We start from the raw sequence: 102,789 nt of genomic DNA, 5'->3' as shown, positions 1-102,789 counted from the left end.
AACTATAAAAATTTTGACTATCACAGAAATTGATCTAAAATAATATTTAAACATATCTTTTATTAATAAAATTAGTCATTATTTATAAATATGTAAAATTGTATGATTAATTCATATATATATATATATATATATATCATTATTTTCTTTTAAATGAGTGCTAACATTAATGATATGAGAATATTCTTTTATAAAAATGAGTTTATTAAGAATTTAATTTTTAAAAATTAAACTATAGAATATTCTAGTTAATTTAAAGGTAATTGAGTACCAACCAAGTCAACTTTAGTTATTTCTTAACAACCCTAAATTTAATGAACAATATAAGGACAAGAGTGAAAGATATATACGCAGAGGCCATTTTTTCCATGCATGCAAAGTAGGGGTGATTCCCGCGATTTTGTCAATGAAATTCTGGAGAATACCGGAGGAATTAGGTGTAACGAAAAGGGCTCATTGATTTTATACAGTGATTTATATATAAAGAAACATGTTTAGCAAAAAAAAATAACATATTCCAAAGTTACATCATAAATTTATTGCTCAATTATTACTTCATCATGTTTTCATTCTTTATAAATAAGTTTGACACATAACGAGATATCGTATTAAATGTAAAACAGTATTGTTTCATTATTTATGAAATGACATATTGTTGCAATTACAAAATACATAATTGAAGAAAGTGTTAAACAATAAATATATCATATAATAAAATATATAACTTAGAAACTAAAATCAAACTTTTCGAAAAAAAGAATAAAAACATAATTTTAATGGAAAAAAGACGTTAGGGCGAGTTGGGAGCGTGATTATGATTGCGACTGTGAATGTATAGTGTGGAATTAATGAGAGGGATGGGAGAGAAGGGTGTATGCGTAGGATAATGACACGTATAAAAGTAATGGGACAAGTGTCACGTGTTGGGGTATGGAAGTTGTTGTCTTCCCTCGTAATTCGTAAATAATTGCAGTGGTTGGACCCAGGCCATAATAGTTGAAGGTCACGTGTCCTTGGAAAGGTCAAAAAGGCAAACCCGTGTTTCTTCCTTTTCCTCTTCTTCTTAGTCCTAAACTAGGTAGAGATAGATTAGGTAAATAAATGTCCGTGAACTGCAATTCCGAAGAGGGAGACTCGTGTCACACCTCATAGTAAAAGCGTCATCAGATGAGAGATCATGGTTTCTTCTGCACGCATTCTCTCTTTTCTACCTTCTCCTCTGTTTCACTTTCTTCAAGCTTCTTTCTTCTCATGGCTATCTATCATTGGCCCAGAAAACCCTTTCCAACGTTGGTTCAGCTGTCACGCATTTTCTGCTCTCTTTTCCTTTCAACTACACCAAAAGAGAAATTACTAGAACAACCATGCAATTACTCAATGAAGTTTAGTAAAAAGATTTTTATTTTTTTAATTAAGTGAATTAAAGAATTCATTTATTTATTATTATATAATTAAATATGTTTTTATTTTAAAATTTTAGATAAGTTTAGTTTTTCATTTTAGTTTAGTTTTTAATCTTTTATTATTAAATTTGAATTTATATTATTTTATATATTTTTACTTTAATGTTATGTCAAGTACTATTATGAAACGTGCTTGAAATGTTAAATAAACTTAACAAAATTTGATTAAAATGATTAAATTCACATATAATAAAAGATTAAATTGATTCAAAGTTTTAAAATAACTAATTTTAAAATTTACTAAAAATTAAAGAAAAAAACATATTTAAGTCATTATTATATTATTTCCTAATTTAAAATAAAATATATTTACTTGTTATTTATAAAATCTAATATCAGTTATTCTATTATACGAGTTCGTTCAAATAAATATATATATATATATATATATATATATATATATATATATATATATATAAAAGATGATGTGTATGAACTAGTCATTAATATACATTATCGGAGAAAGTTTGACAAGAGAGTTACAAAGGATTAAAGTGTGCCTTTAGTTTCCAAAATTAATTAAGGGTACAAAATTTATGTTGTTGTGTATGCCTTAGAGACTCTGATCGAACTTAAATCAATTCTTCAACTCATAATCTAATATATTAATAGTAGGTTTTTGTCTTTTAATTTCTTTTACATACAAATTAATACATAAATAAATGTGCTTTTTGAATTTTAGTTACGATTTGGCATTTTTAAAATTTTTGTACTTCTAACTTGAAATTCCAAAATAATGTATGTGACTGATTACTTAATGTGTGTATGTATGTATTGATTAAATGAGTATTTCTATATGCAAATTAAACAATAACATTGTCTTCAAAACTTTTAGTATTAACAACATACACAAAGTTGCAATGTTTTATAATTTTTATGTGATCTGTCATTTATATTTTATATTACTTAACATTTACATTTTTTTTTAATCGTTTAACATATGTATTTCCACGTAGCCCACTAATTACATTTTATTGTATGGTTTATTCTTTATATTTTTATATCGTCTATTTTTTTATTTATTTTTTCATAATATAATCTTTGTATTTTCATAAAGTTGACTCAACATTTTTTTAAATTATTTATTATTTGTGTCTTTATGGAGTCAATTTCTTTGTAAGTTTTAGAATTAAATATTTTTTTTCTCAAATTTCAGTCAAAATTGAAATTAATCAATTCTCAGAATTTTTGTCTAATTTAGTCTTCAAACTTTATTCATTTTAATCAATTTTTTTTAAGTTTATTTAAGAGTTTCAAACACATTTTATGATAGCATTTGAGTTATTTATACCGTTTGACACATTTTTGTTTCGATGTTAGCTAAGAAACTATCATGAACCATATATGAAACGTTGAATCAACTTAACAAAATTTGTTAAAATGACTAAATTCATGCAATTCTAAAGTTAAGAACTAAATTAGGCTAGAGTTTTGAAAAGAAACTAATTTCAATATTCAGCGAAAGTTGAGAGACAAAAACACATTTAACTATAAGTTTTATCTATATCTTTGTCTGTATTATTTGTACTTTGTAATTTTAGATAGCCTATTATTTATATTTTTGGGTATTGTTTTACATTTATACTTTTATATCATCTACTCTTTATATTTTACTAGAATTGTCTAACATTTGTATCGTAGGCCCTGTTCTCATGCGATGAAAGACTGTAGAAGCAGAATGGAGAGCGATGAATAGGAGGAAAAAGAGATATTCTTTTTTGCAGAAAGGCAACTATGGAAAAACGAATGTTAGCGGGATTAGTAGATAAATGAATCTCTCCTTTTTGAAGAAATTTGAGAGATAAGTGTGGCAAATTACCACAATGTCCTTATGAAAAAAAAAACATTTTTCAATGAAAAAATAGTTGTATCTGAATTCATTTTTGCACTTACCATTTTGTATCTGGTTACATGGTTCAGTATCCGGATACATGTTATTTTGTATCCAATTACAAATGGTTTAGTATCCGAATACATGTTATTTCTGATTACACATCACATTTGTAATATTTTAATTTATTATAATAATATATGAAAAAATAATTACAATTTATCTAAATATCATTTAATTATACTTTTTTAGCACCAAGGACAAATAGGTCATTATATATTTTCATCTATTAAATTAAATTTCTTTTACTCACGTCAGTCAAATATTTCACAAACTTTCACAAAAATCACTCTTAAATCCACTCTATTATCACTCACAAATTCATAAAAAAAAAGCAACATAAATATCACCTTCTAATCAACCCAAATCAATCCTTTCCTCCCTCTCAGTTCATCACCCCATAAGAGCACACCCTTAGGTCATTTACTCCTTACATTTTTCTATATCATTTAATGGAAAAAAAAGAATATCAATTAAAGAGATTTAATTATTGTAATTATTTATTTATGTATAAAAGATATAACTATTATTAAAAACAAAAACTCTTAACGTACATACAAATATCTATATTTATATTTTTTCAATTCACTACTAAATCTATTTTAAGTCCGTAAAACTTGTTTTATTTTTATATATAAAAATAGAATATTTAACTAATTATTTTCAAAACACGTGAAACTATTATTTATTATTTGATTTATATTTAAATTCTTTATTTTCATTGGTTCAGTGATCACATATCATTTTTGAAACAATTCTATAATAAAGTACATTATATTAAGAAAATATATAAATAACTTAGATGTATTTTTACAATAAAATAATAAAATATTTACATTAAATTTTATTATATTCATAAATTTGGATTTGTATAGCAAATACATTTAATTATTTTCAAAAGGTCCCGTCAAGCCTTTGCACGGTAAAAATATTAATATATCTACAAGAGATAGAAGAACGATAAAACTAAGACAAGAATAAATTTTATTATAATACAAATATTTATTATATTTATTTCGTTCACGTAAAAAAGAAAATAGAAGGAATAATACATATTTAGATAAGAAAAAGTTAACTGACCACACTCTTTTAACAGTCATAAATTTTAACGTATTATAATTAGTTACAGTCATACAATATATTATTCCTGCATAAAATGTAATTATTATAGCTAAATCACAAACAAACATTCATATACTCTATAATAGAGTTCTATATAAAATTGAACTAACTTCCTTATGTGATAACAAACTATTTCAGATAAACTTTAATAAATTCTGATTAACACAATAATAATAAATACCTATTTATTAAATTTTAATATTCTATGTAAAATTAAAACAACAGTTTGAGATCAACCAAACTTCAAAATTATTTTAACAAATTAAGTATGCGTATTTTATGTATTTAAACGTCCATGTAATACTACTATTCCTCTTTAATGAACTTGCTATTTTTTTTTTCTGAGTTTAAAGTTTGTGTTTATATTCATCCTTGATTGTTGGTCCTACATATTTAATTGTGTTGGAAAACTCAGATTGAACCGTGAACAAGAAAAGATAGTCAATAACTAGTCTTACGTCAACAACTAATATACACTATGTTTAGGCATTGGAAAAAAATTAAACACGTTGTTTTACACTTTAATTAAATTAAAGTGTGGTAGTACTTAACCAAGTTGAAATATTCGTATAACGCGATGAGAAATTTAAAAGTTATTTATATAATTTCCAGTTTCCTGCAATTCTTTATGAGCAAGAAAACATAGCTAGGTACAACTTCGCAAGGAAGAGAAAATAAAAAAACACAGATGTCAAACTAGTTTCCAAAAATGGAGCATAGTAGATGTATAAAATACCTACAGCTGTCAATGAAGTCAAAAACAAAATAGTGGTAGGTCCACAAACATTACTTTCTGTTACATAATAACTGAAAATGGCAACTTTAGACGTAATCTATGTTATAATTTATTAACCCTTCTATAAAATAACATTCTGGAATTTCCATTTTTGGAACTCGATGATTTTTAGAGTAATTAAAAGTAAAATGAGTTTTTGACAAAAAAAAATTAACTTTGACAAATTTTCTATAAATAAAATTAAAATAGATTAAATTTTTATTTTTTAATAAATAAAGTAATAAAGTAATATTCTTTTTACCTAAATGAAATATTTTTCAAATTTTGTTAAAATGTTATTTTCCTAATTAAAATTCCCTTGTTGAAATGTTGGTAAATCGGAGTTGAATCTTGGATTTAATGATTTTTAGAGTAATTAAAATTCCCTAGTTGAAATGCTGGTAAATTGGAGTTGAATCTTGGTTTTAACGTTGTGATGTGATGAATGTTGAAACTGTCTTGTTGTTGTTGAAATGTTTCCTACCGAATATCGAAACTATTTTCAGCTTAAAAATTTAAGAAAATAAATTTATTACTAACATTCTAAAACATGTCATTTTTAAATGAAAAAAGGTCAAGTAAATGATCTACATCATAATCAGTTATTAAAATTTATAGATTTATAAATATTTAAATAAAAAGTAATTGATTTTCAAGTATAATAACATATTTTAACAACGAAATTATTTGAAATTATAAAATTAACTTTCTTTCTAATAATCATATACCTCTTTATGAGTAACTCTTTTTAAGTGGTTTCTTATGTTTGTAATCACGAAAGCAAGGATATATAATTTGTGAATCAAATGTATAATTTCTAATTGAAAACTCCACTTATATATTCTCAAAAAAGTTACTCACTCTTTTAAACTTTAAGTAGAACTAAGTTAATTTTTCTTAAAAAGTTTTGGATATATGCTTTTTATTTACTAAAAATGTGATTGAAAGATAATATTTCATTAGCTATGATTCCATGAATATTAGTATTTTGTTACACATCTGCAAAAATGGACGTGAAATAGAAATTTAAATATCTTACACAAAAATTGTTCTTCTACAGTTAATGAATATATTTAAAATATTTGTTTAGATTAACTTTGATTATAGATTTTACGTTTTTCTATTACTCTTATTTAACATAAAAAGAGTAGTTTATTAAAAAAAAATTAAATATTTCACAAGTTTGTTTGAATTATAAGATGAGGTGACAAGAACTAAAACATTAGTTCTTTTAGAGTTGTTGTATATAATTTTTGTGCTGTTCCAAACTACTTTTAATTTTTATTAACCTCACTGCGCTAAAATAATACATGTAAATAAATTCACCCTCATCCTTCAATGATCTATACAAGAGTCCATCATACTGAACATTTATATTAGAAGTGGATTTTAAGTTTATTTTAACCTACAAAATCGGTTTTTAATATATATCATAGTCATATTAGAGTTTATCCAAGTAAGACTTTTTGGACATTCTGTTCCACTCGCTAATGGACAAGGAGTGTGTTGGATGTCCTATATCGACTAGAAATAAGGTCAATTCACAATATATAAGTGAGATACAAACCTCACCTTACAAGTTAGTTTTGTAAGATTAAATTAGACTTAAATTTCAATTCTAACCACTTATCAGTTTAATAACCAGTTCTCAGCATTTTGCAAATTCAAACACAAAAATTATGCGGCTAAAATCTTTTGATGGAATAACCTTTGGACTGAACCTCATGAAGATCACAAGATGAAAAACATTATTATGCTCTCTGTCCAAATTGAGTATAGTTCATGAAAAATCATGTTCTTCTGCATAAAAGTTACTGATATCAGTGTCCTTCAACCCATCAACGATCCTAGAATATATATTACGGAAATAATTCTCTTACACCTGGAAGAATACGTGAACAACAACAACAATATAACAATAAAAAAAAATACATCAATATTTTTAATGTGAAAATATTCTCTAAGTCCTAAACTATGGTTAAATAACAATGAACTCATCCAAATGTGTATACAGAAATGCTCACATATATAGTTGAGCTTCTCGTTCAAATCAGAAGGGTCCTTTCCGTCGAGAACTATTCAATTGCCGCTTCATCAATGTGGTGAATCCATTCACATGTTTTACACGCAAAAGAATTTGCAAGAAAACTCTTTAAAGAAACCCCAAAAGACTTGCGATACCAAACAAGAATATTCTGCATTAAAAAATAACCATGTTATAGAAGAAAAGACGAAAAGAAAAAGGAAGAAAAGGGAACCGTTACTGCATCGTTGGTATCCGCGTGTTTAAAATAAAAAAGAGTAACCAATCGACTATAGCTTTAACTGTCACATGTCTTTTAGCATTCTTGAAATTACTCGTGATTGTGTGATTGTTTTTCCTGGTAGATTTTAGTTGAAACAAAGCCATTGTGCAAAAAAGGCGAATGATATTTGACAAATTTTAATAAACAATTACTTTTCATAAAATCCGAGAAATACGACGTAAAGAATACTGCTCATTAGATATTTTTGGAAACTATTGAATAATATCATATAACGAATCACATGAACAAATATAACTTGATTTCAATTATAGGTTTTATATATAGGTGTTGGTACCAGTGAATTAGATATTTGTACTCATCCCATGAAAATCACAAGTATCCAAGATGAAATCGATATTTACCTAAAAAATCTAAATAGAATTATGATCCATGCCTCCGTGGGAAACAAGACAATCTTGTTCATGCATATCATTTCAAAATGTTTAAATATAAGATTAAGTTTCACATTTCGTAAAATTAAAAAAATTGAAACATCATATAACGATGAAGACTAATAAATTTATTATCTTAAGATTTTTGGTTGAGAGAAATATCAACATTTTATAAAATTGAACTCAAATTTCATTGGTGTTGTATTTTTCTAATGAACATCTCTCCTTCATAGACCCGACAAAAAGGTCAAAATTCTTTGTTTAAAGAAACTAACGTATGTGCATATATAAGATTCAACCTTATAACTTCTGATGAGCAGTTGATTAATTTTTGCTTAATGTTACATACGAAAATCATTTAATTTCTTAATAAGTATATTTAAAAACTAGTACAATATCCGGTAAGAATATAATATTTAGAATTTGCTTCCCTAAAGTAACACATTTACAATAAAATATTTTTAGAACATATTATTTACAATAATCATTTAAATATATTTACTGTTTATGGTAAAAATTTGGTGATTTTTTTGAAGTCACTCATAAAAAATTTTATTTAAATACTATTCAAAATATTTATCTAAATAATATTAATCACTATTTCTGACCAAAATTCACTTCGGAATTAAATTCTGACATTCATTTTGACATATCACTAAAAAAATACAATTTTAACTTAGTTTTTATTTTTTTTAAGAACATAAAATTATGGAATTCTTTTAAGTTATTAGATTTTATAAATTTTATGCAAGTTACTAAAAATTAATATTTTTTCCTATTACCAAATTCAACAATTTATTTATCTATTTTGTAGATATTATTAATTTGTTTTTTCTAAATTAAATTTATGAATTTTCTTATCATTTTAATAAATGATATTTCTAATGTTTTAAATCATTTTGAAACAAAATTTGTCAAATAAATATAAATTTATAATATTAAATTAAGTAATTAATTTAAGTTTTCTATTTGTGCTATCAAATAATTTAAAATATTATTAATTTTAAATCACAAAAGTTTATTACACACAATAAATAATATTTTTCAGAAGTAATATACTACTTAAAATAAAATAATTACTATAAGAAAATCATTAAATATTAACTCATTTTAGAAATCAAAATAATTAGTTATTATATTAATTAGGTTAATATGAACTAAAACTTATAAGTATCTAAAATAGTCTGAATAGAAAATTGTAATTAATTTGTGAATTAAAATCTAAATTGATTTATAATATTAATTATCAATATTTGTTAACTACTTAATATTATTGATTTTAAACTAATCTATAATTTTAATTTAGAGATTAGTTTAGACACCACTAATTTCTTGATAACTAATACGTGATAGCTAATATTAAAGACTACTTTAGATTCTAATTCACAAATTAAATATAAACTTCTATTTATAATTGAGATAATTTTAGATATCAATAAAATTTTAAATTATAAAATGGTATATATATTATTTAATAGTGATTCATTATCTTTTTGTCTCAAAACGAATTACTATTTAATAATTTTCTTATACTAATGTTATTTTGTTAATATCATAACTTAATTTAATATATAATTTTACATGTTAGATAATTAATTAAATAAATTTATTAAAATCATTATAAAATTTAATAGATTTACAAAGTCTTATTGAAATTTTTGTTGCTTTTAAAAAAACATTATATTTTCATCATGAAATGTAATCATATTATTTAAATAAATGTTATGGATTATCAAAAATCCGTTATTATTTAAAAGAAATTCTATAAAAAAAAAATGTCTTAGTTGTTAACGTTTTACATTCCTCGTATGAATCATGGCAAACCATACATGGCTGGATGAGGTCATGTTCTCGTTAAGTATTGTGTTGATGGATTTTAAAATTTAAAGAAGGATATTTTTTTCTATTTATATTTTCCAATTATCCGAAATATATGGACGAGAAGGACTGAAAATAAAATATAGGAAAGCAACATGGTTAAATTTTAATAATAGAAACCAGAAAGCAACGTTAAATAACAAAGTGAGATATTTACCAAGAGTTGCATCAAATCTTAAATGCATGGGATATTTTTTTCTATCATTTTGTCCAACGCAAATCCATATCTACTTGTTTGAAGAGTGTTGAATATTTATATTTATTTTTAAAATAGAAAATAATAAGGTTTTAATTTTTTTTTTAATTTCTATATTAGATCTCATAGATGCATTAAAAAAATGTTTCTATTGCACGAGAAGAATAGTTCTCTTAGCCCTCACATTTTTAAATACCAACTTAAAATCCAAACTCGAAATACTCAACTATAATTTTTATTTTAGTCACTATATATATATATATATATATATATATATATGAGTAAAATATTATTGTATTTCAATCCTATAAATAAAATATTTTTCTTATTTTAGTTTCTGGTATGTTATATATTCACGTAACACTTTTTCATAGTTGATGTAATAGCGATGTTATAATAATATAATCATAATTAAGTTTAATAGAAAAAGTTAATAAAAACAAAAATTAAAACTAAAATGTATATTACGATATTTAAAATATTTTAAAATATAATTTAACATAGGAAGATACTTTTGACTGAAAGAAAAAATATCTTAGAAACGTCTGGGACTACATGTTGTTTTGCACTGCATTAAGACAAGTTCTCACCCATGAATGACTAAACCACTAAACCATACACGTACGTATAATTTTTTTTATTATTATTATCATTATAGACTTCGTAATTACTTGCATCAATAAAAAATTTGAGTTAATCAATTTATCAAATATAATTTTATTAACAATATTTCTGTTTTTATATAAAACAATATTTAATAAATGAAAAGAAAAATCATGAATTCACAGCTGTTGAGACCTTTCTTTCTTTCGTTCCCAACCTCAATGTCAAAAGGTTATGAACAAACCACAACAGTAGCCACAATGCAGCTTCGGGTGGGACCCATTCCACCATTTCTTTCGCAACCCATAAACTCATGAAACTTCTCACAATCATTAATTACTCTCATTAATTCTTCTTGTTGGGAAGCGTAGCATGCAAATTATGCAAAACATTAACACTAGGAATATATTCTTTCCAATTTCCATCTAGGTAAAAAAATAATTAATATTTATACATTTTTTAAAGAATAAAGTATTATTTCTAGGCAAGTTGTATCAGTAGAAATATAAAACATTTTAGAAAATGATCGTACAAAGCTTGGAAGGCGACTTACACAAGGACAGGAATAAATATATTTTCTTTTAAAGTGTTACCGTTTACTAAAAGTTAGGACAAATTTTCATGTCTTACATTTTATTGAACGGATTATTTATGATTTTAAAGAAATTTAACTAATAAAAATATGTGTATTGAAAGAATAGGACAAAAAGTGTGTTATCATTACTTTTCTAGCTCATGAATAACCAATGACGTAGGCTAATTATGAGGTAAAATTACCTCATAAAATAAAACTTCACAAATTAGTAGAGTAAATGAAAGATATTTCTGGTGTTTATTTTTGTTTTAATATATTTGAAATCATTTATCATGTTAAAATTATGATAATAAGTTTTTGATTTCTTATGTTGAGTATAATTAATTTCTTTGAAATCAGCCGCTACACCTTAACAAAAAACTTTACTAAACTTGTTTAAAGGGACATGTTAACTGAAAAATATTGTGAAATACAATTTTAATGGTCTATCTATCTCCATTACCCGCAATAATTACACTCTTGCTTTTATTTGGAATGGTTCTTCTTTCTTACGCACTCTTTAATTATTAGCAGTTTGAAAACTCAAAACCAAGCTGAGAGCGATTGACAAAGAAATGGTTCAAATCAAATTGGATGCAAGTGCAGTTTTATTTTTAATTCAAATTGTAACATAATGTGGATAGATTATAAAACAAAACTCCAGATATTCAATTAGAAAAAAAAAATTAATAATTGAATTATATTCAAGTTTTATGAAATTGAAATGAAGCTTTCCAAGCTGGCATCAAACTGTATAGTAGTATTTTGCCGTGATAGGATCAAAATCAAAATAAAAAAAATCTACACACTCTGTGACTCCAACGGAAAAAGCAAACGAAACCGTTCAGTTCACGACCCATTCATTCATGCTTTTAACGAATCCTCACCCACCGGTCTGGGATTTACGTGATGGCGTCAATTCACCGATTTTTTTTCCGTTCCAATATTCATGACACATTTAAATTTTTTAAAACATTTTCACAAACACATTATTGTTTATCTTTTCCAAATCCAAAGGAAACATCATAAAAAAAATGAAATTATAAATTAACATGTTAACTAAAACTAAATTCACGAAAAAACCAACAAAATACGCGCATTATGAAATGAAGAAAGAAGCACCATCAACAAAGAAATTAATAATAATAATAATAATTCCCTTATTTATTTTGGTTGAAAGATAACAGAGGATTGAAATGTTCAACAGGGATTATGGGAAGTAAAAATCTGGGGATCGAGTTTAGTCCTACAAACAGGACAGAGAGGGTGGTTGGAGAGCCAAGTATCAGCACATTGGACATGGAAGCCATGGTTGCAACCGGGGACCAGTCTAGCCGGTTGCTCGCCCTCGATCTCGTCCAGGCAAACGGCGCATTCGGTACCCAAAACTAGTTCTTTGCCGGTGATTTTGGGGAGTTTCTCCAACTCCAGAGGAGAAAGACCCTTGTTAGCGACCTGCTTCACCGGTAGCCCATTACCGGAGGGATGGTGGCGGGTGGTGGCGTACCAAAGAAGGCACATGTAGACGATAAAAACCGCAGTCATGCCGAGGCATGGCAAGAAAAGAGCGAGAAGAACCGAATCAATCATTTTGCTTTCTCTGGCTTTGCTTTGGCGCTTTGGCCCTTTGAGTCGCTCACTCGAACCTTTGTCCGATTCCAACACCGAATTTAACTAATGCGGTGGTGGAGTTGGTAGAAGCACCCAAGGGATCGGGTGTTCACGCCAATTATCATGCATATCGCACTCTCTTCACACAGGCTTATACCCTGTTTGGAAAACAAGAAAAAAACAAGAAGACAAGAAAACAAAGATCCAATCAAAGGTTGAAGGTTGAGGTATGGCGAAGTGATGAAACCGCGAATGGTGACGGAAGAAACAAAGGAAGGAGTTATGAATGCTTTTTGTGGGTTTCTTTTGTGTGTGTGTGTGAACGATGGTGTGAGTGAATGAGTCGTGTTTATATATACCCGAGAAGAGTGGTCAGCAAGATTTTTCTTTATGGACTCTGCACAGCTGTATTTGAGTTAATATCTGCATCACCCACGTCAAATATTTAACTCACATCTCTGTTACTTTCTTTCACCCTATTTATTGTTCATATATCAAATATTCTCTTCTACATTTATTATCTCATTATTTTTATTTATTTAAATTCAAACTTATGCTAAAAACAATACATTTCAATCAATACTGCTAACATGTTTCTCATGTGTTCTACCATGACATTAAATCATAGGTCGAATTATATTTGATCTTTTTCTATTGTAATTAATATCATTCCATATGTTTAATGTTTTAACTGGCACACGTTTTCTTATATATTTATAATTTTGTTGTTAACGAATAATTTGATAGTTTACTAGTTTACGGAATCAATTTAACTAAATATGTAATGTAAATTCAATACTTCTTTGTATGCCGCATGGGATACATATTTCGTGTTATATAATTGAAATTTATAATTAATACATATTTTAAGTATGAAAATAATTATGATTGAAAAATACATTCTCTGGATATAAATAGAATATGTTAGAGACCACAACAAACTTGGTTATTGTTTCCGAACAGATTTGAAGTTTTCTTTTATGTACAGATCTCTCGGAGGTTTTTTCTTACTGTTATTTTAGATACTTATATTTCTAACTACATTTTAATGTAAAAAAAAAAAAACAATACTTTATGACAACATAAGTTGATTCATAAAAGAAAAATATAACCTACGTATTAAAAATTATAAATGTTGGACTGATAGTTTATCATTATATGACAAATTATAATTAAGCATTTATGTATTAAAGAATTAATAAAAACTTGTGTAAAATCTTTATGGTGGATCCATAATTTATCATTAAATGAAAAATTTTAACTATTGCATTGGGTGATTATGTATTGAAAATATTAAACACTTGTGTAATAGAATAGAAATGAATAACTATCACGCCACGCATAAGTAAACTATTCTTTTAAATAATTATAACTCTCAAAATATTTTTGTTACCAACGTACATACATAAACGTGTGTGTAATTTACATTACTATACATTCTTAATATTGATAATAATGTAATTACGGGTATTTTCAATATAAAGAATCATATCAATAATAACCTTTGATATATATACTATGGTAGTGAAGTAACTTGTTTTAAAATGTGTCTGAATAGGTTTAGTTAAAAAATATTAGTAAAATCTTAGCTTCTTATTATTAGGGTGTTTTTTTACATCAGTTATCTTACAAAGACTGTAAAAACTCTTTTTTTTTATAATTTTTTTGTCACATTATAACTTTATCTAGTGGAGTTAAGTTAACATTGAAGTTAGAATATATTATTTTACATTATCGTTGATAATAATTGGCCACAATACTATCATATATAGGTATCATCCATACACAACATCATGTACATTTGTTGATTATATCTTATATCATCACGTATATAAATTATAATATGTATTAAATCATTTTACATATACATACATATATCCCAAATATATATATATATATATATATATATATATATATATATATATATATATATATATATATATATATATATATATATATAAAGAAAATTAAAAACAAGTCATAACAAAAGACTTATGTTGCTTGATATATAATACTTTGTCTGAGTAACTTGTTCTTTCTCACTAAATAGGGAAAGATTTATCGCTGAACTGTAAATCATAAAAAGGGAGAAAATAGATGTAATATAATTAATTGTAAAATGAATAAAAATTACCTGATAAAGTTTTGATATTAATATACTTATTTATATCTCATGGTTAGAGTAATTTGATTATAAAACTAAATGAATACGAAAAAAACAAATTACGTTAAATCAATTATAAAAACTTTTGAAAATATACTTTCTTTATATTAATTCTATCTTATATTTTTTAACCTAAATAAATTGGGTGTTACAGCTTACCATTAAAACTAAACTAAATGTTATTACATTCGCCTTTCATAGTTTTACTTTTACAATTTAGTTGTAACTCAGTCATAAATTTGTATCATACACGGGTGTTTGATGTAGAATGAATAAGTTTTGAATAAACTAAATTAATTGAATAAATCAAAATAAATATGTCTAGTGTAGTTTTATTTGTTTTAAATTAATCATACGCTTTCAATTAAGTCATGTAAAATGTTTGTGGTTTGCATTGATACAGATTTTTGTAATTTTAAGACATGTTTTTTTACTTAAATAATCATATGGTTTACAAATCTTAACATAAACAAATTTAACACGAAGTATTTTGTAACCCAATACATAATTACAATCATAAATTCACAATAAAACAGATACATTGAAAAATCAGTTAACTCTACTACATTAATTAAAAAACACTATAAACGTAAAAATTAACTTCAAAACGATAATCCTCAAGATTTTCAACAACCCATAATTGTTTCAAATCACAAATTTTAATATTCACTTCATAAAAATAATATTAATAAAATTTATATAATTTGGTCATAATTTTTTAAAAATTGATACAATTTATATAATCAATTTTTTTTATTTCTTAAATAATTAGTTTTGATAAAGTAATTGAAATATTTTAAATTTTAGTTTTATTGTTTCGATAAAACAATTTAGTTTATATTTTAAAGTGAATTCAACTATATCTTTTAGTTTATTTTAACTTAATTCGACTTCTAATTCAATACGACTCGTCTTGACTTTTGGTTCAAGTCAGTCAACCTTCACCCCCTTGATCTTTGGTCCGACCTAACCCAACTCGACATTCAGCTTATTTCAAGTCAGTCCGACTCAACCTTTTACCGGTCTGGTCTGGTTCAACCTTTCAGTCTGGGTTGGGTCGACTCAACCTTGTATATTTGGATCGATTTTAAATTTTTTACCTATAAACTCTTTTTGTCCTAAACAATAAACAATTATATAACTTAAGAAATTTTAATTTCCTTCATTTTGTTAGTAAAGTTCAAATTTTACTAGTTTAATTATTTGAAATATCTTCTTAAAATTTATAAATTTCAATCTTTTTTAATTGTCTCATCCAAATTTATTATTTTTTAGAACACAAATTAAATTATCTAAATAAATAAATTACTCTTAAACTATATCAACGTGATAAAGTTAAATCATAAAGTTAATAACATGGTTAATAATATCTCAACCAACTTGAAATAATAATAAATTAGGATAAAATATACGTAAGAAGAAAACGACGATTGACCGTACGTGTGCGTACCTGTGGGCGAGGATGGATTTGTGGAGTAGCAACGGAAACAAAGGGAAAATAAAGATTTGCATATGATATTATTAATCTGATATATTGAGATTGAAATGAGGAGACAATCTTAAAGTGGGACCAATTTGGTTCCTCTTCAAAAAGAAACCATTTTTGTTTGGTCATCCACACCATATTGGGTCCCACTTTCTTCAATTCAATTCCTCTTCCAAACAACACACGTCGTTAATGCCTAAACCCATTCACCACCAAACACATAACACAAGGATCCCACCCTTCACACCACCCGAGGTTGCGTGTTTCGACTTTGGACTTTTCTTCCTTTCATTTTTTCACGCTACAATTCATCTACATATATTATATCTTCCAAATAATTGAGTCATTAAAATATCTTCTAAGCTTTTTTCTTAAAAAAAAACAAATTATAGGGATAACACTACAAAATTTACTAAAGATTATTTTTAAATGCATAAAAAAATAAGTAATGTATAAATTAAAGGGTTATAAACTCTTTTTTTTCTTTATTTCATCACAACTCCTTAAATTTTCTTTTAGATTATAGTCTAATTAAGAAGATGGTGAGATAATAAAATACAATATCATGTGACATCAATAAGTACAAAATATTAAGTAAGAATTTAATGTTTATCTTCTTTTCATTATGAGATTACAATAAAGGAAAGATGTTGTCAGTGTAGAGATTTAACTTTCATGAATCACACTTTGGTGTCAAAAGTATACAATGGAAGTTTTGCAAATATATGCATATATTACCACTAGAAAAGGACAGTTAGTTTTAGTATTTAATTAATTTGATAACTATTTAAATATGTGAAAAATGTGATTGCGAAAATTACATGTATGTTAGAATTAGATCTATATACTTACATGTAATTATTGAAGTGATGTAAAGTTGCGTATGTACATGTATTATTGATATTGTCGTATGTGTATCCTTGTATGATACACATGCTTATCGGTTTTCAAGAATATGTTATAGAAATGACAAATAAACTTGTTTTTGTGAATGTTGTTTGAATCCATCACTGTGAAAATGTACATATCCCCGCCATAATACTCGTCTCCGCCATATCTCCGTTCATGTTTAAATTATTACCAATAATTAAGTAACCATATATATATATATAATATTTTTTATCTTATTATAACATTTATGTAATTATATTAAAAGGATGTATGTCAATTAAAAAAAATATGTTTCACATTTGAATATTTATATCATTTTTTAATATTTTTATTTATTGTATATTTTCCTTTCACATGAAAATGTTTAATACTATCAGTTTAAATATTTAATAGCATGAACTTTTCACTTACTAGATAATATAAAAAAAATTATTTATTATTATTAATTTTTGTTTCATTTGAAGAACTTTTTATTTCGTTAAAACAATTTTCATTATTTATCAACTATTGAGTATATAAGTTGATATTAGAAAAGTTTTATTAGATCTCTAAGGTATTTTTCATCTTATCATACCCTTAATTATACATTTTTTCCTTTGTGCGATTTTTTTTAATAATCTCTCAAATTGTTTTAAAGACACACATTTGTTAATTTTTTAATATTTTTATTTGTTGTTTATTTTCATCATGTAGAATACTATTTCGATATATTTTATCTAATTATTTCTTATTTTTTAACTTATTATCAATCATACTGTAATTTTTTCACTATAATTATATAAATAAATTTTATTTATTACAATATAAAAATTTAATGTAATTGTCATGAATATTTTTTTTATCACCATCTAACATACAATAGAGTTTAAAAGATACAAGATTTATGTCAAACTTGTATTATTATGTTTATTATTTATTCTTTGCGTTATTTTGATCAAGTGATGTATTAACATTTGTATTAGTATATCAAAAAAAGATTCATTACAATTTTAAAAAATTGAAGTAAACAAATATTTAAAATATATTTTAATTTGAATATTTATTTTCTTTTTTTATTGGTATTCTAATCTGAAATGTAAACAATTATAATTTATTTCAAAGTATTCGATATCAAAAATAAATATTTGATAATATTATGTTTCTTTATCGTATTTTTTTATTATTTTATAAAAATTAATTAAAATTAATATTGAAGTAGTAAGAAAACGGGTACGAGTATGAGTACGAGATTATACTTGTTACCTGGTGGGGATGGAGATAGGATAAAAGTTTGATACCCGTTGGATTTAGGTATGAGAATGGGGATGAATTTTTTTTACAAAAATAGATATGAGATAGCGAGACACCACCATGTTGCCATCCCTACTAACCAGCACTTGACGCCATGGGTAGCTAGAGTTCTTTGACTTCAAATTTCAGTGTTATGTCAAATATTACTTAATTAACATCCGACATTATATAATAAATCAAAGAAAAAATAAGCACACCTGCTACTTAAATTGACTCTAATTGGGGTAATAGCCATTAGAAGCCAATTGTTCATACTAATACGCTCATTCACAATTATTCCACAAATCAAACATAATTTTAACATAATACATGCCATCTCCTATAACAACTTCTCATTACAAAAATCACTTAGCAACGTTCTTCACAAATTTAAATCCAATCAAGTAAAATCATGCTACTTAAATACCAAATTTTTTAAAATTTACTAATTAATATTTTTTTTTTATAATTCAACCGGTATGTAACTCTTATGTAGCATGAATTTGATTATAAGTTACAAAAATCAACCCTTATTGCTTTAGTGACTTGTAATCAAATATAGGTCAAACTATATATGCAAATAAGTGGATACAATGAACAAATATGTGGGAGCTGCTTGTTACTTTTCGTACAATTTTTAAAAAATTTACTAATCAATCTTTTTTTATCATCTAAATGATATTTCTTATGTACCACTAGAGCTGTCAAATTGGGTTGGAACCCACGAGCCAACCCGGCTCATCACAGGTTCGGACCGGGTTGGGTTAAATTTTTTTTTTAAATTTCAATACGGGTTAATTTTTGACCCGGCTCACGATGGTTGAACCTGTGGTGAGCCGGGTTGGTTCACCAACCCGCAGATAAAAGGGTTACACAAGTGTTTTTTATTAAGTTGGGCTTTACATTTAGAACATGTTAGGTTTTTTTTAGCCAACGCATAAATAACTTGTATTTTTTTATTTTTTTGTATTTGGATTGTATTAAAGTTTATTTAAATTTTAATTAAAAATATAATTTAGTTTTGACTGAAAAAATAATAAAAAATTGTATTTTTTTTAATTAAGTGAACCCATGAGACAACCCATTTTACTCACCAACCCGCGGTGGGCCGGGCCGGATTCAAATTTTTTTGGCTCGTTAAAAAGTGATCCGGGTTGGGTTGGCTCACTAAATCATCAACTCATGGTGGGTCAGGTTGGGTTACCCGTTTTAACAGCTTGATGTACCACAAATTTGATTAAAAGTCTCTAAAATCCACCCTTATTTCTTGAAGAAATAAATAAGACAAACAAACAAGATAGACAAATATTTGGGACATAATAAATAAATAAGTACCGAACAGCGACATATTAGCTTTCGTACAATTTTTTAAAATTTACTAATTAATTTTTTTTATCATTCAACTGACATGTACCTCTTATGTACCACATATTTAATTAGGCTTAAATATACATTTGGTCCCTATTTTTGGTTATTTTATTCAATTTGGTCTCTATTTTCGTTTTATGTTCAATTATGTCCTCATTTTCGTCAAATTGTGGTCAATTTGGTCATTTTCACTATCGGTGTTTAAATTGTTAACGTTTTTGAACAGTACATGCCACGTGTTAGCTCCTAATTTTTTAAAATTTTTTTTTAAATTTTTTTAAATTTTTTTAATTTTTTTTTAATTTCAAAAAAAGTGTCCACGTGTTAAGTCACAATTGTGCCACGTGTCAGTTTGTGATAATATTACTTTTTTTGTTCAATTTAGTCCCTATATTCGTTATTTTTGTTCAATTCAGTTCCTATATTCGTTATTTTTGTTTAATTTTGTCCCAAATTTTGTTAAAATAAAACCATTTAATTTTTAAAATTGACATCATTATTACTTATTTTTTAAATTTAATTATAAATTATAATATTTAATTATTAATTGAATATAATTTTTAGATTTAATTGTTAAATAGAACATAATTATTTAAATATAATTAAAATATAATTATTAAAATTTTAAAAATATATATTAACATTTGTAAAATTTACATTTAAATTTAAAATATTTAATATTTTTATTGCATTTTAGATATTAAAATCTAAAATATTTTATATGTAAATGTTAATTTTACAAATATTAGTTTATTTTTCTAAAATATTTTGAATATTTAAAATATTTTTATATATGAATTTTAAAAATATTTTAGAATATAAATATTAGAAAAAAAATTAATAATTATATTCTCATAATATTTTAAATTATTATATTGTATTTAGAAATTAAATATAAGAATTTATTCAATTTATAATTAAATTTAATAATTAATAATTGAATTTAAAAAATAATAAATTTAAAGGTCAATTTTAGAAAAGATATTAATATAATTTGTATAAAAGATATTACATTTAGTGTCAATTTGAAAAGGACAAAATTGATTTATTTTAATAAAAATTGGGACTAAATTGAATAAAAATAACGAATATAGGGACTAAATTGAACAAAAAAAATAATACTACAGAAACTGACACGTGGCACAATTGTGACTTGACACGTGAATCATTTTTTTGAAATTAAAAAAATAAAAAAAAATCAAAAAAACCAGGAGCTGTGGCATGTATTATTAAAAAACGTTAACTATTTAAACACCGTTAGTGAAAAGGACCAAATTGACCACAATTTGACGAAAATGATGACCTAATTGAACATAAAACGAAAATAGGGACCAAATTGAATAAAATCAACAAAAATAGGGACCAAATGTATATTTAAGCCATTTAATTATAAATTACAAAAATCAACCATTATTGCTTTGTAATCAAATATAGGCCAAACTAGATATGTAAATAAGTGGGGCAGGATGTATATCTTATATACCACAAATTTGATTACAAGTTTCTAAAATTAACCTTTATTTCTTACACTAGGTGGTTGCCATGAAGAAATAAATAGGAAAAATCAGATAGGCAAATACATACTCAGCTGTAAAAATACATCTATAATTTGTCATATTATAAAATACTCTTTTTATTTTAAATTACAATAAATTTTAGGTTTAACAAATTTAAATATTTTTAAATTTTTCTATGTTTTTTCTTTATTCAAATTTTTAAATTTTATTATTTAACATTTATTTTTATGTTAATTAAGTGACATAATTATTATCTTACTCTATTGTTTTATTTTATCGTCTTTACATGAAGATGTTTTTTCAAAGTAATAAAAATCATTTATGATTATATAATTTGAAATTTTTTTATATTAATGACAAACATTTATATTTTTCAACAACACGTGAAAAAAATAGAAAAATTTATTTAATATGACTTTTTTGAAAATTTTAAACTTGAAACTTAATTAAATTAAAAATTTAATTGTTATTACTAATGGTATTTTTAAAAATAATTTAATTTTAATTACATTATCATTACAATAAATATATTTTATTTTATAACAAATATTATTTCAAATAAATATTGAAAAAACAGTAATTTTTAATCACTTAAGTTCTTTTCTTGGCATTAAATATTTGTACACACACGAGAAAGGAGTACATTGACTTGACCACTCTTCCAATTATGGTTTCATTTGATTTCTGCCACTCATTCTCTTTAATTAATCACCCTTTCCGAAACGCTTCTTATTTGATTGGTTTGGTAGTGCCGCTCCCAGTCCAATACTTCTCACAAACCATACCATAAACCGGCCACATTCAATGTACCTCCTTCACAGAAGGTGTGTTTGGACTATTGTTGGACCACATATCATAAGTGATTGTATCTAGAGCAGTAATATTTTTCATAAAATACCTTATATTTAAAGTCTTGTTAAATAATTAATATATTTTAAATTTTAGAAAAGTACTTAACTGTAATATTAAATTAATTTTGACAAAATTATCATACATAAAATTTCATTTTATTTAAAAGACAATACAATTTTAATTAATAATTTTTTAATACACATATAAAATGTAAAAAATAATTAAATAATAAAATAAATATATTTTAATATTATTAAAAATTAAAATATAATTAAACATAAAAATAAAAAATAAAGTTGAAGAAGTGACAAAAAAAATATCTTTATAATTCTTGAAGAGTCTTTTAATAAAAGTTTGAGAGATACAATCTTTAATTTTTGAAAAGAAAAATTTAGAAATTTTCTTAAATTCTTCTGTGACAAAAATATTACATTTTCAAATGGAATTTTTTCCCTTTCTTTATAATATTTTTTTGTTAGTTTTTCAAATTAATTTTCTTTTTTAAAATTTTATTTTATTTTAATTTTTAACAATATTATAATACAATTATTTTATTATTTAATTATATTTTAACTGTTTATAAATATGTATTAAATAAATTATTAATTAGAAATGTATTTATTTTTTGGTATTTTAAAATAAAATTATATTTATAATAATTAAGTTAAGATTTATTTAATATTATAACTAAGTATGTATTCTTATAAAATTCAAAACATATTAATTATTTGTTGATGACTCGAGTTCTTTTAACTTTAATTAATATCTGACTTTAGGTTAAACAATTACTATATTTTCACAAGAATGACATCTTAGAAATAATATTAAGAAATTAATAAAATTTAATATAAATTAATATCTTATCCTTGTACTTGGGAGTGGAATAGTAGACATAACATAGCAACAGGGCTTGGTTTGGTTGGTTCATTGACTTGCGAAGAGCGAGAGTGAAAATGGTGCGGACTACAACACTGCTACTGGTTGCTTTTCAGGTTTTGGTTACTCTGTCGAGTGCCGGTGCCGATTACATACCGCCGTCAAGATTTGACGGCTTCGTCTACGGACAAGGGTCGTTGAATTTATTGGATACGGTTTTGATCGAAGCGTTTTATGATCCAGTGTGCCCAGACAGCAGGGATTCATGGCCCGGCCTCAAACAAGCTCTTCATCACTACGGTTCTCGGGTTTCACTTCTTCTTCACCTATTGCCTCTGCCGTAAGTCACACCCAATACTTTCTTTCGCGTGCTCTTTTTATTTTTAATATTTTCCTCCTTTGAGGAATTGACTTTTCTGCAATTGCTTACTCACTTGGAAACTGTGGTGGCTACTCGTCTTTAGATTTTACTATGAAATTGGGTTCAATTTCAGCAAAGATAAAAAAAGAACGTGATAGGTTGCTTTTTTCAACATTGTTTGTGCGGTGACCTAAACTATCTTTTCTTCTGCGTGGAATATTGATTTGGAAATTTGGTTTTTTATATTCTCCAAATCACAGATATCACGACAATGCTTTTGTTGCATCTCGTGCTTTGCACATAGCGAGTAATTTGAACGCGTCCTCGACTTTCCCCTTGCTGGAGTGGTTCTTCAAGCATCAGGTTCGTATTCAAGTTTCAAAATCAATTTGTGTCTGATGCATGCATTTGTTGAAGATGTTATCCTAGCTTTGGCCATTGTGAATTGGAATTCCAGTTTTCGTTGTGCTTTCGATTTGCTAGTTCCTTTCACGGTTTAGTGAACTTTGGGACTTTATTCTTTCCGGTCCTTGTAATTTTTTATTTTCCACACAGGTAGTTTTCTTCTGAGACAATCCTGTTCGAGAAACTTTAGAATAACATATCTGTTTTACATTCAAATGTAGTTGGGTCATATACTGCACTATTAGTGGCATTCATATTCGTTTTATGTATTAGGAATGAACTGTTCCGAGACAGTGGAAAATTTATACTCGTGTTTTTGTTTTATCCATTCAGTAGGATTGACAATTAATTTCTTTGTATTGAATTTCCCTTTTCTTTCTGTATGTTCTGTTCTAATTTCCCTTCTCTTTCTGCTTGTTCTGTTTTAATTTTCAAATATAGCCTTACGTATTGATCATATGATGATTGAGTGTTACATCTGATTCATGGAGAGATTGTAGTGGATTCGCACAATGAAAGTTAATTGTTGAGTTAGTAAATGTGACAATAATGTCATAATTGTTTAAGAAACAGTAATATGACTATTTGTAAAATCATAGTTATCTGGCTTAAAATTGTTTACATTGATGCCTCTGTGCTTTGTATTTTACGTGCTATTCTTGAGATATTAAGTGCATTTTGCATCTCGGATAATATTTCTATAAAGTTATTCAATTTTTTATTCACCAAAACTGATGCATACGCTTTAACAGGAGAGATTCTATGGGCCTAACACACGGAACTTGTCTAGGGCTTCTATTGTGGAGGAGATAGTGAAGTCTGCAACACTAGTACTTGGGAGCTCTTATTATAATGCTATAAAGAATGGCTTCAATGACACAAATACTGATTATCAGACCAGAGTTTCTTTTAAGGTACGACAAACTCTTTTATCTTTTAGGTTTCTTTCAGATTAGTTGTACTTATTAGAAGATATTTGGATTTGAAATTTTGAGTTTAAAACTAATATTGTCATCTTTTGACTCTTTAAGACTTGGAAAAACACATAAATATAGCGCACCTTTCAATCAAATTCATTTGATGTTAGTTTTACTCACCTTCCACTTACTTGTAGATATTTGCGTTTCAGATTAGAAATTCAAAACTGATATTCATATCTTAATTCTTTTGTTAATACCTGAAAAAACACGTGAATATAGATCCCATTCAATCAAATACGTATCTCATGTTTATGTTTCTTTGAAAATGCAGTATGCTACTTCGAGAGGGGTGTATGGAACACCTTTTTTCTATGTCAATGGATTCTTGTTGCCTGATACTGGAGATGCCATTGACTACAAGGCTTGGAGGAAGGTCATTGACCCATTGGTTGGTACCAAGAAGAGTATCCAGAATACAGATTCTCTTCATTTCTTCTTGTAAAAATTATATGTACATAAAGTTCAGTTGCGTGAGCACTGTATAAGTGAAGGAATCCAAAGAATGTGTATGTTAACTTATTATTACAGGTGCTAGTACCAAGAATGCAATAATGAAATAAAATGTTACAAAACATTCCTCAGTCCTGATGTATATTAAAAGATTATGTGTTAATGTATTAATCCTTATCATGTCCTAATGTATTAAAAGATATAGAATTAAAGGGGATATATTAAAACGTAATAAAACAATAAATTTTAATTTTAACGCAGTAAGGAATGTAAATAAATGAATAAATCGTGTATTAAATTATCTTCCTTTTTATGCTACCGATAATAATGACAAATGTGAAGGTGGAATCTTTTTTTTTAGGAATTTTATTGAGTAGTTTACGAAGAAACTAAGTTCATCCATCTTTTAAAACAGGAAATGTTTCTTTTATGAATTATTATGAAACAAGCAATTTTTTTTATATGAAATCTTTAAAAATATTTTTTTTTAAAAAAATAAACGAATAAATCTATAATTTTTAGAAAAGCAACAGTTAAATATTTAACTTTTTTTGTTGTGTACTTAAATAGAAATAATTTTGTTCATATATGAAAATGTAAATACAATTTACCGCAAAATTGTAAACAAACAATTTGCAACACAGTATTTACATGGCAATATCGTTATATACCTGGGCGAAATCATAGAGGTGTTGTTGTCATGTGATTTGATAGCTTAGTTCCATCTGTAATAATGAATATTATTAACCTATTTATGCTGTTTTGGACGATTAATTCATAAAAAATAATAGAATTTGTTAGAAGAAAACAAATTATCCATTGAGAGAGAATATTGGGCTTATTACCTTGTTTTTGGAGGATCCAAAGCTTGGCAGGTATGTGTCTTTGATCGGCCCATTCACCAAGGCCCATTTTATGTCAACGAGTTTGAGTAACAGGTGAAGTGAGGTGACTGTAAGGGACATTTCCCAACTGTGCCACCAAATTGCTTCTTCTTGGGTCTTCTTCACCTTCCCTTTTCACTAGGGTTTGCATCAGATTCCCCCAATTTTTTCTTGTGTGTGCTTTCACTAGATTTTGTTCAATATGACTCAAGATCTAGAGATGAAGGATCGCTCAACGCCTTCCAACTCCGTTTCTTCACCTGCTCCGTCTACTCTGCAGCGTAAGCAATTTTTCTCTAACAACTTCCTCTGTTTCGATTTCGCAGTTCTATAAAGCCATTTCGGTTTTTTCATTTTTCTGCTTTGTGGTTTGGCTCGCAGATTTGAGGGAGATAGCTTCGCTTATCGAGACCGGTTCGTACTCGAAGGAAGTCCGTAGAATTGCTCGTGCGGTTCGCCTTACAATTGCGTTGAGGCGTAAATTAACATCGTCGATTATCTCGTCTTTTCTTGATCATGTCCTCACTCCTGGTTCTGAAGCTCATGCCAAATTGTCTGCGTATCTTCCGAAGGTGAACTTCATGATAGATTTAGTGGTTGTTCCTGTTAAAAAGGACTTGCATGTTTGTTCTTGTTAACCTAATTTGAATTATGAAGTGGGTGGGTTGTGAGTAGTCTTTTTTGGTCCATTTAATTCAAAATCTAAATTATGATGCCGACGAAGTTGATGATCCCTCTATGAAGGCATATGTTGATTTAATTTTTGCGTAATTTAATTTCTGTTTAACTGGATAGTGGATGTGGGTCAATGATGTATTTCAATGATTTTTGGAGTCATAATGTCGGCAATGATTGTGTAGGAGGATGATCACGAGATGGAAGTGGATGCCGCAACATCTGCAATTCAAACCCCAGCTAAACACTTGTTGCCCGAGCTAGAAATCTATTGTTACCTGCTTGTACTACTTTTTCTGATTGATAAAAAAAAATACAATGAGGTCAGTCCCCCCCTCTTTCAACTTTGCGAATTGACAAGTGAAACTGATTATATATTGTTGTTTCTTCTTCCTCTTTAGGCCAAAGCTTGTTCCTCAGCTAGCATTGTTTGGCTGAAGAACACTAACAGGAGAACTGTTGATGTTATTGCATCCAGACTGTATTTTTACTATTCATATAGCTATGAGCTTACGGGAGATCTTGCTGAAATCCGTGGGTGAGTTAGGTGCTATTTTATGTAATTCTCTAGAGAGGTTGAAGACTGAATTATACTTTTAAGTAATTTTAAATTTTGAAATTTGTTTACAGCAACCTCCTTGCATTGCACCGAATTGCCACCCTGCGCCATGACGAGTTGGGCCAGGTTTGTTTTCACTTTAGCTGTTTTACGTAAGGGCTTATGATCCTTACTAGAGTTCAGTAGTTGTTGTGACAATAAACTCAACCAAGCACATATTTGATAGTTATTATAGATTCTCAATTAATATGCAAAGTGTTTTATTTTAAACTTATCTGTTTACTGTTGATTCATTGCAGGAAACACTTCTTAATTTGTTACTCCGTAACTACCTTCACTACAATCTATATGATCAGGCAGAAAAGTTGAGGTCTAAGGCTCCTCGATTTGAAGCGCACTCAAACCAACAGGTAGGGTGGTTCTGTTATCCTGAGCATCTAAGTTTTGATTATTTTTTTTATTTCTTTTTAAATTTGAGTAGACAAACCTATCTATTATACAGTGCTCATCAATGTTGTGATTGTTGTTGTTATTGTTGTTTATGTAGTCTAATTTATTGTTGTCAATTTTTTTTTATCCTTTATTATTCCTTTTCCTTCACTTATCCACATTTGTGGTACACCCTTTCAGTTCTGTCGTTACCTCTTCTACCTTGGGAAAATTCGGACTATTCAATTGGAGTATACAGATGCAAAAGAGTCTCTCCTGCAGGCTGCCCGGAAAGCTCCAGTTGCTGCACGGGGGTTTCGAATTCAATGTAACAAGTGGGCTGTGATAGTTAGGTTACTGTTGGGAGAAATACCAGAGCGCACTGTTTTTATGCAGAAAGGAATGGAAAAAGCTTTAAGGCCTTACTTTGAGCTTACAAATGTAAGTCTAGATTATTATCCTAAGTTTATCATGATAATATCACTGTAGGCTGGTTCTGATATCATTATGATTTGTTGATTCGTTTTCCCTCTCTTTTTTTTTAATCATGACAAGTAAATTCTGTTAGTTGAATTATAAATTCACTCCACAAGAACTGGTTCAGTTTTACATATTCTGAACTCTATTGGTATCTCAAAACTTTATTATTTTCATATCACAATAATATTACTATATGTGTGTGTGTGTGTATATATATATATATATATATATATATATATATATATTTATATTTATATTTATCTTTTCTGATATTGTGAGCTTATGTTGTAAAAATTTCAGGCTGTACGGATTGGAGACTTGGAACTGTTTAGGAATATTGCAGACAAGTTTGCCACTACTTTTAATGCAGATAGAACCCATAATTTGATTGTTCGATTGCGGCATAATGTTATCAGGACTGGTCTACGTAACATCAGCATCTCCTATTCCCGCATCTCCCTAGCTGATGTTGCTAAAAAACTGAGGTTGAACTCTCCGAATCCTATTGCTGATGCTGAGAGCATTGTATCAAAGGCTATTCGTGATGGTGCAATTGATGCTACATTGGATCATGCCAACGGGTGGATGGTGTCCAAGGAAACCGGAGATATTTACTCCACAAATGAGCCTCAGTTGGCCTTTAATTCTCGAATTGCATTCTGTCTTAACATGCACAATGAGGCAGTACGAGCACTTCGTTTTCCACCAAACACACACAAAGAGAAGGAGAGTGCTGAAAAGAGAAGAGAGAGACAACAACAGGAGCAGGAGCTGGCCAAGCATATTGCAGAGGAAGATGACGACGATTTCTGAGAAATATCTTTTTTCACCCTACCAAATGCTATCAGGGCACCTTCATGTCCAACCCTTGCTGATGTTTTTCTTTTGGAGAACCTCCATTATCCTTTCCTTCTCTAGAGGTGATTTTTTTTAATTTTCATTGTGGAAGATATCTGAAAGTCAGTTTAACACATTAAAATATGTTCTGTTTGTATTCACATCCATTAGGACTGCTTTGTTTTGTTCCTTATCCGGAGAATTATGTTTTAGGACCTGAAGAAAAAATCAATTGTTAGTTATCATATCAATTCTGTTAAGAAGTTCGGAAAACTGTTGCTCTGAAGGATGTATTAATCATATCTTTACAACCTAGTTTTCTATCATTAGCATTTTATTTTCTAGGGTCCTTGAGATGAAATCCCTCCAGTTGCGAGTAGATGGGTATTGGATTTGAACGCATTAGAGCTTTTGTTAAAACATGAGGAATTGCAAGAAAGGGAAGGAGGGGTGGCGTATAACTTTTTTCTTTGGTTGGGTATAATTTTTTCCTTTGGGTGTTACAAAGGAGATCTAAAACCTGGTGTGGAAGAGTCCGAGGGGTAGTAGACTAAGGTGTTGCGCATTAGGTAAACATTCCTTTAAAGAGCTAAGTCAAAGGTTCCCTAATCATGTGCAAATTTTAAGCCACTGCAGATTGGATTGGATGAAATTGTGAAAGGAACGCTCCATTTAATCCATGTCTTAGTCACTTCACCTTAAGTAGAAGGCCATATGTGTTTTTGCCACTTTCGCTGATCAACTTGTTTATCTATACGAACATCGTGGTTTATATTATATCATATGTGATGCTACAGTGCATAACAAAATCAAATGATTCATGTTGATCATGTGATTGAAACCTGCTGTAAAAATTGGATTGGGTCCTTTTCTCTTTTTAAATCAGTTTATTTTATTTTCTCTATCCTGTTCTGAACTTTCAGTTCGGGTAAGGACCTCCTGTTCCTTTCTCAGACATGCAAATCTTCACTACTTATCCAAAGCTATTTTCTTCTTCCTTTTCAATCTTTTAATCTTTTGTACATAACCGCAGTACAAAGTAAGATAAAAAAAAATTGAGTAAGATTAAAAAGAATCTGGTTGTGGGGCAGAGTGGCCTTTTATTTATTTTTTACTATTTACATTTGAATTTACATCACATTTATTTTCAAGAGTAAAATGATAATTCTATAATTTTATTCTTTAAAATATACTTTTTTTTAATTTATTATATTTTTTGCATTATACGTAACTTTCATAAATTTTTATCTCAAATATATCTTTGTGGGGCTATATTTTTTTATTTACTAGAATGTATCTTTCTGTATATTTTTTTCATAAGCCAATTCGCTTGAGTAGCCACTTTAACATACGATAGTAAATAAAGGAGACGAAGAATAGAAAAAAAATACTCGTTTAAAGAAAAAAGTGATTTAAAATAATATGGAATGTTGTTATTTTTTCATTATTTGAATGTTAAATAAATAAAGGAGAAAAGAATAGGAAAAATACTCGTTTAAAGAAAAAAGTGATTTAAAATAATACAACGGATTTTTCTCCACTTTTAAGATACACAGTTGTTATCTTCTAATTTTTATTTGTCAATATTTTTTTATATCAAACAAACAAAAGTTAAATGAAAATATGTTTTAAATAATTTTTTTTGTTATCCCTTTAATTGTAATGTTTTAATAAATTTTCAATATTTTTTATATCAAACAAATAAAAAAAGTTAAATTGAAATATATTTTAAATATTTTTTTAGTTGTAATATTTTAATGATGAATTCTTTAAAATATATGAACTCAAACTAATTAAATATTTCAGATTATGGTAAAATATTTACCAACAAGGACTAATTAAAATATTTCAGATTTGTAATGATATTAGACCTCATTATCATTGAGGTTGAAGACATCCTATCAAAAATTCCAATCCATCAAATTTTAAAATATTCATAAATATTAACAATTTTAGTTAAGTTTTTATTAAGGAATTATTTTATTTAATAGTTGAAGTTCTTAACTTAGTTTCGGTTATTTGAATTTGTTATTAATTGGAGTAGTGCATCTTCATTATTTTTTATGTCTCTGTCTCTACATGTAAAATAATGAAATGTTTACTTAATTTCAATTTTTTCATAAACTTGAGTAATTAAAATATTTTTTTCTACAAAATATTTTTAAAAAATTATATCTTTTAATTTAATCTATGTCATTAAATAGGATAATGTAAAAGTTTAATTTTTCAGTGGGCATCAGGGTCCAACAATAGAAATGAGTTTGATTTGAGAATAAAACATAAAAAATGTTTATCTCTATGTTGTATTGTATAAGATGTAAATGTATTATACAGGACCTCCTAGATATCCTTTTTATCAATTATGTTACGATTAGATTAGAAATTTAATATATATTAATTGCATTTTTTATTGTTATATATATATATATATATATATATATCATAATTTTAATTCTATTAATTAAGATATCATATATTATAATGATATATTAAATTTTATTTTTTTCTTATACTATGGAATACAAAATTCTATATATTGAACAAGAACAAGTTTCCAATAAATTAATATGAAAATTATATTTTAAATGTTTTTCATCAAACATTTATTATACATAATTTTTTCTTTGCATAATTTATACATATCTAACCGTTATTGTGTCAAGTATTTTTTATTTTATTTTTAAAAAACATGTGATAAACAATGAAGCAAACTAACATGCACATTGTTATAATTAATAATAAAATTAAATAAAAATTAAATTGAAAAATATATAAATTTTAAATACTTAATGTAATAATTTTTTAATAAAATTTTAATTTAAAATATCCAAAATTATGAAATATTTAAAACTTATTTAACTCAATTTTAAAATAAATAATAACTATTACATAAATTTTACATAACTCATCGTGATACTTTAATATTATAACAATAAATCTAATGATTTACATTAATTGGTCCACTTTAGTATGAAATGTTTACATGTGCACCCAAGAAAAAATGAAGTTGGAGGGCGTGTTTCCATCATTTGCATGGTCTTTTACAAAATCACATCTATAAGAAGATTATTATCACATTTAGAACATAATATAATAGAGTTAATTTAATGCAACCTATCATAATTTTAAGGTAATACTCTGTCCTTGTTTTATTTTAAGATTCCGACAAACAAATTTAAAAATATAATTAATATTTTAAATTTTATAACAATTATTATGTACATTTTTTTCCCATTGTACAAATATTTATGGATATAATAGAAAATACTAATATTCCATTGACATAGTAAAATGACAATTAAAATAAAAATAATATTTATTAATTCATATATGAAAAAGTGTGTGAAAAAGATATATAGGAGTAACATTATTCTAAAATTAGTCATGGAATTGAAAGAGTTTGGTTAATAAGAATTTGTCAATTGGCCCACCATGAACTTCATGAACTTCAACGTGGCTGGCTTTGCTTGACTGTGCCACCGACCTATAAATATATATATCAAAACTAAAACTAAATCAGACCAAGTAATGATCAGCCATAGGTTTTCAATAATTCACTAAGAAAAATAATATTGGTCCGAGTTTTCTTACTTTTACATGTCGAAGTTTTATTATTATTTATTACAAACTATTTTTAAATTAATTATTTCAATTTTATTAGTTAATATACATAATTTATACTCACACGTTGTATCTGATAAAACTACAAGTTTTTAAATTGTATCTGATACTCAATTTTAAATTAGCTGGAAATTACAAGTTATAAATTAGAGACTGAAATATTTAAAACTTAAAACTGTGTGCTGGTATTAACCAATAGTTTTTCCAGTATTTGTAGGTGGTAAATGTCAATGCATATAAATCTCAAGAAATACTTTACAGGACTAAAATATTAGTTTATTTGGACTAAAATGTGCTTATCATTTTTTTTTTACTTTCACAGCTAGAATGAATAAAATAAAGGTGAATAAATTTTATAGTTCCAATATATATATATATATATATATATATATATATATTATTTGAAGATAAATATTAAGTGACATAAAACAATATATTGAGTTATATATATATTCTACAATAATTTTAAATCTATATTATAAAATGTTTTATGATTTTGTTTAATCATGCTAAAATATAACAATATAAAATGAAAAAAAAAGTTTCTGAAAAATAATGGAAAAAAATGAATTTATGAGAATGAAAATTTAGAAAACAGTTAAAAGCAGGTTATTGGAATAACTCATTAGATATTATTTTCATCAAGCTACTTTATAGATTATCAGATTAACTTGTAAATTTAATTATCACTCAACACACTTACTGATCATATATAAAACAAAACATTCCATTTCACAAATGAGATTACATCCTTTTTAAATCTTGACACTCTATAAAGTTTCTCCTCCCACCCTATATATAACTTATTTTATTGCTTTTATATTTAAAAGTTTAATAATTTAATTTAATATATTAATACCTTTTATAGTTATTATATGAATGCCAAAACAAAATAGGGGTGCCAACAAAACATTTTTTTTACATGTCACGTTGGGTATTATCTGATCGAATATCGTCGGTGATTTGGCCTCTATTGTTGCCCTACATCACAGCCGTGACAATCTGAAGTAGTCAAAATAGAAGATGAGATTATAGTAACATAAATTATGACATTGTGAAGCATTTGCATGTGATCATCAGAGACATTTGCTCCATCGCATAAAAATGCTATCTGTCATTTTATCCACAAACAGCTACAAATCAACAAGTCAAATGAAACCAGGAACTAAAATTGGAAAAAAGTTTGTGAAGTGAAATAAAAAACACGACCAGATGGGGATGGGTGATTAAATGTTGGTGTTTTTAGATGCCTCCACAAGAAAAAGCATGTGAGCAAAGAGGGAATTGTCAGATAAGAGAACGTGGGAATAATTGAATGCATCTAGAATTGTACCTGTTCACACACATAAATTTAATAATGTAATATATGATAATTCACATGTGCCATCGTTGCCAAAGCCACTCTGGTCCCTTATTTAAAGACCACTGATTTGGTGATGAGAAATGACAATAATAAATGTTACTAAAACAAATACAAATTCTCTCACTCACTACACACTTCTCTTTCAATTCAATATCCAACATTCAGTGCGTGAGGCAAGATACTAATGGCCACCATGATGTTTGTTTTGGTCAGCTTCCTCATATTATGTTGTTTCTCAGTTAACAGTTTTGCCTTCTCACCTTCTGGATGGACCAATGCACATGCCACCTTTTATGGAGGTAGTGATGCCTCTGGGACAATGGGTGAGTCAATGTACCTCCTAACATTATCCATGTAGTTTGCTTTTTATATGTTCTATTTCCTTGTTTATAATTTTTTAAGACTCAGAGATTTTATACAAATTAGAGATAAAAACGAGTTTATTGTATGTAAATTAGTTCAAATTTTATGCCATATTTGATTCTGTAAAATTGAGTTAGGTTAAAAATTCACTTATTATACTGATATAAGAATTGTGAGTTAGAGTTTCTTTTAATGAGATTTGGTATTTTTTAGATCTATACTTCTATCTATTGTGAACTATCTATTAATGTTTAATTTCATTTTAAAAATATATATTTTTGGTGTAAAAATATAAATTAATAATATATAAGTGAATGGAAAACTTATTGTATAAATTGATCTGCAAGGTTGTATCATCATGATGATCGAGTGTTTACACCAATTATATTTGATAGAAACTCTGTTTTGACATGTTACTATATTAAGAATTTAAGTGAGTCTAAGTTTCACATTAATTAGAAATAAAAAAATTAATTATTATATAAAGATAAAAATCCATAAATTTATTACCTTTTAAGATTTTGGATTGGGAAAACATTGACACTCCTTAAAAACCTAACATACTAGACATTCCGAAAGAATCTATTTTCTTTTTTCTTTTAGTGAAAGTTTGCATGCGTGAGATGCAGGAGGAGCTTGTGGGTATGGGAATCTGTATTCAACAGGGTATGGAACTGATACAGCAGCACTAAGTACTGCGTTATTTAACGATGGCGCTTCGTGTGGGGAGTGCTACAAAATCATGTGCGATTATGAAGCAGACCCCAAATGGTGCTTGAAAGGAACATCTGTAACCATAACTGCCACAAACTTCTGCCCTCCCAATTTCGCTCTGCCAAGCAACAACGGTGGCTGGTGCAACCCTCCTCTCAAACATTTTGATATGGCTCAACCCGCATGGCAAAAGATCGGTATCTACAGAGGAGGGATCGTACCCGTTTTGTTCCAAAGGTTTCAACTTAACTCGTTATTAAGTGATCGTTTCTCGAAAGACCCGACACTTTTATTTTCATAACACTTTGATGTGTTACTTGCAGGGTTGCGTGCATGAAGAAGGGAGGGGTTAGGTTCAGTGTGAATGGGAGAGATTACTTCGAGCTTGTGCTGATCAACAATGTCGGAGGAGCTGGTTCTGTTCGATCTGTGTCCATCAAAGGCTCAAAAACTGGGTGGATGACTATGTCAAGAAATTGGGGAGCTAATTGGCAATCCAATGCGTATTTGAATGGTCAATCTCTGTCTTTCAGAGTCACGACAACCGACGGTGTCACCAAACTTTTTGAAAACGTTGTTCCATCCAATTGGGCTTTTGGCCAGAGTTTCTCTTCCAGTATTCAGTTTTAAGGCGACAATGGGTACTGAGTTGTGGGTTTTGGAGTTTCCGATGAACGAAACGGCAGAGGCGTGCCTGTTATTTTTCTGGAGCAGCCCGCCACAATTCTCTTCTGCTTTTGAATTTGGTAAATATGGTAAGATCGAACCCATCAACTTGATGCCCATAATGAAGAACCCTAAGTAGCCATTCCAATTGCCTGAGTTATTACAGAGAATCACTGTTAGTTCTAGTGTGAGACGTGTAGAATTAAACATCTTCAGAGTTTGAAGTGCTGCTGTATTCAGAGAATTTGGAAATGGGAACACTTTAATTCCCTGAAATTCTATATATGTGTTGTTGTATTGTTTTTGCTAATTTGTTCTTCAGTTTCATCTCACACTGCAATTTTTTTATTGTAAAACAAAATATTTATACGAAACTTATTATTATGTATAAAATGTTGTAATGTTTAGTTTTTGTTATAACACTATTTTTTTTATCATGTTATATATTTTTTATATTGATGCCTTAAGACTTTTATTTTCATTTACTTTTTTATCATGTTTTCTCTCCGTAATACTATCTTTATTAATGCAGATTATTGATGATTTAAGGATAAAAATATTTATGGTAAATACAATGTGATTCTCATTATCGTTGTTAACATTTATGACTTTTGTAAAATGGAAAGAAAAATTATAAACTATCTTGACGATTTAAATAAGATATTCTTTATAACAGTAATTAAATTAATTCCCATGTAAATTATTTTAATTAAAATAATTATATCAAGGTTTATTATTTTTAATAGTAATATAATTAATTTTTTATAATAAAATAATAATGGCACAAATCATTGTTTTTTAAATTATATCAGAATAAATGTAAATAATAATAAAAAATGTTAACACGTTTTGCGATTTTAATTATTATTATTATAAATGTTATTTTTATCATAATTAATTCAATTTTGATTAAAAAAACAATTTTTATCGCACCTATTCATTAAAATTAAAACTTATACATGATATATAATTTATTCAATTTTGATTTAAAAATAAGTTATATGATAAATATTTTAGTTGGTTAAAAATAAACTTAAAAAGAAAAGTTGTATTTGTAGATAAAATAAAAAGTGGAAAGTTTTAAAAGCAACTTGGGGGTGTCAATAGTACACCCAACCAATTGAAGTGTACGAGGCCCATTAAGATTTTGGTGGCGGAACCACAGAATCTGGAATCCCATGTAATCACTTTGTTGTAATATGACGAGGTGGTTCTGTTCTGTGACCTTTGTTCCGAATTACGATATCGTTGCCCTATTTATCTAAGTCTACAAGTGCAAGGAGATTGCGCAGTACTTTTTCTCATTTAAATTTGAAAAAAAATTAAAATGTCAACCATAAACAAGAACCAGATCATCGATGAATCGAACCGTTCAGAAACCAAGGTACTGGATGAGAATAAAGAAGAAGAGGAAGAGGAAGACTTACAGAAGCTTCTTGTCCCTGACGTGCAGAATCTTCCCACCACTCCTCCTTCCGCTGTTGAATCCAACTTTGCCACTTTCTTCGCCATAGGTAATTCTATTCACACTCACATTACATTCTTATTATAAACCCTAAACCTGGGTAATTAAATATTTAGTTAATTTGAAGTTCAGATTTTACGAAACCAGCTCACGATCAGTACATTTACCGGCACGCCAATGGGTATACTATTCATTCTTTTGAGGTTGCTTCGAATTGGATTATTTTGGTATTTTCTTAAAAATATGTTCATTCTATGTAATTGTTGTTGTTACCTTAAAGCTTGTGTGTGGTTGGGTTGGCTCCTTCCCACGTCGCTTTCAAGGATGAAGGTGGAATCACAGCCGTTGATTTCAATGTTGGGAAGTCGGATCGCAGCGAGATGAAAGTCACTGGAAAGAGGAAGAAGGTATATTTTCCCAAATTTGAATTTTCACACTTTCTTGCTCTCTGTTTCTGGAAAGCAGAAGAAGAACAATGAACAATGAAACTGTTTCGTGAAATTTTGTGCGTTTCAAAATGTTTTACTTTATGAAAATAGCTTCTTATCCTTCCATTATTCAATTGGGATGTCTTTTCATGAAGAATGCACAACATTTTGAGTCCAACACTGCTCTGTGTAAAATCTCTACCAAAAATGATACCTATATTGTAAGGTAAATTCTCTATTATAAGACATTCATATGATCTACAGATTATTTTTATATCTGTTTGTGGTTGTGTGCTTATCCAGTTCCTCTTCTTTCCGAGTCTCATTACTCACTGATACATAACTTGTGATTTTTTAGATGTTGCGTCAAAGGCTCCCTCTTGGAAGTGAATCAACAATTGATCAAGCAACCAGAACTGCTTAATGTTTCGGTAAGAGTAACTATGCGCTTTTCCAACCTGATCTTTTCATTGTAGATAAACCTTTCATTGTATTGCCCCTTATATATTATATTTTACGACAAGACCAAACTGTGTTTGATTTGCCAACCTTAACCTTCTCCATTATCAAATCTGTCTATTATTGTTATCTTTTATGTTGTTCCTCGTACTTATATTGTTTATGAGAGGTGATATGGCTCATACTGAGTTCCCTGGAGGCTTCTAGTCCTCTGGTTTTTCTTTTGTCATTCACCAAAACAAATGTGTTAGACCCCTTTTATATGGTTTGCTAGAAGAGGTTTACTTTTATTGTATTGTTCTTGTCTCTGATTCTGTGTTGTTTTGATACTTATTAGGACCTTGTTTGTTATAAGATACATCCTTTTTTTCATCTTGGTTCGTACCCAGAACTGTCAAAACGATTGTTGCTACTGCTAAATACTTGTGACATTAGAGCGTTCACGACTTTGTTGCAATCTTATCCTCATGCATGCAATTATCTGTACTTCTTGTCTCTTTATGAATTTCTTTTCATCAATACATCAGGCTGACAGAGAAGGATATATTGCTATTATCATGCCAAAACCTGCCGATTGGCTCAAGGTCAAGGCTTCCCTTGTTAGCCTTCAGGAGTACAAGAAATTGAAGGAAGTTAGTTGAATGTGTAGCATACCCACCAAGAATGGTGTCATAGTGAAAGGGTTGCATGATTTCCCTGCATGATTCTTCATTAGAGGGGTTCCAAATGCCACAAACCGGATGAAATTGAAACATTGTTTAGGTGCAGAAGACAATGAGAAACGAGTTAAAATTCTTTACTAAGTTATCTTGTCTTATCTTCTGCTGAGTATTCAAAATATACTATGTTGATACTTTAGAAGTCTTTTTAGTAGATTTTAAAATTTCAAAATCACTGATCATAAGGGAGAGACATCAGGGGATAATTTGAAAGCTCGGCAGAGAAACACTACAGGAAAATTCAGCAAATAATTCAAATTCATGAGAAATAGCTTACACTCTTAACTTAATCCGTGGCATTAGTGCTTACCAAGTAGCCGGATGACTACATAAATCTCTCAGCTCCACGAGCAACCAAGATCTCATGATATTGGAGCTACTCGGCCACCTTTCATTAGGTTTTTCTGTCTTTCTTATATAACTTTTTTTTTTAATTTTATTTCTTCTTTCAACAATTTAAATTAATACATAACAATGATGATGATGATATGACTCATGGCCACTTTTCCACCATTTTTTAATGATAATTACTGTTAAAGCACAAGGTTGAGAGATTTGAAGTATGTTGCCTAAAAGAATGTAGAACGAAAAGATGGAGAAGAACTTTTTTAAAATTTGAAATAAACAAGTCTTGAATAGTTATACCAATTATAAATAATTGAAGTTGCATGTCCGTGAATTAAAAGTCAAACCAAAATTTGTAATCCTTATACTCCAAATCGAAGAAGTATAACATATGTTCTTGGCAACAAATTTAGAACAATGGAGAAACTGAACAATAAGAATTCTTGTTACTTGATGTGAAGCATAAGCGCTTTCAGAAGAGTGGCTTCAATATATTTGGGCCTACGGACCCAATAACTGCAATTTCTCTAACCGATCCAAAATTGATAACCTTACATTTTGGATCGGCCTTTCAATGTTTTATCAATTTTCGAGTATGAAATCGGACTCTCCGAACGAATACATAGACCATATATCAAATACAGAACCACCACATAGAAAGTATTGATCCTTTGATACCATTCATGATTTTCATCCCTTTGTAGAAGAAAATATCAATAAGTCTACCTCTTGTTTAAAAAAATAAAAATAAAAGTTAAGCTAATCACAATATACTTAAAGCACAAAGCCATTAAAATAGTAAAAAAAAATATTAAGGACCATGCACAGTATGACATAAAAGGTCACGTGTCACTCAAATACTGAACTAAAAACCACAATAAAACATAACAAAGAACCTTATACTGTATCACTTAATATATATATATATATAATTTGGATAACCCTAAACATAAGTACGTAACTTTTACTACTTTCAATCATTTTAAAGACATTTAGATGACATGTAAAAACAAAACTACCAAAGTAAATCCACAAAAATGGAAAGTTGAATAAAAACATGATTTTTATACGAACACACAACATGAAAAAGGAAGAACATTTCAATATACTACTTGACACGGAACTTCGCTTTCAATAAGACAAACATATACAGATAATAATTTGGTTTGGAAATGATACGTGACTAAAGAAAATTCAGACTCGTTGACATTAATGATTAAATATAATAATAAATTTGTATATTTATTGGGAAAGTTTATTCCATATTTTTGTTTATCGTACCTTTCTACCGTGTACATTGTTTCAACAAGTTCGTCTTCTAATATTGTTTCTCTATGTTCAAGATTTAAGTTAAAAAAAACTTAAAAAAAATCCAGCATAAACCATTTAGAACAACGACATTACTAGAATGTCGAAAATAATGTTTTGCAAACAATTGTTTTAAATATACGTTGAAAAATCATTTAAACAATATAATTGTGAAAATAATATACGAGATGTCAAATTTTGTACATATTAATAACAAATCTGACAGAACATTTGATAATGTAAAATTTAGTACATAATTTTTTAATTATTTCAAAATCTACTCCTTACTGTATGCTTTGTAATTTTAATTAAAATCTTTCTTCTAATAAAATAAAAATTAGAAGGCAAAATAATTTTTACCAAACACTTGTATTAACATCTCGTGCGTAAAAATGCTAAAGATATACAAACTTACAGAAAGAGTGAGAGAGAAAACGAAACTGGATTTATTGTTTAGTTAAAAAAAAAATCACACATTACATTAATTTTACACGTAGAAAACTTAAAGATAAATAATGATGTCAAATGAGAAAAAAAAATTGTGTCAAAATATGAAAAAATAATTAGCGTTTTCTTCCTAATTGAGGGTAATACGGTAAAACGAATATTTTTTACTAACTATTAATTTAAAAATAAAACGAGAGAAGGGAATTAGGTTTCGTAACAGCTGGGCAAGTTGCTGTTGCTACACTTTGTCTCCATTACCACCGAGTCGTGAAACAGAGAAGAGAGGCGGAAGAAATCGCAGGTGCGCGCCGCCGAGACCCAAAGCGAAAGAGAAAGCGTGGTTTCTGCTGTCTGGAATTTTATCAGGCCTTCGGCGCCTTCCTCATTACACAATCACAAACCCTAACTCATTCTTTTTTTTTAATCTCATTTTCTAGGTTCTTTAATTTTTATTTTTTGAATTAATTTTCGTCGATAATCTTCACTGTTTTGTTAATTTATCCGTAGATTTACTTATCTACGTTTATGCTTACGCACTGATCATTCATCGGTCTATCTCTCTCTCTCCGAAACTGCAAACCCTAATCGGCAATGGTTACTACCACCGTTGATTCATCCTCTAATCACCACACACCTTCTGGTGCTGCCGATACCTATAGCTTCCCGCGAAAAAATCTGCCATCTCCGTGGGCCCAGGTCGTTCGCGGTGCCGACTCTGAACCTAACCATCAATCACCGCCTTCTTCTTCCTCTTCATCATCCCTCGATTCTGTTAATTCTATCGGTCCTGCTGCTGATACCGTTGATGCCGCCGTGAAACCTGTGTGGAAGAGGCCGTCTAATGACGCCGCGGAAATTGGGCCTGTAATGGGCGCAATATCTTGGCCCGCTTTATCCGAGTCCACCAAGCCCACTCCTAAATCGATATCTGATTCCGTCGATGATGAATCACTCACTCCTCCTAAGGTTTGTTTCTGTATCAAAACCTATTGTTTGGTTTATATCCACTGGAGGTTCTATTAATTTGACTGAAGGAACAAATAGAGTTATTGATATTGGTAGTTTAGGGTTCACATTGTGGTAATGTAGTTTCTCGGATGTATGCATTGTAACCAGTTAAAGGTTTTTTAGGAAGGACGCGTGTTTACTGAAAATAGTTGTCTCCTTTCAGGGTCCTGTTGTTTCAGACTCTACTCAGAAACAAGCTTCTGATAATGTGAAACCTAGTCCTGCAATAAACCATGGTATGGGTAACAGACAGAGGTCAATGAAGCGTGGAGGGGCAAATGGCAATAATGTTGGCTATGGTCCTGTTCAGAACAACTTCTCGGGTGCTTCCCCTCATTTCCCTCCACCGCCACCCTTTCCCGTGCTTCAGATGCCTCCAAGTTCATTTGCACATGGAATACCTGGGGTTCCAGTTCCTTCTCCGAGAGAACCTTACAGGAACAAAAACTGGGATACGAGGCCTCCGATTGGAGGGTTTATGCCGCCAATGAACGAGAATCGGAGTCCCTCTCGCCGGGGAAATGCTGGGCATCATCCACGTGGAGATGTATCCTATCACAACAGTTATGGCAACAGGCGCGATCAGGATCGTGGAGGTTATGCAAATAACAGAGATACTCATGTAAATCATCAGAGGATGCCTCCAAGGGGATTAATGAGGCCTCCGCCGCCTAATCCTGCTTCATTCATGGGGCCTCAGCCCATGCGACCCTTTGCAAACCCTCCTGGGTTTCCTGGTCAGTTCTTTCTTCTTTTATTTGATTATATTAGTACAACAAAACAAACCTAATGCACCATCTCTTCCTTTATAGAATTCTATTATTTCCCAACACTACAATTTGAACCCTTTGGGGGCATGCCGTTTTTAACACATGCACCTCCTCCTGCAATGTTCTTACCGGTTGCTGAAACCCCTCTCGCCAGTACAATAGTCAACCAAATTGATTATTACTTCAGGTGCTTTTTCTGTTCTTCGTTATTTATTATTGTGTTTCCCAACAAATCCTGGCTGTTGGATTTTATCTTCATTGCTGTTTTGTTTATGCAGTGATGCTAATTTAGTGAGGGATGAGTATTTAAGGTCCAACATGGATGAACAAGGATGGGTTCCAATTTCTTTGATTGCAAGCTTCCCTCGTGTAAGTTAACTCTTAGTATGTGATTCAATGTATGTTACATATGCATAAATTACAGTTTCATATCTTAAACTTATCTGTAATGGTGATTTTTTATGATCTTGGTAAATATGGTTCAATGTTTTAGACACAGTAATAATCTATTTGTTATGGATTGTTATTTACCTTTAAGGAATTTTTGGCTTTCATGGCCGATGATAATTTTTGTTACCCTAGGAGCACTTTTGGCAGTATACATCGAAGATTAATAATGGAAATGAAAAAATGAATTTACGTGTTACTTAGGAGAAAACAGTCTGTTTTTATCATGTCCATATTGACTAGCTTTTTGTTTGGTGAATTTGGCTTTGGTACTATGCTGCTTTTTAATACCTTGTTGACTGTGATATGACATCTATATCTCACAAGTGAAGATCCACCTTCCTGTGAAGTTTAATATTTTTTCAATAATCACCATTGTCAGTGCGACCTGTTGCCACAAAAATTATGGCGCTTGAAATCATAGTGAACATGAATGATGGAAAGGAACCGGTCATGACTGGTTTTGGATTTCTTAAAGCTCTGAATATTGTTTTAAAATGTGTTTATTTGTGAACAGTTTATTTAGTTATTATTAGTGTCAATTTTATTGCTCTTTTCCTGAATTTTTCATTGTCAGTATATACAATGCTATGTAGATGACCAAAATAAGTTATTGTCTCATTTTGTTGTGCAGTATATTAGCTAATTGAAAAAGCCTGCATGTAGCCTTCAACTGTCATCGGTTCTTTGATTGAATGGATGTTGAGTGGGGCAAAATTGTAGTTGTTTGATTTGATTGAGTGTAATAATTATGTGATTTGGAGCTATATTATGAGATTCGACAGAGAATAAATTTAGATTATGATTACAGTGGGATGAAAATTGTCTGGCAGTTTCCTTTCGTTAAAAACCAAATCCCATCTGGAAGCATATCTTTGTTGCTCTTGCGTTTTTTATAGTACTGATAGAATTGAAAAATGTACCTTTTCTTGCTGGCATAGATTTGATGCAGTAGAACTGAAAAATGCTTTGTCCACCTAGACTTACAGCTATGCTTGCGAAAGTTTCATGATCTCATAAACAGCTGTGAGCTAGCATGGTTGTTTGGAATGCTATTTGATCACTTATGCCCTTAAGCCAACCTCCACTACCTGCCCCGTTGGTCTGTGTGTCATTCTTAGGAATCTCACACGTTTAGTAGTTTTCACTAATGTAAATTATGATATTAGTCTATTGTTTGATTGGAAGTTTCCATGGAGTAGGTGAAGTCTACAGCTCAGCTCAGTTCAGTTATCTTTGTTTATTCTTACATTACAACTCATGTCAATGTATATATGTGCTCGCAAACATAGATAAAGAGGTTGTAGCTTTGGTGAACTTGCACAAATTTTCTACTGTTAAGATTGATCTATATGATTTGGAGTGATAGCATTAAGCTCTCATGAATGATAGGTATCCTAAATTTGTTTTTTCTCTAAATAGATATTATCTTTTGTGCAGGTTAGAAGTTTGACAAGCAACATTAAGTTGATACTGGAATCACTGAGAGCTTCCACTGTCGTCGAAGTGCAGGTGAGTTCTGATTTTCTTGTATGTTGTCACTCCTTCAGCTTTCACTGGAAACACTTTCCACGCACGTAATTTCTGTTCATTTCCATATTAGCATTTGTTATTTCTGCCCTTCCAATTTGCTGTAGGCTGACAAGTTGAGGAGGGTTAGTGAATGGACCAAATGACTTACCTTAATTCAAGGTTATTTTATTCAATTTGTTGTATTTTTGACGTGGTTTTTGCCCTTCAAATTTTCTGTAGGGTGACAAGTTGAGGAGGCGTAAAGAGTGGACCAAGTGACTTACCTCTACTCAACTTTGAGCCAACTCTGGTTCAATGTCCGCCAGCATATCCAGTTCTAATAACCTAGCATGTAATTTTGAAAAGATTACAGTAGATGAAACTATTACATATATAAAGTTAATGTTGAGCCTACCGCAAATGATGATGATGGAGATTCCCCTACTCAGTTCAAATTCCCAATTGGCGATGAGCATCAATTAAAAACTAAGCTCAGTTTATCTTCAGCATCCCAAAATACTGGGCCAATTCTATTTCTGGCCCCGTGTGACTCTTTAATTTGAAAGGGTTTTTTTGGGGGATGATAGGAGGATAGGTTGTTTGGAAGTTTGGTTCCTTTTCTACAGTGACAGGGAGATTTTGGTAGCAATTGAATGAAATAGGGAGAGAAATATAAATTCTTCGGAATTATTATTATGGTCTAAGAGAAGAAAAGAAAGTTAATGGGACAAGAAGTCAAGAATTTTGATGGAGGTAACTTGAACAAATTTTTTATTTCGGTTTGTACAACTTTATATTTGTTGCGGCTGAATTATTTTTTATTTTCTGGTGGTATATGTGGGCAAAGGATTTTTAATGAATTGAACTGAGTTGACTTGAAATCGTGGTATTATGTTGCCCTTGTTTAATTGATGTTGTTTGTTCTACTCTATCTCTTTTATATGCTCGCACAAATGGTGACAAATATTTTATATATTTGCCTTATCACACATCATTAGTGATTTATCATTTCTTGAATATCTACTAGCTAATGTTTCGTTTTTTTTATAGTTTCACCATGAACTTTGATGCAAATATTTTTCATAGTAGAAATTTAACTATGTTTGGGAGATGTTGCCAGATAAATTTACAATTATTATGTGTTTTTAAAACATGTATTTTTAGATTAATTAATATATACATCTTTTATTTTATTACAATTATTAAAAGTTAAAGGGTATTTTGCAATATAAAACAATGATTTAGTAGATATGTTATGTATGTGTGATGACTCATAATTATGCTATTATGTAATTGTGAATTATCTTCTAGAATGTAAAGATAATTTCTTATAATAACATTGGTTAATGCTAAAAGATAAATAGTTATATAACAGTAAAATTATATAACAGTAAAATTTTTAATTTTATTGTTATATGTTAATTTTTTGTAACATAAGTCAAAATATAAGTAAAATATGAACGATTGAGAATTTTTATTTCAAAACTCGAAAGCATGTAAATATCAAGAAAATTAAAGCAGGATAATTCATTTGCAAGGGTCTTATAGCACTTGGAAACTTAATGCGAAGGGGGAATTGTGAAATGTGATAACTTTTAGTGTTTAAGACAGTATTCTGAGACCGGGAAGATCATATTCATGCTCTGAAATCAAATATTTTATCAATCTCGGAACTTTTTTTTTTCAAGCCAATCTTGAAATAGATGCTGTTACTGTGTATATTTAGATATTTAAAATCAAACTATTTCAGACTATCAATTTGATTAATAAAAAACTGGTTAAATTGAAAATGTGACATTTTTCTTTAACGTCTTGGTTTCATTTGCGTAGGTTTAAAAAACTAAATCGAAGATTGAGTAACATTGAACTGCAAAATGATTAAGTTGGTATATGATATCATATTCATATTAAAATCTTTGTTATGATTTTTTATTATTAAATTTTGATAATTTTCTTTTACAAATATAGATATTACTTAAAAAACATTATCTAATTTAATAATTAAAATATCATTTTACCTCGAAGAAAGTAAAATGGGTTTAAGTTTAAAATTGGAAACAAACGGAATCCTTCGTACGCTGATAGCAGGATTAGAAACCACATTGCTCACCTTTTTAAATGTACAAATGAGAATGCAAAGTGAAAAAAGGTATGCGATAAAGCTGAAACCACGACTTTCCGTAAATTAACCACAAGTAGCCATATGCTCAGAATATTAAAATGACATTTGTGGAATATTTTAGAATATATTATAAATCATTTGTACTGAACAATTCCAAAGTGTTTCAGCTGTGGTGCATTCACACGTAAGATGATAGGTTCGCTATGTTGTCCACTAATAACAAGCATAATATCTGAGGAAAAACAAGTAAAATTCACAGTAATGTTTTAATATAAATTACACCATAAAAATATATAAATGCGCATAATTTATGCAATAGCATTTATAAATAACTATATAGATAAATGCATTCTTCTCTATACTAGAAAACAGTTACTTTTATATCTGAAGTTCTAAAATGCTGTCACATATGCAAAATACTAATCAAATATTGAAAAAATAATGTGACTAAAGTGATAATATTCACATACAGCTGAGAACTTCAATTCAATTTCATCCTACACTTTTATTTAATATTATCTTCATTTTATATATTTACTAGATAAGGTTTATCAGTTCCTGTTTGGTTATGATAGAAGAATTCACTTAAGATAAAATAATAAGATTGATTGTTTAATTGTTCGGTAGAATATAAATATATGAGAAATAAAGATAAAATATTTTGAAAATGGTTCCTTATAAATTTATTATATATAAAATAAAATTATCATATTTATTTGTTAACAACAGCTAAATGAATTAACATCATGTTCTTTTAAAAAATTAGGGATTTGATTGTATATTTTATTGATAATAAAAGATAAAATAAAGTAAAATAAACAAATAATGAAAGTTAGAGCATATTTCTAGTCTTTTTCTTCAGTCAATGTTTTCAAATCTTTTTAGACATATGCTTCCTGTTAAGACTTTTTATGGAAACCAAAAAAGCAATCAAGTAAATGAAATATCTTGGTTAATAAGATGATATAGAGAATAATATCATTATTGGTTATTATAGTAAAAGATAAGGCATTAAATAAAAACTAAGGACTCAATTTAAAAACAATTATAACCCTTGCAACTTGTTCAACCCACTTTATTTCACCCTATCCCATTCCCACCAGAATGGGCAAAGAATCAACGTTAGAAAGTTGGAGTTGACATAAAAAAATTAGTCTAAAGAAACTTTGAATAATCACATTTTTATAAAAAGGAAATTTGTACTAACACAACTTTTGTCTTAAAAGGAGTTGCTTCAGATTTTTTAAGCGCGTCAAGTTCATCAGGCTATTGTTGGAGATGAGAAAAATTATTTATTAAAATAGCTAATTATATTTTTGGTAGAAGTTAATAATTAATAAAATTGGTGGGTATGTTGTTCTTTTAATATAATAACAAAAAGTTCAATTGTTTAAATATAAAGGGATATGGATTATTTAGAAATCCATTTCAATGTGAATGAATTGAATCACAACGAACCGCACTCACCAACTTTGTCATTACTAATGAATTACTTATACATAAGTTATTAGAAATGATGTGATACAACACGAGTTCAGAAAGTGCATTAACATTTTTTGGCATTGCCCTGGGATACCCTGAACGATTATGGAATGTTTTGAAAATAAACGAGACTTTCAAACCTATTAGCTAGTTCATGACTTTTTTATCTATAGATTATTTTTTTGGCAATTACTAAAAAAGAGGAAGGGAATATCCATGTTACCGTTTCAGCTTCAATTCTCTTACAATAATACACGCTATCTCCAACAAAGAAAGAAAAATGGTGGAAAAAGAAGAAAAAAAAAAAGGGAGAAAAAAAGGATTGTGGGTTTAATGGTGTGGGACCCCTTGTCGACCCCAAATGTGGCAATACCCTTGTCATTACCAAACTCGGTAAAAAAAAGAAAGAAAGCGTTGCGAAGAAGCATGCCTCATCGCCATCCAAACCTCCACACTTTTTCTTTTCTGTGAGAGAGAAAGCGATGGCATCATCATCGCCATGTGACTATTGGCCCCATCTTTCTCATACACTCTCTTCTTCTCCTTCTCCTTCTCCTTCTTCTTCTTCACCCTCTCACACCCTTCTTCCTCCACCTCCTTCCTCCGTTGAACATGTCTGGAACGACCTCAAACTCCCCTCGCTCTCCAACTCCCCCGTTGACTTCAACCACTCTTCTTCTCATTCCTCTCTCCTCTCTCTCTCTTCCTCGCACAACCACCACTCGCTTCTCTCTGTCTCCAACGCCTCCTTCCATTCCAACCACCAAGATCATCGCCATAGCCGCATCATGAAGAATCGAGAATCCGCGGTTCGCTCCAGAGCCAGAAAACAGGTACTGTCACTCTCCTTCCTTACGAATCTTCTTAATGCTCAAAAATTCAAATCTGTTATTTTCTCTGTTTGTTTCCTGCAGGCTTATCGAAAAGGCTTGGAAGTTGAAATTGCTCGTTTGACGGAAGAGAATTCGAGACTAAGAAAAGAATTGAAAGAGGTTAGATATTTGAACATCGGATCTTAGCCCTTTCAGTAACGTAATGTAATGTCTGCTCATAAATCTTCCCTATTCTATCATCTACTACCTTTTAAGGAAAGCAATAAAGTCATACAAAATTTTTAAACTAAAAATAAAATGAATAATTGGAATCCCTACCTCAATACGCAACACACAGCATCAGCATATAATGAATTCACATTGAAAGTCTACCTTTTAGTTTATCTTGTAGGTTTTGTTTACATTTAGCAGAGGATGGAAAGTAAAAAAAGAAAAACGAACTATGGAATAAGAAGTTCAATTATTCGTATTAAAAGAGAGTGAAAATTTGTGAAATGATTTAATTGACTTGAAAGAATATATATTTTATAAAACGATTTAATTTAATTTATTATTTTATAATAATATTGTTTTTAATATGAATATTAATCCATTATATTAATACTTAATGAGTTACGTAAATTAATTATCTATGCAAACATAATAAAATAGTCATAATATAATTAATTATTTTTATATTTTTATGTTGTAAATATTTTATTATATTTTTAATCATATATTTGTTTTTAAAAATTTCTATAATATTATGTGTGAAGTTTAACTGTTAAAATTCTTTTTGGTTGTTGTATTTTTTTAACCTTTTAGAGGCTGCTTTTTCATATTTTCTTCGGCTTTCCTTTCTTGTTACTTCTTTCTACAGACGGAGACTTATATGTAATCCCGGTATAAGTTTTTTTTTTTTCTTTATTAGTAAGTATGAATTTAAAACGAGTAAGATATTTTTGGTTAAAATCGATGCGAAACGAATGGTCAAAGTAGAAAAGAGGGTTGGGTTAGTTAGATATTAATCCAACCATCTTATTTGTGGTTGAAGTTGGGTGTGTACGGAATTAATTAAAGGCAGTGGCTGATGATTCAGCAGCGATAAGAGAGTTAATGCATTCTAAATTTTTTTTTTTTTGCTACAGTTGCAGTGTTCTTTGTCTTCCTCAGAGAATACCCCTCAAAGAACCAGTGCTCCCTTTAGAACCTCGTCATCTCCATTTTGAGAACAAACCTCTGTCACTCACTCTTCATGTTTTGACGTTGTAAATGGCTTCTAATAAGTTTGTATTTTTGCCTATTTTTGTCTTCAGTTAGTATTATTTTTGCCTATTTTTGTCTTCAGAGTTTTTCTTTTTCTTTTTTATTTTATTTTCCACGTTATCATCGGTACTCATTTTTGTCTTGTAAGCACGATGCTGTTGTTTATACCATGACTAGTCTCTTTCTCTCGAATATCGTAACACGAGTTGTACTCTCTGCGTGATTGCCCTTGAATTCCCGCGCTTTTCTTTCGGGTATTTCCTATCCCTCACTTCCAATCTAAACTATTCATATCAATTTGGAGATTTAAAATAAAAGAAAAATATATTTTTAAATTAATTTTTGATTTTTTTTTTATAATTTGAGATATTATTTTCTATGTATTTTTTATTTTTTATATTTTAAAATTATTTATAAGATGTTACTTCAGATTATAAAAAAAATGTCAAAAATTTTAATGTCCAAAATAAAATTTAAAAACAATGAAACTTTTCATTTAGTTATTTTTTGGGAGGGGAATTTAAACACAAACCGCATAATTAAATTCAATTGGATTTTATGTTAAAACTAATTTGTCAACTACTCGAGTCACTCGTTATAATAAATTGGGCTTTAAATTGAATTTAAGATTTTAAGATGATCACTGAGCTAGATTTATTTATTATATTAGGCTCAATTGGGCTAAAATGACAATCTTTAGTATGTAATCAAATTTTGAATTTAAAATTTGAACTAAACTTATTGTGTATTTGGTGTAAGTACAGTAATAGTATACAATGATAGACTAAAAATATTATATTCAACTCAGACTTTTTCAAAATTTTGAAAAGAAATATAGAATGTGTGAATATATATTATAGAGAAAGTGTTAAGATTTCTTTAAAGTGCACATACAAATTAAAATCCAATCCTAGTAGTTGATCTCTATGAATTTTCTTTATAAGGTATCACTCATAATATTATCATTATGAAATAAGAATACCTTACTAGTTTAATTTATAATGCCAATCTCAATATACAATATTTCTTTTATTGTTTTAAACGTGAGAGGATTATCGTGCTTTGGACATTTCCTCCCTATTTTTAAGTTCCCATATAACGTGTGCAAAAGTTGTTGCTAGACGAATATATTATATTTGAGTACTTCTATGGTTATGAAACACCTCCGAGACCAAAAATAAAAAACAAAGAGAAATGCAATCTATAATAGAATTAAAGATATTTGAAACTAATTTATAATAGCATAGTCATTTGAAAATAATTTTAACAATATTTATTATTTATTAGATTTAATGTATCATAGTTATTAAATTATCTATACACATAAATGAGTGTAAACTTTTTAAAATAATATTATAATTACTAGCAAATATAGACGCGACAGCATATATTTTCGTTTTTTTTTATAAAAATTGAGTTAAGATTAATTAAAAATATATATTTAATTTTTAAAATAGTTATTAAATATAAAATTAAATAAATAAAATATTTATACAAAATAGAAAATTTCAAAATAATTATTAAAAAAATTAAAATAATAATTAAAGATAAATTATTTATAAAATAATAATTAAAGATAAAATTAAAATAACAAAATATGAAAAAAAATTATATCTCTTTATATATTTATTTTTATTTATATATTGTTATAGATTTTATATATCGGTAATAGAAACTTAAATAAACGGTAACTTCAACTTTTAAATTAATTTTATAAAATCGACTGATACTTAAATTTCATAAGTTTATTTTATTCTAAACACAGGCTTTTCGGGATACAACAAACGACTTCAAAAGTAACCATAACCCCAGTGTGGACAACATTAATGCTCTGAAACAAATGAAATTTTGACTTGTAATTTTGAAACCAGACAAAGATGAAACAAATGACATAAGAATGTATTGTGATGATGTTGGCCTCTTTTGAGAAACTGGGAACAGTTTGCACAAATGTAGGGATAGTGTCATTCTACTTGCATTTGCAATTGTCACAAAATAGGTGATTTAATGTTCTTGTCTTCATACCTTTTTCTTCTCTTCACCAATTTCTAAAATGAATGAAACGGCGTGCATACCAAATATTCATGGTCCTTTTATCAATTATTTACTATACACATTTTCATTCACCATTTGTTAACTTGTTTATTTTCTCATTTTTCAATATATTATGCATTCTATTTTATATTTTTATTATCGTTTCTCTATTATTTGTAAAACTTTTATCAAATCTGTGAAATAATCTAAAGAGTCCAATGTCAATTTGCCTTTTGAAATTTCAGAAATTGTACAACTTCGCATTTTTTTTTCTAGTTTGTGAGAAACATCAAAAGTATAGTTGTAGTGACAAATTTGTAGAAAAAGTTTTTCAACCCATTTCACTACATCTTGTTATTGTGATACTCATTTAAACTTAAACCTTCATTCTTTGATTACGTTTTACGTTAAGATTGGTTTTTTCATTCACATATATAATAAAATGTTGCGTTTTTGCATTTTGACTCAAACTTCTTTTTTTTTTATTCAAATGTTGAGTATTTAGGTATAAGATGTTGGTCACATAAAATGTGAAGATTTGAGGGTCAAGGATTTCAAATTGATCACAAATTTTAAGGTATGTTTTTCTTTATTTCTATTGAATTTTTTATCCATTTTTTTGTACTTTATAGTTTTATTTGAGATATTTAAAATACTTAAAAAAATTTAAAAATTTTGGTGATGTATTCTTGAATTATATATTAATTTTACATGGTTTCAATGAAAAAAATATTGACACAATTTTTTTTTCTTTAAAACCCCACAAATTAACGTCAATTAACATTTATTACGAATGTAATTAATTTTAATTTAACGTTTTTCATTATGATACGAGACATTCGATAAATATCAAAAGCTTAAAATAACATAAGTTAATAACTCTTTTATGTTAGTGATATGATTTTTTTTTTAACTTTGTTCTTAAAAGTAATAATGGTATATATAATATTTTCACCATTTTATTTCTATTTTTCCTACCAAACAAATGATATAGCATAGGTATAAGCCAAATAATGTTTTATCGGTTTTCTTCTACTTATCACCATCACCCACTTAAATGAAAGATGTCATTTATTAGGGGCAAAGCTAATATTTTTTGGTTAGGTGATTGTTTTTAAATGGGGTATCTAACATTCACTCTATTTTTAACGCTCTACTTCACTACCTTTCTTAATGCTAACATGTCAATTATCTTTACTGTCCTAACTCAAATATCTCCATCACATCACATTAATTGCTAACCCTATGTTTGGGTCCTGTAATATTTAGTTGATGGGATGTATTTGAAAGAAAAATGCAAAATATAAATGTAAAACAAAAAAAAGGAAAAAATATTTGACGTTACAATATTTATAATATAATTAATTATATTAAAATTATAATTAATCATATTAAACATAAAATAATTTTAACATAATTAATTATATTAAAATCGTAATAAATTATGCTAAAATCATATAATAGACAAATAAATTAATTTAGTTTTTATAAATGAATGTTTCTACATTATTAAATATTAGAATAAAAACATTATAGTAAATAGAATAAAATAGTTTCATATTTTATAATAATATATTTTTATTTTATGCATTTATGACTAATATTTTCTTTAAGATTAGAGCCTTCCAAAAAAATAAAAAAGCATGGGGTTTAAAGAAAAGATATTAGTGACACTAATCCATTGTAATTAAATGCAAATTAACACAACTAAACAAGATTCTACCGATTTCAGTGTTGTTGTTATTACTATCCTATTTACCTAACCGCTCTTATCTTGTTGTATAAGAAAGAGGCCTCAATAGTTCATGTGGTACTGTATATAAATAGTTATAAAACTGTATACGGTACTTCAATACACCAAAATACGTACACAACTCACAACTCTAGATCGACGAGCCAATACAGAGTTTATAAAAACATTTTTCTGTCATAGAAAGTACCTACATTATCGACAGAAACAGAACATCTTAGATACGTGTCAATAAATGTTTCCTGCATTTAGTCACATGTTCATGTTTACAACAATAATAATAATAATAATAACAATAATAAAAAAAAATCAACAAGCAAGACGAATCAGAATATAATAAACATACGGATAAATCATAATACAAAATATATTACTAAAACTACACAATTATAGTATCAATAGTTAGTAAACGGGTCCCAAATTTATAACAAGTTTATTTTACCAATATATATAGCATTTTACATTCAACAGTTTTCATGATACTATTGGTATTATTCAAACTGATCATGTTAAACCTAACTTCAAGTAAGAAGTAATAAGGTACAATTTAAATAGTTCAACTTATTTTTGTCCATTAAAAGTAAAGAGTTAATATAATTATTCAAAAATAAAAAGCATTTAACCTCTCACTCACTCCATAATATAAAAATATTTCTATTTATATGAATAAGTAAATTTTAAATTTAACTTAATTTTTTAAAATTAACTTAAAAATAATATTTACATTTACTTATATATTTTAAATTAATTTTATTTTTAATTGATATATACTTAACTCATCTCTTACGGTATGATATATATACTTCGAACATAAAATTTAACATTAATTAATGATTTTATAGTGGTCCGGTGACAAAAGAAAATAATATGACAATAAATATAAATCTTACAGTAATAAACTTTAAATATGATTCTGACCGTATTAATAAATGTCTATTTAAATGTTAAAAAAGTCCCTTAATACGAAAAGCTATCTAGTAGCAAGAACACTAAGTCACTGAATCAATCACCATAGTTGTGATGGCATCACCATCGGCGTGTAATTGTTGCAGAAGGAACCATGCTTCAAACTCACCATCCCCACCTCCTACACCAACTTCATCTCTTCCTCAAATCCTTTCTTCTTCTTCTTCTTCTTCTACTCGCAGCATCACCCTTCACCAGTTTTTGCCCCTTCACCCATCGCTTTTCAAAACTGAACAAATCTTGAAAACCAAAACATGCACTTCTCACTCTGCAAACTCCGAAGAACGGTTCAAGCGCCTCATCAAGAGTCGAGACTGTGCTGCTCGCTCAAGAGCCAAACAACAGGAATTAAACTATTCTCTGTTTCTCATCTTTCGCATCTTTCTATCTTTTGTTGTTTATTTCGTTAACACCCATAAACGCTGTTTCCTCAGGCTTATCAAAACCAGTTGGAAACTAAACTTGCCCTTTTAATGGAAGAAAATTCCACTCTCAGAACACAGGTAGACGAGGTCAGTTATTTCAATCTCTTTCTCTCTGTAAATAATTTTTTTTCTTTGTCAAGAATTAATTTCTTGACTTGGTCCATATAATTCTCAACCTTCCAAGTTTTGATCTTTACCTACCTCAGGTAAGATTTGTACTTTTTTTTTTCTCTTTTGAAAAATATGACACGCATTGTGTAATTATAAACTATTATCGCAAGAATACAACTAGAACCGGTTAAAATCTTGTCGTTTACCATTTTGGTCAGCTCTTGGTTGTTTGTGTGTCGTATTGATTGTTATCAGTCAGTTAAAAAAAATGGTTATAAATTTTTAAATAAAAAATATTGTATGATACTTTGATAGTTATATTAACTATGTTTGGTTAGTTTTTAATTATGGATGTTAACATTAATATTGTGATACATGTTTTAATTTGATTTGTAATTTTAGATCTTGCAAATAGTGACATCTATTAGTAAAGTTAAGTTTTTCCGATTATATAAAATCATTAATAATATATATATATATATATATATTATGTATACTTTAATATATTAAATTAAAAGAATGACAAGTTAATTATAATTTAATTGAGATCATTCAATTTTTAATAACGGACTTTCACCAAAATATAACGCAATATAAATAATGGGTTAGAATTTTCATCAAATATAGTAAAGATGATTGAATTTTCATAAAAAAAACATATTTGTTCATTGTTGGAAAAATGATTCTATTAAGAAAAGAAAAATTTAAGCGAAAGTGTCGTTGAATTTTTGTAAACTTTCTGTGTACTCTTGTCTTTTCAAACTTCTAGTTTTCATCATTGTCTCCTGTTTTCTATCTTTTCTGTTTTCATCTCCTCGGCACATACACACATGATTAGAGGGAAGAAATTTGAAACAATTTCTGCGGCTTTTAATTGCAGAGTTGAAAATTTGTGAGTTTTTTTTTGACGTTTTGGTTTGTTCTGGTACAGTTGAAAATCCGATTGAAACGTGGTGCTGCACCTCCGAAAAAGCGCAGTCTCAACAGAACCTCAACATCTCCATTTTGAGAAGCATCGCTGCAATTTGCTTGCAAAGTGGTCCAAACATTTTCTAAACTCTTCTGCTCCGACAGCGACATTTCCTTTATTGGACCCTTTCTCCGTACTACTGCGGATAAAAAAATATATTTCTGAACGACCCCCACCATTTCTTTTATTTACCCCCTTACCCCCTTACCACATTTTTCTTTTTTTAGGTTAGAACTCTGTTTCTGAAAACCCAATTCTCAGTTTCTATTACTTCCCCTTTTTTGTCCGAAAAGGATGGCCCAATGCCACTGGCCCACTGGCCCACTGGCCCACCATTGCTGTTTGATGTTTCCTACCTTTCTCTTTTTCTTACGTAAAAGGACAATCAAATCCTCCACTTTTGTCTTCTTCTGCATTTTATGATGTTATTGTTCATGGAGAAATTACATTTATCTCGGTGATTCCACAGGTAAAGAAAGAAAATGAGGTAAAAATAAGTGAAAAAAAATATTGTTTTTGTTAGAAATAAACTAATGGAAAGGCCAATAATTTTATTTGCTTTTAATAACTTTATTTATTACTATATTATATAAAAAAATGATCTGATTATGTTCACGTTTTTTATACGGAAGAGGGTGTCTTCACATGTTCTTAGATTTGGGATAAGAAACAGAATCCCATTTCCTAGGATTTTGCAGAATTAAATATCCAAGGGACATGATCATGTGGGACTTGGATCTCAAATAATTAGAACACGTGACTATGAGCTAGAACACGTGACTATGAGTTACAATGTCAGGGTTAAGGTTGAGCCTGTCAGCCAAGAAAACAAAAGGATCTTTCCCTTAAAAAAAAAAAACATGATCGTGCTGGGTACGATTCGACTCTTGTAAATGAAAAAATATAAATTTTTATTAAAAGTTGATTATCCAAAAAAATATATATATTTAGTTTTTCTAAAAAATATATATATATTTTTTAATTTTTAATTCTTCAAAATAAAAATTTATGCATGAACATTATAAATACGATTAAATTGTTAATTTTTAAAAATAACAAGATTAAAGTTATCTCAGAAATATTTTATAATTAAACGACAAAATAAAACCGATTTAAACCATCAATAGATAACCGTTAAAGTCATTTAAACCAAATGAGTAATCTGATATCATAATTGACAACTCTGTCAAGACAACAAAAGACTGCGTAATTAGTGTCGGTACAAAATTTCGCTTATCAAATTAACAGTTCGTTTATGATGTTACATTTTAGGTAAATAAAGTATTTTGAATATCTAAAAGCTAAAATAGCTTAGTTCAGAAACAAAATTACACAAACGAAATAATGGATGACATAATAACAATAAGTAAACTTCCTCTTCTTTCATGTAAGGTGAGTCTGACCCAATGTTTGAATTTATCCATATTAAATTTAAAAATATGTAATTTTTTAGAATTGATTATTCTCTTGGATAAATTTTAACTATGTTCTTAAGATTTTAGCTATTAAATGTAATTGAAATTTAATATTTACTATGATAACAAAATTATAACAAAATTGATATATTATATTATGCAGTTAAATGAATCCAATTTTACTTTTATTTACTTCAGATTTAGATTAAGTTTAAGTTAGAGGAGCCAATAAAAAAATTGGGTGAGGTGGGGCAAAATGAAGTTGTAAATTTGATATATCTCGCTGTTTGTTTGAATTATTAGTTTTGGGTGATGTGACATGATAAGACGTGTAATTATTTTCGATTTGATTTTGATTTAATATTTACAGAAAACAATGACATTTTTAGAAAGTTATAGCTGTTATCATAGTGTGAAGGGAGTGATTCAAATATTGAATTTGAACCTGTCCCTATGTCAGCGTTGAAAACAAAACCCAATATCCAAGTCACCATGGAAAAAATATAGCTCCAAAACATTACAAAATAAAACTCTTTTAATTAAAAGGAAAATGATTTTTTAGTTAAAAGGAAAATAATTTTTTAACTAAATTTTAATAATTTTTTTTATAATTTTAAGTAGTTATTTATTTATATATTTATTTATTTTTAATATTTTAAAATTATTTAAAAAATAACATCTCATGTTATAAAAAAAAAGTTGTGAAAATTTAATAGTTAAAAATATTATTGTCATTAGATAAATATCTCAAAACTACGTTGCCATAACTTTAATATCTGAAACAAAATTCATTAAAACTAACCAAGTTGCCGCAAGTGATATATTATCATTTAAAAGAGAAAAATCAAAAACTGTGTTGCCATAACTTAGATAAAAAATAAAAAAAAAGTTAGACATAATATCACAGTTTGGTTAACTGATTTCATCCAATCTAGATAAATTTAAATATTAGTAATTAATTAGTTTCTATCGAGAGTGAATGTCATTTATTAAAATAAATGCTTTATAACAAGTTGACAGTTTAATATACATGAATATTTGGATTTTAATTAATTTTTTGGTCATAAATAAAAATACTTCCCAGAGTTTGAGAAAATGGAGCATGACAAAAAATCATCGAATTGTCTGGATCGGGTGGAGTGCGTTTGTTCGAGTTTAATGGAGTTTATTTGTGATTTTCAGAAACAAACAAAAAAAAAACAATGTAAAGATTGAAGTTTTTGGGCTTGACCCAAACCATATTAGACAAACCATATTAGAAAAGAGGCAAATTCTTCCTGCACCCCATACCTTTGAAAATACCAATATTACCCTTCTGGAAGTAAATTTAGAGAATGGTGTGTTGGAGTGTTTTGAAGTTTGTAGAAGTGGTTCATGGACGGTGGTGCTGTTTCACGGTGATTCCTGGTGGTGGTTTCTATGCATTGCGAGTTTTTCGTTTACACTTCGGTTCTTTATTGCATTTAACGGATTGTATAATATAAATCCAATAAAAAATAATATTTTAACTCACTTTTAATTCATCACTTTCATCACTCTTAAATCATCTATTTTAATTTTTTGTAGTGATGTGATGATCTAAAAATAATAAGAGTGGTAGATTTAAAATGAGTCAAAAAAAATGGGTTAAAATATTATTGTCCAAATACAAGTTTTATATTAAGGAATATAAAATGCCATAAAACCAGTTAAACCACCGCATGAACAGCGCCGCACTACTACCGCAATGCACATTTTGATGATGTTCTTCAACGTCCTCCCACGCTAGTAGCATGAAAATGTAGTAAATTGAGAAAAGCAAATTAATTCTGAGTGCAGGAAGAAGTTACCCAGAGAAGAAGGTTTGGAAATGAGAGCCCAGTAATATAAAAATGTATTTTTCTTACTACAATGACTAGCTTAATCATTCATTCCTCAGCTATGAGATGAATTCCCGCCGTTTGATTGCATGATCTTTGGGTCAGCTGAATCACGTGGTGTATGTTTATAATAATATTGATTGGCAAGCTGTATAGTGTGAATATAATCTCCTGTAACTTTTTGCTCCCTCCACTTGCAGATACGGTGTATGGGGTGGCGAGCACCACCATCTGCAAACTTTTCATGTAGGGCTTGCTACTACTACATATTCAAATGCCCCACTTAGCGTTGACGCGTAACTGTAGTGCGCTCTGGAATAAGAATGCAATTATTAGCTCCACAATCGCAGATGGTTTCTTTTTTTTAATACCAGAAGTAGCTTAGCACTGTTATATAACATACACATGTTTTTTGCTGCTACCAACCACGCATGCTCCTCCCATTGGCTCCTGCAATCTACGAGAGCATAGGAACATGAAAGCCAATACAATTTTCTTCCTCTTATTCTATCTTCACTTGCTGTTTCTTGCAGAATCATCATCATCATCATCATCATCTGCAGAAGCAGGGAATGGAAGTGCCAACCACACTAACCGTGATGTTTATATCGTGTATATGGGAGCCGCCAAAGATTCTCCTCGGGATGATCATGCTTATCTTCTGAATTCAGTGCTAGAGAGGTAAATCAATTAGGAAAATGATACTTTAAAAAAAACTCAAAATCAAAGGAATAATAATGTTTATACTTGTATTTCTCTGCCAAGTACCAACTCCTGAAATCAACTACATCTTGTTTATTGGAAGGAACCAGAATGCTCTCGTTCGCAACTATAGGCATGGATTTTCTGGGTTTGCAGCTCGTTTAACAAAAGAGGAGGCAAATTCAATTGCTCACAGACCTGGTGTGATCTCTGTCTTCCGGGACCCAATTCTGAAGCTCCACACAACCCGTTCTTGGGGTTTCCTTAAGGACCAAAGCCCATTACCAAAAACCCACGGCCCAAACAGGACCTCCAATTCTGCTCCCTCATCAGACGTCGTCATTGGCATTTTAGACTCAGGTTCATTATCTAAACCCTAATTATTTGATGTTATGACCAATTATATGTTTCACCAGTTAACTAATGGATACAGAAACGGAATTTTGTTCAGGTATATGGCCAGAGTCAGCAAGCTTTAGCGACAAGGGAATGGGTCCCGTTCCATCCCGTTGGAAAGGCACTTGTATGAACTCCTATAACTTCAATTCTTCAAACTGTAACAGGTAAAAAAATACTCTAAGTAAAGCTTAAATGTAAATCGCATCATCATTAACCTTGTTTATTTGGTAAATGTGATAATTTTTTATTTTGCTTAGGAAGATAATTGGAGCAAGGTATTACCGTGACCCTAATGGAGACAAAGAGTTTGAGACGCCAAGGGATATAGACGGCCACGGAACCCACGTAGCAGCCATAGCGGTGGGAGTCACCGTGCCAGGTGTCTCATACTACGGAGTGGCGGCGGGGACTGCCCGGGGTGGGTCCCCGGAGTCAAGGTTGGCGATTTACCAAGTGTGCTTCAAATACGAATGCCCTGGCTCGGCGATTCTTGCGGCGTTTGATGATTGCATTCACGATGGAGTCGATGTGATTTCGGTGTCGATTGGTGGCATCCCTGGGTTACGATCCGATTTGAAACACGACCCAATCGCCATCGGAAGTTTCCACGCCGTGGAGCGCGGCATTCTGGTGGCTGCCTCCGCGGGAAACAGCGGACCAACCTTAAACACGGTGGTGAATGACGCACCTTGGGTTTTTAGCGTTGCCGCCTCTTCGATAGACAGGGATTTTAAGTCCAACCTTGTCTTTGGTGATAGCAAAGTCATCAAGGTATTTTACTGTTATGCCTATTTCAATTTTTTTTATATTAATATCATCTTCTTAATTGTATTTGTTAATGTAATACGAATTTCATTTCTATATAAGTATTGTATAGCCTATCAATTGATTAAGAATTAAAATAATTATAGTAGAACTAAAAATGAATTTATCCCACTAAATAATCCGTTCTAAATTGTTTGGGCACATAACGGTTAAATTTCAGGGTGAAGCTCTTAATTTCTCCCCCCTTTCAAATTTACCCAAATATCCACTTGTATATGGTGAGTCTGCCAAAGCAAAGAACGCCAGGTCAGCTGACGCAAGGTATGTACACAATCTGTTCGTTAATTGGTCACATAATAACTTAGCAAATATAAAATTCCAAAATGTTTTATTTGCCAGTAGTGTGAATTAGAAAAAGAATGAGAAACACGCATTTGATCAAGTATGTGTAAAATTTTGAGACAAAATTAACTATATCAACTATGAAATGCAGGCAATGCTTCCCAGGTGCATTCGCTAAACGTCTAGTAAAAGGGAAGATTGTCATATGTGACGGTGAAGATCATTCATATAGAACTAGTTTGAAAGTTCAAGCTGTGGGGGAGGTAAGTGGAGTAGGTGTGATTCACGTTTCTGACCCTGTAGGAGGAGCAGAAAGAGAAGATTTTGGAGATTTCCCAGTAACAGAGATAAGTTCTAAAGATGCTCACATAATCTTTCAGTATGTTAATTCAACCAGGTAAGGTTGCATCGTGGACGAGCTCAATATTTAGAAACATCGTTAACTTTAGAATTCACACGCTAATCTAATTCTGTGTGCATAATTTAACTGAAGCAATCCAGTGGCAACAATTCTACCCACAGTTTCAACCCTTGATTTTAAGCCTGCACCCATCATCCCATCCTTTTCAGGAAGAGGGCCTTCAGATTTTTCCAAGAATATTCTCAAAGTAAGGCTACCTTATTGATAGATCAAGAGGGATATACATTAAGATTATTAATTTTTGATAAAAAATAGAACTTGGTTTCTTTGTAGCCTGATATTGCAGCACCAGGGGTTAACATTGTTGCAGCATGGATTGGAAATCGCACAGGAGGCGTTCCTAAACATAAAAAGCCCTCCCAATTCAATATCCTTTCGGGTACTTCAATGGCATGTCCACATGTTTCAGCACTTGCAGCTAACATCAAATCTCAAAACCCCACTTGGAGTGCTTCTGCAATCAAATCAGCAATAATGACCACTGGTTTCACCTTTCTTTCATCATAAATTTTAATCAAACCTCTGTTTTTTTAATCATTTTTCAAAACCATAATCACCCTTGTATGTTTCTCAATGTAGCAACTCAAAAGAACAATTTGAAGGGTCCCATAAGAACAGAGACAGGATCAACAGCCACACCTTATGACTATGGAGCAGGGCAAATGACACTGTATGAACCATTCCACCCAGGGCTAGTTTATGAAACCAACACAGTGGACTACTTGAACTACTTATGTTATATTGGATATAATACAACCGTGGTTAAGATTATATCAAGATTTGTTCCTAATAATTTCAGCTGCCCCAAAGATTCTAGTTCTTATCATATATCCAACATCAACTATCCTTCCATAGCAATCTCCGACCTCCAAGGGAAAAAAGTTGTAGAAGTTACTAGAACTGTGACAAATATTGGTGAAGAGAACGAAACAATTTACTCTCCTGTTATCGATGCTCCCAGTGGGATAAAGGTCAACTTGATTCCAAATAAACTTCAATTTACGAAAAATAGTAGAAAACTAAGCTACCGAGTTATCTTTTCATTCACGTCGACCATGTCGATGGACCAATTATTTGGATCAATTACTTGGAGTAATGGTAAATATGCTGTTCGAAGTCCATTTGTATTAACTAAGAGCTAAGTTAGAAGCAACTATGGATAAATGAAGCTGAATATTTGTCAATATTTAAACATTTCACTATTTTCTTATTCCATTTCAGTTTTGTTTTGTTTAAACTTACACACAAGTTGATAAACATTTAAATCAGTAGAGTTCTTTGCTCTATGCTGGGTTAGAAGTTTTTTGAATAAAATATTATTTTTTACTAAATATTACACAGGGAATCTGTAGAGATCATGTGCACTCATAACAGTTATTTTGAAATTCTTTTTAACACTCAATAACTATGTTTATTTTGTCAAAAAATACTTGGTGAAAAAGATGTTTATGTCTGACATGATATTTCAGTAACTTATAAAATAGTGTATTAATCTGCTTGACAAAAAAGATGAGCTTCTAAAGGTTTCTGGGTAAGATTTTCTTTTCTTGGAAAAAGTTACTAGCTCAAAAGCTTCTACTTTATTTTGCTATAGTAGAACTAATGTATATAGCAGTAGCACAAACGTTTTCTTTCAATGAATTCCAATGATGCTATTGTACCAGAAAAATTGCTAACTTATAGATTGTAACCGAAAAAATATCGCGGGAAGCATTTATAGTATTTCAAATCATTTTTGTTTAAGGTTAATACACCTAAGCTAAGAAACATTTAATTAATACAAGAAATTTTTGTTTATACCTTAACTAAAATATTCCCATTAATTATTTGACTGCTAGTTAAGAGAGAGAAGGAAAAATATTAACACTAAAAATATTATATGTTGAAAAGGAAATGTTCAAAGGCGAGTATAATTATAAAGTGAGGGAATGATTGACAATTTTTTTCCCGGCTATAAATTTCAAAATCAAGTTTCAAACCAAAGAAATAAATTTAAAATCGAGGGAGCAATTATAAATAAATTTTTTATGATTAGTTTTACTAGAAAAAGAAAAAGGAAAATAATGCATGTGCTGTTGAGTTTAGATCTTCTGAAAATTTTCTACAAATTACGATGTCTGTTAAAAAAATATTTTAGGTTTTATATTTCATTGTATGTATTTTTTTTATATACTTAAAATTTTAAGAAATGGAAAAGATATATATTTTGATACTAATTTTTGAAACATTTTTTTAATCTTTTAATAGTTGAGAATCAAAGTTTAGACTCTCTCAAACTCTCAATCAACAATTTAACGTATAAAACATAAAGTATAACTGCTAGTAAATAATTTTGGGACAGAGAAAGTATAATATTTACATTGGTTTATATTTTTACTTGTAAGTTCGTTAAAATATCAATATAAGGCTAATAATAATTGTTCATCAAGATAACGCCACACACACACACACACACATGTATATATATATATATATATATATATATATATATATATATATATATATATATATATATATATATATATATATATATATATAATTATCCGTTTTAAAATTTAGAATTCTATTAATTTAAAATAATAATAATAATTAAAAAAATCTCAAAATTATCTTTGATTTTTATTTCTAAAATATATGAAATGATTTGAGGTATCCAAACAGTTTAGTCACAAGAAATCAATTTATGATATTTTTTATGAAAAATTTAATAAACTTCTTAGTCAAAGAAAATTTGGATGTTTTTAGTTTTTGTTCTTAATTTTTTTTTTTATTTCCTTCTCAACAATTTTTTTTCTGTCGTCATAAAAATGCTATAGAATGTCATCTGATATATATATATATATATATATATATATATATATATATATATATATATATATATATATATATATATATAAATTAATGAAATTGTCAAAAGAAACAGATGTTAAAAATTTATGATAAATCTTCACAAAAAATTCAGACCTCTTTCACTTGGGAGTTCAACACTAGAAAATGAGAAGCAGACAAATGAATCTCTAAATCATGGAAAAACTCTCAGCAGCAATGTTTCACCTTCTTCATATCGTAAACAAATGTGCTCTCTCTCGTCGTGACCATCATCATTGTGTTGGAGTTCTCTTAAGAGTTGAAATATTCATTGACTTGATATTGCACCCAATTGGAACATTTTGGTACTTATTAATTCGTTAATTAATCAAATAATTTGGATCACTAACTCGCTTCATTGGGTTGTGCAGAGCAATTTGAATATCAGAAGACAAAAGATCTTAAATGGCGAAAATGGAAATAATGGCGCACTACGATGATTCTGGTGACTCACTCTCACACATATACAGCAAATTAAAATAAGTGGGAATACACATCCAATTCAATCACTTGAAGAATTGAGATTTCAGAATAATTCTAAACTCAAAACCCTTTCTTTCAGTTCTTCTCTATGATGGATAAACAAGATAAGCTTTCCCCCACAAATGCCGAACTTGCCATTATTGTTTTCCAGTTTGATAATCTTTTTAATTTGTGTCAGAATCCACTCATATATTTAATTCAAACTCCATGTTCTCCATTAATCACATTTTACGCTAATTCAAAATTATCTAGTTTTTCATTGACATTATATTATGAATTAGCGAAATGTATATTTTAAAATTACATGAATCATTTAATTGTTTTTTTATATTCAATTATAAATGAATAATATTTAATAAAAATATAACTTTCAATAGAACAATTTTTTAATATAGAATGGCTAATATTGTCATATGTTGTATTATTATGAAATAAAAGTAAAAGAAAAAACAGTGTTCAAATCTAAAAAGGACCTTTATTTCCAATTTAAAATCCATGTCTGGTTTTGTCATTTGTGTATATCTATATATAATTCTGGCACACATCCATGGACATTCCGTGATAACAAGATCAAACGTGAGTTAGACATAGTGCTGGTTTTACCCATAAATTTCTTTTTCAAAATTGAAAACTTCGTTCTGGACAAGGAAGCTTTTTCACAGTCCTGGTTACTGAGTTCATTGGTTAGGTATGCTTATATATATATATATATATATATATATATATATATATATATATATATATATATATATATATATATATATATTAATTACTTTTATGAAAATAAATTCTATTAAAACTGATAACAAAATGAACACTAAATTAATTAGTGAGGCATTGTCCCTATACAATGACTTTGACTGATATCATACATTGTCCAGCTTTAACACTGCTAAAATACGATGATGTTGTTTATATGTAATTTTGGCATGCCACATTAAATATGTTAGGCTATACCTACACTCTTAGCAATGAAATATACGGTGGTTAGCACCAACAACAAAATTTTCCTATATGGTAACTCTATCTTCAAATGGCGCACTTTGCGTGGACACAGTGCTTGACGCGTAATTGCAGTGCGCATAAGGAATAAGCATGCGCCATAATTCACCCATTGCAGAATGCACTTTTTCTTCCACCGCAAATCAAATCACAATTGCTGATTCAGTGCTCACACACATTTAAGCACCCATCCACCCATTCCTTTATATACAATACCTTGCAAGGGTGCTTCAAGCCACACTAAGTTACAACTCATTAACATGCAAGGCAATAAACTTTTGTTGCACATATTCACTCTCTTTCTGTTTCTTGCTGCCACAACTTCATCAGCAGAAAATGATAGCAGCAGTAAACAAGTTTATATCGTATATATGGGAGCTGCGGATTCTACCAATGCTTCTCTTCGGAATGACCATGCTCAGCTTCTCAATGCAGTGCTAAGAAGGTATACGCAATTACATGTTACGTGGACTTCAATCATTTAGTTTGATTATATATGTTGCATGTTTTTTTCCCGACAAAACAATAATGTGAATATGAATTGAAGGAATGACAAGGCTTTGGTGCGGAACTACAAGCATGGTTTCTCAGGGTTCGCAGCTCGTTTATCAAAAGAGGAGGCAAATTCAATTGCTCAGAAACCTGGTGTTGTGTCTGTTTTTCCTGACCCCATTCTGAAGCTCCACACAACTCGTTCCTGGGATTTCCTACAATACCAAACTCACGTCAAAATCGACGCCAACCCAAACACGCTATCCAATTCTTCTTCCTCCTCAGACGTTATCCTTGGCATATTAGACACAGGTTATTATTAATAACCAAAACAAACTATATTATTGTCTTCGTTAGTCATTGTCGATATCACACACAACTACTTAGTATAGTATACTATACATGTATGATCTTATGACGTACTAAATATTCGAATGTTTGATGATTTAAGAAAGTATTAGTGTGAAGAAAAAAGGAGTATTTTTCAGGTATATGGCCAGAGGCGGCGAGTTTTAGTGAAGAGGGAATGGGTCCTATTCCATCGCGTTGGAAAGGCACGTGCGTGAAATCAGCAGACTTTAATGCCTCTAACTGCAACAGGTTGTACAGTGCCCTGAAACAATAATAAACATTTAAATAATTAAGTAGCGGTTAACTTACCGTTTATTTTGATTTTTGAACAGGAAACTAATTGGCGCAAGATTTTACACTGACCCTAATGGGGAAGACGGTGACAACACGCCACGGGACTCTCTTGGCCACGGGACCCACGTGGCCTCCACGGCGGTGGGAGCCGCAGTGACTAACGCATCGTACTATGGTCTGGCGGCGGGGAGCGCCAAGGGTGGGTCCCCAGAATCAAGATTGGCGGTTTACAGAGTGTGTTCTAACTTTGGGTGTAGTGGTTCCGCCATTCTCGGGGCGTTTGACGATGCCATTGCCGACGGAGTCGATGTTCTGTCCCTGTCGCTCGGTGCATCACCGGGATTTCGACCCGAGTTGACGAACGACCCGATTGCGATCGGAGCGTTCCACGCCGTGGAGCGCGGCATCGTGGTGGCGTGCTCCGCTGGGAATGATGGACCGAGCTCGAACACGGTTGTGAACGATGCGCCTTGGATTTTAACCGTCGCAGCTTCCACCATCGACCGAGATTTTCAGTCCGACGTGGTCTTGGGTGGTAACAAAACCATCGAGGTACGTGTTCAATGCATCATATTATGTTTTTTAGTTACTTAAAAATACTATTGAATAATTTTATATTTTATCACATTGTTTTACTTTGTTTTCTTATCTATATTTAAATGGGTACAGTGCGAGTAATCTAATATTGAGCCATATTTATAATTATTATGAAACTTCAGGGTAGGGGTATAAATTTCTCCCCTCTTTCGAATTCGGCTCAGTATCCATTGGTATACGGCGAGTCTTCCAAGACGAACGAGAGTAGTTTAACTGAAGCAAGGTATGCAAAATTTCCCTAGTTATTAAAAACCCGCAATTGATTCGGTGCTTAAAAGCATCAGGGTTTGGAATTAGACAGCATAAAATGAACAAAGAAATTATAAATATTGGTTTGATAATTAAAAACATTGAATCACTTTTTAAATGCAGACAATGTCACCCAGATTCATTAGATGCAAGCAAAGTGAAAGGGAAGGTTGTGCTATGTGATGGCAGAAACGATGAATACTCAACTGGTGAAATAATAGAAACGGTGAAAAACGTGGGAGGAATAGGCCTAGTTCATATTACTGACTCAAATGGAGCAATAGCCTCATATTACGGGGACTTCCCTGCAACGGTTATAAGCCCAAAAGATGGTGCCACAATACTGCAATACATCAATTCATCAAAGTATGTAACAGTGTTAGTTTCAGAAATTGTTTTTGAATCTTGTTTGAGACCAAGATTGAATACTAATTTGATTTTCTATGCATATAAAAAATATTAAAGCAACCCAGTGGCAACAATTCTACCAACAACTACAGTTCTCGATTATAAACCTGCTCCCCTTGTGCCATACTTTTCATCAAGAGGACCTTCATTTCTATCAAGCAATATTCTAAAGGTATGTGATACGAAAGAATAGAATCAAGATAAACCAATCTCAATGCTGAACACTAAACATATTGTGGTTTCTTCCTAGCCTGATATTGCAGCACCAGGAGTTAATATTCTGGCCGCATGGATTGAAAATAGCTCAGACGAAATTCCCAAAGGAAGAAAACCCTCAAAATACAACATAATCTCTGGAACTTCCATGGCATGTCCACATGTTTCAGGACTTGCTAGCACCGTCAAAGCACGCAACCCCACTTGGGGTCCCTCTGCAATCAAATCTGCCATCATGACTTCAGGTCAGCATCATGCTGTGTTCATATTACGCACCATTACTTATACTTATAACGTGCTCGCATAAGTTTTGAATCAATATTTCTAAATTATTAATGCAGCAATTCAAAGTGACAACACGAAGACAGCAATAACAACCGATTCAGGGTCAGTAGGCACACCATATGACTATGGAGCAGGGGAAATGACAACATCTGAATCATTGCAGCCAGGGCTAGTTTATGAAACCGACACCATCGACTACTTAAACTTCTTGTGCTACATTGGACTTGACGTAGCCACGGTTAAGGTTATCTCCAGAACTGTTCCTGAGAATTTCAGTTGCCCCAAGGATTCAACTTCTGATCTTGTCTCCAACATCAACTACCCTTCCATAGCAGTGAACTTCACCGGCAAAGGAAGTGTCAGTGTGCGTAGAACTGTCACAAATGTTGGTGAAGAAGATGAAACAGTGTATTCCCCGGTGGTTGAGGCTCCCAGTGGAGTAAAAGTCACATTAACTCCAAATAAGTTACAATTTACGAAAAGTAGTAAAAAACTAAGTTACCAAGTTATTTTCTCCACAACTTTGACTTCCCTCAAGGAAGATCTCTTTGGATCTATCACTTGGAGTAACGCAAAATATGTGGTTCGAAGTCCTTTCGTATTAACTAAGTGACCAAATTTCAAGTATTGTTGAATAAATGCAAGCCAAGTTTTTCGTGGTGTCTATATGCTTCAGTATTCATTATTTAGCATTCATTTGCCTTCTACTTTATACTTAAGGTTATATTTCAAACTTTTTTTTTTTTTAATTTTGATTGACGTTGATTATTAGGTTCAATGAGTTGAATACGTTAAAGTTTTCTCTATAAGAATGAATTTGTGAATTTACTCTGATGATTCCATTTAGAGAATTCTTACACAGCGGAAACTAGAATCGAAGTTTTAGGTTTATTATTTGTTTTGCTTTGAGAAGTTGAATTAGCATCTTCATCTATCGTTCTTAGTTTAAATTGGTAAAATATTGATTGCAACGGTACTTCTTAATCAAATCTCAAATAGTTTTAAAATTTAAAGCAGTTGGAAATATGAAGTTGTGGTTTTAGAATTATTTGATTTTAGCAAAGAACAATTTATGGAATGAATAAAATTTATTAATAAAGATGTATGCAAGTTTAGTTCTCAAAATATATATTCCATTATAATGTGTATAGGTAGATTTGAAATCCGAATTAACATATATATATATATATATATATATATATATATATATATATTTATTTATTTATTTATTTATATGTCTAAGCACTCATTCAAACAATTCGTGAACAATTATTTTCCAAACAATTAAAGTGGTTCAAGTGATAAGTCTAATTGTTCGAATAACAAAATACAACACCTAAACAATATAATAAAAATACTTTATTCAAATGATGTTTTTATATTTATACTTAGTGACTTTGAAATATTTGCTAAATCTTATTATTATTATTATTATTATTATTATTATTAATTATTATTAATTATTATTAATTATTATTATTATTATTATTTATAATTGGATCCTTAAATGATGTTTTGTCTTTATGCTAAAAATAATAAAGTGTTGATTAATTGAAATTGAGATAATGAATGGTGTGATTCCCGTGCTTTTGTTTTCTTTAAGAGGCTATTATAAGCTTTGGCTTTTCTTATGAATAAAGTAAATCCTCTGTATTTGGTTTTATGGAAAATTATCCTACCTATTATGGCTATTTATTAATAATTAATTCACTGCCATTTTTATTTATTGAATTGAGTTTGGTTAGTTGGATCAAATTTAAAAAGAAAATTAAGAAAAAAATATATAATTTCTTGAGTATTACATTAATTAAAAAATAATAATACAAGTTTTATAAAATTAATTTAATACATAACAAAAGAACACAATTTATTTATAATATAAATATGAAAATATATTTGTGTCATGAATGAGATGAATTTAATTAACTGGATTATCTGATCCGACTCTATGAACGCACTACACTTACATTATAAAACCATCTATATATTTCTGATTTAGTCTCTTAATTTTGTACAATAACGGTTCAACCAAAAGATTATATTAAAATTTTGATAGTCTAATTTAAAATATTGACTTATTTTTCCTTTTTCTGCAAATAAATAAATAATGCATATATTCTTGGTCTTGTTATTCCACCATATCAAACTCTTCAAAATATCCCACAATAAGCTTATTAAACAAATGGGTCACCAATCTTTATTACTTTTACGATGGAATTCTCTTAACACATACACTTGAAACATTGACTCGGCAACGCCATTGATATTTCACACTGAACTCATTTGGGACATTTTATTCTCTATTAATTAATTGATTAATCAATCAGCTGGAACAATAACACCAGAGTCATGTATAGTTCTGATTAATTTTTATAGCAGAAAAAAAAAATGAAAATATGCATGTGAATGCAGCATTTGAAGATTTGAGATTGAGAAACCAAACTAATAACACCTTCAAATTCTCTTAAGGAAAAAATGAATATCTGTAATATGTCTAATGCGACAACAATTTCAGCAGAAAGAAGAAACAATTCGCCGCGTAATTATTAATTCCCAATTTTATTCTCTCTTTCATCCCCTTGTCTAAACACTGCCAGTTTAATTTCTATATATTATTGATATAAGATTTTATGCCGTTAATTTCTCAAAAGTTATTTTAAGAATAAATCTTAAGTCATTATATAAGAGTTAATTATTGAAGGAAGGTTGTAAACATCCATAACATTCCATCTTTCAACTCTCTTTTCTACAAACTATATCTAATCTATTTGCATCATCACTTAGACCTATTTGTAATCATTAATATTAAGTTTAAATATATTTTGGATAAATATTACTATGTTACATCTGTTTTTTATCTTTGCGGGTACTCAATTATTCAAGTGATATACTTTTATTCATTTTGAAATAATATTTTTTAAAGCTGTATTTTTATTAAAAATAATTATAATTTACGTGTTTATACATGATTTTTCATATATATCAAAATTGATTATTCTATAACATGCCAGTAGAAAGTTTATCTCTGAAGAATTACTAGTTATTATATATCTAAATTATCTATAATATTAAAATTAAGTATTATTCTTTTTTTCCTTTTTCTTTACATTATTTAAACTTAATGTAAAATAATTTTACTTATAATATATTAATATATTTTGTAACTAATCAGTATTTACTCACAATATCTATACATATAAATATAAAATAATATTTATTTGTAATTATTTTTATTTTAATGATACTTTATAAATATATTAGTTATTATTATTATCTAAATCAAATTGAAAAATATATGTATTTTTTAAAATTTAAGCTCTCAACTGGAATTCAGGTAACTAATATCAGCTTTATCTTTGAAAACAATTATAAAAAATGTTTTTGTAAAGTGTGGAGATTAATAACCACAATAACTTTGAATAATTTATTTTATAATTTTGAAAAGTACTATAATAACTTCTAATTGAAAAATAAATAAATAAAATACGGAAACCAAAATTGATAAATCCCCGGGACAGTAATGCTATGATAGCAAAGATGAAAGGGATAGTGTGGAAGGTATGAATGCAACCATGTAAGTTAAGGAATCTTTTTCGCTCAGATGAATCACATGGCGACATGGTTGGGTTATCTACCGTGTTCATTGGGTAACCATATTTATTCATTATAAAATCCACAGAAGGGACACTTAATTTCGAAAAGAGTTGTAACTAGCGCGGTAGATTACCTTAATTCCTTCTTTATAATGAAATCTTGTCATATGGCATCACATGTTACTAACTGCATGCTACCACCAGTTTTGGAATATTAAGGTGGTTGGCACCAACACCAAAATTTTCCTCTATCAAACACTTTGCATGGACTGAGTGCTTAACGGGTAATTGCAATGCGCGTAAGGAATAAGCACACGATCATGCTACCATCGCACATTCTACTTTTTCTTCAACAGTAAATCGCAATCGCTGCTGATCAATGCTGACACAAACTCAGCACCCAATGAACTAGACCCAAGGCATTATATATATACCACGCGAGGGTGATGCAAAAGCACACCACTGAGTGCAACAACGTATGTGTTCAGAGAACACCAACTGATAAAACATGGAAAAGAACACACTTCTGTTGCATTTGTTCTGCATTCTGTTGCTGTGTTTTGGAGCGTCAAGGTCATCGGCAAGGAAAGTTAATAACCATGGTACCAACTCTAAACAGGTTTACATCGTCTATATGGGAGCTGCGGATTCAACAAATGCTTCTCTTCGGAATGACCATGCTCAGATTCTTAATTCGGTGCTGAAGAGGTACCTTAATTAATTATGTGGGCAACAAGTATTTGATTAATTTTATGATATGTTTCATATATTTAACTTAATGCGAATGAAGGGATGAGAATGCTCTGGTACGAAACTACAAGCATGGTTTCTCAGGGTTCGCAGCTCGTTTATCAAAAGAGGAGGCAGATTCAATCGCTCAGAAACCTGGTGTTGTGTCTGTTTTCCCTGACCCCATTCTGAAGCTCCACACAACTCGTTCCTGGGATTTTCTCACACACCAAACTCGTGTCAAAGTGGACACCAAACCAAACACGCTCTCCGGTTTTTCTTCTTCCTCAGACGTTATCCTTGGCGTCATAGACACAGGTTAGAACAACTAATAACAAATGATATGAAAATATAAGTACATGTTATTGTCCTGTATATGTATTTGTTAAATCATTTAATTAATAAGCTAGAGGGAATTTTCAGGGATATGGCCAGAGGATGCGAGTTTTAACGACGAGGGAATGGGTCCGATTCCGCCCCGTTGGAAAGGCACGTGCGTGACAACGCGTGACTTCAATTCCTCCAATTGTAACAGGTAGTATTAGTATACTGAAATCTCAGTCACACCATAAATTATGGTCATGAAATGAAATTGCACCTGTTATAAAAGTCACGTATTTAAATTTTAAAATTTATATAAATAAATGAAAAAACGAGTCATTGGATATGATGTTACACCGTCACCTGATAATTCTAGGAGACACACACGAGTCCACCATAAAGATTGGAAATGAAAATAAATAAAGTCAGATTTTGGTGTTATTACCAGAAAAACGATTTAGCTTTGTTTTCATTTTGGTTATTTGATTAGGAAGCTAATCGGGGCGAGGTATTATACTGATGATGAGGAGGGCGAGGGGTCCCACACGCCAAGGGATTATGATGGCCATGGGACCCACGTGGCGTCGACGGCGGTGGGTTCCGTCGTGAGAAACGTGTCGTTCTATGATCTGGCGGCGGGGGACGCAAAGGGTGGGTCCCCAGAATCTAGGTTGGCGATTTACAAAGCGTGTTTTGGCGGGGGATGTCGTGGGGAGGCCATTTTGGCGGCGTTTGACGATGCCATTGCCGACGGAGTGGATGTGCTGTCGCTGTCGCTGGGTCCGTCCCCCGGGAGCCAAAAAGAATTGCTTGACGATCCCGTTTCCATCGGCGCATTCCACGCCGTGGAGCGCGGCATTCTGGTGGTCTGCGCCGCCGGCAATTCGGGACCGGAATCGTATACGGTTGTGAACGACGCGCCTTGGATTTTTACGGTTGCAGCTTCTACCATCGACCGGGATTTCGAGTCCGACCTCGTTTTGGGTGATAACAGGACCATCAAGGTACGTTTTTCTTTCAACTTCATATCCTTCTCCTCGTTCTTCAACTGCACCTATAAAATAAATGAAAAAAATTATTAAGATAATGAAAGTTAAACTTTTTTTTTTCTGCATTAAAATTAGGTGATAATACAAAGATCACATTTTCTACTTTACACTTAGTAAACAAAAGTACACTTTCATTTTAAAATATAAAATAAGCGAGATGAATAAGTAGAAAAAGTAAAAATATATAGTTTTTTCAGTAAATGTTAAGAAAATGTATGTTTATAATTCATTTTAAAATCACGTGAAATATTCAATACATCATAGGCGTTTATAATGACTTAAAAAATCACCATTAGATATTTTTTATAAAAAATTTGAACTTTTATTTTTCTTGTTAGTATTTTGGATTAGTTGGGTGAAACTAATATAATTTTTGTTCGCGATTGATGATTATTAATCTTTAGGGTAGAGCTATAAACTTCTCTAATCTCAAAAGTTCTCCCGAGTATTCAATCATATCTGGTGAGCTTGCCAAGACAAAGAAAAGCACCGTAGCTGATGCCAGGTACGTACAGATGAAATACATAAGCAATGCCAATGGAATTTTTATATTTCTATAGATACATATTTTAGATAATTTAGTGAAATGGATTTTCTTATAAATCTTTGTTTTTTTAATTTAAAGAAACCGTGATTTAAAATAGGACTTGTCTTTCATTTTTACTGCTTCCATCAACTAAAGATTAAACTGAAATTATCTTCTAAAATGAGACTCCACTTTCTAAGTTTCTTAAACATTATGCCTCAAACGTAAAAGTAGTCAAATGCTCATAACTTATAAACTCCGAAACAATCGAGGTTCGGAATTCGACAACCTAAAAAAAGTGTATTTTGATCAGGTATATTTAAGATTCAAAACCACTCACACCGAACAAAAATAAATCATTTGTTACATGCAGAGAATGTGAGTCAGGTTCATTAGATGGAGAAAAAGTGAAAGGGAAAATAGTGGTTTGTGTTGGCCCCAGTGGCGACAGTTCGGAAATTAAGAAGTTGGGAGGAAAAGGTCTGGTTTTGATTACCGATGTATATGGGTCAATCGCAGAGAATTTCGGTGACTTCCCAGTAACAGTGATTTATCCAAAATATGGCGTCTCAATCCTCAACTATATCACATCAACCAGGTAAGAATCATAAGCAAACACTGTTGCTCAATTTTACAATTTGCTTTTATCACAGATTAGTTTAATTGTTTATCCTTACAATGCGAAGCAACCCACTGGGAACAATACTAAGCACAAAAACAGTTCTTGATTATAAGCCTGCTCCAATGGTGCCAAGCTTTTCATCAAGAGGACCTTCGACGCTTTCGAGCAATATTCTCAAGGTATATATGATTTGATGATAGGATTCACATATCATGAGGCTCAATGCTTAAACAGTGAACAAAACTTTTCTTCTTTCTCTGCAGCCTGATATTTTAGCACCAGGAGCAAACATTTTCGCTGCATGGAGTAAAAAAGCCATAGTGGGTGTTCCGAAAGGAAGAAAGCCATCACTGTACAACATTATCTCAGGGACTTCCATGGCCACTCCACATGTTTCAGGGCTTGCATGCAGTGTTAAAACACACAACCCCACTTTGAGTCCCTCTGCAATCAAATCTGCCATAATGACTTCAGGTCACCCATTTCATGAATATATATATATATATATATATATATATATATATATATATATATATATATAAACAGCAGATTACATTCAATTTCCTGTGATTTCTTAAGGGTAACAATAACTCATAATGTATAATTTTCATCGTTCTATGCATATGCAGCAATTCAAAACGACAACCTCAAGATGCCCATAAGAAATGATTCGGAAGAGTTAGCCACACCTTATGACTATGGGGCAGGGGGAATAACAACATCTGAGTCGTTAAAACCAGGGCTGGTTTACGAAACTGACACCGTTGACTACTTGAACTTTTTGTGTTACGCTGGATTTAACATAAGCGAGATTAAGATCATCTCCAGATCTGCCTCTAAGAATTTCAGTTGCCCTGAGGATTCCAGTTTTGATCTCATCTCCAACATCAACTACCCTTCCATTGCAGTGAACATCACTGGCAAAGGAAATGTGAGTGTGACTAGAACTGTCACAAATGTTGGTGAAGAAGATGAAACAGTGTACTCTCTCACTGTGGACGCTCCGAGTAATGTAAAAGTCACAGTAACTCCAGATAAACTCCAATTTACAAAGAGTAGTAAAAAACTAAGCTACGAGGTTATTTTCTCAGCTTCGAAATCCTTAGAGAACGATTTGTTTGGATCCGTTACTTGGACCAACGACAAATATGCAGTTCGAATTCCTTTTGTATTGACAAAATAGTAAAACAAAAACAGGGATGAATAAATGCAATCTAAGTTCTTCATGAATGATGCCTACTCTCTAGTCGCAATTCTTATTATTTGTTTGCCCTTTAGATTGTTCAACGTTGTTTTAAACAGAGATAGAGTCACACCTTCAATCAGCGAGGAAAATTGAAGTTAAAAGCTGATATGCCTTACAAGCAAGCAAATGATATTCATTTCAAAGTTGACACCTTACTGATATAATTTATGTTATGAGTTAAAATGTATTTTAAAAAACATAAAATTAGTGGTTTAAATGTTCTGAAGATTTCATATAAAAATACTGTTTTTGCAAATTACATTTTGATGTAAAACCAAAAACTTATATATGTCCACTGTGAACAACTAATGATAAACATCATCAGTTCACTCCCAAATACATTTTGCATAAAACAAACATACTTTGAATCAAATAAATGAATATAATAGACTAACAAGTCATATACACCTGATTAAAAAAAAAGTGAGAACTCAACTCATCAAGAAAATACACTACAGTCATCAAAGGGACCAATTAGATCGAAGCATTAAAGCAGCTATTTTAGATTTCCCATCTGTTCCCAATACAACGCCTGGCTTCAAGCAAAATTTATTACCCATGTTAAATCTTAGGTAGGATTCAGCCTGAAAATGAGCCTCATTTTCTGAATTTACTATGAATCTACTGAGACTCATACCCCAGCCTAATGAATCTTCTGAATCATCAGATAAGTTTAAACCGAATTGTACAGATTGGGGATTTAATTTGTTCATCTCGAACCAACCCCCAAGTTTTCCAAAACCATCAATTTCGGACTCCGCCATCAAGGCAATAGAACCACCCGAAGTGCGTATTCCAGTTGATGACAATACTTTAGGTGGTGCTGCCTCAGAAACTTCATTTTGCTTTGACAATACTATTGGAAAGGTAAAAGCGCCAAAATTTCCTAGTCTCTTTGATGATAAAGGCATGCGATGAAATCCCAAAATAGACAGTTTTGTTCCTCTAGAAAATTGATACAGAAGTTGCCCAAAGGTGCTAGATGTATGTGGAATTTGCAGACCAGTTGCATGTTGAGCCAATGAAGCAATAATATTTGACTTTCTCACAGTTATGCCTATAGCAGTACCATTGTGCAAACGGAGAAGTGGTGGTCCAAAATAGGAAAAATCAGTAAACCCTTCTCCAACCTAAATGCAGCACTACACCTTGTCAGCATATCAATAGCCAAATTAGGAAAGGGTAGAGAAAAGATGGATATATCAGCAAACAAGCCAAAGATTCAAACAATATAGCATTTGCAGTTTAAAAGAACTATTCATAGTTCATAAATGCAAATCCAGATAAAAGGAAAGGCAGGAAAAGTAAACCATTCATAATTCATCTACGTAGACACATAACTTGACACCTGAATAACGATCCACGTGTTTTTCGGATAAGTCACATCCACAGTTAAGATGACATTTTGCTGCAAATTTTTCAAGGCTAGCCTCTGTGTTTCTAACGACTAGTATGTTGTTTTGAGGCTTTTCAATATTTTTACCCAAATGGGACAATCTGTTGAACTTGCAGTCTCTAACTATATTTAACTTCTATGGTCTGATCAGATTGTTGTTCCTTAGGTGAGAATTCAGGAATAGGCTTCATATTGAAAAACCATTCCTGGCTTTCTCGCTTCTAATTTCAAGGGAAAAGAAAATGGCAAATTAAAAGCTAGCCACCACATAAGAGAAACATACAAAAGTAAACAGAACCTGATCAAAAGAATTGGAAGCAATTGCAACATCTCTGCCCCGGGCACCTATAGGCATAACCACCAGAGAGAACCAATCATTGACATTCGCTGTAAAACTAAGCTTGGAGAGAGAAAGAGGCTTTTCATCGCAATTTTCCCTGCCTCCATGAATGGCCACAAACTCAGCAGCACCAGAACATTTCTCCCCAATTGTTGTTTCAAAAATGAACCTTGAATCAACCCCTGTTCTGATTCCACACTTATCTACAGCATCTAAGTTCTGCTGATTAACATCACTCAGCAACAACAGAGAACCCAAAAAATCGAGGTGACCTCTCACGTGAGTGAAGGACTCTTGAAAGGGCCCTCCTTTGTTGGACTGATAGAAAGAGAGGACCCGCTCAACCTTCTCTTGCCTGTCTCTGAGTTTCATAATATCAGAAAACGCTTCTCTCTGCAACCGTTTAAGGATTTCAATCTGAAATTACCATTACACATTATGAATAAATGCTAAAGAAGTTGCATAAACCCAAAACATGAGAGAGAATACCGGATTGCGGCGACGAAAAACGCCGTCAACAATTTCTTTGCCGGATTTGGTGATGGCATTGAGTTTCTCCAACACCGCTTCCATTGTTGTTATCCACGGAACTCAACCAACAAAAACCTAAGTTGTTCCGCTACAGGCATCGATAAGAGTAATGCAACACTCTAAATAATAAAACTCTTAATTGAGTATTGAACTTATTTTATTCTAAGTTTGATCCATTAATTAAAATTATAAAAGAAGTACTATTTAATTTAAAGTAAGTTAACTTATATATAGATTAAGACAGAAAGAAATAAAAAGTAAAGGTGATGCTGAAGGTCTTGAAAGGTAACTTAAATTAGTTATTATAAATAAATTTAATTTGTTAAACTCGGGCTTATTAGTATGAGAATTTTTTTATTATACTTAATTATAATAACAATTAGCTAATTCCTATATATAAATAAATAATTTCTGAGATATACATTAGCTATGTGCTATATATTTGTAGTCAGATCGTTACTAAGCGTATTATGTAAATCTTTTATTGTAAAAAAAAATTAAAATTATAAATATTAAAATAAATATAAATAATTTGTATAATTTAATTGTAGATAGTTTTGATTAAGTTTATAAATATTATTTGTTTATTTTATTTAAAAATAATTAAATTAAAAAGTGCTTAAATAAAATATAGTTAAATTTTTAAAAAAATACTTAAAGAATAAAATTAGAAAAAAAATGTCAATATAAAAAAAAAAGTGAGAAAGAGGAAGTGTCAACTGGGTTTGCTTCCATCATCTTGAAAATGCTGATTTGTGGATAAGTCTTCCCAAAGGTTCATTGCAAGATCGAGAAGATGGAGAGAGAAAGTCACATCGGCCAAAATTACATGTATGATCCTATAAATGATAGAAGAGTGAGGTACTTTTCGGCTTCAGAAAATATTTTTAAGGAGAAAATAAGTAAACATGAAGGCAAAATCAATTATGAAAATTAGAGAATTAATTCTGTTTAAGTTTCATAATTCCAGAAGACAAAGAGGATAATAGATTTTCTCCTGTCATAATTAAACCATAATCCATTAAAATTTTGTCATAGAAATAATCAATTATTTATATATTATAACATATAAGAGAATCGATTTTTTATATAACAATAAAATATTTTCATTTAATATAATTAATATTAATTATATATTATTTTAAATTATTTTTGTGATTAAGAGAAAAATAATAATATTTTATTTTTGTCAATTAAAATATATTTTTTAAATTTATCAAACCTATCTAATCGATAATTTTTATAAAATTTTATTTTAAATCTCTTCATGTATTATAATATTTTTGTTAATCCAAACAATTCTATATTTATTTTTTTTCTTTAAATGTACTGTTTAATTTTAAATAAGCAAATATAAAAAAAAATTGAAAGGAATGGAAAACTATGACAATATAATAAAATGGGACCATTCTTATTATTAGGTGATTATTAAATCAAGTATATCACTTATACTGTTTCAAAACTTTTGCTCTTTTTTTTTTGTCATTTTTATTTCAAATAATTTTATTTACATATTTTCTTTCCAAATTTACTCATTGTCTCTCATTCAGATTTATATTCTGAATACAATTTTGTTTTTTAAATCATAAGACTATGATAAAAAAATTGATTTACAATAAAATATGAAATTTTGATATCTACGATTATATACATAATAAGTACACTGAAACATCCATCTACTCCATCCAATCCTCTTTAATGTTAAGGCATGTGATATGATTGTGCAATGATTACATCAAACTCTAACCTCAAAGTGTGAAGAGAAGTGATAATATCATTAACCAAATTGCTTACACTAAAAAGACAACATGGATTAACCAAAATGCATGATTCTGAATTTTATAATTTGTTCAATCCATCTGCCCATTAAAGTTTAACTTAAAATAGATGGTACCAACCCATTTGGATTTAACTAACAAAAGAAAATACAAAAAGAAAAAAAAAACCAATAATAGAGGATGAACAAAAATATTAGTACATTATTTTCCCAAGTGTGGTAGGCTACCTTTTAATACCAAGCAAAGTAGTTAGTAAACTTAATTTATATATTTCATAATTGTTTATTAGAATCACAAGTCATGTTCATTATCTAAAATTGAAGTTGTCATCTTGACTTGGGACCATATATGAGAAGAGATATAACTTGTAACAAATTAAGCAAAATATTTGCATTGAAACTCTAACGAAGGGACGGTTTTATCTAAAATGGAAGACAAAGAATTAAGAATTAAGGGCAATAAACAAGAATTAGGTGGGAATTCTTTCAAGAAAAGTTGTTTATATATCTGTGGAGGATTTCACCAACAAGAATCTGATACGTCCTCTGCGTGGGGTGGTAGCTGTCCCAAAACACATATTTAGAATCATCTGTGCAGGTTTCCAGATCCAACGGGTTACACAGAATTCCTGCCTCTACAGACCCTGTGCCGCAGCATCCCCTGTCAACAACTTCTAATCCTGAAATTCAACCAAAACATTTATGATTTCAACAAACCTGCATAAGTTCAAAAATAACTTTAAAATATTTACCATATTTGGTTGGATTTTGAATGATATTCAGCAAAGGATCGTAAATATGGATATACACAATCCTGGATTGAGGCCAATTTCGACGTTGTAGCTTGTGAAGCTCTGCAGAGAGTTTAGAATTGAACAGTTTTGACGCCATGTTTATTTCCTCTCCGCATTCTCTTTCTACACCTCCAAACAATGTTCGCATGAAAGGTACGCATCCTAATGGAGGTGCACCAAACACTCCTATTCTCCTTACCCCCAAACCGTACAATTCCTACCAAAAAATTCAAATATTATTTAACCTAATGATATACCTAACCCCCAAACCGTACAATTCCTACCAAAAAATTCAAATATTATTTAACCTAATGATATACCTAATCTTACGATTATCGTTCAATGAGTATGAGATTACCTTAACGAAAGAAGAGGCGTATTGAACTAACATGTCAGTGTAATTGGGAACGTCGTAATCCAGTTTTCTAATTCCAGATGCAAAATAGGTGTTGGCAATGTCGTTGCTGCTTGATACCACAAGAACTAAACTTTTGGACAAGATGAAGTTCGTTTTCGCTTCTCCAAAATTTGCTTTCAGCTTTCCTATATATTCTTTGAACTGCTCCAGTTGCTCCGATAACGGTATCACTGACTATTATACCAACGATTAAGATTTCATTCATTTTCATTAATAGAAAAAAGAAAAGAAAAATGTAATAGAACAGTACGAGAAATCAAAGAGAAAACAAAAAAATGTATATCATGAAAAATTTTACGGCAAGTTGTGCGGTGAAAGGATCATATCCTGTGCCACCCGAAGCGAAGTTGATTCCCTTCAACATATCATCAGGTTTCAAACCTGGACTCGTGTATGCTGCTAAATATTCGTTGATTCCCAATTCTTCCGCTGAATAAGCACGTTTGGTTCAGATTAATAATCCAAAATCAGAAGTGATAAATATTAGTAATGGAATTTAAACCCAAGTCAAGACCACAAAGATTTTTTTCTTGAGTTTTCGGATAAGAAGTAGAAGAAGGAAAGTGAAAGCGTTCCGTGAATGATAGTTACCAACGAAGTCAGAAGGAACCTTGCCATTGCTGAATCTTCCTGTTGGTTGGGCGCCATGGAAATCCCTTCCATAAGGAGGAAAATTGCTCTTAAACGCTGTGATTAAGTTGTTGTTAGCGCCTGTGTCCACGATCGAATCTCCGAATAAAATCAGTGCTGGAATTGTTTCGTTTCCTCGGAGCTTAACAATGGCTTCGGTGTGAAGAAAACCGAAACACAAAACACACCACACAAACACCACACTCCACAACTCCATTTTACGTTTGTGTTTGTGGTTCTTGCCTCTATTCTCTTCCAAATATATATATAGAAAGAGTAGGTCCTGCATTTATTAATCGGTTGTATAAACGCGACATGATGAGAATGGTCCTTTATTGCATTTAAATGCAATAAATAAGATTATTTTTTTAATTTTAGGGAACTCCATCACTGCTTCAAATCCAAGCTCACTCACTAACATCTACATAATCTGAATTAAATGCTTCAATTGACTTTTACACGCACACAAATCGCTTCATTATATAATAATGAATTTGTATATATTCCAAAGCTTTACATTTATTGTGCTGTTTTGTGGAATTTTATAAAGACCCCAGCATGATCTGTTGCATATGATGATGCTGGTTATTTATATATATTTTGTGGCTTACATGAATCAATCGGTATTTCCATGGTAGTGGTGCTGTTCAATTGTTCCAGCAAAGACCCAGCACCACACAAATTCAGCACGTTCGCATTAAATGCAGAAAAAACTATGTAAACCAAATTTCAAATTGGTAAATAATAATTAAATTAAACCACTGAATTCGGTTGTTTATTACTGGGCCATGTTTAATTGAAACATGTTTTAATATCCTTTCATAAGTATAAGTATAACCATACAAACAAATATGCAGTCATTTGGTTTTTGTATGGCTTACTTGCGGATTCAAGTTCTTCAAATTATCGAACGTAAGGAAACAGTAGTGGAAGAATAACAAAAAAAATCGTTTTATTATTATTTTTTTCATTATCATTTTGTTTCCTTCATCAATACTAGTGAAACAATTTTTCGTTGTCTTTTAATTTAATATATTTTAAGTAAAATAAACTTGATTACATAAATAATCCTTAACATTTTTTATTCTTATTAGTATTTTTATCACACTTTTATATCTATTGGTAATAATATATTCTACATAATATGTTTTTATGATTTATTAAGAGCTAATTTATTTTTAATCATTATTTATTTTTAAGAAATTATAAAAGAAAGAAAATTGCTAACCAGTGAGACTTTTTAAGATATAATGATTGACTTTTGATTCCATTACATTTATATTTAAATTTGAAATAATTAGTTATATTAATTAAAATAATATAAATTCTTAAATATTATACTACTGTAATTGAATTTAAAAATTAAATTCTAATTTCAATAATTATTAATGCAATTTTATTTTTTTTAAAGGATCAATAAATTTTTATATAATTATAATTGATAATTTATTATATATATATATATATAAAGAACGGTTAAAAGATAATTGAGTAATAAAATAATATTAATGTTGTTGTATATTTTTTTTCTTTTCAACGACTTCTCTTTTATTTTAATGTTAATAAATATTAAAATATAATTAAACGTAAAAAATAAATAAAACTTAAATTAACATATAAAACAACAAACAAAAATAAAAATAACTAAGCAAACTAGTATATCAATTATAATATTCAATTCAATACTCATATAAAATAAATTTAAACATGCAAATAAATTTCAACATATCTACTCCTATAGTATAGCCACAAGGTTTATAAAAGTAGAGCTTTTCAAGATTTTGTTTCAGTCTCGCAAATATTTGTCTTTTCCACATTAGCTCGTTTGTTTGGTAGCCGCTACGAGTTTGTTCTGGATTCATGTGTTTTTTTTTTCTCTTGTTCCTTTCCTTTCTCCTTTTCTTCTATATAAAAAATAAATAAACTAATTGATATGCGAAAGAAAAACTTTTTTTTTTGTTTTGAAAAAACATTCACTTTTTAAAAGTTTAAGATTAATATAACTTCGCTAATATTAATATTTAATCTCACAAATACAAAGTAAGATTTAAATTATAAAAGAATGCAAATATATTTTGATCACATATATTAGAAACATTAATTATATACAGTTATATCAATTTATAGTTAAAGTAACATTTTATATAAACATAAAGTATAATTTGTATAAATAAATAATTACAAGAAATCTAAATGATATAAGAGTATGTTTAATTCAGAACATATATATATATATATATATATATATATATATATATATATATATATATATATATATATATATATATATATATATATATACACGATATATAATAACACACACTTAGAATACCAATAATATCAATTACTTGTTAAAACCACTATTAAAGTGAAGATAACTGTGTATGTTGCATAATATTACGAAACTCACATGTCAACCTATATTATATAATGTAAGAGAAGGTTTTTTCATTAAAATGTATTATTTCAATTCATAAATATAAGAAATGATAGTAAGTGACTAATGGTTTTGGAAAAAATATCTGCTAATAAACTGTGTGAGTATCCAATATTATTTACCATTTTTCTTTCTTAAATTAAATTAATTGATCTCTGACCCATTTGTTGGAAAAAGAAAAACAAGAATAATTATATGGGCTAAATGAACCCAATGTAGAAGGCTAAATATGAGCAAAACGGGCTAATTGGGCCTAATGAACGCAAAGGTGTAGAAATAAAGTATGGGCTAATGCATTGTCTTTTTTACCAACACGTTCCCTTTGAAATTGTTTTTCTAAAAAAGTGCCGAAATATATATTCTGTCTCTCTCAGAACTGCAACCTCCCATGTGCGCACGTCAATTTTTTCCCTATAAACCTTTACTCTCTCACTGCTAAAAGTAATTAATTTAAAGTTTATATAATTAAATTGCTATAGTTTTGGGAAAAAAAATAGTCCAAGTTAAGAATGTGTAATATTATTAATTAAACCAAAACGTAATTCAAGTAGCTAAGATCAGCGTGCTTGAACTATTTTTTAATTTATGCAAAATAAAATGGTTTAATTTTATTTTTTAATTTTGTAGGTTTCTAATATTAAATATTCATGTTCATCTCTTTTTACTTGTATTATTTTCCAAACATATATGTTGTCCAGTAAAACAAACGTACACGTTTCTTGAAATATCAATTCCATGCTTATTTTCAGTCTAATATAAATTATCTAATTATAAATAATCCAATTAATTTTATAAAAAATTGTAATTTAAATTTTTTTTTTAATTTCTTACTCAAACAACATACAGTATTTCAAAATTTTAATGTAAAAAAATGATCTTTTTAATCTGTTAAAAATAAAATGAGTGGGAAATGAAAAAAAAATGCAGATTAAAATCGATTGAGAAGAGAAAGCCAACCATTATTCATAGCGAAAGGAAGGTAATTTTCCAGGATGTGTTATTGGAGATAAAGACTAAAAGGATAATGTAGCACTAAATGGGAGTGCAAATAGTATTCCTCAAAATACATATAAACAATTTTTGGCCCACGTATCAACTCTCACCTATGTAAAAGTAAAATGGCCCAAAAAGACAGAATTATTATTATTACTTTGTAAACAGTGTTATTACGGTATCCATTCTTTCCCTTTACGCAAACAGAGCACAAAATCATAAGTGAAGCAAATCTTAGGAATATTTTCCCCAAAATCTTTAAGAAAGATATATAAATAAATAAAATGATTTTTCTGAGTTAAAATTAACTTTTACATGAATTATAAATACAAATTAAAAAGCATATAAAAGAGGCTTTACAATACAAACTAAATTTAACTTATAATTAAAGTTATTTTTTTACCGTACAAAATTTTGGAGAAGTTTTCCCCCAAACATTTTTTTACACATTTTGCAATTTGTTTAAAAAGAACGAGGAGTACGAGGTTATAACAGGAATACGCAATAATAGAGAGTTGAGGAATGAAAAATGGGATCCTCAAACAATAATACTTTGGTCTTTGTATTTAAAATGTAGCCAGTAGGCAAAAATACAACAAGTATACAACATTATAATAAGTCAGTAAATAAATAAAATCTACACAAATATGTTTATTCCATAATTAATTCTCATTTATTTTTAAGATAAAATCTATTGTTAGAGGTGGCTGTTCTTTCAATGAAGTGGGTGATATTCCTTCTCTATTTTTAATAAACCCCCTAAATGTGAATTTTGGTTTCGGAAATTAAATATTTTTTCAATGAAGAAACCTTTTATAAAATTAACTTTAAAATGATAATATTTATCAAGTAGATAACTATTTTAACCGCTTTAAATTTTAACTTTTTTTGATTTGTTTCTTGAAACCTAATTATTCCGTCTTACATTTATATCGCATCTACTCAGAAGCGTTGGGAGAAGGAGTTATTATATAGCATTACTAATTATAGTACCGACTTTAATCAATGCTGGATTTGATTTGATGTTGCATCAGTCGCTGGAATAATAACTGTTAGTACCCCCACCACTGTTAGATTACACTCTTTTGTTGCTGTCACCAAGGTGCTGGTGTTTTGGTTCATATGAAAACAAATCATAAATAAAATGTTTCTTTAACATACTTTACTTCTTTCAACTGGCTATTAGAAAATAAATAAAATTCGCTTCAATAATCTACTTTTGAAAGACATTAGGTGCAGTTTTTGCATACAAGTATTAATCATTGATAAATTTAAATTTATTGTCAGCGGAAGACATTGCATTAAATTGGATGTTGTAGATCAAATTTAAATTTTTTACTGGATTTTGTTATATTATTTTTTATTATGTCTTCCAATATATTAATTATTATTAATTTTAATATTTTAAAACATTTTAAAATAATATTTAAATATTAATATAGTGTATTTTTAATGCTACTTATAGATTTAATTAATGACGTTGGGACTATCTTGATTCTGTAATACTGCAATGGTTTCTGAATGAACAGGGGACAACCCATTAACATACCCTTCATCTTAGGAAAGTGTTTCACAGTCCTCCAACACACATGGTTCATGGGTCAGTAACAAGAAAATAAAGAAAGGAACAATCGAATTTAAAGTTATAATCTCCATTAGTACATAATTTTGCTCACATAAATTTGTATACTCATCCAATGAAAAAAAGCATAAAAATAATAAAATGATTCTTTAACCGAATTGGTAGTAATATTCAACCTTCAAAGTCTACTTTTGATAAAAAAATTTATTCTTAACATATTAAAAAACATATATAGATATTGAATAACCAACTACTACCGAATATATGTCAAATAAATGATTAAGTTTATTAAATCTTTGACAAACTTATTTTTAAATCATAAACCTTAGCCCTTTTAGTTAATAAAACTTTGAAAAGACCAAGTTTAGGTTTTAAATCTGAGCAGACATAAACAACTAAACTTTTAATAGTTAATTTCAAAATACTCAAAGAGATTGGTTTTACAAATATTGAATTTCTTAAAACATCATCTATAAAACATGTGACATAAAAAAATGTAAATAATATAAATATTTCATAACTATTATACGAGGTATTTCCAAATAAACGTCAAATTAAACGTTATACGAAGTCTTTGTTTGTAACATCTTTTATAATTATATATAATATATATATATATATATATATATATATATATTATCTATCTTTGTAATTACAAATATATAATATTCGCATAAGCATGAGTTAATAAAAGTATAACTCTTTTTAATGTGAACAAAAACCAAAATTTAAATTAAATATGGATTATATACAAGCATTAATTTGTTTATCTCTTAACATTTTAAAAGTTTATTATTTTAATTTGTATCCGTGAATAGTGGTACGTAAACTAAGCATACTAAACTGACATTATAATAATATTATAGCTAGGTACTAATATTATAAAATGACATATATGTGAAAGTTACGTATGCCCGAATATTCGAAATAAGGGTTAAATATAATTTTGATTTTTTAATTTTTTAAAAATTAAAATTATTAGTTGTTTTAATTTAGTCTATTAATTTAAAAGAGAAGAATTTAAACTTTTTAATTAAATTTTAATATATTTTAAATTTAACAAAATTTAATTAAAAAATTAAATCTATATATTTTTAATAGTTAGAAATTAAATTAATCCAATATTTTAAAGAATTATTGATTTTAATTTTTACTGAAAGTTAATAAATTAAAAACATATTTAATCTTTAATCTAAATTAAAAAAAATTGTTAGAATGTTTCGATGTCAAGTAATTTATAGTTTACTATTGTTAACCTTTTAATCAATATAGATATTAGCGTGGATGTGTGTGGTGGCCAAAATCAAGTCACGTGGACCGTTTTCGTAACACAACATTAGCTATTATACCATCAAACCTTTGATTGATGAAAATTTGACGCTAATATAACTTTAGTATCAACTTTTAAATTTTAACCCCAATGTTTGAATGAATTTTGTTTTAGTAAGTGAAATGTAACAAGATATAGGTATATCTATTTCTTGCATCATATATTTGCCGATTATTTTAAATATTTTATAACAAAGTTATTAATAACATATCATTACTGGTAATCATATATAAAAATATTCTAATAAGTTGTCATAATATTAATTATAATAAATCTATAAATAATTGTTTTATCTTTATTTACATTTTTAATCCTCAAAAAAAAAAAACTCAAGAAACATAATAATGTGCTTGTTCCTTTTTTTTTCCTATATAAATGGTACTAATATTATTCTCTCTAGTTACTTTAAATATATTAACATAACATTGTAAGGGTGATCAATAATTGCATTTTTTGTATTATTGGCTTTGGAGTTGGATGCTTAGATAATGACTTAAATAACTTATTAGAAATGAGATTTTTTTTTTCTTTTGCTGTTGAATGTTTTTTATGTCATAATCTAGTGTTGAAGAAAAAGGTTCAACATAAATATAAGTGCAAAAGAGGGAGGAGAAAGAACAAATGGTGAGAAAAGAAAGAAATAAATATACTTAAGAAAGAGAAGATGATGTGGAAAGGAGGAGGAGGATGAAGAGTGAGATAAGCATGATTTAGTTGACATTATCGGTTTATTTAAACTATAATTTATAAATATAGAAAACTAAATTGTCTTTTTCTGAAAGACAAGACACCAAATTATTAAATAGAAATTTTAATTTTTCTTTCCTAAACTAGATTAAAAGGTGTTTTGCTATTTTTTTTTATTTGTGCATAAAATTAGATGCTGACCTTGACATGACAATTTCTTTCAATATTATTAAATAAGAGTTCATTTTTATTGAAAGTAAATGTAATCAATCAGTGTAGTAGTCTTATTTATAAAATTAAGAAATAGAAATAAATAAGGATAAATGATAGGAGTGTACGAAAAGGAAGGCCGTTCCTATCATACATGTACACTTGCACACTTAACAATCACACTCACTGCTAAAAACATGATAACGTGGATCGAACATGTTAATCTTTTAGGATCATCTGTGTGTTCTTCTAAATATTAATTAATGCTATCCATGCATGGCGCGTGAGGCGAACCTTGAAAAACTCAGAAGAAGCGACTTAAATAGTTTTGAAGGATTTGACCTACGAGCTGTTTGTATACTTTTTCAGTAGGATGATAACTGTCCCAAAACACGTATTTTGAAGCATCGGAACAAGTTGTATCCAAAGGGTTGCAGAGCACAGAAACCTCCAATTTCCCTGTGCCACAGCAACCACTGTCCATAACTTCATAGCCTGAAATATAAACCAACCAACTCAATAATCAATTGAATAATTCTACAAAAATCATTCGAAAAATGAATTGAGATTGATTTACCATAGCTTTGGTAGTTGACAATGATATCCAACAGGGGATTGTAAACGTCAATGTAAACGATCTTACTATCGGGCAATTCACCGAGAGAATCAAGTGTTCTTGAGAGTTTAGAGTTAAATAACTTGGCCGCGTAATTGTGATCTCCGGCGCACTCTCTTTCTAAGCCTCCGGCAAGTGTTCGTTGCGACGGAACGCAACCAATCGGTGGTGCACTCAGTACTCCGATTCTACGTGCTCCAAGTTCATATAATTCCTGTAATTTACAATCAGTGAGTACAAACTTCATTTTCATATGTAGATTTTGTAGGTTTGAATTAAACTTTCAGTACCTTAATGAAATCAGAAGCGGAATTGCACATGAGATCAGTGTAAGCGGGAATATCATACTGTAACTGTCGAGCGTGAACGGTAAAATAGGTGTTTGCAATGTCGTCACTTCCAGCTACCACAAGGAAAAAACTGTTGGCTATGATGAAGTTCGTTCTATCCACTCCAGCAATTTGTTTCAGCTTCTCTACGTATTCTTTGAACATTTCTAGTTGTTCGGACATTGATATCACCGACTGATGAACAGTTATCATAATTAATTACAAAGATCAATGAATCGATGTTAGAAGTGAGAATGATTTAGAGATTAAATACCGCTATTTTTGGCGTTAAAGGATCGTATCCGGAAGCACCAGAAGCAAAGCACACTCCGGTGAGAAGGTCGCTGGGCGTGAGATTTGGATCCAAATAAGCGGGTAAAAGCTTCTTGATACCCAGTTCTTCAACTGAAAACTCAATCGAGTAATTAATTAGTTGCAACGTGGAACCATGCTACGTGTTCGTTAACATGCACTCTATTTAGAGTTGAAAATGAGAGGGGTATATAAAACAAAAATAATGATATATTTGTATATAAAGAAATTAAACGAAAAATAAAAATAAGAACAAAAAAGGTACACATTTATGATTTTAGTAGTGGAAAAATTGATGGTGATAGTGTTAACTCATTTCACGCTTAACTTAAAACCTATCATATAGTACTAACCTTTTTAATATTAGATGGGCCCTCGTTTTAATGTATATAAACACGTTATTGGTTAAAAATTTATTACTTTCTCAATTGTTCTTTTAAACACTTTATTGGTTAAAGTTTCTTAAAAGTGATCTATCAATAACTTAACAGTCATATCATTTTTAGAAAAAGTAAATTTTTTTATCTATAAAAAGTATAAACGATTAACTAGTAAATATAAGTTTGGTATAACAATTTATTGAGCTTGAAAATGCGATCGTCCAAAGTATTTTTAGTGTTCGTATTGTTGATAAACCAACATCATACTTCAGTTTGTGTTAAGGTGCCTTTCATAACACTTTTTCTTTTTATGTAAAATGATGTAAAATATGACCAGAATAAATAAAATGAACTATTATGGTTATTTTTTTAATTGTACCTAACAGTATCCTTAGATAATGATCATTAATTTTTTGCGTCTTTTAAGATTATTACCATTAATTCCAAAGTTTTTTATTACGTATTCCATAACACTCGGGAATCATGCTATTAGCTATGCTTAAGTGTGAGCGTTTCACAAGACACACGCATCTCTATTTAGGTTGAATGTGTACTTTGCGATGAAGCATCATTTTCATTTATGTTACAGTAGCTTTATGGTCTTAAAGACGCTTGACATAACTCGCTACCTGTCTACTATACTATGTATCATATCATATCATCCCCTCACAGATATTTTAAGTCTTAATTTTTATTAACCTTTATATTCACAAAGTCTGCATTAGTATATAAATTATTAATGCTTTGCAACATCAAGTTCGCAATTTTCAATGGTACTTTCTTTTATGATTCTTCCATAAATTTCTCGGCAACCAATTAATAATTAAAAGTATAGTTATTATAAATACTAAAAATACACTGTCACTTTACTCTTTTGACAAAAATAACAAGCATACAAATATAAAATATTGTGTACAATTGCATGAAGATTTTCTTTTTTCAAATGTCAAATTGAAGTTGTTAAACAAAGTTTTCAAGGCAAGGGGACCATGGCATCACCATTATTAATTTAAATGCAACGAAATCAATGAATAGTGTACGAGTTACTCTCCAAGTTTACTCAACCACGAATATTTTGTACAAAAACTTTTATTCAAAAACAGATTACCAAAATTATTAAAGATTTGAAAGTAAATTATATATAATATACAAGATAAATATTCTCAGAATATAAAATTAAAAAGACAGTTTAATTAATTCTTTCCCATTTAAACTAAATTTAAAATTACAAAAACAATGTACACTAAATCTCATAAACATATTTCTCGTCAACCTATTTTCATATTTCTTATAACAAATCACTTAAAAAATAATACTTAAAATTATAAGAGAAAGTTGTAAAAAATGTAGTAATAAAAAATTATTTTTTTTAAGTTAAAAAGTTTAAAGAAAAACACAGTGGAAAGAAAAGAGAAGATGTACATATAAAGTGTAAGTACCTAACATATCCGATGGAATTTTTCCGTTGCAAAATCGACCGGTCGGAATTCCTCCGTCGAAGTCTTTACCGTAAGGAGGGAAGTTACACTTGACCAGCGTTTTAACCTTGTTGTTGTTGCCGGGGTCAATGATCGAATCTCCGAAACCTATCACTGCCGGAATTGAAACATTTGGCGGTAGTGTCACCAACCCCTTCGTTCTCAACGATAAAACTAACAGTAACATCAAACGGAGCATTAAGCTGCTTGAACAAAAGTTGAAGAACTTCGTAAACACAGCCATCAAGAACTTCCACCGATGGCTATTCTTCTTCACTACTTCCCTCCCGTGAAACAATCAAATATATAACTTCATTAATCAACGTCTATTTATACACACAACCCATCTTTCTATCTATATATCACGTCCTTTTACTTATTAATTGCACAAGCAAGACTAATTGCATCAAGCGGTTCATTATGCATTAACTTTTCAACTTTTTAATGTCAAGAAAAAAACATGGTAGGTAGGGTTACCTCCAATGCAGTTAAACCACATTTCTTAACATAATTTACACCGTTTTATGGACACAAATGATATGATGAGTGAAAGTCGTTTTTTTCTTTTGAATTTAAAATATTATAATATAGGTCAATAGAAAAATATTTAATTTTAATGCGAGATTTTTTTTTGTATAAATAATTTAAATCCATCTGAAATGATAAGATTTAGAAAAATTAATATCAACCATTTAACTAAACTTAACAGAAATTCAAATTATTTATGTGATTGCAACTTCGCTTTTGCATTGACATGTAGATAAAAAGTATTTTCAACGCGGAAAACGGCTTTTGGTCGAGAGATCAACAACACCTTTATTATCAATAATTCCGAAAACAGTAGACTAAACAGATATATAATTAAGAATGATAAAATGAGTTACGGCAGGTTCGTTGCTGATGTACATCGTATACGTTCGTATAATACGGTAGATGGAACCTTCCTTTATACACCTCGTTAATTACTTAAGGCTGAAGATAGAATGGAACCTTCCTCTGCTCCTATTATTTATATATATTTATATTTATTTATACACACATCGCTTAACACATATCCTTGATGTCTTTTCCTCTTTCTTCGGTAAGATTTAACAGTTCGGGGTTTTATCGTAACGTTGAGTAGTTATATACTCTTTTCCATGCACATTTTGAACAAAGAGTAAAGAAAAAGGAAGACAAATGGTTGATTTGAAAACAAAGTTATACTTTTAGTAACGAAATGAAAACCCATGTAAAAAAATGAAAATTATATTTTCAGATACGTGTTTATCATCTATAACTCGTATTACTTTCGTTTTCAATAAGAATTCAGCTGATTCCGAAATAACACTACGATAATTTTAGTGATGTAATATATTTTATCAGTATTGGGCCATTACTTATTTTAGTTATGCAAACGTTTTTTCAGAGGAAAACCTGTGAAAAATAAAAAAACATTTATGTTTTTCTTTACGAATAACACGGAGAGATACGGTGGGGATTTGAAGTGGAGGAAAACGAATGGGTTGTTATTGGTTGGGAATATGGTGACACGCTGCAACTGGGTCACCGAGTTTTTAATGATGAAATTTATGTCATTCTAAGGATGTGAAATGCAAACACTTCTCGTTATAAATCATCCACCTTTATAATAATATAATAATTCTCTTATTGTCTTTCTCCTGTACAAAATTTTGTTCCAAAATTGTAAGTTGTTTCAAAAAAATAATTTTACAATGTTTTCTTAAAAAGTATATTTTCGGAACCTTTGAAAAGGCTATCGTAATAATATATAACATGTAGCTATAAAAATGTTCATTGTCATGCAATTGAATCAAATTTTAGGGTTGCAAATTTAGAAACCCAAAAGACAAGTTTTTTTTTTTTTTTTTTATGGAGAAAAGAAAAGGATAGGAGAAAGACAGCATAAATAAGAGGAGCAAGTGGACAGGAACAACAACGGGCAACGAAAGGATGGTGAAGATCACGGTTTTCAGAGGATGTTGAAGATACTATTAATAATGATTGAAAAATGCTTTCGGTGACATACCTTAACCTGACACCAACAATTAGTTGGACTGCATTTTCGATACAAAGCCGTCACTACAAAGTCAAAGGTAAAGGTCCCGACCACCTTCAAGGGGTTTCCCCCACCCAACAACACACACATCTGATGCCATTTTTCGTATTTGCTTTTCATCTCAAACTATTTGCGATTATTTTTTATATAGTGAGACTACATATGTCAAACGAAACCAACTTGGCTCACATCATTTGATTCGTTACGACTTAAGTTGAATATGAGTGAATTTAACCTAGTTCATTTTATAGTGAATCAGAAATTTTGTAATCTGATTCAACCCACCATGGGTTAATGAATTAAGTGGGTTGATTCACTAACTCACATAAAAAAAATTATTTATGTATTTATTTTTAAGTATTCAAATATTTAAATAATTTTTTAAGCAATTCATGATATGACAATCACAATAAAATCAAGAACTGATGTCTTCATCATGCTCACCACAAATAGATGATGAATTATTTCCAAGAAAGTGTCTATATAGTTCAACAAAACATGATTAATATTATTACACATATTTATTTTTAAGTATTCAAATATTTAAATAATTTTTTAAGCAATTCATGATATGACAATCACAATAAAATCAAGAACTGATGTCTTCATCATGCTCACCACAAATAGATGATGAATTATTTCCAAGAAAGTGTCTATATAGTTCAACAAAACATGATTAATATTATTACACATTTTCTGTCATGTTATTCAACAAAATATAAATAAAAAACTACACATTTTTATCATGTTAATGTAGAAAAATTTGTTTATAGGACAATTGATTGAGTAATTTACTATAAAAATTATAGTTAAATATTAATGTCTCAAGGTATATAACTTGACAATCAAATTAATTAAACATTCAAACTACTCAAATATTATTGAGCAACATTCTAACATTTAAATATATGAAATTTTGAACCTATATAATTAGGGATAGTAAATAATTATGAAAAAAAATTATAAAAAATGTTAGTGGGTTAAATGGGTCAACTCACCCTCAACCCGACTTGAACTCATTTAACCCGTTGGTTAAGTGAGCTGGATTGAGTTCAACCCACTTTTTAAAAAAATAATCTTTTCTCAACCCAACCTGGTTCGAACCCGTGGTGAGCCGAGTTAATTTACGGATTAAAACTCATTTTGACATTTCTACTTGAAAGTTACAACTTTATAAAGATATCCTCTCTTTTATTTTTTCTTAATAAATATACTATATTTACTTAATTTATTCCCTTATAACATATACATGCTATTCAAAGTTCATTCCGATTGAATTCATTTATTTGAAGAAGAACAAATAACTAAAAGTGCGTTAAAAAATGAGAATCAGTTACTTTGGCACAAATTATAAGTACACAGATAATTTAGGACACGAAGTATTTAGAAAGAAAATTATTGATGGAGGGAGTATTTACAAGAGGGGTCATTTGGTCTTGTCAACTAAAAAACTGGACTTAATATTGTTCCTCATATATCAAATATGTGTAATTTTGAACTTTCATAAATGTGTTTAAATTAATTTGCATAAGTATTTGCAATTATGTGATTTTTTAACTCCTTGTTTGTATGTAATTAAATTGTAAAGATTTTTTTAACACATCTAGACGTTAATGTGATAATTGTATCGATCATTCAACTTACGTTCACATGACCCAATTTCACCACCTTTAGTTAGTAAGTTTTTTGATACCACGGTTGAGGGGGCACAAATAAATTAAGTGAATTGAATTGACATATGTATTAGATTAGATAGGATTATTAATAGATCTTTTTATATTTGTGAAACTTTTACCATTAAAAAGTCTTGTATGATTTATTAGAGTTCGAAAACTATTGAAACAATGTCTTTTGAAAGAGGATCACCATATATAAATATATACAATATCAATGAGATATGAGTTCAATTCACATATAAGAAATTGAGACACCACCTCCGGCCCAAAACTTTAAAATAGTGTGTTTATGGGTCTTCTAACTTATATGACATTAACTTCATCATTTCTATCCAATGTGAGATTTAGACTCACACTTAAACTCAAGAGTCTCTCTTTCAAAGAATGAGTCTCTTCTATATTGGTACACTCCCCCTCGAATAGAAGCATTACGAGTACTCCTTTTCATACCGTCATTATTGACGGGACACGCTTACCTCTAATTCTTTTCAGAAAGACTTTTTACAAACATCATTATACTCGTTTGAGTCGGTCACTAAAGCTGACAATCTTTGATATTATATTAGTATTTAAAAACCATTCAAACTAGAAGTAGATCGGTGTAATACCTCAAAAATATATTTATTTATCAACTCACTGATTTTACAATTAAAAAACTTAGTTATATAAAACTAAGTAGAAGAAAACTTATTAACAGAATAAAACAGAAAAATAATAGAAGAAACAAAAATATATAGTAAAAAACAGAAAAGAAAAACATAACTATATAATCTTATCTCTAATATAACTTTACAAAAATTTGAGAAAAGATGCAAGAAAGTTTTAACAAATTTTCATACAAAATTTCTCATATTATTACTTGTATTTTATCTAACCTAATCCACAATGGAACTTCTATTCGATAAACGAATGACATCATTCAGAACTTATTTACAGGAAGGTCACAAAAATTAATAATTTAAAACTATCTTTTGTTTATAATTTAAAACATATATTTCCACTAAACCAAACACTGCATGGGAATTAATGGGACCGACAACAATAATTAGAATGCATGCCTTGTGCTTGAAGTTGAAGCACTTACTTACCCCTAACCCATCAACATTCAATCCAAAATTTAGGTATGGTGATATGACCTTTGGTACACAACAACAATAAATTTTTGTGAGAGTATCTCACCAATAATATGGTTTACTAAAGTAAAAAAAAAAAAAAAAAACTTGCGTGTTTCAAATTTTTAATCATATGCGAACCAAATGAAATAATTGAAATCAGATAGTTTGAGTGCTTCAATTCCAAAACTAATTCATTCACCAAATGAGTCCTAAATATGTATTAAATAAATATGAGAAACTAAAAAAGGTTGAGGTAGGTGTATCATGTTCTCGTGAAGAAATGTGCAAGTTTGATTCATGCACGATGCAAGTGGGTGGGGTACCCCATTTTTTAATGCTATGTCATAATGCGTTGAAATTCATTAAATTAAAAGTACAAAAGTGTAAATTCATTATATAAAATGTAAGTTAAGTTTGAAAAGTGCTTTAACCATTTTTGAATAAATAAAATCTTCCAGCTCAAACTCGTTTAATAATTTCATGATGCTAGCAAAATCTGGAATGTGATCAACGAAGAAGATTTAGACAAATGTTGCAAACTCAAACATATTATAACTTGGTTAATTGAAACGTTATAATTAAAAGGCCTTGTTGTTCTTCAAAATCACAATCACGTGCATTTTTGGGGCCACATTGAAATTAAATTTAATATGCAGATGCCAACTAACTTTTTTAGTTGTTAGATAACAGATAAAATTTAAAAAAAGTGGGGAATATCAAATCATATCATATGCACTTAATGAACCCTAATTCCACTCGTCCAACCTTCATTGCTCCGGTAGTTGCTGCATGCCACAATACCCAATTCCCAACCGCCACAAAATCAAATACCTTAATTACATTTTTAATCTTTAATTCTCGATCAATCCAATTTCGACTTTTTAAATTTCAAAAACATTATTTTATTTCATACTATCAAAATCAGGGTTATGGATAATGCACATTTAAGCCATTCGTTTTAAATAGAAACATTTCAATTCATTTTTTTTTTCTTTTTAGTTAAATATTTTACTTTCCTTAAATGCAATTGCTCAATCTATTTTAAATTTGACTTTTCTGGCCATTAGATTTAAGTAACGTCAGATCTTGACAAATGAAGAAATAATGTTTCGGATAATTGTATTTTAAAACTTCAACCATAACACATTAATCCATAAATTATTATGGGTACAGGTGTAGTGTAGTGGGTATAATAATACCATTTGATATTTATGTAATCATCATAATTTTTTTACTCATTAAAAAATAAAATCATTTTTCTTTATTTTAATAAAATAGTTGTAGTTTTTATTTTAGTTTATACTCTTTGTCTCTCTATTTCCACACGACAAGAAAAAAAAATCTCATTTTCTTGTTTATGAATATGAATAAATTTTAACAACTTTTATTTTATTTAATGAAATTTTGCTTAAGATATTATATTATCAATTAATATTTGACTTTCAATTACAGTATCACAATATGTATCTTTGTTATACAATACATATATTTTAGGAATACCATTAATATATTAGTCAAATTTAAAGCACTTAACTAGTTTTTTTAATATATGTAAGTTTTTCTTCTTCTTCTTATGTGTGAAAACAGAGAGTATTGTAATTGATAAAAGTAATATATGTATTATTAAACTTTGTGAATGACATATCAATAATAATAAACAATATTTCTAACAGTTCGACACTTGAAATTAAATATAGATTATTTAAATTTCAAAAAATAGAAAGAAAAAAAATAAGTATCATACCTTAACAAACACTAACAAATTATATAGGTGTGATTTATTAAAATATGATTCGAGAGAGAGAGAGAGAGAGAGAGAGAGAGATGGAAAAAAAAAAACCGAGGAAGAAAAAAAAAATTCAAGCGTATAACAGAATCACAAAAAATAACTCAATTATGGAAAACCTAGATATTTGGTTTCACAAATAAATGCAATTAGGAATTGGGATGTCAAATGAAATTATTTAGTCTAAACTTGTTTGAATTTTGATTGAAACAATTATGAATATAAGTAATATTTAATTTTTGCTTAAATTGATATAAATATGGAGATGATGATGGACATTTACTACGTGTATGTCTCGTCTTTTTTATATCTATTTCTTTTAAATTTTTAAACAACTCCATTTTATTAAATAATTTAGAAAATATATATTCATTTTTCTTTCATTTTTTTTGTAGATTGTTTCTAGGATATATTTAGTATTTTTATTTTGTATCATTATTTAATAGTTCTACGTCATATTTATCGAATTATTATTTATTATTTTATATTTGATTTTGATGTGTGTATCTTTTTATATTGAATATTTGATAATTTTCTTAATTATTTAATTAATAGTAAGGATAAATATAAGATAAAAGTTTTATATTTAATTAGAAATCAAAATGAAATAGTCAACTCTCATACTCCTCCGTATTATCATTCTTAATTTCAAATGTTAACTTTTTTATAATTTATATTTACCTAATTATTGATAACTTGTTTTCGATCTAGAAACAGCTTATCATGCAATATTTTTTTTAATAAAATTATTAATTTAGTCATTATACGATAAATTGTTAATTTCTTATCTAGGCCGTATAAAAATATATAGAGAGATGTGTGCTTTCAATATTTTTGTTACTTAAAACTATTTTTTCTTTCTCGTATTACTAAATGTCTAGAATCAACAATGATATAAAAAATAAAAAATAAAAACAAAACTGAAATAATGGTTTGAAAGTGTTCAATTTCCCATAATGAACATATCACTCAAAAATAATGAAACAAACACATGTATTATATTCGTAAATCCAACACGTACGTAAGAAACAGATAGTTTAAACACATATGGATTTAATTAGTTACTCATAAAAATAAATTAATCCAAAAGATCAATATATAAATATGAGAAAAATACAAAATTTAAACAAAAATAAAAGATATGTTACAAAGCATAGAGAACGAGTGTGAGAAGACTATTTTTATAGTGTGGAAGTCTCTCTAACCCTTCAAATGGTCCTTTTATACAGTGATACAATTTGTATACGTTGAGAAATATGCTTGTGTTAAAGAAACATTATAAAATAAACTAATTTTTTTCATTCATTTATCAGAATCAATGTAAATCAATTTGCACACGAATAAACATCTACCATTATCAATTGAGACTGTTTTGTTGGAAAAAACAAATTAAATTAATAAAATAATTAGATTACCTCAACTCATATACACAACATAAAATAAACAAAAAATATTAGCACTCTATTATCTCCTCTTCCACATAAAACATACTCATAAACTTTACATTCTCATATAACACAAAAGTTAAAAACATTACATGTTCATACATACAAAACAATTTCAGACCGTACAGCAAAAAAAAAAGTAATGAAAAAGCGGATTTAACATCCAAAATTTCAAGTTTCAAGTTACTTTTGATTTAATGCTGACATTAATTTATTTCATGTATAGACCGGTAGATACTTAGTTTATACTTGTTTTCTAGACCCGCTATTTAAAAGTCATGTTTCAACCCTGGAAACTACAACATACATATTACATAACTTGTAACCAAATCGCAAACAAATCTACAATAACTCTATTTGAATTAAA

General features: G+C 29.3%; 14 protein-coding genes across 15 annotated transcripts; 10 read left to right on the top strand and 4 right to left on the bottom strand.

Annotated features, from left to right (window-relative positions):
- Window positions 1-12,337: 12,337 nt before the first annotated feature.
- On the bottom strand, window positions 12,338-13,156 carry LOC114162738 (E3 ubiquitin-protein ligase ATL23). The gene has a single exon (XM_028046701.1). It carries the CDS (start codon window positions 12,788-12,790, stop codon window positions 12,401-12,403), a length of 390 nt encoding a protein of 129 aa, XP_027902502.1. The 5' UTR covers window positions 12,791-13,156; the 3' UTR covers window positions 12,338-12,400.
- A 10,076-nt stretch (window positions 13,157-23,232) lies between these two features.
- On the top strand, window positions 23,233-25,561 carry LOC114162222. Its single transcript, XM_028046038.1, has 4 exons — window positions 23,233-23,574; window positions 23,856-23,958; window positions 24,753-24,914; window positions 25,252-25,561. The coding sequence occupies exons 1-4, from the start codon at window positions 23,312-23,314 to the stop codon at window positions 25,420-25,422; spliced, it is 699 nt and encodes a 232-aa protein (XP_027901839.1). The 5' UTR covers window positions 23,233-23,311; the 3' UTR covers window positions 25,423-25,561.
- An 808-nt stretch (window positions 25,562-26,369) lies between these two features.
- LOC114163168 (probable 26S proteasome non-ATPase regulatory subunit 3) lies at window positions 26,370-29,605 on the top strand. Its single transcript, XM_028047304.1, has 8 exons — window positions 26,370-26,595; window positions 26,696-26,886; window positions 27,175-27,312; window positions 27,391-27,527; window positions 27,620-27,674; window positions 27,848-27,958; window positions 28,179-28,418; window positions 28,758-29,605. The coding sequence occupies exons 1-8, from the start codon at window positions 26,517-26,519 to the stop codon at window positions 29,268-29,270; spliced, it is 1,464 nt and encodes a 487-aa protein (XP_027903105.1). The 5' UTR covers window positions 26,370-26,516; the 3' UTR covers window positions 29,271-29,605.
- A 4,713-nt stretch (window positions 29,606-34,318) lies between these two features.
- On the top strand, window positions 34,319-36,458 carry LOC114163169 (expansin-A11-like). Its single transcript, XM_028047305.1, has 3 exons — window positions 34,319-34,601; window positions 35,271-35,592; window positions 35,679-36,458. Exons 1-3 carry the CDS (start codon window positions 34,463-34,465, stop codon window positions 35,983-35,985), a joined length of 768 nt encoding a protein of 255 aa, XP_027903106.1. The 5' UTR covers window positions 34,319-34,462; the 3' UTR covers window positions 35,986-36,458.
- A 741-nt stretch (window positions 36,459-37,199) lies between these two features.
- LOC114162453 (protein Simiate) lies at window positions 37,200-39,361 on the top strand. The gene is made up of 6 exons (XM_028046355.1): window positions 37,200-37,535; window positions 37,619-37,667; window positions 37,767-37,893; window positions 38,070-38,140; window positions 38,273-38,345; window positions 38,901-39,361. Exons 1-6 carry the CDS (start codon window positions 37,349-37,351, stop codon window positions 39,012-39,014), a joined length of 621 nt encoding a protein of 206 aa, XP_027902156.1. The 5' UTR covers window positions 37,200-37,348; the 3' UTR covers window positions 39,015-39,361.
- A 2,040-nt stretch (window positions 39,362-41,401) lies between these two features.
- Window positions 41,402-45,855, top strand: LOC114163286 (la-related protein 1C-like). Its single transcript, XM_028047506.1, has 6 exons — window positions 41,402-42,158; window positions 42,364-42,937; window positions 43,013-43,157; window positions 43,249-43,339; window positions 44,858-44,929; window positions 45,170-45,855. Exons 1-6 carry the CDS (start codon window positions 41,784-41,786, stop codon window positions 45,206-45,208), a joined length of 1,296 nt encoding a protein of 431 aa, XP_027903307.1. The 5' UTR covers window positions 41,402-41,783; the 3' UTR covers window positions 45,209-45,855.
- Window positions 45,856-48,957: 3,102 nt separating this feature from the next.
- On the top strand, window positions 48,958-50,803 carry LOC114196131 (protein FD-like). Its single transcript, XM_028086666.1, has 3 exons — window positions 48,958-49,366; window positions 49,448-49,525; window positions 50,494-50,803. The coding sequence occupies exons 1-3, from the start codon at window positions 49,016-49,018 to the stop codon at window positions 50,572-50,574; spliced, it is 510 nt and encodes a 169-aa protein (XP_027942467.1). The 5' UTR covers window positions 48,958-49,015; the 3' UTR covers window positions 50,575-50,803.
- Window positions 50,804-55,287: 4,484 nt separating this feature from the next.
- LOC114196132 (protein FD-like) lies at window positions 55,288-57,386 on the top strand. The gene is made up of 3 exons (XM_028086667.1): window positions 55,288-55,706; window positions 55,796-55,873; window positions 56,829-57,386. Exons 1-3 carry the CDS (start codon window positions 55,416-55,418, stop codon window positions 56,904-56,906), a joined length of 447 nt encoding a protein of 148 aa, XP_027942468.1. The 5' UTR covers window positions 55,288-55,415; the 3' UTR covers window positions 56,907-57,386.
- A 3,085-nt stretch (window positions 57,387-60,471) lies between these two features.
- LOC114163966 (CO(2)-response secreted protease-like) lies at window positions 60,472-63,972 on the top strand. Its single transcript, XM_028048385.1, has 9 exons — window positions 60,472-60,822; window positions 60,947-61,203; window positions 61,295-61,406; window positions 61,500-62,013; window positions 62,228-62,328; window positions 62,501-62,746; window positions 62,843-62,957; window positions 63,044-63,254; window positions 63,350-63,972. Exons 1-9 carry the CDS (start codon window positions 60,617-60,619, stop codon window positions 63,910-63,912), a joined length of 2,325 nt encoding a protein of 774 aa, XP_027904186.1. The 5' UTR covers window positions 60,472-60,616; the 3' UTR covers window positions 63,913-63,972.
- Window positions 63,973-67,327: 3,355 nt separating this feature from the next.
- Window positions 67,328-70,681, top strand: LOC114164123 (CO(2)-response secreted protease). The gene is made up of 9 exons (XM_028048652.1): window positions 67,328-67,568; window positions 67,671-67,927; window positions 68,104-68,215; window positions 68,299-68,812; window positions 68,980-69,080; window positions 69,230-69,472; window positions 69,572-69,686; window positions 69,765-69,975; window positions 70,072-70,681. The coding sequence occupies exons 1-9, from the start codon at window positions 67,384-67,386 to the stop codon at window positions 70,626-70,628; spliced, it is 2,295 nt and encodes a 764-aa protein (XP_027904453.1). The 5' UTR covers window positions 67,328-67,383; the 3' UTR covers window positions 70,629-70,681.
- A 3,370-nt stretch (window positions 70,682-74,051) lies between these two features.
- On the top strand, window positions 74,052-78,085 carry LOC114163236 (CO(2)-response secreted protease-like). The gene is made up of 9 exons (XM_028047416.1): window positions 74,052-74,316; window positions 74,399-74,655; window positions 74,761-74,872; window positions 75,149-75,662; window positions 76,112-76,212; window positions 76,607-76,831; window positions 76,920-77,034; window positions 77,119-77,329; window positions 77,485-78,085. The coding sequence occupies exons 1-9, from the start codon at window positions 74,117-74,119 to the stop codon at window positions 78,036-78,038; spliced, it is 2,289 nt and encodes a 762-aa protein (XP_027903217.1). The 5' UTR covers window positions 74,052-74,116; the 3' UTR covers window positions 78,039-78,085.
- A 357-nt stretch (window positions 78,086-78,442) lies between these two features.
- On the bottom strand, window positions 78,443-80,498 carry LOC114163237. 2 transcript variants are annotated; one of them, XM_028047417.1, is made up of 3 exons: window positions 80,327-80,498; window positions 79,796-80,254; window positions 78,443-79,231 (listed from the first exon to the last, which is right to left on the bottom strand). In XM_028047417.1, exons 1-3 carry the CDS (start codon window positions 80,408-80,410, stop codon window positions 78,563-78,565), a joined length of 1,212 nt encoding a protein of 403 aa, XP_027903218.1. In that variant the 5' UTR covers window positions 80,411-80,498; the 3' UTR covers window positions 78,443-78,562. The 2 variants fall into 2 exon arrangements, with proteins under 2 accessions (XP_027903218.1, XP_027903220.1); XM_028047419.1 differs by having other exon boundaries at window positions 79,796-80,230.
- A 1,946-nt stretch (window positions 80,499-82,444) lies between these two features.
- Window positions 82,445-84,210, bottom strand: LOC114164599 (GDSL esterase/lipase At3g14820-like). Its single transcript, XM_028049324.1, has 5 exons — window positions 83,949-84,210; window positions 83,656-83,786; window positions 83,298-83,531; window positions 82,898-83,156; window positions 82,445-82,825 (listed from the first exon to the last, which is right to left on the bottom strand). The coding sequence occupies exons 1-5, from the start codon at window positions 84,202-84,204 to the stop codon at window positions 82,632-82,634; spliced, it is 1,074 nt and encodes a 357-aa protein (XP_027905125.1). The 5' UTR covers window positions 84,205-84,210; the 3' UTR covers window positions 82,445-82,631.
- Window positions 84,211-91,279: 7,069 nt separating this feature from the next.
- LOC114163113 (GDSL esterase/lipase EXL3-like) lies at window positions 91,280-94,692 on the bottom strand. The gene is made up of 5 exons (XM_028047202.1): window positions 94,303-94,692; window positions 92,446-92,576; window positions 92,133-92,366; window positions 91,804-92,056; window positions 91,280-91,721 (listed from the first exon to the last, which is right to left on the bottom strand). The coding sequence occupies exons 1-5, from the start codon at window positions 94,583-94,585 to the stop codon at window positions 91,531-91,533; spliced, it is 1,092 nt and encodes a 363-aa protein (XP_027903003.1). The 5' UTR covers window positions 94,586-94,692; the 3' UTR covers window positions 91,280-91,530.
- Between the last annotated feature and the right edge of the window lie 8,097 nt (window positions 94,693-102,789).

The sequence above is a fragment of the Vigna unguiculata genome, chromosome 9, assembly GCF_004118075.2.
Source record: "Vigna unguiculata cultivar IT97K-499-35 chromosome 9, ASM411807v1, whole genome shotgun sequence".
Taxonomy (NCBI): Eukaryota; Viridiplantae; Streptophyta; class Magnoliopsida; order Fabales; family Fabaceae; genus Vigna; species Vigna unguiculata.
Note: the sequence above shows the minus strand (reverse complement) of the source record. Positions and strands in the feature narration are given on the sequence as shown.

Bases quoted from the DNA above. Each gene is read 5' to 3' on its own strand.
- LOC114162738 (XM_028046701.1), bottom strand. From the start codon at position 12,790: ATGATTGATTCGGTTCTTCTCGCTCTTTTCTTGCCATGCCTCGGCATG.
- LOC114162222 (XM_028046038.1), top strand. From the start codon at position 23,312: ATGGTGCGGACTACAACACTGCTACTGGTTGCTTTTCAGGTTTTGGTT. The intron at 23,575-23,855 runs GTAAGTCACACC...TCCAAATCACAG, and splicing joins CTTCACCTATTGCCTCTGCC to ATATCACGACAATGCTTTTG. The intron at 23,959-24,752 runs GTTCGTATTCAA...ACGCTTTAACAG, and splicing joins AGTGGTTCTTCAAGCATCAG to GAGAGATTCTATGGGCCTAA.
- LOC114163168 (XM_028047304.1), top strand. From the start codon at position 26,517: ATGACTCAAGATCTAGAGATGAAGGATCGCTCAACGCCTTCCAACTCC. The intron at 26,887-27,174 runs GTGAACTTCATG...ATGATTGTGTAG, and splicing joins TGTCTGCGTATCTTCCGAAG to GAGGATGATCACGAGATGGA. The intron at 27,675-27,847 runs GTTTGTTTTCAC...GATTCATTGCAG, and splicing joins GCCATGACGAGTTGGGCCAG to GAAACACTTCTTAATTTGTT.
- LOC114163169 (XM_028047305.1), top strand. From the start codon at position 34,463: ATGGCCACCATGATGTTTGTTTTGGTCAGCTTCCTCATATTATGTTGT. The intron at 34,602-35,270 runs GTGAGTCAATGT...CGTGAGATGCAG, and splicing joins TGATGCCTCTGGGACAATGG to GAGGAGCTTGTGGGTATGGG. The intron at 35,593-35,678 runs GTTTCAACTTAA...TGTTACTTGCAG, and splicing joins GTACCCGTTTTGTTCCAAAG to GGTTGCGTGCATGAAGAAGG.
- LOC114162453 (XM_028046355.1), top strand. From the start codon at position 37,349: ATGTCAACCATAAACAAGAACCAGATCATCGATGAATCGAACCGTTCA. The intron at 37,668-37,766 runs GTATACTATTCA...GTTACCTTAAAG, and splicing joins ATTTACCGGCACGCCAATGG to CTTGTGTGTGGTTGGGTTGG. The intron at 38,141-38,272 runs GTAAATTCTCTA...GTGATTTTTTAG, and splicing joins AATGATACCTATATTGTAAG to ATGTTGCGTCAAAGGCTCCC.
- LOC114163286 (XM_028047506.1), top strand. From the start codon at position 41,784: ATGGTTACTACCACCGTTGATTCATCCTCTAATCACCACACACCTTCT. The intron at 42,938-43,012 runs GTCAGTTCTTTC...CTTCCTTTATAG, and splicing joins AAACCCTCCTGGGTTTCCTG to AATTCTATTATTTCCCAACA. The intron at 43,340-44,857 runs GTAAGTTAACTC...TCTTTTGTGCAG, and splicing joins TGATTGCAAGCTTCCCTCGT to GTTAGAAGTTTGACAAGCAA.
- LOC114196131 (XM_028086666.1), top strand. From the start codon at position 49,016: ATGGCATCATCATCGCCATGTGACTATTGGCCCCATCTTTCTCATACA. The intron at 49,367-49,447 runs GTACTGTCACTC...TGTTTCCTGCAG, and splicing joins GCTCCAGAGCCAGAAAACAG to GCTTATCGAAAAGGCTTGGA. The intron at 49,526-50,493 runs GTTAGATATTTG...TTTTTGCTACAG, and splicing joins TAAGAAAAGAATTGAAAGAG to TTGCAGTGTTCTTTGTCTTC.
- LOC114196132 (XM_028086667.1), top strand. From the start codon at position 55,416: ATGGCATCACCATCGGCGTGTAATTGTTGCAGAAGGAACCATGCTTCA. The intron at 55,707-55,795 runs GAATTAAACTAT...CTGTTTCCTCAG, and splicing joins GCTCAAGAGCCAAACAACAG to GCTTATCAAAACCAGTTGGA. The intron at 55,874-56,828 runs GTCAGTTATTTC...GTTCTGGTACAG, and splicing joins TCAGAACACAGGTAGACGAG to TTGAAAATCCGATTGAAACG.
- LOC114163966 (XM_028048385.1), top strand. From the start codon at position 60,617: ATGAAAGCCAATACAATTTTCTTCCTCTTATTCTATCTTCACTTGCTG. The intron at 62,014-62,227 runs GTATTTTACTGT...GTTAAATTTCAG, and splicing joins GTGATAGCAAAGTCATCAAG to GGTGAAGCTCTTAATTTCTC. The intron at 62,747-62,842 runs GTAAGGTTGCAT...ATTTAACTGAAG, and splicing joins CAGTATGTTAATTCAACCAG to CAATCCAGTGGCAACAATTC.
- LOC114164123 (XM_028048652.1), top strand. From the start codon at position 67,384: ATGCAAGGCAATAAACTTTTGTTGCACATATTCACTCTCTTTCTGTTT. The intron at 67,569-67,670 runs GTATACGCAATT...TATGAATTGAAG, and splicing joins CTCAATGCAGTGCTAAGAAG to GAATGACAAGGCTTTGGTGC. The intron at 69,081-69,229 runs GTATGCAAAATT...TTTTAAATGCAG, and splicing joins AGTAGTTTAACTGAAGCAAG to ACAATGTCACCCAGATTCAT.
- LOC114163236 (XM_028047416.1), top strand. From the start codon at position 74,117: ATGGAAAAGAACACACTTCTGTTGCATTTGTTCTGCATTCTGTTGCTG. The intron at 74,656-74,760 runs GTTAGAACAACT...GGGAATTTTCAG, and splicing joins CCTTGGCGTCATAGACACAG to GGATATGGCCAGAGGATGCG. The intron at 76,832-76,919 runs GTAAGAATCATA...TACAATGCGAAG, and splicing joins AACTATATCACATCAACCAG to CAACCCACTGGGAACAATAC.
- LOC114163237 (XM_028047417.1), bottom strand. From the start codon at position 80,410: ATGGAAGCGGTGTTGGAGAAACTCAATGCCATCACCAAATCCGGCAAA. The intron at 80,255-80,326 runs GTATTCTCTCTC...TGGTAATTTCAG, and splicing joins TTTTTCGTCGCCGCAATCCG to ATTGAAATCCTTAAACGGTT. The intron at 79,232-79,795 runs GTTCTGTTTACT...TGCTGCATTTAG, and splicing joins CTTCCAATTCTTTTGATCAG to GTTGGAGAAGGGTTTACTGA.
- LOC114164599 (XM_028049324.1), bottom strand. From the start codon at position 84,204: ATGGAGTTGTGGAGTGTGGTGTTTGTGTGGTGTGTTTTGTGTTTCGGT. The intron at 83,157-83,297 runs GTAATCTCATAC...ATTTTTTGGTAG, and splicing joins ACGCCTCTTCTTTCGTTAAG to GAATTGTACGGTTTGGGGGT. The intron at 82,826-82,897 runs GTAAATATTTTA...GTTGAATTTCAG, and splicing joins TCAAAATCCAACCAAATATG to GATTAGAAGTTGTTGACAGG.
- LOC114163113 (XM_028047202.1), bottom strand. From the start codon at position 94,585: ATGGCTGTGTTTACGAAGTTCTTCAACTTTTGTTCAAGCAGCTTAATG. The intron at 92,057-92,132 runs GTACTGAAAGTT...TGTAAATTACAG, and splicing joins CCGCTTCTGATTTCATTAAG to GAATTATATGAACTTGGAGC. The intron at 91,722-91,803 runs GTAAATCAATCT...TTTATATTTCAG, and splicing joins TGTCAACTACCAAAGCTATG to GCTATGAAGTTATGGACAGT.